Raw genomic sequence first — 102,815 nt, 5'->3', positions numbered from 1 at the left:
CACCAGTGAAATGAGTGCACTTTCACTAATATAAAACAGGTATCTGAGGGAGTTGATATCTGCAGGCGTTGGAATTGTGCTTCCATGTTCATTTGTAAAGCAGGACAGTGAATATAACAAATGTAGCTGCAAGCTGCAGACTGGGATCTGTCTGTGGCCATCCCAGGAAGTAGCAGTCACTACCAGTTACAGCAAGATGCCATTTTCCACACAATCGTCCTAGCTGATCAGGTTAAGAGCTGAGCTATCCCAACCAGCACCTACAGTCAATGGAACGACACCAATTTTCATCAGTGGTGGATCTGGCCCATTCTCTTTAACTGAATGTTGGGGGGGAAAGCAGGCCAGCCCAGAAGTGAGGTTCTTCAGCAGCTTGCAAAGAGCACTGGTCCAAGAACTCCAGGATGACCTTCTAGGGCTCGAAGGTATCAGCTTCAAGGATCCTGTTTCCCAGGAAGCAAGCTTGTTTTGCCAGGCTGGGAACTTGGCGAGCATAAGAATACTGCAGAGTTAAAATGCACTTCTCAATGGGAGGAGAGGAGGGTCATTTGTCAGCATCTGTCTAGGGAGGCAGGCTGATAGAGGCATCTAAAGAAATGGGCCTTCCAGGGAATGGTAAGTCTTAGGGAAAATGTGTCCAGTCTGCTGTATTGTTTTTAAGGCACATTTTCTTTAAAATGCTTGTGTTCTAAATAAATACTTTGCTTTAAGGAGGCCCGGCTGGTCACTGTTTTAACCACTGGCATTGCTCTAGGAGGGGACAGAACCGCAGGGTGTGAGCCTAAGTCACACGCGCTGAGGTAATCACAGCTAGTACCATGGGACTGCAACCCCCGGCTCAGTCTGAGGGTGGAGAATTGCATGATTCCACCCAGAGCCAGGTGGTGGCCAAAGGCTTGAGATCTGGGAGGTGGTGCACTCCATGAGACCAGGAGGGGTCAGTGATACCATTCACTCAGGAACTGTGGCAAGGACAGGATGGAGGCATGTGCCCGGCATGTCTACCACCTCCTGTGGGAACCCTGGAGGCTGCAAGGGAAGAGGAGGTAAGCTCTTGCCATGGAGAAGGAGATTTGTATCACACAACCTCCTGCAGCTGTAGTGGGGGTTGACCACACAGTGGGAAGAGTGGAAGGGACTGGAGACAGAGGATCCACTGGTATCTGAGGAGGGTGCAGTCAGAGCCTTTTTCAGCAATGGAGGCATGATAGGTAAGACAACCCTCTGAGGAATGGGAGGTGCTCTGCAGCCTTCTCCAACAGCTGGACACAGACCCTGTGTACTTCCTAGCCGGGACAGGAATTTCTTCCTCCTGGCTGCTATGGGGAAACCTTGCCTTCCCCTGTGACTGAAACAGCACCTACAAAACTTTCCTGTTGGCTTTGCAATCTGTAGGAATAGGGGCCCAGCACTCAGAAGAGAAGGGAGAGCTTTGAAAAGCATGACATCTCCCTGATTCCGTGTTGTTGGTTACTGACCTTGTCTCTGTGAATGACACTTCCCTGCTAACTGCTCAGCCATCTTGGCACAGACCTCACCAATGCATCAGCCAGGAGCAGAGATTTCGCTTGGCCTGCTCAACCATCTCAGCATGGCTCGTGGGTACTCTGGGACCCTACAGATCATAGTGGGAACTTGCCCACCATCCTTGTCACTATTGTGTTTCGTTCTATCCTCTCTGGAGGAACCTAAAGATCTTAAAAGTTCTCACATCACGGACTTTTCCAGGCCACGTGACAGATGTCCATCAACTTCTTGTGATGATCAGTTAAGGTCTGGAACACCAAATAATAGTACCCTGTCCTGTTAATGTATTTTTGTGCCTGACAGGGAGGACAGAATGGGAAAACTGGTTCCTTTAGTGACTCCACCACCGTATGGGAAACCCAACTATTTAAATCCATTAGTGATCTCAGGAATATTGGCCACTTTGATCACTAATCCCTGCAAAAGATCCTGCAGCTCCCACACCACTTGCTTTAATGGATTTCTCATTACCAAACTGGTTCCCAACTGAGCGGCAGAATCCATAGGCTTTTCCATATTGAGGGGTACTGTCTGGACTTCAGGGTGGTGACTGTTGTCAATTACTATTCATTTTCTTATGGTGTGGTGTTGTGTGTGAAAGAAAGTGCAAGAGAGAAGGCACAGTATGGCATTACTCTCTACTTCGTGCATTTTAAGATGGGTATTATTTGCCCTGGGGCGGCCCTAGATTAGCTGCCAGCAACAGGCACCCTAGGCAAACCATGCAATCAGTGACCCCCACCCCCAAGCCCCCAGGGCAGATCTAGGCTGAGGTTTTTGGTAAACTGGGAAACATTTTTCCCCTTTTTTCCTTTTAATGTTTTTAAGCATTTTTTTTTAAACAGAGGCTTAATTATTCAGTTTGTCCATCCATCCGTTGAACCAATGCCTCTGAGATCAGATAAAATAGAGACACAGAATTTTCAGTATAGATTCGTACATGACAGCTAGATGATATTTCAGTCCGATTTCAAATAAAAATGCAGTCAAAATGTTAGTTAATAATAATAATTTTTTTTATTATTACAAATCCAAAATCATCCACTTTCCTGCTTTAACTGCCATTACCACAACATCCAATATACAAATAAGAAAACTCTTCAATGAACTTTAACCTGTATTTACAAAACACTCTGAATAAAACATACTCTGTGCTCTTAAAACTTGACTTTTCTTGCTTTAAGATTTGCAAATTCAGTCACTAGTTCTTTCAGATCCAGTTTTCCAGCGATTTCATGCTCTTTTGACATTGTGGCAAGTCCAACAAGTCTCTCTTGCACTACTGATGAACGCAGATGTTTCGATCAATTTTAACTTTGAGAAGCTACGTTCCCCACTAGCTATGGAAACTGGCAAAGTTAAAAGAATGTGTAGAGCTATACAAATGTTTGGAAAACTGTCTATGAGTTTATTTTCACAAACAAACATCAGTACTTCTTCAGGAGTGGAATGTTTCTTAAGTCATCTTGAGAAAGCCTGAAAATCACTAAACAAATCTGTAGCATCAATGTCTTTTGAATTTTCATGAGTCAACGCCGACTCCAGTTTTATACAAAATTCTCTCATCTGTTTTGGTGTTTTCTTTTGCAAGCTGTGGGTATCATATAGAAAGCCAAACACTGACTCTAGCTGCTGCATCTGTTGAAATTGTTCCTCAACCGAGTGAATAGCAGTATCAAGGACTGCGAAGTAGAAATTCACTTTGAACCTTTGTTTTGAGTTCTGAATGGGCGTGTCTCGTCCTTCATACAAAAACTGCTGTTTCTTTTGCTGAATGCAAACTGGCTCTGGTTCAAATTCTGTCAGAAAGTCTATTTCTTCAGCAAGCTCAAGAGAATGTACCAGTGTTCTTTCAAACCCTTCATCACTTCTGAATTCCTCCGGAATATTTTTAGTTTGCTGCAGTTCAACACGTATAGCAACCCTCCCATTTTGCAACTAGATGCAGTTTCCGCTATGCAACGTGACCATCTCTGGGTGGTGCGGCACTGGGCGTAGGGACCCAGAGGGGTGCTGGGCAGGGGGTAGCATGGTGCAGCATGGGCCTGCCCCCAAGGGGAAGAAGCACCATGGCAGTGCAGGGCCGGGCTGGCCAGTGTGCAGTCTGGCAGCTCCCGGTTTGCAAACAGTGCCCTTGTACTGTGCTGGGTGGAGCGGGGCTGTCCCTGCCATGTTATGACCCATCTCCCATTGCCCGCGGCCAGCCCCTCGCTCTGAGGACTCTGCTTCCCTGCCCCATGTCCCCATTTCCCCAATGGGGGCCCACAAATATATTTAGCACCAGGCCCACAAAAGGTTAATCCGGCCCTTTTTGGGGTGCAGGCTCTGGGATGGAGTTGGGGTGCAGGAGGGTTGCAGGCTATGGAGAGTTTGAGTGAGGGATGCAGGCTCTGACCTGGGGCTTGGGGTATAGGAGGGGGTGCGGACATGTGGGTTCTGGGAGCGAGGTAGCCACTCAGCACGTTATATAAGAGAAAGGAGCAGGCAGTGATTTCATATAGACGTAGAAACGGATAGAAGACACTTTGACATAGTCAAAATGTGAGAGGCAGAGTTTGAGGGAGGGAGGGGGCGTCTGTACACTATTGCACCGCATTGGGTCTCCCGGCTGGAGCAGTAACAGCCTCGCAGCACTTGTGTAAGACAGAGAGGAGCTACAGTGTCTAAGCTCTGACAGTCTAGGGGGAATTGGGCGGCCAGTGCCTTTAAGCCCCAGCCCCAGGAACCCGCCCCCTGCTCCGGGGCTGACATGCAGCGTCCTGGGAGCAGAACGAAAACAGCCTCTGCCCCCCCCCCACCGCCCCCCGATTTCCGAGCACAGCAGGTGGCTCCTCCCACGGGGTCACTGTCCCCCCTCCCCCTCCCTAAACGGGGGTTTTGTCCCCGCACAGGGTCCGGCAGCGTCCCCGTCCCCCCCCCCCCGGCTCCCACCCCCGATTTTTCCCCTTTGACCCCCCTCCTGCCTCTACCTACAGACGCTTCATCGCCCCCCCCCCACCGGCCTGTACATTTCTGCCCCCGGCTCACACCCTGGCAGCCCCTCCCCCCCCGCTGCAATTTCCCCCCTTAATGCTTTCAAACCCCCCCCCCCCCCCCAGCAGGCAGCAAATCGTCAGTGGAAGTGAGGGCAGAGAGAGGGCAGCGGCAACAGCGAAGGTTACTGGGCATGCGCAGTGCGGGAGCGCATGCTCAGTGCACCCAGAGTCGGGACTCGGGAGCTGTTTGTGTCCCGGAGCTGCCAAGCCCACGTGCCGCGCTACGTCCCCGGGGCAGCCTGGCTCCCCTCCCTGCCCCCCGCGGGCCGAGCCATGGGCGCGGCGCAGGAGGCCCAGGCCTGCCTCGCCTTCTACCGGGGGCTCGGGCGCAGGGAGCCGCTGCGGGGGCTCTGCCGGGCCCTGCTCGCCTTCCTGCAGAAGCTGCAGCAGTTCGCAGGGTGAGTGCGGGGCGCCCCCTTCGGACCCCCTCCTGCCCTGGGGTCCACTGAGAGCAGCTCCCCCGCATGGTGCTGGCGCCAGGGAGGAGGCCGGGGGCAGAAGCCGGGTCCCGCCCTGGTCCCCGCCCCGTTCCCCTCCGTGCCCCCCAGCGCCTGGGCTTGTGCCCGGGTTAGGGTGACCAAATGTCCCGATTTCACTGCGACAGTCCCGCTATTTGGGGCTTTTTTTTATATGGGCCCCTATTGCACCCCACCCCCTGTCCCGATTTTTCACACTTGCTACTGGTCACCCTAGCCCAGGTTGCACAGGACGGTGGCCTGGGGGGGCTCTCCTATCACCTGGCAATGACCTGTGACAGTTTGGCCCGTGGTGACTGGTTCATGGCAGCTTAAAGAGACACTCAATTGAAAACCAAACCCATGTGATAAGAAACTGGGCTGTTACCTGCTTTACTAACACAGCACGGGAGAGTCTGTCTTGACATTCAGCTTGTTGTCCCCTTTGATGCGCTGTACCCACTTCGTTCAGTGCTGGCAGGAAGGGTCAGTGGAATCGATCTCACTTTGGATTATAGTCACTCTGTCTGTCAGGTTGCATTGCTCCGGTGTTTGGGCTGCGCACAGAGCTGGCATCTATTTCCTTGAGAAAAAACGGATTTCGGTGAATTGTTTTCATGGTGGGAAAGTTTCTACCAGGTTTAACTTTGAAGCCAAATATAACTTCCCTTTAGGGATCAAAAGTGTTTCTTCTGTAACCATTCTTCAGGGTTCGTTGTTTGTATGACTGTAGTGGCTGGCTGGTAGAGGCATGGCCCTGCACCCCCTTTTGCTAGGCAGTCCCTGCCTCAAGGAGCTGCCAGTTCAACACTTCTCCTTGTTTTTAGTAGCTGGGTAAATGTGGGTTAAATACTAGTGTTTCCAAAAGCGAGGGCCTGGCTAGAGCTGAGCAGCGCGAGTGGGTGTTGTGGGAGGCTGAGTACAAAGTTCACGTCTCTTCTGACCTACAGCACAGTCAGGCTATTCCAGTCTTGGACTCTCTGCCACTGCGTTTCAGTCCTGAGCCTCAGCACCCCCTGACCCCTTCTCACCACCACTGCCAGCACACCTCTCTACTGACTTGCTGAGCCACAGCCTCTTGTTTTGACCTGCCGCAGTCCCCTTGTCTCCTCACTGCACAGACTTCCTGTCCGGGTGTGGGAGATGCGGACAGTCAGTCCTTAGTTTGAAATCAAATTCATTTCACGTATTGTTTTAATCAGACTTGTACCCAGGCCAGGTCTTCAGAGGTGTAAAAACTACCTGCACTAACTCACCGTGTGACAGTTGAGAAAGAGAGAGCTGGAAATGACAGTAATGTGAGGACTGAAAACAAGTAAAGGACTATTCAGTGTGCAGGCAACTAGTTCTGTAGGGAGGGAGGGTAATTCTTTCAATCGGTTGTATTCCTCTTTCACTTTCCCTCTCTCCTATCTCCAGCTAAGCACGGTTATCCCTGATTCTGACTGGAAAGTGATAGTGAGTGTAGAGCCACCACCTTATGCAAAGCAAAACGATGCTAGTTTTCAGCCTGCAACTGCTCCTTCCCACTGTGGCGTCATTCTGTTTCAGATATCAGCCTGTTGCTAACGTAGACTCCCAGCCTGCAAGTGAGTCCGCAGATTCCTGCCAAAATCAGGCTTGCTCTAGGGTGCTGCCCGTCTGTGGATCCAAGCCCAAGAAAAGGGGATACTTTATGAGAGGAACACCACTGGGGTTCCTTGCTGTGTTCATGCTGGAGATGCGGCTTGGTTTATGGATTTGTACCTGTGGTTATATGAAGAGTTTGGTTGATTTTTGCTTTACAAGGCTGGTGCTATAAAGCAGAATAAATTGAACTATTTCTCTTCTATTCAGTGACATTGGGCCCCGACCCTTTTCCAGCGCTGTATTTACATTATACAGAGCCAGTCTGATCTTATTCGACCTCCCCTCTTCTGCTTCCTATCTAGAGATTTTGCAGAATTATTTTAATTTTTACCAACCTTGGCCTCAGCCTTTATATACGTGTTAGTATCTTTTAAAGCAAACGGTGGAACACCAGATGGTTTTGGTGAGGAAACAAGTGAAGAACCTATAAATCACTCGTCACTTATGAAAATCTAGATGATAGATTTAAATGAATAAATATAATTTAAACATGCACACTATAATACTGTCTGGATGGGTGCTAAGCAAAAGCTACGCAGTTTTCTCTGTCCCGCTCCATGACTATACTGACCGTAGCTGCGGTCTGAACTCTTTCCCTCTCAGTCGGAGATGTTTGGAACAAATCAGTATTAGCATGACAATCCGGTGTTTAATTTTTCCAGGGGTTCTGTGAAGAGGTGTAAAGATAAAAATCTGGAGGAGGCTCTTCTGCTCTTTCAGGAGCTCAGCAAGGGGTTATGGGAACTAGACGATGCGGATGTGCTTCCCTTAGTGCGCTGCGTGCTCGCTTTCCAAATGGAGACAACCAGCAGTTCCAGCTCCTTCCATAAGCTCGAGCAGGTAAATCGTGTTATACAGCAGCCGCTCCATTCAGCTGGGTGGGTCAGGCTGCAACATTATGCCACGGTTTGCTCTACAACAGTCAACTTCCATTGTTTGCAAGGGCACCTGCAAAATAATAAACACTCGGTGCCTCTACAGCACCTGTTATCCGTGACTCAGAAGCGGTGGCCACACTGCAGTTTGACACCCCGGGGCTAGGCCATGCAGCTGACCCGGGCTGGGCTGTGGGGCTGTTTAATTGCAGTTTAGAAGTTGGGGCTTAGGCTGCAGCCTGAGTTCTGGGACCCTCCTACCTTGCAGGATCCTAGAGCTTGGGCCCAGCCCAAATGTGTGCACTGCAATTAAAGAGGCCGTGAGCCTGAGGCAGCTGGCATGGGCTAGCTATAGAGTTTTAACTGGAGTGTAGATGTATCTGTACAGTCAGGGATGCTCACAAGAGCATTAGGTAGACAGGTGTTACGATCCCCATTTTACAGCTGAGGAAACTGAACTACAGCAATGTTAAGTGACTTACCCAAGATCCTACAGCAAGTCAGTGCTAGGAATAGACGCCTGGGCTCCTGCCACCCCAAACTGAGACTGAGACCTGCCTGGACCATTCACTTACAGGGTGGTCTTGTGCCTCAGTCTACACAAAGAACCTTACTGCAAACTAGATATTGAATCTTAATTGAGTTTCCCTGGGAGTAAAGGTTACAACTTGTGCCTTCCCTCGAGGAAAACCAAGAATAAAAACAGAGGCTTGGCCCTTTGCTTAGCTACCTACACTTGACTTTTGTACCCGGCTCTAGCAACACAGACCACACTGGCTCCTGGACACCTCTCTCCCCATTCACAACTGCGCAGGCCACCCCACCTTCCCAGTCACGACGGTGCAGACTACTCCGCCTCCCATTTGCAATCAAAGAACATTCGGTGGCAACTCCTACAGCCATTGCTATGTGGAAAGTGAATAGTAGGGAAAGTATTTCATTTGTTTTTAACTTAGTAATGTCATTTAACCACAGGTGATTGGGCTCAGTGCCTTAATTGCTGGGTGAAATTCTCTGGCCGGTGTTACATAAGAGCTCAGACTAGATAACCATCGTGATGCCTTTCTGGCCTTCAAAATCTGTGCGTTTAGCAGTTAGATATAAGGAGAAGAGCCAGCAAGTGGAGGATCATTGTTCTGTCCGGTCTCTCATTCATTATAGAGACACGGTGGGAGAGGTAATATCTTTTACTGGACCTACTTCGTATGGTAAAAGAGAGAAGCTTCTGAGCTACACAGAGCTCTTCTTCAGCTCTTTCATTATGTAAGAGAATAAATACATATTAAAAAAAGGCAGAACAGAGGCTATAGCTACATGGCCCTGTAGTCTGGAGAGGCGAATTGCAGTGTGCACTGTAGTGCGATGCTGTAACTGCCCCCTGTGGATGCTGCGGACACAGACTAAAAGGTACCTGGTTCACATTAACATAGTCCTCTTTGAAGGACTTCGGTGCGCGTGCTGCAATGTGCCTATCCATAGTCCAAACTGCAGGGCCTTGTAGACAAGCCCAGAGAGGGGCCTGAACTAAAATCCCAGATCCCAGTGCTCCTTGTTGTAACTTGTGCTCTTGACTGAAAATAAGCACTAAAGCTGATTTTAGCTATTTAATAGAAAAGCCTGCTGACATTAGACAAACTAACCGAAGTGGGTCTGACGAAGTGGGTATTCACCCATGAAAGCTCATGCTCCAGTACTTCTGTTAGTCTATAAGGTACCACAGGACTCTGTCGCTTTTTTACAAATCCAGACTAACATGGCTGCCCCTCCGACATTAGACAGACTCTTAGCATTAACTTTCCATATCTGGCACGGTGCTTGACAACAGTAATGCATTTATTAAATGGATTCTTTTTCTGAAATTCCTACCTTTTTTTGTTGTGCATTGTTTCACAGCTAGTTTTAATCACACATCATTTACTCAGGAGGCTGTACTTGTCTCTTTGGGAAACGTCTGTTGTGTCTAAATCCTAATTCTGGGTTCAGTAGCATATTATCTTCCTACATGAGAGCACACAGAGCCTGTCTACACTGCAGCTGGGAGCCAGCCAGGTAGACAGATTTGCACTAGCTAGCTCACTAAAAATATCAGGGTGGATGTTGTGGCTCTGCTGGAGACTCGCGATAGCCACCTGGTCTCAGGTCCAGGGCGTTAAGTGGCCGAGCCGGCCACCAGAGCCACAACGTCCCCCCTGTTATTTTTAGCGAGCTCGCTCCAGCTGAAGTAGTGCGAGTCCATCCACCTAGGCTGGGAGGCTCTCTGCCAGCTGCAGTGTAGACAGGCTCATATTGGTCTGGGTATTTGTGCACGATCCTGAAACGCCTGGACCATTCGAGTTTTCCTTTCCCCCCAGATTGTTACAAAGTTGTCGGAAGGTAAAGAATCCCTGGTTGCTGAGGAAGTGAATAAGTTAATGAGCAGCCTGACCGAGTACAAACAGGTGAGAGGAACTCAGTTCTCTTTACAGCAGCATGGAAGACAAAGGGAGGCCCTGATCCCGCATCAGGATCCATCAGCTTGGACCCCTAGACCTGTGCCTTATCCTGTTGATGTCAGCGGGTCTGAGCTCGCAGATAGCATTGCAGGATTGGGGCCTTAGTCAAAGGGCAGCATTGGATCTGGGGATGGTGATATGGCAGGAAAAGCCCAGTTCAGGCTACCTAGGACCCCTGTATTTTCTCCCATTGTATTTTAAAGCTCCTGTACAATGAGACAATGTTAGCACATTCCACGGTACCTGGCCTGGAGGTTCTTTTTGTTCCCTGGCCTGGAGTTGCAGGTTCACCAGATCTTTGTGTGTAAATAAAAACAGCCTTCTGTACAGTCAGCCTCCTGCTCTTCTGGATGGTGGTGTTTCAGCCCAATGCCGGGTTGGTGGCCCTCCTAGGTAGTGAATTGTAACACGGCAGGTCTTTGTGATCTGTACCACGCCAAAGAGAACTTGGCAGGAAGAAGAGGCAGATTCTAAAGGGGGAAGCTGTTTGTCATCAATGCAGGGGAGAAAGCAGAGAGTCTGTGACAGTTCAGGGAGTTGACTGAAGTGTGTTCGTTTGTTCCCTTAGGGATGAGTATGTCAGCTCTGCTCCCGCAGAACACCCAGCCGCACTGGCCTGGGACCCTGGAGACAAACGGAGGGTCTCAGCCCTGCCCCACTGATCTGGCTGGCCCACTGGCTGTGCTGCCCTGGGTGGGGGAAACTGTGTGCTGTGGTTTGAGGGGGAAGGCTTGATTCTAAGCTCAGGTGGCAGGTGCTTTGCTCGGGTTCTAATGACCCCTCAGACCTCTCCTAGCACACTGCGTCCCTCTAGCTGCAATTCTGCAGCAGCTGTGCCCTCCATGAGTGTTAAACGTGCCCGCGCTTCCTTCTCCCTGCAGGTGCTGTCTCCGGGAGAGCTCCAGACAGGTCAGTCTCAAAGACTCCCCCTGCCCCCTTTGAGAGCCGTGACACTAACCCCCAGAACCACATGAACCCAAATATCCATGATGGAGGCCTCAGTGGTTAATAAGAGACTGAGCTGAGACCATCCTGTCGCTCATCATGAACTGAGCTACCGACTCATGAGGCCCGCCTCAGACGAGTCCCTGAATCTTTTTGTCCGCTACTCAGTCTGACTGTGGAACGAAATGAGCAGAAGTGTCACCGATGTCCTGGCCCTTCTCCCACGGAGATCAGCGGCAACAGATGTGGGCCCAAAAGCCAGGTGCTGTCTGTGGACTGAGCTTTTCTGGGCAAATCCTCAGCATGGTCAGGAGCAGGATCTGGGTGTGAAGACATACACTCTGTGCAGCCTTCTGCAAGTCACGTCACTTCGGTGCCTCAGTTTCCCCACAAATACAATAGGAGCATTATACTCGCCTCTTTCCCCAGGGTGGGGTGAATGAATTAGCAAATACACAGTTGATGATGAAAAGTGGTATAAGCACTAGAAATCACCAGCTCCCGATAACCATCCAAGAATGGAGAGATTCGACCCTTTGTCCTTTCCCTGTCTCTTTTCATGAGTTAAGAACACCGGCAGGGGAAGAGTCATCTCTGAATCGCCACTCGGGAGAGTTAGCAGGGTTATTCACCCCTGCAGGGAGGGAACGGCTTCAAAGCCTGGGACCCAAACCAACTGGCAGGGGATTCCCCAGCCCCGCATAAGAGCAGGGCCCCCCTTTTGGAGCGTGGGCATCTGGATCAGTTTGTTTGATCATAACTCGCTGCAGTGTGCACATAGATGCTGCTGGCCACCTCTTGAGGTGTTTGACCCAGCATCTTGGGCTGCAGAGCCTGGCATCTGATGCACCGTGTGCCTCTCTCCCCCCTATCCGCAGTTTGCATGTTCATAGAGGAAAGCAGCCTAGGCCGACACCACTGGAGACTGAGCCTAGACCCGCTGCTGCTGCGTGTAGCTGCCACGTTGAATTGGGTGCTGCAGGACCCAACGGCAAGGAGCGGGGAGTGGAGTTATGTCACGGTCAAGGTAAGATCCACATCACTTGGGCATTATAGTCTCCTCTGGATGCCTGTAACATGCTGTAACTCCCACTAGCACTAGAGGAAGAGAAGGGATTAAAAACCCAAACATTCATTGGAATTTGATGTCCTCTCCCCGTAAAACAGCAGGACTTAGGGGTTGGAAGAAAACGTCCCCCCCATGTTGGGGGGAAACGCATTGTCGAACCGTTAAGAAAAAGATCTAGCGGGTGACAGAGGGTTGCGCTTTATCTTTTTACTTCTTCAGACTTGCCTGCAGCTTTTCCAGGCGATGCCAAAGGAAGTGTCGCCTCTGGTGTGGAGTGAAGCCGAGAACAGTGAAATCCTGCAGAGCATTTTGGGATCTCTGCTGCAAGTCACCATGGGGCAGGTGATTATAGTCCAGGCAGCTACCCAACCATGGCCCAGATGAGACAGCAGCCAAGCTGCTGCAGAGAGTCTGAGCCCACGTGAAGCCAGGCCAGCCTGGATCTGAGAGAAGTTGTCCCTGGATAGAGAAATAAGGATAATGCTTCACCTGTTCAAAGCGCTTTCCAAACGTTATCTAATTTCACCTCGCAGCACTCCTGCCAGGGAGGCAAATTTTATTAGCCCCACTTTACGGTTTCCTTGGGGAAACTGAGGCAGAACACATAACACCAACATTTTCAAATACAGGCACCTACACAAAAGTTGCCTGCTACGGACAGGTGCCGAGTATCCACAGCTCCCACAGAAGTTAGTGGAGGGGGAACAATAACTGCACTAAAGTGAAGCCACGTTAGAATGCAGTGATAGTGCCATGCTAGGTGACAGCTGCTGGTAATGGGTGTCTCCACCCTTTCCAGCTGGAGACATACCCACGCGTACATCTGTACATGTGAAATACACATGTTTGTGTGTCCATGTACGCTGCCGTGTAAGTGTGAACGCATTGGAGTGGGGAGAGTTGTGATGAGAGGGATCCAGTCCACCCTATGGGCTGCAAAAGTGCAGCACACCCCCAGTGGCTTTGTAAGTGCCTTTTGTTTGCAGGGAGAGGGGAGGGCAGTAAGTGATGTTTAAATGGCTTTGTAAAGACAAGCTTTTTAAAAGGTGAGTTTCCTTTTCCCTGGTGACTTCAGACAGCTAACAAGGACGCCTGCCTGCTGGCCAGCACTGCCGTGAGCATGTTGGTGAACACTGCTGCAGAGCCAGAGAGAGGGGCCAGAGCTGTGCTGACTCTTTTCCAGCTAGTCGACCAAGGTGCGTGCTTGATATTCAGCAACGATCCTTGTTAGCACTAGATCTCAACGTGCTTTCCAAAGATGGGGAGGTGACAGAGTCAGTGGCTGAATAGGAACTGATCACAATTTCCTAGAGGCCACTCTGCCTTCCCAGGTGAAGGAAGAGGAGGAAGTGTCCAGCAAAGCCTGGATATGGGGCTCTCGGGCCATGGGCAAGGTGGCACAGTAGGTTACATGCACTGACCTTTTATTTCTGCAGATTGAATCCCTCCCACTCTGGAGCAGGCAGCATACGCTGCGTTTGGCAGGCTCAGCCACATGGTTCAGCATGATTGGGAGAGTCTGCTCAGGGAAGGCCCTGTGTTGCATGGGTCATATTTCTGCGCTGTCTGCTCACACTTTGCCTGGCTCTGACCTGTGCTACAATTAATACTAATGGGTAGGAAGGACTAAAGTTAACCTGAGAAACAAAAGGCTGATTTGCGGTTTGAAAGTCAGTGTTTGGATAAGTTTTTGCTCTGTCCTAACTTGGTGATTTTCCCTAGGACCAGGAGAGCTGAGATTTGGGGAACTGAAGGTGGAGACGTCTGTCCTGAGTTCAGATGGTTTAGCGAGACTGATGCTTACTAGGGGTTTATTAGGTTGCTGCAAGAAGGAGATCCTTAGCTGCCGGCTGGACAGCTTCGCACCCCAGGTAGGAGAGCTCTAAGTTAGAACAAGTGTTCTGTGCGGGGAATGCAGAGGACAAGCAGACTGGGCTTTGGACGAAGGGTTTAGAAAAGCCTTTCACCTGTTGCTGGGTGTTGGCTCAGCAAGTACTGAGGGTGGCTTTAGATACTGGGGAGAGGACAGGGTGTGCACGCTAGTTCATTGCTGAGCAAGCCAGTTCCATTCACTTGGATCAAGCTGCACCAATCTGCACCAGCAGCAAGTTTAGCCCTGAAAGTTGGCAAAGGCCTTACACTCCCACCAGGCGGTGTGTTGAGATGTCGTTGTTGCCAGGGGGTCTTTGTTTCCCTGATCAGTATGGATAGATTTGTTTCCCAGGGAGAATCTTGGAAGTCAAGCTGTGCTGTGAGTAGCCCCTTCAGTAGCGGATATAGGCACGAACACACCATAGGGGTAATCAAGAGAAGAAGAATGCTAGAAGTCTGTTAGCACCATGACTGTTGCTATTGCTGGTTCACCTGCTATGGCCAGGGCCTTAGCTGGATGGAGGGGGAACGTTCTATGTAATTAGTCAATCCACTGCTGCATATCAGCTGTAAGAAGGCAAAAGTTCAGTGGCTCAAGAGCCAAAGAGTAAAACTGCATGTGAACAGATCGGTGTTTCTTGGTATCATAGCAAAGAGCTTTGCAGGAGGAGTCCAAGAGAGAACTGAATCTGCCCAGCTAGGGGGCATGTGGGGAAACCTCCGTGGATTTCAGCAGAGACCGCCCTGGCTAAAGGCTGTCTGACTCAGCATATTTACATAGTGCCCATTGCTGTAGCAGCTTGGCCTAGCCCTGGTGATGGAAGCTTCCTCACTTGAGACCCCCACAGCTCCCCAACTGCCGTGGAGGAGCAGGGGGACCCTCGCAGTGCTCCACCACCCCCCGGCTGCCCGGCCCCTTCCCATTTTAGCATGGATATTTTTAGTAAAAGTCAGGGACAGGTCACGGGCTTCCATGAATTTTTCTTTATTACCCGTGACCTGTCCGTGACTTTTACTAAAAATATCCATGACAAAATCTTAGCCTTAATTATGACCTAGTAGGGCCTCTTTGAATTTCTGTTGGTGTCTAGGAATCTCTTCTATCAATCCACAAGAAAAGCCCAACACCACGAATACAGTGGTAGCTCAGCTGACGGCTGTTGCTTAACACTGGTGTATGCCCTGCAGGCTTGTCTCTTGCTGGACGTGCTGTTTCCAGCTGTCTGGGCTGTGAGCGAAGAGCAGAAGGATTATCATTACTACCGTTTCCAAGGTAATAAAGATCTGCTCCCCCTACTCCGATTATACATCAAGAGGGTTTTAAAGGTTTGCCACCCACTGCAGCAGGAACCTCCAAACCCCCATAGACATACCATATGGGAAGGGGAATTTCTAAGAGTGACTCAGCTGCTTGAGGATATCTAAGGCACCTTGAAATTAAAGCCTAGTTAAATCCAGCCTGGGCCCCTCAGTACCATCTTACTGTAATGCACACACTTGCCTTAATCTTGCCTCGAGCCCCTGCTGTGGAAGGTACATTCACAGAGAAATCTCAGGGGAAATGGTGTTCAGAGAGGCAGGCATTTTCCCACTAGCTGGTTGCCCACTCAAGCTGTGGGCGCTTTTGCTGTTTTGCTGGCTGGAAGAGCTCTGTATTAGTCTGTTCTGTGCTTTCAGTTTTCTCCCTCTGGCTGCAACGTGTCCTGGAGTGTCTGCCTGAGATCCGGAAAGTCAAGGAGAGCCGCATGCTGGCTGAGAACTCTGAACTGCTCCACAGGCTGAGCCAGTTCATCTGGAACAATGCAGAAAGCCCGGTAACGCACCCAGCCTTGGGGGGAGCGTAGCTCCTACAGGTCACACCCTCTTCCAAGGCAGCCAGAAAATATCCAGAAATCTTCCCTTCTTCCCCGTCTTTCACGTGAAGAAAAGTGCACAGTGCAGCCTGGCCAGGTTTTAGTCTGTCCCTAGCTCATTTCACATGCACTGGGAGCAGAATACACTGCATAGTAACGTAGGCAGTGTTGCTAAGATACGACTGACCTTGCTTTATAGGGCTGGGTGCATTGGCATTGCCGTTTCCTCCTGGCTGATGCGACATTCGGTCAGCGCTGCCACTTTGCGAGGAAAGCCCAGTTTTCTCGCAGCTTGGTGGAGCCAGACGCCAACAGCTGTGCTCCCACTGAGCAGTCCCGTACTCAGCAAGCCGTCTCATCAGTTTCATAAAGACAGCTTTCCATTGGCAAATGCCGTTAAGGAGCCCTAGCGGGGACATCGTGGGGCCTTTTACCAAGCCCCATCAGGCTGCTGTGTTGGGTCCCCTGCCCCCATTGCTGGGGGCAAAAATGGGACAACTTAATGTTGGTTATCATTTGCCACAGGACAGGCAATCCCTAGCGACAGATAAAGGAGGGTGGAGGATGTCATAAAGCCCCTCCAGCAATATCCGGCAATGAGACATGATGGAGAATCTCTTAGTTTGCGTTTCTTTTCCGTTGTTCAGGTGGAAGGGGCATCGGAGTTCATACGTAGCTCCTTTCAACATCTCCTAGAGATCTACCGCCTGGAGTGCCATCGCTTCGAGGACCTGGAGAGGCCCCTCTATGAACAGTTCCTGCAGAGAATTATCACAATGCCCTGGCAGGTCAAAGCCAGATATTTCCTCCTGTGCGCCATTCTCCCCTACGTGGGCACAGAGAAAGTAAGGAAGCCTGGTGGGGGGACACAGTATCCAAGACACATAATGTGTGGGTGGGATGAGCGAGTGCTGCCCACAGTGAGACAGGTATTGGATGTGCCAGGCACAGCTAAGGAAGGAACAGAGGATGTGATGCAGATGCCAACACATCCCACAAAGGGCTAGATGAAAACCAAACACACCAGAACTTTTACTGGCCTGCAAGCCCTCAGTCACTGCTTTGAGAAAGGAGGGGCACATTGGTACACGCTATGGGTTGAGGATCTGCACAGAGAACTTGAGTTTGGATAACTTGGGTCTCCCTGCAGCCTCCATCAAAAATCAGAATGAGATTGATATTGCGTGCGCCTTGTGCCGGAGGGGATGGGATGCAGATCGCTCTGCCATGGGTCATAGGCCCTGTCCTGCTAACAGCTAATAGAGAATCTCTTCTGGTTCAAGTGGTAGCAGCCTGTGTTTTTGTTACTTCCTCTATGGGACCTTTGTATAGCCAACTCTCTTATGCATTGACAGAAGAGAAGTGGTTGGATCTCTGCCTAACTGTGGCCCCCATAGTCCCCAAGATCCACCACAAGGAGGTGCTCAATGGCATGAGGCACTGCCCCTCCTACCAATCATCATGCCTTTCTGGATGCCAAGACACGTCAATGCAGAGTTCACAGCAGCATTTTCCTGCCCCATTGTGGTCTCGCTAGAGACGGAGACAGAATATTTTGCTACGATTGTCTTTGGGTTACTGGGGGTCTTCTGTTTTGACCCCAGTACTGCTGTTAGGGTGTTCCCAGTCTCTCTGACCTGGTAACTGAGAGCCCCAGGTTAGCTCTTTAGCTGTTGCACAGAGGATAGCCAGCTCATGAAAGAGGACAGAAACAATACATCAAATGCAATAGGTAGCTTGGGAAAATTGGGGCTGGAACATGTAGCTTTTTACCACCAGGTCACTGATTTGAATGCAGCCTTAGTCAAAAGCACTGATCACTGTGGTATCTCAGCATTGCTTAGTGCCACCAGTGATCAGAAAGTACCACCTGTGTTGGGATCCACCCCTCCTTGGTGGGGGAAGGCTGCTCTTCCTCCACTGTCATAATATAGCCTTTGTTTTAGCTTTTAATAAGATGAGCAAGGCTTGTTTCCTTGGTGTGGTAGGAGAGTTCAGGGGCTGCCTGAAGCAAACAAGGACCGTAAAGTTATTTGGGGTTTTCTAGGTTCTGGATACTTACAAGGATCTTCCCCAGCACCTTCTCAACTGCCTTTCCACTAACCACCTGTGCCCAGCTGCATCAGACGTGTATAAAACCATTTTGCAACAGCAGCGCAAGCAGTGGATTGAGGGAGAGGAACCTGCCACAGAGGAGGAGTTGGCTCAGAAGTGGGCACTACACTGGCTGCCCACCCTGGCCAGTGCTTTGACCTCTCCCATCTCCTTCCTTCAGAGCAATGCTTCCAACTACCTTCTTGTCTGGACTTTGCGGCTCTTCCCCGCCTCTTACGCTTTGCTTGCTGAGAGCTGCAGTGGTGGGGACTCTGCCCACCTTCGGGCGTGGGTCGCCTTGCTGAACGGCCGCAAGATCATCACCGGGGCCTTGCCCCTGGGTGGGGAGACTTTGGAAAGGCTATGCTGCTGCTTGCACTCCAGGGAGGACAATATTCGCCTAGCAGCACTGGGTCTCCTGTGTTGCAGCCCCAGGACCAACCAGGCCTTGTCAGAGGTGGAGGTCCGTCTACTGAAGGAGTTCCTGCCACTGAACCTGAACTGTGACTCGTCGTCTTTCCGGCAGCTGCTTCAGGCTGCAGTGAGGAAGGCTCTGGTCAGGCTGAGGGACAGCGCGCTTTCTCAGCTGCGCAGCAAGATGCAGAGCAAAGCTACCAAGCGCTCAGCCGGCGCGGATCCAGAAGGAGCACTTGCACAAGCAATAGGTGAGTGATCCACTCCTGACACCTCACTCCAAGCTTTTGGTCCTCATAGGCTCCCATCGCTGCTTAACTTTTCATCTCTTCTCACCTCAGCGGCCTCCAGGATTAGGTGTTTCACACACAAAGCCATCACCTAGCACTACTCTTTTGTGGCCCACTTGAGCTGGGATGCGCATAGGGAGCCCTCGTGGGTCGTGCAACTGGGCCTGGACAGTGGGGGTGGGGCAACTTGGACCATAAATGGAAGTTTTATTCTGTCTTCTGGCACCGGGCCTTGTGATTCCACAGCTATCTGGCAGGACTGCTCTCTTCCGAGCTCCAGTCCTGCTACTGCCAAGCCAGCCAGCGGGCGTGTAACTCAGCGATACCAACTCTTGTGACTTGATCATGAATTTCACAATCTTGGGTGTTTTTTTTAAAGCCTCAGCTCCTGGAGTCATGTGACTGAGACTCTCAGCTTTTATTTATTTTTTCTAGTGTGCCTGGTTGTGAAGAAAAGCTAGGAAATGTGATCCCCTAAAGGCTCAGAAAGCAGACGGCAAATAAATTGATTGGGAGGGGGGGGATTATAATCATTTTGTTAGTCTCATAAGTTTGGGGAGCTTGACACCTGACGTTAGAACGTTTGAGGTTGGCAATACAGGTAATGAGGCTGGGCCAACATCAGTGGGTCAAGCATTTGGGTTCAGTTGGAATAAACACTCTGAAATTTGGGTGCTTCTCCACATTTCAAGAGTCTGGAGAACTGGAAAGCTTACAGAGGAGAAGCAGTGACTTGCGAAACCTGGGTTTTATTCCTGGTTCTGCCATAGGCCTGATGAGCAAGTCACTTCATCGCTCTGTGCCTCTATTTCCCCATCTGTAAAAATGGGGAGAACAATACTGACCTTCCAGTGTAAAGCAATTCGAGAAGTGTTGTGCAAGAGAGAGGTGTTGATCGTATTGCAACAGCCTGGAGTGATAGGACGTTTTGGCATTCCTGGCCCAAAACCAAACTGTGTCTGAGCATGTCCAGAAATAAAGTTCCTTTCTACAAGTGGTCTGGGCTGGGGGATACTTTCTCTGAACATAGCAAAACAGTGTGTGAACAAATGTGAAACTCGTGAGTGGGTTTTCTGTTACCCAGGCTGAGCAAAGAGTCACCATTAAGAGCGAAAAGTAGATTTTCCAGTAAAAAAAAATCCCCCGTGGAGTTAATCGGAAGCAGATGAACTGGCTAACGTGTATGTCAGTGCGTTCTGTGGGACAGAAATCAAAGCCACCAGCTGTGTGTGTCAGGGCTGGCACAGCTGACAGCTGGGGCCTGGGCTTTTGGAGGAGATGGAGCCAACTCCTAGTCCCCCTGTTGTCATGAAGTGCCAATTAACCATTAGACGCTGGGAAGACCCTCGGTAGCCATGCACTATCCCACCGTATAGTCAATCTAGTGTGACGAGCTGGTGCACCCTCATACTCCAGAGAGCTCACCCCGCCCTCCCTCTGTGCACTGCTCACAAGTAACCCACAGGTGCTTTTTTCACCCCCATACAGATTTTGTGGAGTGGCTGCTGCAGTTAAGCATTTCCTTTCTGACCCCAGGGTCAAATTACCAGAGGAAGAAGACTGCCCTGCTGCTCCTGGCAGCGGTGCTGGAGACCTGCACCGACACCTGGAGCCCCGCCAGGAAGAAGGGGCAGCCTCCACGTGGGTAACAGCAGGCCACCCCTGAACAGAATGAGCTCTGAGTAGATTCCTCAACCTGTCTGCTTCTGACCCCCTTCAGTAGCCATCAGCAGGGTGTCCACATTTAAATGCCCTCACGGAATGGCCTCTCCATGTGATTTTGGGGGCATGTGTATCAAATCCAGAAAAATATCCTGTAGCCTTTTACAAACAACCTCCATCTACATGCTTTGGCCCTCAACTCTGGGGGCTGCTGCTGAGCAGCTGGGAGTCTACGTCCCTGGAGGGGTTGGGGTGGGAAGAAAAAAAAATAATCAAGAGCCTCTGATGTTATATGAGGAATGTTAGGTCAATGCAGAGTCCCCATCTATGATTAGGACCCTACCAAAATCAGTCTATTTTGGTCAGTTTCACGGTCATAGGATTTTTTAAATCAAGAGTTCCATGATTTCAGCTATTTAAAACTGAAATTTCACAGTGCTGTAATTGTTGGGGTCCTGACCTAAAAAGGCGGTTGGGGGTGGGTCACAAAGTTATTGTAGGGGCGGTTGTGATACTACCCTTACTTCTGCACCGCAGATGGCAGAGGTGTTGCCTTTAGAGATGAGCAGCTGGAGAGCGGTGGCTGCTGGCCAGGAGCCCAGCCCTGAAGGCAGAGCCGCTGCCAGCAGCAGCACAGAAGGAAGGATGGCCTGGGAGGGGATTGCCACCCTTACTTCTAAGCTGCTGCCTGCAGGGCTGGGCCCTTAGTCAGCAGCTGCCGCTGCTCTCCAGCCACCCAACTCTTAAGGCAGCAGTGCAGAAGTAAGGGTGGCAATACCATACCATGCCATCCGTACTCTCTGCTGCTGCTGGCGGGGCTCTGCCTTCAGCGCTGGGTGCCTGGCCAACAGCTGCTGCTCTCTGGCTGCCCAGCTCTGAAGGCAGCAGTGCAGAAGTAAGGGTGGCAATACCACAACCTCCCTAAAATAATCTTGCAACACTCCTGCAACTCCCTTTAGGGTCAGGACCCCCAGTTTGAGAAACACTTTTTTCCCCCGTGAAATCTGTAGAGTACAGGATAAAAGCACACAGAAGACCAGATTTCGTGGTCTGTGACGCTTTTTTCATGGCTGTGAATTTGGTAGGGCCCTACCTATGATAAGCTCCCATGTGTGTGAGATGGCAGAAGGCTCAGTGGAGTCAAATCTTTACCCACCCAAGTGTTCATTGGATAGAAACTAGTTTGCAGCCCCCAACCCAGTTAACGCTAACTTGTACTTTCAGCACTGACAGTGCATTGTTGCAGCAATACACTGTGTAGCAGAAGCTGTGTTGGGTACTCTGCTCTCCCTCATTCCCTCGCACAGAGGAGCCCTTGGGGTCGGGGACACAGGTTCTGCTGCAGCTGCATGACTCTGTACAGGATAAAAATCCCTTCTTTCCCAGCACTGGCAGCAGAGAATAAACCAGAGTCGATATGAACGAGCAGGACCCATTTTCCCTGCTGCTTGCCACCACCCTTTCGATTGAGTTCAGCCCTGACGACACTTACATCCTACATCTCACCGTCCTGCCTTTCTGTCACCACAGAGAACATGGAAGCATTGTTGAGCTGGGCCAGGCAGAAGGGCTGCTGGGACTTTTTCTCGAGAAGCAACTTGTTGGCACTTCTGAGCTGCTTGCAGGACAGCACGAATGAGGTGAGCAGCCCTCTGTCCCCAGCACTGCCACAGCTCTGTGTTGTAGACAGCTGGAATTGGTAACAGAAGCTGCTTGGCTTGAGCAGCAGGAGTGGCCTGTTTCACTGAACGGAAGCAGGGGATCCTATCAAGATTGGGCAGGGACAGCGCTGGGGACGCTGTCCCCCTCAGTAAAGAGGCAGATTTGGCTGCCAGCTTTCCTTGCGCGTGCTGCTGCTGGTAGCCTGTGTACTTGTGCTCTGTTGGAACCCCAGTAGCCTCCCGCTACCATGGCAGTACAGAAGAGCAAAGTAACGACGGCTGCCCCTTTTGCTTCCAGAATTACAGGCCTGAATGGATTCTATTGGCTCTGGATTCCTGCTCCCCATAGCCTCTCTGCTTCGTCACCTGTGTCCTGACATAACCTTCCCCTCTCTCCATCCCTCTCCTCTCTTGGCAGGTCCGAGAGCTGGCATCAGAGCTGCTCATCCGCTACTTCCCACCGGCTTTCCCAGAACCCATTGCTGTGGCTCTGTTTGAGCGTGCCCAGGAGGCTGTGAGCAGCCCCAGAGTGCAGGAGGCAGAAGCAGGAGCGGTGTTGATGAAAACCATCCTCCAGAAGTATTGACTGGCTTGTCGCTCTTGTTTACTCTAGAAAGGACTTAGACAGGGGCCATGTGGGAAGGAGACCAGGAGACCTGGTAGTGTACATAATCCTGTCTGTCCACACACACGGTTCACCATGACTTGCTTAGCTGACTGCCAATTCCAACCAGTTTGATATCACTTATGTAGCACTCAAATGTGTTTCCAGTTACTCTGATCTCAGACTCAGACAGGGCACCAACATCCACCTGCTTGTTTAATCCTCTGCCTCTGTGATCCCAGAGGACAGATCTTCATGCCAGATATTGTCTGAAGTGTCTTTTCCCACCTGAAATAGAAAAATCAAGTAGTTCTTTCTCAGCACACCCGCCCTGCCTCTGGCCAAATAGATTTCTCCTGCTTCCTAGGGAACAATACTGACATCTGCCTTAGCATTAAGGATGTAGCATTAAAAAAAAAAAGTAGCTATGAAGCAAGAATATTAATATTTCTTACTATTCAGAGGGGTCACTTATAATTCACCTCAGCAGGACTGCAGGCCAGACAGCAGCGGCCCGTGATCTGAAGTAACCTTACAAAGGTTGAAGGCGATGGTGCGTTAGAGTGTTAGGACACAAGGCCTCCAGCCCTCGGCAGTGAGGATTGTCACTGTGCCGATTAGGCGAGGGCTCCCTCTGAGCTTTGTCAGTGGTGTTAGCATCTGCCTCCTCCTCCTCCAGGTCAGACGGCAGCACCTTGGAGAGACTATTCCCAGAGGGAAAAGCAGCGGCAACTCTGCAGCACCGAGGCCTGTGCTTTGCTCAGTATCTTCTCCGCATGTTGCAAGCTCACTACGCCATGGCTTGTCAAGACCTGCTGCAGGCAGCGAGCACTAACCCAATGCATGGTGCGTCCCCGGGCATCATGGGGAGGGAGACATCAAAGCTCCGATGTCCCTTCTCTCCCCTGCAGTTCTGTCACACTACAGCTGTGTGTCATGTGATGGATCTGGTCTATGATTCAGCAAATCATGTAGCGAGTAACTGGCCTGAGCACAGCACAACTAACTCCACTCCCAGATATGAAGAGATTCCCTGTGGCCTTGGGCAAGTTGCTTCACCTCTCTGCCCATGTCCCCATCTGGGTTTGGGGTAGCCCTAGCTATGTCACATAGGCCGTGTGATGATTGGTGAGCGTTTTGAGAAGTACGTTGGAGATTAAACATGCTGTGTATTTATGGGCTGGGACAAAGGGGTCAAGCTTGCTGTGGAATGGAGAGCTGAGGTGTTGGCCACTTGTCTGTGGCACTTTTTCCAGCTGCTCTGGCTAAATTTCCAAGCAGCTATTGACTTTTTCCTGGCCTCAGATCCCCCTCAGCACAGTATTTTTTCCTTTCTTGTCCCAAACGTCAGCCTCATTTCCACACGCTATTAAACAGCTCCTGTCGGAGTTATGTATCTTATCTATCTGGAACGCCACATCTCTGGGAAGGGAGCTTGACTTTATACCTGGCCCTCTGTTGGTACTGTGCGGATATCATCTAGGGACGGCGGTTCTTTGCCACAGGCTTCCTCTATCTCGCACTAAACTTCAGTGACCCAGCTCAGTTGGGGGATTACATGGGAAGGGAACATGCAAGCATCCAGCCCTGCGATAACTGGAGTGTTATCTGTGTAGGAGTGATGGTGGCACTGCGGAGGTGTCTGCTCGAGGTACCGGAGGGGGCAGTCTCCATACTGAAGGGAGAGCACGTGCAGAACTGGCAGGAGCTCCTCAGCCATTTGGTGACCTTGCTGAGAGACATCAGCACCTTCCTCCTGGGGGTGCTCCAGAGCAGGCAGGGGCCCAATGCCAACCAGCCAGGTGAGGAAGGGTTCCCAGCCAGCCCACCCCACGGTGTCATGCCCTTTCAACTACACCTGCCTCCATCACATGCCAAGAGCTCTTAAACTGTGGATTGCAGAAAGCTGGCTGGTCACAGGTGGTCTCATTTCCAGCTGCCTCTGCAGCCCTCCAGGCTCTACTTTTCAAAGAGCCGACTGCAGGTTTGTGAAAACCACCTGCTTCCTCTTGCTTCCACCTAACTGCCTCTAAAAGAGGCTCCTGCTCCATAAGAGGAGGAAAGGGGACAAGTGGCCAAGGAGAAGAGGAGTGCCCAGGGCAGGACGAACACAAGGTAGGGTGCCCCACAGGAGAAGGGGCTCAGGTAGCCAGACAGAATGGCTAGGTCAGGAAGGGTTAAGGCAACCAAGTGACAATGGAGAAGGGGCCCAGGTGGCAGAGAAGAATGAGCAGGAGGAGAGAAAAGCATGCCAGGGGGTTGGGGAAAAGTGAAGTAAAGGGCAGAAGGAGACAGCAATTGACTTTAAGAAGGAACATGGCACTTTAAAGACAACAAAAACCTGAACACACAACTGCAGTTACGACAGGGATGTCACACAGTCACAACGGGAAAGCGGGGAGAGTCCACAGGATCATGGTTTGGAAGGATGGGTCTCCATACCACAACCTCTCTTTAGCTACTGGCCACACTATGGAAGTTTGTCTCTCTCTCCCCCCACAAATCAGAAGATGATGGATTTGATCCTTCTCTCAGACTTAAGCAAGACTCAAGTGACCATCTGCCTTTGTAAGGTCATTTCCATTCTCCTTTCCTCTGGATTTCATACCCATAGCAGGCTCTGCTCTACCTCCCCGCCCATCATTACCTATGCTGGGGCGAAAATAAATCTGCCTTCTGCTTGTGTTTTTGCAGCTGCTGCTCCTTCATTTGCAGACATGGTAAATGCTATTGGCTCCCTTATCATGCTGGGGAAAGGCCTGGAGCAGCAGGATGGGGAGGATGCCATCCTGCTGTCCGAGGAGCACAACCTTATCCTGACCTGCTGCTGGGTCTCAGTGAAGGTAAGCGGCCTGAAGGGAGCTAAGACCCTGCCAGTAGAGTTCTGTCAGCAAGAGGCTTGGGACAGGGGAGGCAGCCGGGACAGGGGAGGCAGCCGGGACAGGGGATATCTTTGGTTTGGGAAGCATGCCAGATACATAGTCCTCTCCTGCCTCCTCTCTGTCACTCTAGCTGAGAAGTGCACTGCGTGAACTGGGTCCTCTGCCAAAGAAAACCCAGGCAACTAAGGTGTTTGGTTTTTTTAAAGAATTCCCTTTACGGCTTGCACTAACCCCAGTGCTGGAATTCCCCCTTTTCATACTCAGGGCAAACAGAAAGGGCCCTTTTCCCAGGCCTCAATCTGATTTCCTCAGTTAGATAAATTACAGGCCCAAACTCCTTTACCCCAGGGTTAAACACAAGCCGAGACAAACTCCCAGTTGGTGTGGACAGAGCCAACTCACCTTGCTTCCTCGCTATGGCTCACTAGTAATTACTGCCTCCTCAGTGTCATTAAAAGGAGGAGGCAGCAAATACTTGACTGGTTTCCTGAGACCCTAATGGGCTCCAGCTGCTTCAGGTCCCGCCCCATTCCCCTTGCCTCTCAGCACCAAACCCTGAGTCTTCCTGATTCAGCTCCTGTTCTGCTAGTCCAGGTACCAGCTGGGGAATGGATCCCTTCCTATATAGTCGTGCAATAGGATGGCTTTTTAAATGAGGACAGTTCTTCCAAGCATTTCCTGCACTTGGCTAGTAAGATCGAGCACCATGGAGCCTTTATAACAATGTGCCAGGTGTCTTTTTGGTGTCTCTATCACTAGAGGCTTCTGTGTAATTCTCTAGAATCTCTGGCCCAGATCCACAGTGCTGTTCAGGCACCTAACTCCCATTGACTTCACTGAAAGGTGGGAGCCTAAATACCTGTGACAATCTAGGCCTAGATGATAACTCTGCTGCTGCTGAGTCTTATCGTCACAGGAAACACACAGCAGGACAGAGGCTCTCGGCTGCAGCAGAACTGTCCCTGTTCCAGGAGAATTTTGCTCTTAGTGATGATTTGACTCGGTGGATCAGTCAGTTCCTACACTGCTCACTGAGGGTTTTGAGGGCCAGGCTCAGCTAGGAAATTATTTCTAGCACTGATTTGCATGTTTGGAAAGGCAGAAGAGAGTTTTGCACCGTTCTGCATTGCACTTGGCTGCCAGATCAGTAAAGAATTGTAAACAGCTTGAGGGAGCATTCATTAGAGCCATGTTTCCTAGCCACCGTGCTCTTCTCCTTCAAGGTCCTCCTGAGCATTCACTTCTGTGACCACCTTCTGCTACCTGTCCTCTCCCGCTTCCTTGTGCCACGCCTCAGCATTACAAAATCAGATAATTTTGTTCCAGTCGTCCCCCTACTTCCTTTATCTGTACGTTGCTTAACTCAGCGTCTCAGGGCAGGGACCTGGGCTTCTCACACTAGTCTGCAAAGCACTAGTCTTAGCTATTGCCCTTTAGCAATAATAAACGACACCCTGATTGATTTGCCTTGGCATTAAAATGCCTCCCAGAACCTGCAGGGTCCTTGCATGACAGAGACTTGCTGCTCTCTGCCTGCCTGGTTTGGAAAGCTCGTTGATTCCTGGGTACTCGCAAACATCAGTGATCAAGGTGATGGGATAATCAGGGACCTGATCTTGCTCCCACTGAAATCAGTGGGAATTTTTACCATTTCAATGGCAGCAGGACCAAACCTGGCTCAGACTGATCCTTGCCAGAGACTGCATAGGTATAAATTCCCCACCTTACTGAAGCATTGACTGGGGCAAGGGTGAGGGGAGGGCAAAGCGAAAGACCAGCTGGAGGGGGCTTTTCCATTTGTACCAGTAGAAACAAGGCTGAGGCATGTCTGCCGGGCACCGTGTGCTCTCAGCGTTTTAAAGCACCCTGGAGCATAAGCCAGCAATGCACCAAATCCCTCACTAGCCCCAAGGAGGAGAGAGGCCACGTCAATTGAGCCAAGTCTTGCTCTCACACCTAATTTGGTTTGTTTCTTCGGACCCCGCAGGAAATAGGGCTGCTCTTGGGAGGCCTCGTGGAGAAGATTCTCCCTCTGGCACCACCGGCAGGGGCTGAGCCACTCCTGCCGCTCACGGTGGTCAAGATGGCGGCTAGAGTGTTTCAGGAAGTGCTGCTGAAGTGCCGGCACTGGGTAAGAACAGCGTCCGGCCTGGATGGATAGGCTGTGCCACACCCTCCGTCCCATCTCAGGCCTGACGGGGGGGCGGGGGGTCTCCCTCCCTTCTGAATGGCCCAGGGCTCATTTCACTGTCCCTTGCGGGCAGTAAGGTCTGTCGTTTAAGGGCCATTTGTCAGGTCCCTGGGTCCGATTCTGCTGTTACACCCCATGACACTGGAACAACTCCACTGACTTTAATGGGGCTACCGGGGACTTACAGCACCCAGGAAAGCATCCAGCAGATGTTTTCCCACCAGTACGTCTCCATTTAACCCTTACAAGGGCCAGCTCCTGGCCAGGGAGACGGCAGGGCTCCATTTGGAGCCAGTCATTACAGCTTTGGACAGTGGCAATGACCACAGAACAGCGTCCGATATCCCCTCTCCTCTTCTTCTTCCTGACCTACCTTCCATGTGTCCCAGCAGTAAACCTGGATCCCTTTGGGTGGATGCAACGGGTCGTGTCACTGTTTCTTAGATAGCGCTATGAGCTCTGTCACTCAGCCTCTGGGCTACTGTAGGGGCTAGACAATGTGTGGTAACCCCAGTGGGGGTTTGATGTATCACATGAGACAAGCGAGTGGCTTGACTGTCCCCTTTGATTCCACAGCGGAGATTCATAATTAGCCTCACCTACAAAATCCACTTCTCTGCTCCACAAAAATCTTCCGTTTTAATGTTTTATCATGTAGGCCAGGGGCTTTGGTTTAAGCATGGGACTATGAGTCAGGAGCTCCCAGTTTCTAATCCCGGTGCTGACACTTAACTGCTGCAGCTTTGACCAAGTCATTACATTTATCTGTTTCTGCTTCCTCATCTGTGAAAAGAGGCGAGTGTCCCCCTCATGGGGCTGTGGTGAAGGTTGATTAGGGAGCAGATGGAAAGCCCTTTGAACTTGCAAAGCCTGGAGTATTCTTCTGTCCTAGGGAGCAGTTGAAGGTTGCAGCATGGGATTCACCAAATTCTGCACTGCTTTGCTGAACCATCCTCATGCAGAACTGCAGGCAGTGCCAAGAACGATGCTGGCACAGGTACTGCAACCATTTCTTGCTCTAGGCACCAAGGGGAGAAGGTCATTCAGTTGAAGGTAACTGTTACTTATATTACAGAGGTACCCAAAGACCTCAGTCAGGATCAGGGCACCAGTACGTGTTCAAACACAGGAAAACTCAGCCCCCTTCTGGAAGGGGATACAGACTAATTAACTTTAATCAGTTCAGAGTTCTGATGGGCAAATCATTGACCTCTGACCCCTCACTCATGTATTGTGCTGAGCACACACCCCTGTGTGTGGTTTTTAGAGAGGTTTAGAACAGTTGTAAATTTAAGGACCAAAGATCATTGCTGTATTCCCCCAAATCCCTGGCTGGGGCCTTGTATACCTCAAAAGTCTGAGCATCCCTACCACTCCACTGAACCCCTCTTCCCAAACCAGCCTACAGCCACTGAGGACTAAGCAAAACGCCCTTTGGATCCTGCTCTCCCCTCTCAGCTGTTAAGTCCACGTGTACCAACCCTGTACAGTAACTCCTCACTTAAGCTTGTAGTTATGTTCTTGAAAAATGCGACTTCAAGTGAATCATGTTAAGCAAATCCAATTTCCCCATAAGAATTAATGTAAAGGGGGGGTTAGGTTCCAGGGAAATGTTTTTCACCTGACAAAAGAGTATATTATTACACACACACACACACTCACACTCTCTCTAGTTTTAAACAAACAATTTAATACTGGTACACAGTGATGATGATTGTGAAGCTTGGTTGAGGTGGAGGAGTCAGAGGGTGGGCTATTTCCCTTTACTGCTAAATGATGAACTAGCAATTGGCTGAGCCCTCAAGGGTTAACTCTCTCACTCTGCAGGGCAGCAGGAATGGAGGGAGATATGTGCATTCCCCTTAAGTACACTGCCTTGTTAATTAGATCAGCTTGCTGAGACTGCAGCTGCTGCAAGCTCCCTCCATCCTGTGTCCCCCTTGCTCTATGAAAGATGGGTAAGCAGGGTGCAGGAGCAGGGAGGGGGGCACCCTGACATTAGACATTAGAACCTCCTCTTCCTTCCTCCCCCCCCCCCAGCAAGCAAGAGTCTTGGGGAGCAGCTCCAAGGCAGAGGACAGGAGTAGCACATGGCAGTGGGGGGGGGGGAGACAGCTGCAATTGCTATCCTGCTGGATAGCTGCTGTGCAGGGAACTTACGGGAGGGGGGAGCTGATGGCGGGGCTGCCAGTCCACGCTGGTTCCAAGCCCCTACCAGCTAACTGCAACAGGTTGCTCTTCCTGCAAGCAGTAAACAAAGTAGCTGGCTGCCAAATGGGAACATTTCACAACTTTAAACGAGCACATTCCCTAATTGATCAGCAACAAAACAACGTTAACCAGGATGACATTAATTGAGGAGTTACTATATCACGCCCAGCACTTGTTACAGAACAAACATGGGCGTTGGATATTTACCAGCGGTGTGAGCACAGGCCTGGGAGCTAAGAGCTCCTAAACTGCAATCCCAGTCTGAACGCTGCAAGGTTTAATCTCTCAGTCACATACAGCTTCCAGCACTGCTTTTGTTTCTCAGGGTTTGGAATTGTTAAGCGGCCCCAGGAGCAGCTCCATTACCCGCAGGGCAGCCGGCTTCCCCATGCTCTTCCTGTGTATCCTCGGTGGGGAGGATCCCTCCAAGGCGCGCCCTCTGCTAGCACATTGCATCCAGACTTTACTGGCCTTGGCCAACACGCCTCTCCCACAGAACTGGGACCAGACGCTGGACCTCCCTCAGGTGAGAGGCCTGAGCGCCGAGCAGTTCAGCTTCCACATTAGTGGATGATAGTCAGCAGAAGAGACCTGCCTCTTGGTTAGCCAGGCAGGCTGCCTCCTGACTCCGCGCCAGTGATGCTGCTGAGCGAGCACCCTGCCCTCCGAACGCGGCTGGGGTCTCTGTGCTGCCAGCAGCACCATCTCTCAGAGGAGACCAAACCCACAAGCAAACCACTCGTGCCCACTCCTGGTGTCCTGCTGGTTTTCACTAGAGTAGAGCTGTTCACTGCAGCATCACACCCACTTACCTTCCCTGGCCAGTCCAGCTGAGGAAGACAGCTTTCTTTTCGCTGCCCCAAACTAATGCTTAGTGTTTGCTGTGTCCCTACTCCCACCCCGAAGTGACTCGTGTGCATTCTGTGTAGTACGTCAAGCTCCTTTGCAATGAAAGCTGCTCTACGAGTGGGAAATGACTGCGACACTTCTGGGGGTAGTAGCCACGGCTGCAAGGCACCTCGCTACCACCTGCCCTTAGCATAAGGAAGCCATATCTGTGAGGGGTCAGTTCACAAATTCCACCAGCCACAGGCAACACATGCACTCCCCCCCTCAGCCCACACAGGCTTCACAGTCCCTCTGCACGTAAGGAATAGGCATATGCAGCCCCTGAGCTCTCCAGGCTTCCCCTGGAAGAGTCCAGTCCGTAGTCTACTACACGCTCCCCACATTCACAGATCCACTGCTCCCAAATGCACAGTACACACCAGCTGCACCTCAGAACCACCGCTCCACTCAACTGACAGTACTCGGATTAGTGAAACCAAGTAAAAGTTTATTTAACAAAGACCTGAGATTTGAGAAGAAGCAGGCAGAATTAATGGGAACAAATGGTTACGTATAAAATAAAATCACGTGAGCCTAAACTTAACAAGACATTCCCCTGTCTCAAAGGTGACTCACCCAAAGTCTCTCTCTTCTCATCAGAGCCAGACCAGCTGTGATCCTTCGTTCATACAACAAGCCAGCTGGCAGCTTGACCCCTTAGTGAAGGATACCTGGATATTCCATTGTATCTTCAGACATAGTTCCAGCCATCCACTGTCATCACTTGTAAACAGGGTACCTCCTGCTGCTTGTTTTTTCCTGCAGAGAATCTCCCATGGAGATTACACAATCTCTTAATTAGCACTGTGGTCAGTCGGTAAACAGACAGCTGTCGTGAAGTACACAGTACTCAGTTTACATATAGCCACACAGGTGGATAAGCAGGTCCCACCTGAAAGAAACACACACACTCCCTCCTTACATAGTATCTGTACAAACATGTCACAGTGATGACGACGATCAGCGTGACACAGGCTTTCGCTGGAGACCTTGCCAGAAACCCTTTGATGAACGATTCTGTAGAGACCAGACCCAGGGCACTGCCTTCTGCCGGTGGGCACCAAGATGTCCCTGGGCCACCACGGTGATCTCTGTTGTGTGTTCTCTGCAGGTCTCTGCCTTGCATGTGCTACAGACACTGGTGCGTGGCTCTGGCCTAGGAACGGCGCTGCTACAGTATGTCACACCTATGATGGCTCTTCTTCTGAAGGCACTAGGCTCGTCTAGCTGGGCTATGAGAAACGCAGCCATCCAGCTCTTCAGTGAGTAATAGCTGCTTATTCCTAGCAGTGCCATGGGGTGCACACACGGGTGTCCTTCCATCAGTCAGTCTCCACAGGAGCAAGGCCATTGCTCTGTTCAGTGCCCGGCCCTTAGTGCCCTCTGAGGGGCTAATGGAACATAAAGCAAGAAGAGCATGGCAAAAGCTCTGCTGTGAACAATAGTGATGGGGGAGGAGGGAGGAGACAGTGTCGTACGGTTTGCAAAACGTGTCCTCCAGTCTATGGTGAGTCTGAGCAGGCTAATTCCTATATCTGTTAGAAAGAGTCCCAGATTAGGCAAGCGCTGGGCTACTTCAGGAATGCTCAGCTTACCAGGTCTGGTAGCCGCTTCCTTTGCTATTTAGGGAGGGTCACGGTAGCTGCTCCCTAAGGGGTCTAAGAATAATGTTTTATACAGAATCCCACCCCCGCAAAGCATTTTCCAAACTGCCCTCAACAGATGGTCCCAAGCAAAAATCCCAGGGCTGACCTTTGGGGCAGTCCCAGTCAGGATCTAAATTTTGACTTGTCTCCATCTCTCCCACTACACACGGCCTCAATGAAATGCAGCCATCTCTGGGGCAGAGGGTGACTCAGCGTGAGATGCTGGATAAGGGCCCAAGGCAAACCCCAGCAAACAGGCCAAAGCATCTTTAATGCCCTGCAGAGCAGGGGGGACCTGCTTTCCGGAGTCTCTTGAGAGCACCCCCCATCGAGTAAATTGCCTGGAACTCCATCTCCCTGCCTGGGAACGACGAATGACTGAGCCAGCCCTGCTGGGATTTGAAGCAGGCTCCAACGAGAGACATCAGGGAGTCTCTGTGCTCAAGCCACTAATGTGTTGCCTCTGCCTGAATGCTGCTCTGGTGGACTTTACTGTTCCTGCTGAAACACAGGGCAGAGTACGTGGGTTGCTAGTTCAACGCTGCCATGTGCCAATGGCCGTAGTTCCTGATGTCCTTCCCCTGCTTGTTTTCTTTCAGGCGCCCTCGCAGCTCGGGTGCTGGGTCCGAAGCGGAGCCGGGACGATAGCTGTGCTCAGGATGGGGTGAGCCCTCAGGCGTTCTTCAGCCGCTACCCGCAGCTGAGGGAGATCCTGCTGGGAGAGCTGCACTCAGCTCTGGAGACGGCAGGAGAGCCAGAGGGAGGGAGGTTTCACCTCTGCCCCTCGCTCCACGCCATCCTCACGCTCTTGGCAAAACTCCAACCCGGGGCAGATGGACTGAGCAGGTAGAGAAAATGTGGAGGCCGCCACCCCATGGGCAGGTGGCAGGGTACAGGCTGGGGGTCCCTGCAGGGGCACTGCTACCTTTGGCCTGCGTGAGGTTGACAGCCTCCCAGAGCCAATGGCATTCAGCCATCTTCTGCAGAGGGGGAGGGTCCCTGTCCTCGTCTGGGTCACTTGCGTCCTGGCAGAGGATGGGCTGCGCGACGGCAGGGCGCTACAGTGGCACTGCTGGTCCTGAGGGCTCAGAGACCCCATGGAACTGACGTGCAGAGTCGAGACATGTTCTGAAGCTGTCGTCCTTTTCTAGCCCTGTCCGTTCAGCTCCGTTTAGCAGGGACGTAGACCAGCTGGAGGATAATCTTTGCTTTGTTTCCCGCTCTGCACTGCTCGCTCTGCAGCGTCTCCACTTGCTTCCTGGAGCCCTTGCTTCAGCTTGCAGGAAACCCCATCTACGCTGTGCGAGTCATGGCAGCCAAGGCCCTGGTCCCTGTTGTCCCTACAGCTGAATACGGGAAGATCCTGCTGCGACTGGCTGGGGACTTAGCTAAGCGAGGCGGTGTCCTATCCCACAACATGCTGCATGGGCGTCTGCTGCAAATACAGGCTCTGCTGGCTTACGCTGCAGACACGAACTGGTGAGTGGGTTTCTAGTGCTGTTCCCTTACTCCCTTTCTGTTTTCACGGCAGCAAGGCATGACCTCAGATCCAAATTCCAAAGCCAGGGGCGTAGCGTGAGCAGCCTGGCAAGGAATGCCGAGGCAAACACTGAAATTAACTTAGGAATGTTGCTTCCCAGCTGAGTGGCAGAGCGGTGGCTCCATCACAGACTCACCACCTGACTCGCTTCCTGTGCTTATGGCAATCCTGCCTTTTGTGAAATGGCTCCATTTGCTATCGAAGGGGCAAGAAATAAGGACAGACCAGACTGCATGGAGCCCTGCTGGCCGCTTCATGGAGTGCCAGGGACAATGCAGAAGAACGTACGCTGACCTCATGTTCTGTTTGGTTGCAGGGATGGGGAAAAGGTTCTATCACACACCCTAGAAACAGGAGGAAAGAGCCCAATGACGCCACCATAAGACAGGATACAAGGTGGTCTAGTAGCGACCGACCTTCCCAACCCTTATCAATGCAGTACCCTGTCCCCTTCCAAGAAACAGAATTGTAATGCATCGGTCTGCAGAGAGAACTGGGCCAGCACCTTTCAAAGAGACAAGCTAACGCTCCTGCATCCAAGGTGGCTAGTAACAGCTAACCCATAACTATTGTTACGGATGTTGTCAGTAGCTACAGGTGTGGTGCTCTGCTCTTGCTCAATGATGATAACAGTCGGCTGCATGCGTGTTCCCTCTGTTTGCTGCCCTGGCTCAGCGCAGATCCCTGGCACAGCAAGCCACGAGAGAACCTCCAACGACCACAGACTCTAGTAAGATACGAAGGAACCTGAGTCAGGTTTATTGTCAAACGAAGCACAGTATTAGTTTCCCGTAGACTCCACAAGACATACTACGAATTTGTGCCCCCGGCAATGGGCCCGCTCAGTCAGTGGCAGGACTTTCCACTGCCCCCTAGGCCAGACAAAGATGTGCACTCCGGGACCTACTTTTATACAGTTACAGGACAGATTACTCATCCCTTCTGACGTATTGAGCTACAGCCTCTTGACTCATTAGGGTGCTGTCTCCTCCTTTGATCATGTTGTTTCAAACAGATCTATCCATCATGCTGTCCTTTTGACCCTGCCTTTAAGATGCACCTGCCTGTTCCTTGTTCTCTCTCTCGAGTGTTCTGATGCCATCTTGGCACAAGTTCCTCTTATTAGCACTTATGTGCGGATGCACCTGCTTCTAGCAGCCCTCTTCTCACCAACCTCTGTGAGTGGGGCCTGTCTCTGGCTCACAGCCCAGCTTTTGCTTAGCAGTGCTTGGAAGTACTTTGGTTCAGACTTCAGACTGGGCCTTTGATACAAGAGTTTATGTTTCGGGCCTCATCTTACTACAACAGGTACCTCGCTAAGTAAACTCTGCTGTTTCCTTTCAGTTCGTCACCAGATGCCATGCGGTCTGTGGCTCACCAGATGGAAGGCCAGTTCTGGTTGGTCACCCCTGCACAGCAGTGCCCTCTGATTCGCTCAGCCTACCTCCAAGTCATCTCCCTCTTGGCGGGGAGCTGTACCCAGGGTTTTGCCAAGCGTTTTCGAGAGGTTGTGAGCAGTGAACTGCACAGCTTCGGGCCAGAGCAGAAGGCAAGATCTTCCGAACTCCAGGTATTTGCCTCTCCTGAGGATGTGGTCATTGTGGCTCACTGGGGCCTCAGAAACAGCTCAAGGATAAGGAATATGCTACCAGTCAAGCTGCAAACTCACAATGGACCATTGTAAACACTCTGCTGGGTCTGGAGTACAGGATAGGGATAAGGAGCAGTCGTTCTCTCAGTGGGATCCTTTGAGGCTTCACCAGTTGGTGTTTGCAAAGTGGCTGGAGAAGGAGAGGAATGCTTTCTGATTTAAAAAGTCTCTGGTGCTCTTACAAAAATGGTGAATGGCCTTTAACCTTGAGCATCTCTGCTTAAGGGGAAAACGTAGGTTAAATTTAGTTCTCGGCTATTTCACTTTTATTCAATGTGCTAGCAGTGGGCATGTAGTGTAGGGCACTCATCCAAACCTGGCCCACATCAAAGGGATCTTGTCTCGGTCTGGAAAGCAAAGCCTTTCATGGAGTAGCATATAAGCAGCTGTTCTGGTTTTCTTGCAGGTGGGCTCTGCTGTGTTCCATCAAGTCATCACCCACTTCCTCTGCAAGGAGGCAGCAAGCCTGGCTGGGACTGAGAGAGTTGGTGCTGTTTGCTTGCTCCTCCAAGGGTCAGATGTTGATATACAATCAGCCATCCTGACGTGGGTGATTGAAGGGGAGGAAGAAAGAAGCAAGGACTTAGAGGAGAGTCTCCAGCTGACCTTACTGGTAAGGCAAGGCTCCACAGAGATTTTAAATCAGAGCGAATGTTCAGGACCTGTGCAGTCCTAACACCCCCACACTGTGAAACAGATCGTGCCTTTCTGAGCTCTCATTCTGATGAGCGTGGCTAGTTAGGTGTTCCTAGAAACCACTGTGCTGAGGCCATTCACTTAGTACTGAAACCATATGCCTTTCCCTTTGCATCCTACTGGGAGTTAGAACCCAAGTCCCTAGAGGCGAGTGGCTAGTGCGTTAATCCACCGCATTTCCACAGCTGCATTTTAACTTTAGAAGCGTCATTGCTCATCCCGAATCAAAAGGACTTTTACCAAGAGGGACGGTGATTCCTTATTTCTCTGGGAATTTTCCATTTCTTCATCAGGAGAACCTAAAGTCAGTGCTACAAGGTCGGCGGGACAAAGAGTTCTTGAAGTTATACCTGGAGGCTTTGGTGCATCTGTGCCGCAATCCTCCATCCCAGGCCCAGGATGTTTTCCATAAACTCTTGGGTCCTGCAGCAGCATGTGTGGATGTCCTGCTATCTATGGTGGAAACAGAGTCTCCTGGCCCAGACCTCCTCTTCCAGGCACTCTCCGTGATCAGCTTGCTCTTTGTCCTGGGGTAAGCAGAATCTTATTCTCCTGTACCCTCCCTCTAATTTTCTGATGAGCCATAGACGTCAATAAGAGTTTTGCCCTGGGTTCAGTAGGAGCAGCACTGATCCCTACAACAGCAGACACCTTTTTGGCATTGCCTATATAATATATTCAGGTCTGTGCGTCTGTCCTGGCTTTTTTCCTCTTGCTCTTACTTGCTTGGCATTGAATTTTATTGGAGGCATGTGCCCTTCCACGATACCAATTTTACTGGCGCCGCATTGCAGCTCTGCCTTGCGTGGTAGGTGGTCTTATACCAATTTACTCCACTCCTCAAGAAAGCGAGGAGACAAACATTGAAGAGAAGCAGATCGCTTGCAACTGAACAGGAGCTGTAGTTACATGCCTGCAGCGACACGTAGAATGGTGCTGGCTAAGAAACGTAGGGCTGCCAGTTACAGAGGTGTCGATGCAGTAGAGAATTGTCCAGTATGCAGGGTACAGCATAAACAGTGGTGTGTGTGTCCAAGGAGCCCTGGGGCGGGTGTCACCCTAAAATACTGGCAGCTACAGTAATCCTTTTGTGCCTGGTGTAGCATTTGAACTCAAGTGGCCCTGCTTCGCAGGACTCCCAGACCCTGTGCTTGAATGGGTGGAGAATAATAGGTTGTAACTGCTGTGAGAGGGACAGAACCAGAGGTGCTATTGCTTCTCCACAGTGTACTGCAGAGATCCATGACCCTTCGCTGCAGGACCTGCATTTTGATTTAGTTTTTGCAGTGGACATCAACAAATGCACCAATGTCAAAGGATTTATGGCAGCTTCACTAGTCTGGTGCAGTGTCATGGGTTTGGCTTATTGGTACAGAACCTCCCTGAAAAGGGAGAATTCTGTGTTGGGGCAGTCAGCTGAGTGCTGGCATCTGATGGAGCCAGAAGGAATGACCTGACTTTGACATTCCTCCTCTCTCACTTGTCCTGTGACAGTTCCAAGCTTCGGGATTATCCTCTGCTTGAGCGATGGTGTGTGATGCTGGAAAGATGCAGCAGATCCATTTCTTCGGAGGTGCTGAGACTGGCAGCGGCAAGGTCTCTCAAGCTGGCAGGAGCTGACGTGGTTCAGAGTGCCCTGGAAGCCTCCTGCCCATCCCTGCTGTCCGTGGCTGTGCGGTATGTAGCTGACACTTAGAGTCAGAGAGTTGAGGCCAGAAGGGACCCACCAGATCATCTCATCAGACCTCTCACACCTCGTATCACAGGCCACCACCTCCCACACACTGAACCCAACCACTGAAATGAGACCACAGTATTATGTGCCACAGGCAGACAGTAGGAGGGGCTGCAGTGCACCAGTGCCTGAGGCCCCCTCAACAGCAGGAAATGATTCAATGAGATACACCCACATAATCCTGGTAACTGACCCGCACCCATCTGCTGCAGAAGGCAGCGAAAACTCTGCCAATCTGACCTGGGGGCGGGGTGGGGAATTCCTTCCTGACCCCACACATGGCCATCAGTTAGACTCTAAGCATGTGAGCAAGAACCAGCCAGTCAAGCATATATGACAGAGAGAATGCTTGGTGCCATCTCCGAGTTCTGGCCCTCTCCATTCAATGTCCCGTTGCCAGCTGTGGCCATCCCTGATACTTCAGAGGAAGGACATTTAAAAAAAACAACCTAGAATACACTGGAGGGGAAAATCTCTACCTGACCTAAAGCATGAACTTTTAGGTCCATATGACGTACACCAGAAATGGGCCTCAGGGCTGCTGAGCCTTAACCCCTACCAGCACAAGCAACCCCATCATACAGTAACACTAAAAAAATGTATCCAGCTTTCTCTTGAAACTAATTGTTTGCCCCCACAACTCCTGTGGGGAGGCTGTTCCAGAACCTCATCCCTCTTATGGTTAGAAACATTCTTCTAATTTCCAGCCTGAATTTGTTCATGGCCAGTTTATATCCATTTGTTCTTGTGCCAACACTGCCCTTTAGCTTAAATAGCTATTTACCCCCTCATGTATGAGGGGGGTAAATATCATCCATCCTTATTCTCTTTATAACTAAAAAACCTCATTATTTATATTTAATTTCCTGGCAAGAGCTAATTTAGTTTGACTTTGAGCAATACTCGTGGCATGAAAGTCAGGTTTTCTTGATGGTCATTGACAATACACATTTCCAGTACTGCTCCAGCATCCAAAATCCCAGTTTCCTGCCCTAAAGGTTAATAACTTGCCTGTTTAATAGAAGACTCGCACTAGGAAAACTGCACTGAAGAATATTAAAGGGGCCATTGCCAAGTTACAAATCACATTTTTTAAAACAAGATGCTGTTACCTCTGCTGCTGCTGCTAACACCTGAAAGCCTCAGCTCCTTTTTGCTATAAAGTACTGTTGATTTAAAGTACTGTTGATTTACTCTCTGCATTTCACTCAGCCTGGACAATGAAAAATGAACTTGTCAGTTTCATTTTCTGGCCCTCACGCAGGGTCACTCAACTCTGCAATATTCCAGTTGCAAACACAACATAGGAATATTTAAACAAAAGACTTGTAAGTTGGAGTTTAAATAAAAATACTGGAAACGTTTCTGTTGACCTACGGATTTGTAAAACAATATTTTTTTAAACAAAATGTAAATGTTGGGTCCAACTCTCCCCAACAGTGTCCTCATGAAAATCCTCAATATAATATTGGATGGGGCACTTTGCCCTGATGAACAGAGACAGGCTGACTGTGACAAGGTTGTGGAGTACTTGAGGATATTGTATGTCACTTTACAAAAGAGAAAAGAAAGAATCTTTGTTAAACAAACATTACCAGGATGTAGCTAGTTTCCATCTGACCATTCTGCTGGTATATTTACCCCTTTCCCTTAACCTCCATCTATTAGCTTTGTCTCTTCCAACTGTAAGCTCATGGCAGCAGGGCCTTTCATGTATGTAACACCTGACACATTACAAGCACTACCAGAAACAAGTAATGATGATACTGACCATCCAAGTTTCCTGTCAGTTACAACCTGTGTAAGATTATCCCCTGGCATTGTGGTTGGACAGCTTAGAAATGCTTCAGATAGCACCATATGCTACTACAATGAAGTCTGCCCTCTTTTTCCACTCAGTGTGATGGACATGGGCATTTACCTGCTACAAGATGAGGATCAGGAAGTACGGCGTGAAGCCTCTGTCTTCGCCAGCCTTGTTCAGCATGTGTCGGGAGCGAAGCCTCAAGATAGTTGTGTTTTCATCCAGGGTAACAGAGGGCTGGTGTGCCTGCTGCATGTCCTGCTGGAAAAGTTCTGGGGCTGCCAAGAAACCTTTGAGTTTTTGCTTCGGCACCTCCCCACGATGGATCTCAGCAACATCTTGACAGAACTGGAGGCCAACAAGTGAGCAGCTAAGATTCTAAAGCGGTGATAAGGAGACACATACCAGAAATATTTCAGTACCCATCTTCAGCTGTGGCCAAGGGGAGGGCACACAGCAGCTCCAGAAGGGATACAAAGCTTGCTTTGAGGCACCTTTGTGTTCCCACATCCCACTTGCACTGGTCCAATATCACAGTGTGTATTAGAGCAGCTGCCTGGCAGTAGTCCCAAGGGGCCGGGAGGAGAACTAGGGATTGCTGTGGCGTAGGAAGATCTGGCCACTCCTAGTTTTCTCCCAGCCATATCCTCCCGACACTAGCTGCAGACACTAGAAATGGCTTAAGAGTGTCTATGGTAGGTTCATGCCACAAGAGTATACGAATACCCTAGTGAGATCCCGCCATGGCTGGTTATGCCAACAGTGTATTGCAAAGCAGCCACAATGCAGACTAGGATTGGGAAACCTGTCTTCAGGAACGAAGGCAAATCATGAGAATTCGGTTGCCTCTTAGGAGGGAGCCCAAGTGACCAGCTGGTAAAGGGCCAGCTCAGACATGCAAGCAGTGATCCCTGTGTGCCAGCAAAGGGCAAGGAGGGAATGCGCCGTCTGCTAGTGGAAGTGAAAAGAGCAAATGCAGCCTGGTTTTGTCTCTGCTTCCGGAGGAAGCCGCTCCAGGTGGTATTCCAGAATAAAAGCCATAGGGACGACTTGGTTTTATAAGGGCAGATTAAAAACTAGGCCCTGCAAAGAAATGGTCTTTTGGGGGGTTTCTTTGTTTTTGTTTTTTAAATAAAAATGTCCAGACTGGATGCAAGTGAGGCTGAAAATAGAGGGCAGGGGCTACTGAGTTCTGTCTCCATCTCTGCCAGTGTCTCACTGTGTCACCTGGGGAGGTAATTTAGTCCACCTACGTTTGAAAGTCCTGGCTTAAATTTAAGAATTCAAATCTCTATTAAAGCAGCTAAATAAGTGGCCTGTTTTTGTTTGGGTTTTTTTGAGGTTTTGAGCACCTATAGCTCCCATTGACTTCACTGGTGGTTGTGTGTGCTCAGCACCTCTCAAAATCAGGCCAATTACATAGGTGCCTTGCTTTAGCCACTCAAATTTGAAAATAAGGCCTTTAATCTCTCTGCTTTTCCCTCTGTGCAGTGGAGATGACACTTCTTAATCCACACAACTCCCCTGGAAGAGACAGGAGTTAATGGGTGTACAGTGCTGTAAAACTGTGCTCTAAAGATGGGAAACATTGTTGCCAGCATCCCAAGGGAACTGTCCTCCACAGAAGGAGGCCTTGGGCCTTTCAATCTGTAGACACAAAATATGTGAAATCCCATCCTTTCTAGTCACCAATACCGAAAGCCCTGTCTGCTCATGCAACACCCATCACGGTGCCATCACAGCGTGAAATCGTGCAGAGGTGTTTGGAGGAGCAGATCAATGAATGAGACAAAATGTGGGGTTTATCATTTGACTTGGTTTCCCTTTCAGAGCGGTCAGTCTGTATAAAGAGGATGAACCCAATGTTTTTGCAGAGCCAGCTGTCTTATCCCGACTGCTGCTCCCCTTCCTCCTCCAGCTGCTAGACAGGGTGCCCGCCTCTACTCGGCTTTGTGAGTTCACTCAACGCTGGCTGAAAGCCACCGGACCCAGCATCTTACACAGCCTGCAGCACTGCAAGCACTGGTGGAGCCAAGGTACGTAGCTGCACTGGCATCGCATCTAATTCCTTCCCAGTGTCAGCCTTAAAACCAAACCAAAGCTGGTTGCATATATGACACTTGTTCATAAGGCACAAATTTGTTTATATGTAGGACCTGCACTAATTGGCAATCTCTTTAACTATGAGGTGCTAGAATAATTGCTTTAAATAAAGTGAAATGGAAGAAGCAGCACATTACTTCCTGCCATATTTCAACTTCCAAGCTACATTGAACTTGGGGTTGAAGTGACTTCATAGTATTCTTTACATTTTTTCCAATGTTGTTCTCAGTCAGGTTAATACAATTCACCTGGGCTCTAGCCCACGATCCACATGCAGAAAAACCTGCTACGTTTAGGTTTGTTGTTCCAATGTTTCCCCCCACAAACCAGCCTCCCTTCAAACAGCACCGAGACTGGGACGAACAAAACAAAGAGTGCAAAGGAAAAGCCAGGGAACAGCCACTGTATTCCATAATTGTCCCTTTGCAGGATCTGTGCCATTGACTGACAACCCTCACTTGTTTTCTGTATCTTGGCCAAATTCACCACATAGTTCAACCAGCTCCTAGGAGCGTATCACGAATAGTGATTAGAGGTGAACTGGAGAATGAGAAGCAGCTTGGAGGTTTTGGATAACCGGAAATTGCATCCAGGAATCCCCGTGATGTTACCTGCATAATAAACTATTTGCCCTTGGCAAGGGAAACTGCAGTAGAGTCTCTGTACTAGAGTTGTCATGTTGGGGAGGGGCTGGCTGTGCTCTGCGCAGCCAAGGTAAGCTGAGGCAAATGCCCAGTGGAGCTGCCTGGCATTTGTGTAAATGAAAAAAGCTAAATAACAAACAGAGAAGCTTAGCACAGGCTTAAGCACAAGCCCGTGTCTGGGCCGTGTGTGGACAGGCCAAGTCAGGTGTTCTTGGAATTCACCTGTGCCAGGAACAGAAAAAAGCCAGAAGTCCCTGGTGGGTATTCATGGCTCTGCACCGTCATGCTGCTGCTGAGTGGCACTGGTTTTTCAGTGACAGCTGAACTCCTGCTGCAGCAGCGTGGTGCTTTATCTGCACTCTGGCGTACATGGGAATTTGGCTCGTGGAGAGGATGGGACAGTGAGAACAGGAATATTTGCCCGTTCGTCTGTCTCTGTAAATTACTTTTGACAGCCACCGATATCCTATTAATACCCTAACCCTATTAATGCCTTGTTCTGCTCCCTTTTAGAGGCCATTGCACCTTTGCATATGAAAGCTCTGGGGTGTGCAAAGGTGCATGCTGCTGTCACAGCGTTACTGGTGAAGGCTACACTTCTGGCCCACATGCTGGATGGTCTGGAAAGGACCCACATCAGTGCTTCAGAGATCCACTGCACTTCCCAGGAGCTGAGAAGTGAGCTTGTGCTGGTACAGGAACTGCTGGCCCAGCATGGAATGGCCCCCACCTTCAGTTTAGACTATGGGATCACAGATACAAGGTCCTCAGTAAGAGCTGTCTGATCATCCTGGGTGGCAGAACTGTGTTGTACTGAGTTACCACGAGCCATTAGCCAAGGGGCAGAGTGTGCTCTCTTCACACTGTGCTTTAGATGTCTGTTCTGAGACACTGCTGGATCTCTGTGCTCACCTTCCTGATTTCTCTGCTGGGAGCTGTCCAGAACTGGTAGGTTATTGATGTAACTCAGGTGCCCCCCATTCACCAGCCAGGAAAGGGGAGTGGTACACTGTCCTGCTACCCAGGATCCAGGCCTCTCTCCTCCTCAGGTTATCTTGGTTCCTCAGACTTATTTTATCAACCACACATTCTCTGGATCAGACCAGGAGGTGATAGCTTCCAATTCTTCATTTAGAGGGCAGCTTTGCAAATTACATCACTGCCAACATAAAATACCAGTGATGGTCTTAGCCCATGTTTCTGCTCCTCTCTACCTGAAAAGCATAGGCTCCTTGGTATGCCCGATATTCTCAGGTCAAGACATTGCTTCCCTGTAATGAGGAGAGTTGGATGCACTACTCCCCGAAGGACCAGAGAGAACACATCTCGAAGGACAGAGGTCACATCTCAAACTCGGCTCCCCTGCTCTTATTTCACTGTTTTTTATCCAGGTTTGTGACTCCTGTTATAAGGAGTCAATAAACATGCTTTTGGCTTAAGAAAGTATCGCTTGGACTTTATCACTAATAAAGAGTCCTAATTGGGTGTTGCTGTTACTCAGTGTTAGAAAGCAATCTGGGTCTCTGTATTTTCCATTTGAAAAAGTCTTCAGTCAGTTAGCATATGCCCTCTGATTCCTCAAAATGTTAGTCTCTGACTCTCAAAGCTTAGCTGCTGCTTCACTAACTTTAGTCCAAACTGCTGGTGCAACAACAATGCCATACCAACAAAGCCTTCATCTTGTCTCTGTTGAGCACGTGCTTCACTGATACAGCCTCTGTCCCAGAGTTCCTGTGCTCAGAGTACAGAAGGGACCCTTCACATGTCACTCTCCAGTATGATGTAGTGGGAGGGTGGGGAATACGCACAGGAGCTGATCCCGTCTGAGAGCAGATCACACACACAAAGTCAGGGATGCCGTAACTTTCCTTCGCTCCCCTCTTTGTAGGAACTGAAGTCCCAGGCTGACTGACTCTCTGTCTATCACCGATACTTCAATGAAACATCTAAAGCCTCGTTAGGGAAATGAACTCAGCTGTGCTAATCCCTCCTACAGGACTTAAAATACACAAAGCAACAGCCATGGCAGACAAGTGTTATTTTCAAAATGTTTTGGAAATAACATTTTTAAAGCCTGACATTCAGATTAAGAACCTGACATTTTAGGCCATTTCATACGAGAATTAAGATCCAGAGCTCGAAGGAACCTCCTGGGTCGAGTCCAGTCCTGTGCTGTCACAGGTAACCCCATCACTTCACTTCCCAACTGCTTTACCTGTTTATAAAGGGTCCAACATGCCCACAATTCCATTCATAGGATAAAAGCCCAGTCCTAAACTGATCAAGCGCCATCTTAAAACTAGTTAGGTTGTTTGTCCCCACCATGCCTATTGGGAGGCCACTCCAGAACTTCACTCCTCTGAGAGTTAGAAACCTGTCTCGTTGCCAGCCTAAGTTGATTCATGGCCAGCTTATACCCATTTGTTCTTGTGCCAACATTGCCCTCTACCTTAAATAGCTCTTCACCGTCCCTGGTGTTTACCCTCCTCATGTATTTATACATGAAATTCAATGTTGATAAATACCAAGTAATGCACAGTGGAAAACATAATCCCAACTATGCACACAAAATGATGGGGTCTAAATTAGCTGTTACCACTCAAGAAAGACCTTGGAGTCATTGTGAATAGTTCTCTGAAACCATCCACTCAATGTGCAGCGGCAGTCAAAAAAGTGAACAGAATGTTGGGAATCATTGAGAAAGGGATAGATAAGAAGACAGAAAATATATCGCCTCTATATAAATCCATGGTACACCCACATCTTGAATTCTATGTGCAGTTGTGGTCGCCCCATCTCGAAAAATATATATTGGAATTGGAAAAGGTTCAGAAAAGGGCAACAAAAATGATTAAGGCTATGGAACAGCTGCCATATGAGAAAAGATAAGACTGGGACTTTTCAGCTTGGAAAGGAGACGACTAAGGGGGGATATAACTGAGGTCTGTAAAAGCACGACTGGTGAGGAGAAAGTAAGGAAGTGTTATTTACTCCTCTATGACAAAGTTCCTCCTCTACCTTGGTGGGTGCACTTAGTGGCAGATTTGCTCGCCTCACAGATTCACCCTGTGGGTCAGGAAACAGCCCAGAGACCTTCCCCTCTGGTAGAAGCCACAGTCCAGGTCAATTCCTCCTGTGTCTGATCAGGAGTTGGGAGGTTTGGGGGGAACCCGGGTTCCAGCCCAGGGTCCTGTGGATCGCAGCTGTCTAGAGTGCCTCCTGGAACAGCTGCGTGACAAGTACAACTCCCTGGGCTACTTCCCCATGGCCTCCTCCAAACATCATCTTTGTCCTCACCACTAGACCTTCCTCCTGATGTCTGATAACGCTTGTACTTCTCAGTCCTCCAGCAGTATGCCTACTCACTCTCAGCTTCTTGCATGCCTCTTGCTCCCAGTTCCTCGCACGCACTTCCTCTCCTCTGTCTCCCTGGCTCTCTCTGGCCTGACTGGAGTGAGCCCTTTTATAGCATCAGAGGGGCCTTAATTTGAATCAGGTGCTTAACAGCCTCACCTGACTCTTAGCAGGTTCATTGGAGTCAGGTGTTCTCATTAGCCTGGGGCAGCCCCTGCTCTAGTCACTCAGGGAACAGAAAACTGCTTGTCCAGTGGTCAGTATATCTCCCTTCTACTACTCTGCTGTTCCCAACTGGCCTGGGTCTATCACACCTCATAACACAAGAACTAGGGGTCACCAAATGAAGTTAATAGGCAACAGGTTTAAAACAAATGAAGTATTTTTTCACATAACGCACAACCGGTGGAACTCCTTGCCAGAGGATGTTGTGAAGGCCAAGACTATAGAACTAGATAAATTCATGGAGGATAGGTGCATCAATGGCTATTAGCCAGGATGGGCAGGGATGGTGTCCCTAGTCTCTGTTTGCCAGAAGCTGGGAATGGGCCACAAGGGATGGATCACTTGATGATTACCTGTTCTGTTCATTCCCTCTATTGCACCGGGTATTGGCCATTTCAGAAGACAGATACTGGGCTAGATGGACCTTTGGTCTGACCCAGTGTGGATGTTCTTATAGGGAGCAATCATATCCCCTTTCAGCCTTCACTTTGCTACACTGAACAAAACAAGCTCTTTTAGTCTGCTCACCGACCTTCAGCTCTCCAGTCTCCTGATCTTTCTAGTGGCCCTTCTCTGCATCTGCTCCAGTCTGAATTCAGCTTCCCTGAACATAGGTGATCAGAATTATGCCCAGTGTTCCAGGTGAGGTCTTTCCAGTGCCTGGCACAATGGCATTAATACATCCCATCTTTTCTGGAAATACCTCACCTGCTACACATTAGGACCACGTGCCATTTTTATGCCCAGAGCAGTGGTATAGCCAGGATGGGACATTTGGGTGGGCCCCAACTTCGGGTGGGTGGGCAGGCAATGACGAGGGGCTGAAGGGCAGGAGGGATTGGTGAGCCTGTCTGCCCCCCCTCCCCCCCTCCAGCCAGCCTTGGGGACAATGGATGCTCTGACCAGGGACCCTGAGGGTCCCAGCACGCACTCAGCTCTGGGAGGAGACGCCACTCTCCAGCACACAAGGCACCCTTCCCCATCGCACTGCCCCACACCAGGCCCGGCTCCCAGAGGCAGCAGGCTTTTTTGAGGATCTCCTCTACCACCACCAGCCACCCACCCTCCTCGCAGTTGCAAATTAGCCTCTGGGCCAGCAGAGCCATGCCCGGGGCCTCGGCCAATTGAGGGGCCCTGGAAAAAGGGCACCCCCACCTGCTCCACTCTAGCTGGGAAGCAGGGCCAGGGCGCGGGGGGTTGCGCACAGGCAGAGTGGGACAAGCCCCCACACCCCAACCCTGCTCCCTGGGTGAAGCAGGACAGAGCAGAGCCGGAGCTGGGAGTGGGCCTGGATGCTCAGTGGGTGGGCCCCGGCCCACAGTACATTTGATGGCTCATAGTCAACCTGTAATCAACCAGCACACCCAGGTCTTTCTCCTTCGCTGTTATTTCCGACTGATGAGCCCCCTACCTTGTGGCAGAAATTCCTATTCGTCCCTATGTGCAGGGCCTGACCTCACACTGTACCACTACATTTCATCCCACGTCTATCACTCCATCCTCCAGGTCACCCACGTCTTCCTGTATAATACTCCGATCGCCCTCTGCAGCGGCACCGCTGCCCAGCTCCCTGTGCTCGGCCAAGGTCATTGGCACCCACCTATTTTCTGCGCCAAAGTCATGACTGAAAATATCAAATCTCGGTCCCGGGCCAATCCCTGACAGGCTGCAGGAGTCCCCCCGACATCACCACCTCTGCTCCGGCACAGGGCCAGCCCCCTGCCCAGCCCATAGCACTGCCTGGCGCGTGCCCGGGGTCTGGCTCCCCCCACCCATCAGGGCTCCCCGAGCGCCCGCCGCACTGAGGTCGGGGGGCCCCTGCTGCCGCTCGGCCCGGCCCGGCTCGGCTCGGCTCAGCCCCAGGACGCACCGTCCCTGCTCAGGGGAGCGCGGCGGGAGGAAGGCCCCGGACGGGGAAGCGGGGCCGGCGGCAGCGGGCTGCTGGGCGAGGAAACCAAAGAGCCCCCGGGCCGGGGCTGGGCGGCAGGACCGGAACCCAGCCCCAGCGACGGGGCAGGGCCCGGCCGGGATCCCGGAGCCAGGCCGGGGCGTGGCCACGGCGGCCCCGCGTGTCACGGGATACGTGGCAACCCGCCGCTTCCGGCGAGCTGGGCCCGGGGCGGCCGCGGCCTGCCCCGGCTCCCGCTTCCGGCCGCCGCCGGCAGGTAGGTGCCGCCCCGCGGGCTCGCTCCAGCGGCCCCGAGGCCGCTCCCGGCGTGCAGTGGCCCTGCGCTGCGCCCCATTTTCAGAGGTGCGGGGCCACCGCAGGGAGGGGAGCGCCCCCAGCTCGCGCCGCCCCGCAGGTCGTTAGCCGCCACTGGATACTGGTGCGGGAGAGAGCTCAGCAGGGGCCCAGCCCACTTAGGGGTTTAGACCAGCAATGAAAGCATCTGGAGTAAAAAATGAGAGAGCTAAGCGCTGGTGCTTCGGGGCATCAGCCAGGCAACAGGAATTAAGGATTAGGAAGAAATGTCCCCTGTCAGGGGGTTATTGCATAATTGTGCATTTGAGGGGGGCTTTTACCCCTTCTTCTGCAGCATCGGTGCTGGCCCCTGGCACAGAGATGGGATGCGGGGCTAGATGGGCCATGTGTCAGGAAGTGTCATAGCGGGTCAAAGTTCCCAGTGCTGAGGAGATGTCCCTCCTGCCTCTCTCTCTGGCATGGGTGCCTTTGAAGGCCTGATCCCTGCCCCAAGGAGCATATGCTACAAATCTGACAAAATAATAGAGAGCTGCAGGCCCTGCAGAGCTGGCTGGATGCAGCTTGTAATTCTCCAGCTCAAAGTAACAGGTGGCACTTACAGTACAAAGATCTGGCCTTCAGGGACAGCTGATGCCCATGTGAGCTACTGCTTGTTGATCCTAGCAAGCTGTAATCCTTGTGGGCTATACTTCCATGGAGAATGGGATTGGGAGTCAGCAGTCCAGGGCTCTAGTCCTCGGCTTGCTCTGTGACAGACCAGTTGTTTCACCTTCGTTTGCCTCAGTTTCCCTGCATTTAATGTGGTAATTAATGATGTTTATCTTCCTTCATAAAGCCCTAGGAGATTCAATATGATTATAGAGGGTAACTGCTTAATAGGAAGGATTTTGTGCTTTTAAGATGCAGACTCCATGATGGGCCTTGCTGGATGAAGCTGCTGTGTTGCAGGCTGGGACCTGTGCTCCGCCAGGCCTCACTTTGGCATTAAAGGCCAGCATGGCGACAGGCAGCTCAGTTGTACGCGGATCCTGTGTCTCTAAGGCTGTGGCAGTTTGTCAGTGAGGCCCTTGGTTAGGCAACGTTCAGCCACCGCTGATTGTGAGGCGCCCAGCTGGATTTGTGGCTAAGGCCAGGTTATCTAATCGTAAGGTAATCTTATTTATGTGCTTAAATCACCTGAACTTAAAGCTGCAGAGGGTCCTATAGGTATTGATGGTTGAAACATAATTATCAGCCAATTGATTGCTCCCAAAAAACCCAAACTTGAATGGAGTCACGATCCATCTTGTACAATAGCCTCTTCTACCCACCTGGGCTCAGTCGGAGCCCCATCTATTCACTACAGTTAAGCGGGATCTCATGGTAAATAGTGCCATAATAGTGACTTGTAATTGAATCGCAGGGGCAACATGACCACAGCCAAGCCAAAAAGACTCAAGTTTTCCGAAGAAGAGAAGTTCCTCATCCTTGAAGAATTCAGCCTGCGCAAGGACATCCTGATCCCCAAGAGCGGGCGCTACAGGAACACGATGGACCGTCAGCGAGCGTGGGAAGAGATCACTGCTGCCGTCAACTCCCTCAGCCCACTCGTGCGGCGCACGCCTGACGAGATCCGCAAGAAGTGGCATAACATGGTCATTGATGCCCGCAAGGAGCTGACCACGGTGAAACACCCCTTGTTGAGGCAGCGGCCCCAGGAGAGGCTCTTCCACAACATCTTTGCTCTCTTCAATAAGACAGGGCCAGAGCTGGCAGAACCATTGCTTCTGGGCCCTGGGTTCAGAAGGAAGCCGTCCAGCAGCCCGGCTGGAACTGCAGTGCCTCTCTGCGCAGCGGGGGGGATGCGGGAGTCTTCGTCAGACTTATTCCTCCACAGCCAGAATGATGGACTTCAGCTGAGCCAGGGGAACAAACTGCTCTGCAAAACGGAAGTCCTTTTGGACGCAGACGAAGAAATGGCACCAGGGACTGGCTGTCCAGGAAAGAGCTTCATCCATGCGCCAGGGGACCTGCAGCCCAGCGATTTGTGCTTGGGTGGATCTCAAGGGAGTGTGGAAAAGAAACTGTTGGGCCCCAGTAAGGATCCTCCTCTGACTTGTACGCCCGTAGCTGAGACACACCCTGTGCCAGTTCCCAGAACTACCTCACCACTTAGCCATGGACCTGAGGTGCTTGCTCCTGGCAGGACTCCGGTGCCTCTGAACTGCTCCCCAGATTTTGCACTGGCCTACAAGATCAAGTGCCCTTTGAGCCCTGTATTCGAATGGCCTTGCCTAGGGGTCATCTCAAGCCCAGTCACACACAGCAGCAGGACTGACAGCCCCAGCTCCGAAGGCATCCACACAGCAATGGATGATAATGGTGAGACAGCCATGCCCACTAGCCAGGCCATGCAGTGCCAGACTCCTCCTCCTCCTTCCCAGCAGAATTCAGTATTTGAATTGGTGCGTGAAAGGAAGAGGCTGTCTTTACTGGCAGCAGCCTGGCAAACAGGCCCGATCCTGCCTCCCGTTACACCAGCATATAGCTGTAGACGCTCCATGCAGTTCAGCAGAGCTACTCTGGATACTTATCAGTGTCACCAGGAGCAGAACTTAGCCTATTCTGAGCAGGAGCCATGTGAGCTCTGCCAGTATCTCTCAGCCCTGACCAGTCACTGCCCTGCTCCTGTCTGGAGTACAAGTTTCCATCAGTGCCAGGTTACCTGGTGGGTGGGAAGAGGCACCAATCTTATTTCACATGTGACCTGAGCCAGGATTTGTACTTGGGCTTACCCTGATGATAGAGCTGCCTGTGCTGCTTTGCCCTCTGTTACGGAGTGTCATTAATAGGCACCACCCCTTCCTAAGCAGGCCCTGCTTGCCATGAGAGGAGCACATTCTTATCACTTGATAATTAAGACGCCCAGAATTAAGATGCCCAGAATTCCCAAGAATGGACCTTTCCTCCCAGCCCATTGCCAAGGGCTTGGGCCAAACACATCTCCCCTAAAAATGGCTCTGTGAGTCAGTGAGCTGTGCCCACAGGAGCGTATCTCCAGTCCATCAGGGAGCATTTTTCCTACTATCGCTATTAAGATGCCTCTGCAGAAATACAGCCCTGTTCTCTCCTGCTCCAGCTGTGATAACAGTCAAGTGACAAATACTATTTCCACCCCAGTGCCCAGAGGTGTAAACGGCTTAGAACAGGGGTTCTCAAATGTCATTGCACTGTGACCCCCTTCTGACAACAAAAATTACTACACGACCCAAGGAGGAGGGACTGAAGGCTGAGCCCGCACGAGCCACACCACCCCGGATGGGAGGGCCAAAGCTCAAACCCCATCGCCCCAGACGGAGGGGTGGGAGAGGCAAAGCCCAAGCCAAAGGTCTGAGCCACACTGCCCAGGGCCGAAGCTCTTGGGCTTTGGCCCTGGGCAGTGGGGCTCAGGCTTTGACCCCAGACTCCAGCACGTCTGAGCCAGTCCTGGGGACCCCGGCCCACATTGGAGTCCTGACCCACAGTTTGAGAACCACTGGCTTAGAACCATCTTGGTTCCTTATTATTGCAGCTAGAGAGGAAATGCAGGTCAGCTGGAACAGGTCAAATCCAGCGAGAAGAGATACCTTGCTTTTAAGCAGTGGGTCTCAAACTTTTATATTGGTGACCCCTTTCACACAGCAAGTCTCTGAGTACAACCCCCCTTATAAATTAAAAACACATTTTTTAATATGTAATGCTATTATAAATGCTGGCGGTGAAGCCGGGTTTGGGGGTGGAGGCTAACAGCTCATGATCCCTCACATAATAATCTCACAACCCCCTGAGAGGTCACGACCTCCAGTTTGAGAACCACTGCTTTTAAGAGAGTGGACATACAATTTGAGGCTGGGGAGAAGTTCTGTAACCGTTTTTAGTGTTGCTAAACTGTCCTGAAGCTCCAGATCACGCGTAGAATCGTGTCACAGATATGCCCCATATTCCCAGTCATTCTCCAATGAATCAGATTTCACCCCACTCCGCTGTCTATGTGATCATGCTCCTTCCTGAAGCCAGAATGCATTGGACCTTGGCGTTAAGGTATCACTCGCTCACTTCAGCCCAGTGCAGTGAGGGCGTCTCCAGCTCTGCTTCTGTCCAGCTTGCCAAACAGGCTGCTTAGAGCTTCAGCACAAGTTGACAGTGGCCTGCCCCAGCCAGTGTTAACAACCTCCGCATGGCACTATGATTAAATCTGACAGAAGGGGCAGGGCTTACTCCCCTGGGGAGGGCAGCGGCAGATCTCCCATTGCTATTAAGACAGCCCCACCCTCAACCTTAAGTATGCTCTGGCATCTTGAAAGAACCTTCATCTGCTCTCAAGGAAGGGTCCCACCCTGAGTACACAAGCCCATGCTGACTTTGCTTGCTGTTCCTCCCCCTGGGATTGCATGGGAGGCTGTCCCATGGTGTGGCTCACTGGTAGCACTAAGTGAAATTAGTTTTAAGGTGCCAGTTCAGCTTTAAATGACTGTTTGTAGCATCAGGCACTACAGGCCTCACCACTATTTGATGCTTGGCATGACTAGTGGTTCTAGGACATCAGAGCTACCACACATCTCATGTCTAGGTAAGTTATGTGGGTAACAGGAGGGGAGTAGCGAGGGAAGGGGGGAGAAAAAGAGGCCAGAGAAAGACAAGAGGGAAGATACGAGAGAGAGAGAGTGACAAGGGTGTTATATCAGAAAGGGCATCTCTGTAGAGCTGCTTCCTGTAGTCTGGACGAGCTTTCCTGGATGCAGGACAGAGCAGCATTAGGTCACTGGTCCTGGCAGAACTGGAGCATGACCCTTATTTTGAGGAGGTTGGATCCTGCTGTTTGTGGTGGGTGGGATGTTGCCCCACGGGGGCTGGTTTTGGGAATGAACCATGCATTTCTGTATTCTCTTGACTCTGTTTGCTTTAACCATTTGGGGGGTTGTTGTTTGGTTCAGCAAGCGCATCTGTGACCGAAGATTCACTGCCCAGCCAGAGGGGTTGTGTCGAGCCAGCCAAGGAGCTTTGGGAGAAGCACAGCCGGCTGCACACCGAGATCCTGGAGCTGCAGAAAGAGACCTTGCAGCTGCAGAAGGAAAAGATCATGCTGGAGAAAGAGAAACTCTTACTGGAAATTGTCAAACTGCGGCGAGAGCTGGACACGTGACCAGCTGCCAGGGAATGATCTGCCTCTCCCCAGTCTGTGGAGCTCAGAGCCCAGTTCAGACCCACTCGGCTCCAAGTACGCTGATCCCTGGAGCATAATGTGCTTGAGTGAAACAAAAATTGCTTGCTGCTCCGAATGAGCAGGAGAGGACTGAGCTGGTGCTGAACTTCACAGACGCGAATGGCAGAGACTCTGGTTCCTGTGCAGAAAAGACCAGAGAAATCACTCCACTGATGCTCTTAACCTGCAGTGAGAGCCACACCCAGGACATTGGGGGGCACCCGTTGTGGCTTTGGTGGCATAGCATAAAACTCGCATATGTTTGGGAGAGCCACAGCACCAAGAAAATAACTCTGCGTGGGCCTACGCGGGGTCCCTTCCTCAGCAGAGTGCCAGAGCAGTCCATGGGCCAGGAAAGACGGTCGTATCTGTGTGTGGTACAGCAGCACAGCGCATCACCCCGGGCTTCACCTGCTGCATCGCGCGTTGCAGAGAAGACTGAACATGTAGCCACACCATTGCTTCCTGTCCCTGCAGGTCCTTCCCCCTTTAGCCGCTAAGCCACGAGCAGGGAATTTAAACCAGTATCTTCTTTTTTCCACGATATAAACTCACTAAGTAGAGAAGCAGCATAGCAGCCCACTCCCTGTCCAAGCCAGGATCCAGCCCTTTACTACGGTGTAAGGAGCTACAGAGCAAAGCCAAAGGGTCTTTCTCGTGGCAGACTCCTGGTGACAAGAGCAGGAGTTTTACCTGAGTAAGAACTTAGGGTTTGGCCTTTAATGTTTACGTATTAAGTTAAAATAAACAAGTGAGCACCGCCAGACTCGTTCCCTGCTGGCACTGCCTGGTTTTCTGCTCTCCTCGTTGCCAGAGGCAACAAGAACCAGAGCGCACACGGGTCTGGTTGCTTTGACCTCCCCTTCTGAGGATTGTCTATCTCATGCCTAAGTTGAATAGTCTAAGTTTCTCCCAGATACCTTAGGAGGCACACCTACTCCTAGCCATTTCCTCATCCTGGCCAGCTGCGCCACCATTCAGGAACAGCCTTGTTTGTATATGACTTGCTTAGAGTTCATTTTAGTTCTTGGGAAAGTGCCTTGCTGTTGACCCTGGCTAGAGCCAGACAAGACCCCAGCAGATACTACAGGCTTCCCACACAACTCTGCCAAAGAATCTCCAGTGTGATCTGGATCAGCCTTTCCATGACAGTCCTGGTCCGTCACTTCTGCTAGTCCCAAAGCATGTGGTGGTTTTGGGATGCAAGAAAAAGCCCACAGAGAACTAAGACTGGTTAGATTGATCATAGATGACCTCTTTTCAGCTGGGAACCGAGGCATCCAGAAGTGAAAGGTCATTGCACTAGTCTACTGCAAGCATCATCTTCCTGCATTACCATCTTATCTCCAGCCCTCTCTTTGGTGCGGATCCTTGCATGGGGAGGAAATGAGTCTCCTGGGGAATTGCTCCCTGCCATGATACAGAACCATTACCAGAGGCCCACCTGCTGACGTATTCTGAGGGCTGCCTGAGTTGAGACCTCAGGATTTGGCTGGAGGAGCAGTGCAGCCAGCACGCTCCACCCTGGGACAGGAAATTGGGACTGAGCCTTGTGCTGGTTGGATGAAACCAGAGCAGCGTTCATGGGGGTTGCTCTGATGCAGCTCTTGCCCAAGGGAGTGGTGGGGAGAGGATTTTAAATGCTGGGGATGGATAAGGTTCTACTGAGTTTGATTGCATTCTGCTCCCTGGACATTCAGAAGCCCGATGACTCCTGTTGCCTTTGAGGTTTTTAGCAAGCTCAGCTAGTGCTCCGACGAGCAGCTGTACCAGTAACTGGCGCGGATGCCTAGCCAAATAAACTTGAGCTCTTCAGAAAGAACAAATCTGTGAGATGTCTGGTGTGGGTTAGGTCAGGTTATTGCCAATCACTGTGTGAAACAAAGCAGGACATTCAAAAGCTGATGTGGGATCTAGGAGCCAGAAGGTGGTGACACCTGTCAGATTGCAGCACACTAGCTTGTCTTGTGGGGACAAGTATGAGAAGTGTACAGATTGGCTGTCTCTCCTGGGGGAACGTGGGTGTCCATAGGGAATGAAATACATTTGAAAAGTAACTGAATGCCTCACTTCCCTTTGTCTTACCTGTGAACCCCAGTGAAATGATTGCCGTGACAAGCAAAAGCAGTATCCTGGGGTTCCATGCTTATTCCCCTGTCTGTGACTCCAACTCTTAACTGCCAGCCTTGCCAAATTAACCTTGATCCTGCAGCCAAGCTGGGCTCTTTCCTTCGCAGCCATCATCACTAGTGACCCTGCCCCCGGCATACAACGGAGGCTGCATGGCTTCGGGTTACATTTGGCAGCTTGAGGTACTGAAGTGGTTGAACTAAATAAGTTTGAAAATTAGCAACTTAGCACATGGCACAAGTGAGGACTAGGCATTTCCTGGCGCTTAGGACAGGGAGCTGGAAGTTAGGACCCCTCTAGGTGCTCTCTGAGCTCTAACACTGGCACCTTGAGCAAGCCAGCTAACCTCAGCAACTCCATGTCCTCACCTGCAAACTGGGGAGAATAGTTCCTCACTAAAGAAAGGATTTGAAATACTTCACGGTCGAGATTCACAGAAGTATTTTCACCAGTCAGACTTGCACTGAGGATCTCCTCCAGTCCTAGCATCCCCAAGCAAAAGACCAACAGCACAAAGCAAATTCATTTTGCAATACTCTAAACCAGAGGTGAGCAGGCCGCGGGACCGTTCTGCCTGGCCCCTGAGCTCCTGGCCCGGGAGGCTAGCCCTCAGCCCCTCCCCCGCTATTCCTCCTCCCCTGCAGCCTCAGCTTATTGTGCTGTGGGTGCAGTGCTCTGGGCAGTGGGCCTGCGAGCTCCTGGGGCAGCACAGCTGCAGAGTCCAGCTTGACCTGGTGCTCTGTGCTGCACGGTGCGTGGCTGGCTCCAGCCGGGTGGCATGGCTGCCTGTCCTGGTGCAGCCACACCACCAGCCACCAGTGCTCCAGGCAGAGTGGTAAGGGGGCAGGGAACAGTGGAGGGGGGTTGGATAGAGGGCAAGGGATGGAGGTGTGGATAGGGGTGGGGGCGGAAAACGGGTTGAATGGGAGCAGGAGTTCCGGGGCGGTCAGGGAGAAAGGGTGGTTGGATGGGGCAGGGGCCCTGGTGGGGCAGTCAGGAAGGAGGGGGAGGTTGGATGGGGCAGCAAGGGGGCAGTTAGGGGCAGAGGGTCCAGAGGCAGTCAGGGGACAGACAGCAGGGGGATGGATGGGGCAGGATGGCTGTCGGGGTGGGAAGGGGGGGGTCAGAAAGGGGGTGGGGCCAGGCCACACCTGGCTATTTGGGGAGGCATAGCTGCCCCTAACTGGCCCTCCATACAATTTGTGAAACCCGATGCAGCCCTCAGGCCAAAAAATTTGCCCACCCCTGCTCTAAACATTTTTCAGTTTCATATAGCATAGTTGCGTAAAGTGGGGGTGACAGAGCACGTATCTCCTTTGTCCTGCGGCGGGCACTAGATGTCACTGCCTGGCTGCTTCTGAAGGCATCATTTGATGGCAATACAGCACCAGTGGGAGAGAGAAGGCGAAGAAGCAGCAGAGCAGCAGTTCTCCACAGATCTGCAGGTGGCAATATTGATGCATAGTTTATGAATCCATCCTTTTGGCACCACGGTCAGTCTCCAGCTGTTCTCTGTAATTTCTGTGCCCAGATGGACAACACCCATTCCCCCGAGGCAGTGCCTTAAATATTTGGGAGAAAATGGCTCCACTAACAAACTATTACAAATGATAGAACTAGATTCATTAAAACACCAGACCTTCCTCCTTGTCCCCTTGGAATTCAGAGGCCCAGCTGGTCAGTGAATTAGGGATTTCACAGGCACCGCAGACCTTTCATGCCTGCCTCAGTTCACACAAACATCAGACCCTCTCTGCCCCTGTCTGTTACATGCCAGGAATTCCACTTTTATTTCTGCGGTACATGCTTAAAGCAGTGGCTGTGGTAGCCTTTTTATGCAAGTCAGTGAAATGGATCTCATGTCACTTCACACCTTTGTTCTTGTCACCATGTCTGTGGCCCGCTCAGCTGCCAGCGTTGCAGGTTTGCTTCTGGGAAGGCAGAGCTGTGTCAGCAGCAGCCCATGAGAGCCCAGGGTTCAGCACTAGCTGCAGTCCTCTGCACCGAGTGGGAGGGATTCTCAAGCACCCTGCTCCTCTTGCAGTGGGTAAGGTACCAAGGGACGATGAGTAGAGAAGGGGACATGAGGATCAATGCACTGAAGCACACAGTTCCTGTCAGGCTAATGTGCTTAGCTACCTGCTGCTTCATAGGCCTTCCTCTGAGTTCTCAGCAGGAATATCTGCATAAGCTGCACTCCTGTGAATCTACCTGCACCCCCCAGGCATGACTTAGGCACTGCAGACTGCCGTGGCTGCTCTCCAGAGTCTGATAAGAACCTGCTGGGCATAATTAAGGGTCTGTGGGGAGCCTTCAAGTGCCAACCAAACAGCTGTGCGTCCTGCCTGATCAAACCCTGCTGACTCTGGTAGTTTCCTCTCTTTGATGGGCCTTGTGGGCGTGTAATGTGTGCTGCCTGTTTGGGAAGACAGGCCTATGTGGGGAGAGGGTTAGATTGGCTGCTGTTGGGGGGGAGGGTGAACGCCCCTCCAAGTTCTCAGCACTTGCTCAAAGCTCCATAGGCCAAGGAGCTGGGGGAGGTGGGTCACGACCTGACCATTTTTAAGCAGTGAGCCCATACCAACGTGTGGTGCTGCCCAAACAGTCTGGCGCATACAGGTGATGTGCTCTGGGCATGAGGTCACACCACCAAGCCAACTTAGCCTGGCCACTCCTCTACACTGAGAAGTGGCTGGGCCAAATGATGCTGTGACCTAGCACCCAGGGATTCTCTTTCTGTACGGCAGCGTGCAGGGGAGCCTGGCGAGAACTTGACTCCTGACAGCACCAGCGCACATGCTGCGGGGGTAGGAGAGATGGAGGCTCGCCAGCCAAGGAAGACCCAGGAGCCCTGGGGAGAACAGGGAATGGGTGAGGACAGGAATGGGGTGCCTGCTGTCCGGGAATAAAGGGACTGGAGTTTGTTTCCCGCCCCCCTGAAACACCTGAATTGGCACTACTGGTTCAGAATCTGGATCTGACCATCCCTGGAGTTCAGATCTGCCCATAATACACAGAGGTCTCAGCCAGGACCTTTGGATCCAGATTTGCTTTCTTATTAATTTTCCACCATTCAGGGCTTTTGGCTCAGATCTGCATTTAATCATGTCTGTGCTGGGTGAGGAGCAATGGCCCTGTATCACACCTCTTCCCAGCTGTGCAAAGCACTCCTTGTGTATTCCACCAGGGCATCATGAAAAACACTCCAGCTCTTTGCAGGCAGCGATCAGCATTTGTGTGAACAGCCCTCAGAGCTGAGACATATTGTCCACTCACCAAGCAGCTGGTACTAGTCAAATGTACTAAGCCAACCCAGAACTGTGGAAGGTGAACGAGCATTCAAAGCCTCCAGCCTAGTTAATCCACAGACTAATCCTGGCACAGGTTAGTCATACCAAAGCAATGCTTTAGACATCCTTTGAGGACAAGGAGAATGAGTGAATCAGACAGGAGGTAAAGAAATTCTCATGCACAAGTTCTCTCTCTAAGGTCTGTCACCTTTGACAAGCGATTGGTAAAAACCATCCTGCTGGAGTTGTAGGTCAGCTTTTCAAAGCAGCAATTACTCTCTTGGGTTTAGGTAGTTACAAGACAAGATGACCTGCACAGCCTGCTTTCTACTCTCTCTTTTAGCCAGCCTGTGAAAATGGAGGGGAGCAATCAATTTACGCTGCAAGGTGTGGGTGTGTAAAGCGGGTGTGCTAAAGTCATCCTGGGTGTAATTCGGAGGGGGGGGTGTCAATGGCACTGCAGCCGGGCTGCATTTAGCCCAGTGGGGCTTGGGCAAGGAAAAGCATTTAGGAAAAATGAAAGGATGTTAGAAGGAATGTTGGCAGCTTCAGGGAGCAGCTTTGTCAGTAGCACAAGACAGCCGGGAGAAAGCACCACATTCTTAGCAAACACACAGCAGGCGCTCTGGAGACTTACCAGCTCAGCAAGGCAGCAACCAGCACAAAATGGCTCCCATAGGGCTGCAGCTGCTTGGCTCTGCCCTATTTAAAGGGCCAGGCCTTGAAAGGCCTGCTGGGAAAAGGGGGCAACCCTAGAGTGGGGAGAGGAGGTAGAGGACAGGTAGCCACAAAGGGAGGGGCTTGAGATTGCTGTGGCAGAGCTTGTGTCTTAGCAGTGATGGTGTTAAGTCACACACACTTCCCAGCCGAACATCAATGGTTTAAGCCCTGAGTGGGAGAAGAAGGATTTTCTGACTTGGCGTAGCTGGCTGCAGGGACCCCAACAGATGCAGGACTCAGGCTGCAGCAAGTGCAAGCATGTGAGCTAGGCACGTTACGTAGGTGTCTCTTTAAGGCCTGAATCTGTGCAGGCCTAAGCCCCTCCAGTTAAGTCAATGGGAGCTGAGTGCCCTTGGTGAATGGCTGGGCCCAGTCCTGCTAGCCCCAGCCAGTGAGTCTTAGGCTCCTCATACATGTCAGACTTCCGGTCACGGAGAAGCCTTGCTCCAGCCTGCTGGAGGGCTCGTTGTTTTAGCAGCCTGTGGCATTCACGGCTCTGCTCATCAGACAGGGTCATTCACTAAGATGGGCAGCCCTGGGCAGGGAGCAAGCTACCATTTGTAAATGCTAGCGAGGTGCTGGGCTAAGTCTGGCTTGAGTGTCTCTAAACCCCCCTCTTAAAGGCCCTGTATCCCTTCTCAGCCTGCCACCTGGGAGGGGTCTGTGCTGTAGCTAATGCCCTCTCCCCAGGTCCATAGCACAGCCAAAGCATTGGGGCGTGATCATTTCGCAGCCACACAATGTGTGTGCTGGTTGCTGAGCACCGTTACTCTCTAGGGTGCTGCCCCTCTGCTGTCTGCAGAAAGCCCTGGGGATGAGATGGTCCTTTGGGGTAGAGTCACTGTCACAGCTCCGGCTGCTCTGCTCCCTGGTGGGCCCAGGCTCCCCATGCATTGCCTGGGGTGAGTTAAGTGCTGAAAGGAGAGATTCGCAGAAGCCAGTGAAGCGAGGGTGTGATTGCAGCAGGCATAGCCATCCCCAAGCCAGCCTGCACCAACCTAGATTGAGTAACCCCAGCAGCACAGCACGGGCTCGCCGCTCATGTCTGCTCAGGGTCCTGGGTGGGGTTGGTCATGGAAGGCGCAGCGAGCCCACGCTGCCACAGCTACGCTGCTAACGTCACGTGAGCTAGCTGGGATCAAGCTGGATCAAAGCTAGCTCAGGTATGTCTACAGGGCTGCACTCACACACCCGTCACAGCGTCAACATACCCTGAGGGGGAGCCACCTAGGTTAGGCAGTAGGACATGCTTCAGTGAAGGGCAGGGCTTAAACCCAGCTCCTCCAGCCCTGACGGATGCGCTAGAAGGAGGCACCTATCGCTGCTTGTGTTTCTCGGCTGCGTACCCTCTCCTGGAGCGAGGCGCCTAAGCCAGGGGCACCCTGTTTCAGAGAAAACAGGAGCCACGCACCCCCACCCCATCACAGCCAATAGCCCAGCACATGCAGCTGGGATTCAAACCACTGCTCTGCCTGATTTGGAGCAGGGACTTGAAGCCATGTCCCTAAGCAGCAGGCAATTGGCTACTCTCTCAAGCTCTCCTGTGGGAGCTGGCCGCTGTATAACTAGCTAGATATTTATTGAGCCAGAGCGAGGGCATTCCCCTGCCTGGAGCATGGGAGAGTCAGGCTCAAGCCCTCCTCCAAGCGCAGAGTGCAGATTCCAACTTGGAGCTCTAACAGCTGCAGGGTGAGCCCTACAGCCCCAGGGCAACCTCCTACAGCCCCAGGGTGAGCCCCAGCAGCCCCAGGGCGAGCCCTACAGCCCCAGGGCAACCTCCTACAGCCCCAGGGTGAGCCCCAGCAGCCCCAGGGCGAGCCCTACAGCCCCAGGGCGACCTCCTACAGCCCCAGGGTGAGCCCCAGCAGCCCCAGGGCGAGCCCTACAGCCCCAGGGTAACCTCCTACAGCCCCAGGGTGAGCCCCAGCAGCCCCACGGCAAGTCCCTGCAGCCCCAGGGTAAGCCCTACAGCCCCAGGGTAACCTCCTACAGCCCCAGGGCGAGCCCCTAAAGCCCCAGGGCGAGCCCCTAAAGCCCCAGGGTGAGCCCTTACAGCCCCAGGGCGAGCCCTAACCCTTACAGCACACCCCCACCCCCTCACTCTATCTTCCCAGCCTGCTTGTGCTCGGCTGTCTTGTGCCGGTTTGCCATGCTCTGAGGGACCATCATGTACAATATGGCTTTGCAAAGCCAGGCACAATGGGGGTGCTGAGCTGGTTGGGGGCTCTACATGTTATTGCAGTACCAGTGACAGTTACGGAGCTGGACCCAATGACCAGACAGGTGGGTGCTTCTATTTCCCAGCTCTGTGATTCTGGGGAAACTGAGGTGCAGAAAGATGGAAGCCAACATTTTCAAACTTGAATACGCACCCCTAGGCACAAAAATTCACGTAGAGCAAGGATCTGATTTTTGCATGTGGATGTAAGGGCCTACAGCTGCGCACCCATGTCTGAAAACATTGGCCGTAGCACTCTGGCTTTCTGGAACCACGGTGTTTGAATAATGTTATTCTTAATGAACTGAGCTGTGTTGACAGGCCTGGCTGTGTTGACATTTTCATTTTTGTCTGGGAACATGGCAGTGTTTGAATGCTCTGGAATGCTGGCTTGGCCAGGGAGGTGGGAGGGGACCGCAGGGCAAGAAGCCAAGCTCCAGCCTGTGTGACTGTGCCGTCAGAGGGATGGTGGGAGTATTTCATCGCCTCCTCTCCCACCAGGCTTTGTAAGCCCGCGTCTCTGTTGCACGGCCCGCTTCTGAGGGAACTGCTTTTGGTTGAGGAGCAAATATTTCCTGCTGGAGCCAGAAGCAAAAACCTGCCCTGCTCCATGGCAGCATCAATCTGCATCTCTCTGTGACTCCTCGCCCAACACGGCAACTTTGCGCAAGCAGCTCTGTGCCCCTGTGCAAAGCTACCGTCCTGGGTGAGAGAACCACTGATGGGGGAACTCTAAGAGAGACGGCAGCTGGGACTGGGTCTACATTTGGACCTCACCTGATCACCCATCCCCAACAAGCGTCACATTCCTGGTCCGTCCCTAGGATGGGCCTACGCGGCCTGGAAATCAAACACACTTCTCCAATGCAGCTCCCTTTTGCCAAGATCTCCCTTCACGCTGGGTCTATTGCTGACATCCCCCTCCCTCACTGTTCCCTCTGTTAGAACTCATCTCGCTCTTTTTCCCTTGGGCAGCGTCCTCTGCCACCCATCTCCCCCTGTCTAACACCCCCTCCGTGTCTGAGCTGGCTGGGCCTAACCCAGCACTCTCCTCCCTCTAAGTACAGGGACCAGCCTTCCCCTGTTCAGTGCTGCTAATCCCAGCAATCGCTGCTGTCAGGGCCGATCAGGCACTGAGTCAAAACCTAGAGTGATTGATCATATGTCCCGTTTTGGCCAGGACAGTCACTTTTTTAAGGATCAGCTGGCAAGAGCGAATGGGACAAATGCACCGTTCAAGGAGCGTTGCTGGCATCCCTTTCTCCCATAGGCCATTTCAGGGCAACAAAGCATTGTGCTGAGCTGGCCAAAGCAGGTGGGCTCCACGTACTGCTTGAGTGACACACAGAGTCCGGAGGGCATGGCGCTATGGGCAATCAGCACAGAGACCCCTTGGAGCAGGTGGTTTTCTTACTACACATGCACTTGGAAGGAGCAGGACTACAACTCAGAGCTCCCTGGCCCCCTGAAAAAAGGGGTTTCCGACAGGGGAAACAGCTTGAGAGCTTTCCCCACCAGGCCCGCTCAGAAAGAAGGGCTGGTATGTTTCTTCCCCACCCCTCCCCTGATGCAGGCTTCTCGGGAGCTGCAGAAGCATACAAACTTTTTAGCTTAAACTTTAATCGCCCTGTGGGAAGCAGAGGCCCTAAACAGCATAGCCAATGGGCTGTGCTCCAGGCTCAAACAGGAGCAGCATCTCTCCTTGCTCCCAGGGAGCACAAGACAGGTACAGCCTGCTACCCCATGCATGATGCCCGGATCAAAGTCATCCAGCAGAAGAGTCACATGAGGACTGTCTGGACCACAGTATGGATGAAAAAGAATGAGAATGTTGCTCAGAAAGAGCTGTAACGGGTCTGGGCAGTAATTGGTTCCCCATACTTTGATCGTACTGGAGGGTAAATCCATTTTGGGATGAAGTAATACACAGCTTAAATGTGCTTTGGAAATGGGTATCCCCTAATGCCTCATTTTCTGATACTAGGAGATTTTCAAGACCTTGACAATCTGAATGGACAGTATAAATGCCCTTTTAAGAGCAACAGCTGTTGCAAAAAGGATAATGCTACATAATAGAGCTTGATTGTCACAGACAGGTGCCAAGGCAAAGCAAATAGGCCAATTCAGAAAAACATTTGTGATAAGCTAGAGGAGTTATGTCCATCCTCTCTATATACATAACACTGCCATCACAGCAATATTACCTAGAAAAGGTGTAATATAGCTATATTTGTGGCAAAGCATTTGTGTTGTCCGTATATAAAATGTGCACCTCTCACCCCCATCCTTTCCTTTTAAAGAGAAATTAAATTGGGGGTGGGGGGGATATTTGACCAATTTAAGGTGGTTTTGGGGGTTATATTCCACACTTCAGTTACACTGTAATTCAATTACAATGTAACAAACATACCTTGTATCTATCTCCACTCCCTTTGAAATCATCATCTCAAAGCAACATCGGAGAAATACAATGGATTATCCAAAGGCATTACTTTCGCTTGGTGATCTAGGGCTTAAGTGTAAATCAAATGAGATTAATCAAAACCTTAGGGGTGTTCAGTTTAATTCAGGCAAAAACCGTTACTAGAGGCAATTTACTGGACTAGGCAGGTCTCTGCTCTGCTCGAGTAGTAGAACGCTATGAAATAAATGATGTTACAGATTGAGTGGGATACTTATGTTTTAGAAACAAGTCAAGAACTTGTGAGGAACCAGCTAAGTGACTAGTTAGATGGTCTCTAAGAAAACCACATAATGGAATAGTTGGGTCGGGACTAAACTGGCATTTTCCTTACATCCAACGTTAACCCGAATTCACACACACTATTTTCCTAACTCAGAGTCCTCTAGGATCTGTACCATCTTCAGTCAAACGGTCCATCTTTATCCTAGAAAGAAAAGGGATTATAATGGTCAAGAATATTATCTTGTGAAATGTATCCAACCACGAACCTTAGGTTTTTACTGTCTTTATTCAAAGTAACTCAAGTACATGTTTTTGTACAACAGCAGACCTAGCACAGGATATGGCTGTGGATACATGAAGTGATAAGGTTCAGAACAATTACTACAATATTAAAAGCTGGAAATTGTTTCACTCCAGAATTGTGTTCATTGAAAAAGACATGGGAGCAACACTAGGAACTCCAGATGCCAGTGCTCTGGTACACACAGAGATGGTGAGAAGCTCTTGTGCTATATGGAGCTCGATGGAGCTTAGAGCAACAGGAAAAGCCAGTAGAAGAACAAGGAGCCTATTAGTAAGTGCTTAAAAAAATATATGATATTTGGTAGAGATTGTTTATAAGGCAGGAGGTTGGATATAAGGCAGAAGGTTGGATCATAATCTTTCCTTTGGCCTGAACATCTATAGCTGGGGATTTCAATGGAGCCAAGTGAGTTAGGAGCCCAGTTCCCACTGAAAGTCAACAGGAGACTGGTGTCTAATGCCTTTAGGCCTCATTGAAAACAATTTCTGCCTGTGAATAACATCCATGAAGGCTCAGTTTCTGTCATGTCAGGAGACAGAGGCAGGGGAGAAGAGGGGGGCAGGGGCTTGATAGTTGGACCATATGACTGAGCTCCTATGGAGGACCCATGAAGGAGCCGAGTGGCAGGTTGGAGCATGTACATATGTGCTGTCCAGGTGGGCTTGTTTTGTTTTACCTGAGATTTGAACCTGACTTCCCAAGAACAGATTTGACCAGCATACACAACTCCATTAGAAAAAGGAGAACATGGCCCCTGAATTGGACACAGACAATATGACAGAGGAGGATACAGGAGCCATCAACTCAAATGGACCAGAAGATGCTGAAGAGATAACATCAGTGGACAGACAAAGGGAACAATGCCATAAGATAACGGTCTCACTGCCACATAAATAGCAAGGCAAAGCCGAGGCCCAGATTGTTAACGCAGGAACCACTGATCCTTGCATAATATTCCACTGCAAAAGTGTTTCTGTTACACTAAAAAACCAGTGGAGATCTGATCATTTTATCGGACGTAGAACGGATGCAGTGAAGGGACAGCAAAGAAGTAGACACAGGGCCTGTTGCAAAGCCCCCTGAAGCCTTGATAATGACTTCAGTAAGCACACGGTAGGCCCTGTAGAGTCCAATCCTGTGATATTAATAATTATGGGTGCTCAGCATCACACAGAATCAGGCCCTTATTGTGCTCCTCAGCCAGACCAGAGGTTGTAAAAGGCCAACTGTGTTTCTATGGATAAACTAAGGTGCAGCTAACAAATTTATTTAATAAATGAATTCTCTCTGAATAATGGTCGGTCTTCCAGCTTTTCAGATTGTATGGCCTCTTCCCAACTGGGATATGTTTTATTTTTCAATTAATAACCTATGTTAAATGTAATTTGCAAAAAGCCAACTTTTGGACTGAAGTTCCTTTGGAAGGAGCAAGCACAGCATGCCATGGGGAATAACAGTGCCATGGGAGAAGCCCACAGAGTGGAGGGAACTACGTCAGGAAGAGGCCCAAGGAAGCACAGTGTAGAAGCAGGAAAGTCACCTGTGGTCTGACCTGGGAGAGTAGCCCCAGGATTCTGTATGTCATCACATGATCACATACAACCTAGGAACCAAAAATATCCTAGACTGTTTTTCCAGACATTAAGCGAAGTAGTTGTCAGTTGCAGTTATTCCAAAGTCCCCAGGTCTCTGGGACATGATCCACCATCAAAAAAGCATTAACCATTTTCCTCTTGCTTTTAAAGTCCTCAGATTAGGGGGTGGCTATTCCAAGGGCTTCAGAAAACTCAAGACCAAAGTGCACTGAGGTCTAACCCTCTTCAATAAATAGAAAGCTTGAAGGTCCTGAACCGTGTGTTACTGTCATCTGAAAAATGGGGTGCAAGTGTGGCTGAGATATTTTACTGGGGCAGAGAGAGAGAGCGCGAGCTCATATTTTTAAACATATCACTCATGTTAAAGCATTACAAACAACAAGTGGAGAAAAAAACTCTTATGCTATTTTCTGGACTTTTCCCAAGACAAAAGTGCAGATTTGTCACTGCCTTTACTCTGATCTTGAGGAGATTGAATGACATGTAATACACCATCCTGTTTGAATCACTCAAGTATCAAGAGAAAAGCAACGCAATCAACTTTAAAAGTTCGGAAGCACAGAGAAGAAAAGTTGCATCTTTTAAGACTTTGCTTTTTGAAAGGAATGTGTGAATGGCCAGTCGAAGGACTTGGGTTTTTTTGGAAACAGTTCCACAGCTAACTGACATTTCCCATGTCATTCCAAATAACCATGACATCACTTCCTCTCTCAGATTTGGCCTCATTCCAATATTTGTCCATCATTAACTTTGGTGCTGGGGTTCTAACAAATTTCTTCTCTTTTTAAAAAAATGTTTTTTTAAATAGGGTTATTGCAATTTTCTTCTTTTCTTTTGTTGTTAAAATCTGCAAAATAATGGGGCACAGAAGAAGAGTGGTCTTCCATTCTAGCTGCAGTGCTGGAGGTAGGTAGCAAGGTTTCTGCAATATAAAGTCCAAAAGAACAAAGACAGGCTTGTGTTTTCAAGCAATACATAGGTATGTGGCCAAAAATATAAATTTCATAGGAAGTGAGAGTTTCTAATGAAAGTGATACAAGGTAAAAAGTGTAGCAAGAACTTCATTCAAAGGAGGTCTGCCCTTCACTTCTGCCTGTTTTCTAGTGATAACCAGAAAAGGCTGGGTCATCAGCTTCAATCGGTCACTCTCCCCTTCTCCTTGAAAGTTCATGACCCAGGTTGACAGAAGGTTACACAAAGATGAGCGACAGCGGAGGACACACACAGTTCTCATGCAGAGACTCCTGGATCCATGAACCCTGGCACCCAGCAATGGAGGTAGCAGTCCAGAATGTCCTGAAATTGGAAGCACAGCCCAGGAGCAGGACTGGGTTAATCTTCCATCTCACAGAATCCACCACAGCTCCATGAGCAAGAGTGGCCCGTGAGTGGAGCTTCCAGCATTGCCAACCCCAGATGTTCAAAAATCATGAGCCACCTCCCCCCTCCGCCCCAAATCACTGGCTTAAAAATAAGAAGCTTGTAAAAATTAGTAAGTTTACGGTTCTTTTTATTTGCCTTCTGGTTTTCAAGCACGTCACATTTTCAGCTTTTCTCTGCAAAAATGAAGGTCAGAAGTGTATTTTTCTGGGTGAAAGCTAAGAGTCTTGTGGGATCACATGACTCCAGGTTTTGAGAAAACTACTAGATAGTATAAAACTCACAATTAAACCACTAGAGCTGGCAACACTGATTCCCACACCGCACAACACGGGCCAGAACAGCCGCTGGGATTCCAGCTATTGCAACCCTGGGGTGCCGAGCAGCATGGAAAGGCTCCAGGGGACATAAACTGCATTCAGCTCTACTTGGCCTGGGGAGCGCTGCCTCAGTTCTCTGTAGGGAAGGGAAGTCAGAAAGGGAAGGTCTGTGAAGACCCACCCACCCCATGCCCTGGGCTGTTGAGAGCAGCACTGTCCTTGCATGCTGCTCAGTCTAGGTCATTGTCCCCCTCTTCAAATGCCACCCGGTTCCCTTCTGCTCTCCAGGTCCAGCTTAGCGTCTTGTCTTAGTCTCCCAGGTCCTGTATAGCGTCGCCCTGCCCCTGCCTCAAGGGGATCCCGCCTCACTTCACAAGCCTTCCTTCTGCTTATGCATCCCGCCTCCCGCCAGCAGCCTGTCCTTTGTAGGTGGCTCGGGCACATGCTGCTGCAAATGTAGCCCTGGCAGGAGGAGCTGGGGGTTGCAGGGAACATATGCCAGCCCTTTGGCAGGACAGTGCAGATGGCCACTCTGCAAGGAGCCTAACGCTGCCCAAACCCAGTGGGCAGGACTGGGGCAGGCACAGGACACAGGGGATGTGTCTGCTCACTCTCCCCAAAGGTGGTTTGCGATTCTGGCTTGGGGGCTTCCCAGCCAGACACAAAGTGGGGCAGGAAATAAACCAAATAAAGGACAAAATCCTTCCTCAGTAACACTGACAGTCCTTTGGGCTAAGCTGGCTGAGTAACATCATCACTCCTCAGTCACTTACCTGGCTCCCTCCAGCCCATCCCCCTTGCATCGGGCCCTGCTGCCCACAGCGTCCGGCCGGCACTCCACACAGACTCGCCTCTCTCTCATCAGCTGGCTGCTCCACGAGTGCAGGCGGCAGGCGGCTCCCACCTGCTTCAGGCGGAAATAGACGCAGTAACTGGAAAGGGAGAGGGAGAGAATTAGCCAGGATGCCAACACCCCTCTGCAATGGGTTTCTGCTCCCACAGGGGCGGGGGTGGCCTGTGGTGAGAAGAGAGGTTTGCATTTGCTGGAGAAATGCTCCATTTGCCTAGAGACCCAACATGTCAGCAACAGGCCCAGTGCACACTCTCCTGTCGCTATCTGACCTCCCTGAAATCCCCAGACTTTAAACCAGCTGCTTGAATAACCCGACCAGGATCAGTACTCCATGGGCACAGACTCCAAGAGGCTCTCACACAAATCCTCCACTAGCAACATTTTGATGCTAAATGCAACCCGGTAGCAGCCTTGCCACTGAATGAGAAATCCCAAGGCAGGATGGTCACCCAAATCCTGCTGCCGCCTCTGAACCTCACCACGTGTCCCTGCAAAAGGAGAAGTTCTGCCCTGGGATTGTATCTGGCATGAGCTTCCCCCGTCAGACATCTCACAGTCATGCCTAGGATGCCGAAGACAACTCATTGCCGCTTTCAGTGCCGTGTGGGAGGAGGGGTGGCCAGGCACAGCCACCCCCAGAACAGCTGACCAGTTGCTCTAAATTTGTGCCCCGGGCCAAAGCAAGCCCTGAATTGGGGAAACATAAATGTTGCCTAGAGCCCCTACAAGGCCGAGTTTCCTTGTGTAAAATGGGTCTAGAGAGATGCCCTGGTTTAGCTACTGTCTCTATAAGTAACGGCTTCAGCAGAGAGCTGCTTAGGGGCAGAATAACTATTAGATATTCATCCCTCACTGTGGCATTCATAAACGTTTGCCATCGTTCTGCCCCTCGACTGGCTGCGGTTACTTGTCTGCCTGATGTTCCTTTCCTGGCCATCCCCAGCAGCTGAGCTTATCTGGGCCTTAATCACCTCTTCAGAACAGAAGGGGGGGAAAAAACAAAACCCTGAAGGCCCCTTGGAGGAGGAGGAGGAGGAGGCTTGGCAAGCTGACAGCTGTAAAGCAACCGCAATGCACTGGCTGACTTAGGGGGATTGCTTCAGATCAGAACTTCCCCTCCTCCTGCCTTTGGGAAAGCGCAGGCCCCGATATCCCCAGTGGTGCAGGCAGCTTTGCTTTGAAGTGTGTAGCCTGTCTGTCTGCATCCCTTCCTCCCCTCCTCCTCAACACTGGCAGTGCCAAGGAGCCTGCCTGCAAGGGGCACCAGGAGCAGTTTCTAGCTTGTGTCTCCACCTGGTCATGTACTTCCAGGGAAGGAGAAATCCGCAGCAGGGCCCCACCTGGACAAGAGCATGTTATGGAGGTTCCTTTTGCTGTGCAGCGTGGCGGTGGGGTCACCTGACTGGTTGAGGGAGGCCCTACTGATCAGAATGTGTCCCCTGCTCCTCGGGGGCAACTGGGATGATTTCCTGCTTGCAGGGGGAGTAGAAAAGTCAGTGGGGCTGGACGACCTCACAGCCAGTGCTTCTAACTCTCCTGCATGCTAGTCTGCCTCTTCCCTGTGGCCTTGCAGCAGGCAGCATGTTCTCTCTGCAAATGGCTGCTGGGCCAGGTAGGTGGGGAGGGGATCAGTTGGGAGCATTTTCCATCTGCCACATTTAAAATATCTGGGGTACATTTGGGATTCATAACCCATTGGCTCACTGCTGTCACCAGCATGCATACCCAGTTTCTTGGGCAGAGGGACCCCCCCGGCTGCATGCTGCCTTCGTCCCTCACTGGCTCCATCTCTGGGACCGGTGTTAAAAGAAGCCATCTGATTTTCAGCCCATCCTGCCCATGTTCTATGGCTTGTCTTGGCAGCATCTACCCATGTAGTCCTGACTGCAATGGCGCCCTGAGTCTCCTGTTCAGCATCAGCTCGTCTGCGCTCCTCAGGCCTGATCTCTGTACTCCTCCTCAGGCTTTGGTGTCCAGCCTCGTCTAGAAACCTCTCTACTGTTTGTGGGCTTGGCTAGTTCTCCCATCCATCTCTCACCACTTATCCTGGGCTGGTCAACACTGGACAATTCAGTCGGCTTAATTACATCACTCGAGGCTGTGAAAAAGTTTGTGCCCTGTGTGATGTAATTAAGCCAACCACTAGGCCAGTGGAAGAATTATTCCATCAACTGAGCTACTCCCTCTTGGGGAGGTGGATTTACTACAGGGACGGAAGAACCCCTCCTGTTGCTGTGGTCTCTCCGCTCAGAGTGGCAGCCCAGGCACCCATGTACGCAGAGCTGCTAGATTCCTGCATGTCGACACCCGGAGTTTTCTCCCTGCACACCCTCCCTTCAAAGCACACCAGCTGCCACGGCTGCAAAGGAAGTGCCATGAGATTCTGCAGGTAAAAACATCAGAGACGTGCACACCTGGGAGGAGGTGCAAGTGACAGCTGCTGTTGCCTAGGCCTGGCTGGAACAGGAAAGCAGCAGCTGTATTCCCACTTTGTGCTCCAACTGAAGGTTTCAAACACTCATCCAAGGGAATTTCAGGAAGGAGACAGTGCAGCAACGCAGCTCCCAGGGCGGAGACAGAGCCATGGAGGACAGCAAGGCGGTTTTCACTGCATAAGGATTGGGAAACTGCTCCCCAAAATGACTATTTTAAATGCAACCATCTTCCCCCAGATTTCACAGGAGCTTTGTCGTGAGGGTGTTTTTGCACATTTAAACCATTTCTGACGTCAATCGAAATGCAAACACCTCTGTTCTCTTGGGTTTGGATGTGTGGCTCACAGAGTGACTTCCGGGGTGTGAACAATTCCATTCTGGGAGCTCCCGCTGGGGTGAAACCAAAGAGAAACAGAACGCCTTTAAGAAGTACTGGAACGGCAGCTGCTCCAGTGAGCGATAAGGTAGCACAGATTGGGTGCAACAATGCTGCAGCGGTTGCGTGACAGGAGCTGAGGCCAAGGGTGGAGGTGCAGAGGGTTCTGCTGTATTCCAGCCCCGCTGCTCCAAGCTACAGCTTTGATTGCATCCCTTAATTAGCCCAAAGTCATGAGTTGGCATGGAGCTGTGAGAACTCGGCAGCCAGACAGACAGTCAGTGGAACAGCAGCAGGAGGCCCTGGCATTACCACACTGGGCCCTGGGGCTACTATGCTACACCAAGAAATGCCCCAACTCCCTTCCAAGCCACACACCAGCCACTACCACACTTCCTCCTTACCAGCTCCTAGGCCCACCTTGGAAAATGGCCACGCCTGGTCCCTTCCCTGCGGCTGGAGCAGGTAGCCGCCCATAAGGCCTCTATGCCTCCTCCTTATGGGCTGGCTTCCTAGGACAGCACACAAGCACGTGTGCTGATTGCCACTCAGGATACGCCTGAATGCCGCTGGGAGTGGGCTTCCCAGCCCAGGGAGAGACACGCTAGCACAGCTCGAGCTATAGCTGAGGGGAGTATGGGCAAGCAGTGACTTGATTTAGCTGCCTGGTTACATGCCAAAGGGGTGTGGGGGGGGTTGTATTTGGACAGCTAGACCAAGCCACTGGCTACGCTTCCCCTGGCTACACTGCTCACTAGCTGGACCACAGGGTAAACACGCCTGGATTGGTTCAGCCCTCATGGCAATAACCTCAGTGAAGACACAGCTCTGTCCACCTATTCTTCCTCGTATTGGTCTCACGCTTTCCCCATTTCCATACTTCTGACCAAGATGCACCAGAGTTTGTGGCTGTAGAGCAGGGGGCTTGTTCTAACCTTCAGGAGGAGGCTGGAAGAAGACCTGGCCGTGAGAGTAGAAAGGGGGTGGACCAGGGCTGCTTAGCATGGGAAAGAGGCTGGACAGAATGGGAAAAAAAGCAGAGATGGGGATTTGAGTGCCCAGGATTGAGGGGCGAACGACTCCAAACAGCCTGATACACAAAGGTCTTGTGTTTCTCGTTTCAGGCTCGCAGCCTCCTCTGTAGATGCAGATCCACCCCACTGCCCACACCCAGCAGCCGGCAGAACACATTTCTGTTCTCATTCCCTCGTCCACACAGCCATCTCCTCCTCCAAGCAGCGCTGAAATCCTTCCGAGCACCTCCCCAGTTGGATCCCTGCAAACTGTGCTGAGCCCCACCCCATGTAATGATCCCAGCCCTCTGCCCCTCGCCCTGCAGATGCTTCACAAACCCAACTAGCCTGAGAATAGCACTGCTTGTGAGAAGGGGATTTACAGCCTGGGGCTAGTTAATCAGCTACCCTGCGGCTTATCAGTTACAAGGGGGGAGGCTTACAGCTAACTAGGAAAATCCTAGACAGAAAAGAAAAAAAGATGAAAAAGCCCATTAAGATAATCTGGCCCATCTCACTTCCAACGCAAGATACATTCCCCCAAGAGAGAGCACATCAGACAATAAACTGACTACACCTGCTCTAAAGAGGAACTCAATCTTTTTGTTTAAAGGGATTCCCCTGCCATACCATCAGGGTGCATCTGTCAATAGCTGAGCAGTTTGAAACCACTCTCTGGGCCAGATGTTCCACTGGCATAAGTCAGCATAGCTTGACTGAAGCAAGACCAATTGAAACCAGCTGGCAATCTGGTCTGGTGTGTCCCCTTGCATTCTCTGTGGAGATGGAGCAGGAAGTCAGCCCCTTGATCTAGTCTGCACTGGAGCTGGTTTGAACACAGAGGTCCCAGGGCCCGCCTCGCCCCTGCTCTCCAGAAGTCAGATCCATGCTGTTTTTGTGACACTCTGCTCTAGCCCCAAGATAGTTTTCCATAGGTCATGGCATGCTCAGCATGGACACGCTCAGAAGCCTAGCATGCAAACGATGCATTTCAGACCCACCTTGTGTAACACGGTCCCCAAGGCAGCAGTCAGCGTTTCCTAATTAACAGCAGATGTGCTTTTGGGAACAACATTAGTAACAATGATTTTCCATCATGTGATGGATTTGTGACTATACTTCTCACCCGTGCCTTAAGAGGCCTTCAGAAGGGCATTTGCAGCTCACGTGCTGCGACAGTACTAGACGGCTGCCTACATCCATTGGCCAACACCACTGAGAATGTTGAGATACACAAATAAGTCTCACTTGTTAAATGGTTTTTTCTCCTGTTGTGTGTGATCTCTGTACTTCTGGAAGTAAAGGAGGATCGTGCTAATCAGAACCAAGCATCAGCCCCGATCCTGCAATCTGTTCCATGCGGGCGGAACAGAGCAATATCATAGCAGCAGGTACTAGCTGGCTTCTCTCACATGACCCTGCCCAGGCACCTCCACCCAGATGTGACACTCACCACTACAGTTCTCTCCTCTCCCTGCTGGTCAGTTGCAGTTTGCAGATGAGCAAATCATACAGAGCAAATACATTAACCAGACAAAATTTAATCTCTTCTCCTCCTGGAACATTTATAAGCAGGTCATGGTCTATTCGAGATCCAAAATGACTGGACAAATGTTTGCACATCTTGTTATAACTCTCTGGATCGATCGTGAGCACTCCTCTGTGACTAGTCACTATTTGCTCTTTAGTTGCGATAGGTCAGCCAGATCACATGGCACAGTTTCAATGCACGGACTGAAGGGGCAACTACCAGTGCACATTCGAGCGCTTGCATATTTAAAGCGCGATTTCCAGACAGATTCGCATCAAAGCCTGGTAGCAGCACCTTGCACTCAATGCCACGGCTGATGGGATTGCGGGATCAGAAATGCCCACAAGGACACGTAGGGGAGTCACAGGCTTGCCTGCTTCCAAACACGGGTGGCTCTGGATATGCTGGCAATTCTATGGATTTATCAAATGTGTAACGCCCCCCAGGGGAACCTGCAAGGTAGCTGTGGCTGCAAGACTAGAAGTGAGGGGCAAGCAAGCTTGCCAGGGACTGTGCAGAAAGTCCCTAGCAGCCTGTGGTACAGCAGAGCCCCAGTGAGGCCGAAGGGACAGGGCTTTCTTCAGTGCTGGAATGGGATTCCTGAGACGACAGCACAGAGCCTCTCATCACAGAATTACAAGCACAATGTAATATTATTAACCTCCCTGGCTGAACCCTGAATGCCAGCAAAATGTATCTGTTGATAACAACTCCTATCTAGCACTCTACACAGGAGCATCATTAGCCCGATTTTACAGGTGGGGAACTCGGGCAGAGAGCAGAAGTGACTCGAAGTCACACAGCAGACCAGTGGCAGAGCTGGGGGTAGGACACAGGTCTCCTGAGTCCTAATCTGGAGATCTTGCCACTAGGCCACGGCACCTCCCTATTGTTAATGGAGAACATGAAATAGAGCAAGTTATGCCTCGAGCAGCGTCTCTGGAAAGGAGATGAGGAGCTACCAGGAGTTCTCCAAGAGCCTCAAGCTGACAGTTTCTGTAGCAGCGCAATGGAGGCACAGACAGTGATAATTCCCTTTCTACAGAGCCTTTCCTCCAAGGATCACAAAGCCCCTTACAAACACTGAATTAACCTTGTCTCATCGCACTGCTGAGAGGCTGGGGAATAACACTATTCCCACTACACAGGTGGGGAAACAGAGGCACAGGTGAGGAAAGGGACTTGCCCAAAGTGTCATGGTGAATCAGTGGCAGAGTCCGGAAGAGAGTCCAGGAATTTCAGTTCCCAGTCCTCTGCTCTAACCCCTAGATAGCATTGCTGCTCTGTGTAGATATGGCCTTAACTCACCATGTCACAGAAAGAAACTGAAGAATACACCAAAGAGCGACTGACACAGGAAATGGCTTCCAGGTTTTCTCCTCACAATCCTCCAGCAGAACATGGAATTCTCCACAGGCTTTCTCCTCCCTCATGGCAGCTTCAGCAGTTCCATACATCCAGGCTGAGAGCCAGTGATTTCTCTACACCCCCCTTGAATTTCCCCAACACCCCACCCCCAGTTTTGTGAACTAGTTACATGCCAAACCTGGTGTCTGAACTTTGCGACTTTGTCCTCACCCACAACTATTTCACATTTGGGGATAATATATACCTTCAAGTCAGCAGCACTGCTATGGATACCCGCATGGCCCATAGTATGCCAACATTTTTATGGCTGACTTAGAACAACACTTCCTCAGCTCTCATTCCCCTAATGCCCCTACTCTACACTGATGACATCTTCATCATCTGGACCCATGGAAAAGAAGCCCTTGAAGAATTCCACCATTATTTCAACAATTTCCATCCCACCATCCACCTCAGCCTAGAACAATCCACACAAGCGGTCCATTTCCTTGACACTACTGTGCTGATAAGCGATGGTTACATAAAAAACACCCTACACCAGAAACCTACTGTCTGCTATACTTACCTACATGCCTCCAGCTTCTATCCAGAACACACCACACGATTCACTGTCTTCAGCCAAGCTCTAAGATACAACCGCATTTGTGCCAATCCCTCAGACAGAGACAAGATCTCTATCAAGCATTCTTAAAACTACAATACCCACCTGCTGAAGTGAAAAAACAGATTGACAGAGCCAGAAGAGTACCCAGAAGTCACCTACTACAAGACATTCCCAACAAAGAAAATAACAGAACCCCACTAGCTGTTACCTTCAGCCCCCAACTAAAACCTCTCCAGCACATCATCAAAGATCATAGAATCACAGAATATCAGGTTGGAAGGGACCTCAGGAGGTCATCTAGTCCAACCCCCTGCTCAAAGCAGGACCAATTCCCAACTAAATCATCCCAGCCAGGGCTTTGTCAAGCCTGACCTTAAAAACCTCTAAAGGAAGGAGATTCCACCACCTCCCTAGGTAACCCATTCCAGTGCTTCACCACTCTCTGAGTGAAAAAGTTTTTCCTAATATCCAACTTAAACCTCCCCCACTGCAACTTGAGACCATTACTCCTTGTTCTGTCATCGGGTACCACTGAGAACAGTCTAGATCCATCCTCTTTGGAACTCCCTTTCAGGTAGTTGAGAGCAGCTATCAAATCCCCCCTCATTCTTCTCTTCTGCAGACTAAACAATCCCAGTTCCTTCAGCCTCTCCTCATAAGTCCTGTGCTCCAGCCCTCTAATCATTTTTGTTGCCCTTCGCTGGACTCTCTCCAATTTTTCCACATCCTTCTTGTAGCGTGCGGCCCAAAACTGGACACAGTACTCCAGATGAGGCCTCACCAGTGTCGAATAGAAGGGAATGATCACATCCCTTGATCTGCTAGCAATGCCCCATCTTATACAGTCCAAAATGCCGTTAGCCTTCTTGGCAACAAGGGCACACTGTTGACTCATATCCAGCTTCTTGTCCACTGTAACCCCTAGGTCCTTTTCTGCAGAACTGCTTCCTAGAAAGATCTACAACCTATCCTGAAAGATGATCCCTCACTCTACCAGATCTTGGGAGACAGACCTGTCCTCGCTTACAGACAGCACCCCCAACCTGAAGCAAATACTCACCAGCAATCATACACCACAGAACAAAAACACTAACCCAGGAACCTATCCTTGCAAGAAAGCCCAATGCCAACTCTGTCCACATATCTATTCAAGTGACACCATCATAGGACCTAATCACATCAGCCATGCCATCAGGGGCTTTCTCACCTGCACATCTACCAATGTGATATATGCCATCATGTGCCAGCAATGCCCCTCTGCCATGTACATTGCCCAAACCAGACAGTCTCTACACAAAAGAATAAATGGACACAAATCTGACATCAGGAATCATAACACTCAAAAACCAGTAGGAGAACACTTCAACCTCTCTGGCCATTCAGTAACAGATTTAAAGGCGGCAATTTTGCAACAGAAAAGCTTCAAAAACAGACTCCAGCAAGAAACTGCTGAACTTGAATTAATATGCAAACTAGATACAATCAATTTAGGCTTAAATAGAGACTGGAAATGGCCAAGCCATTACACACATTGAATCTATTTCCTCATGTTAAGTATCCTCACACCTTCTTGTCAAACTGTCTTAAATGGGTCATCTTGATTATCACTACAAAAGTTTTTTTCTCCTGCTGATAATAGCTCATCTTAATTAATTAGCCTCTTAGAGTTGATTGCGCAACTCCCACCTTTTCATGTTCTCTGTACGTATATATCTTTCCTCACTATATGTTCCATTCTATTCATCTGATGAAGTGAGCTGTAGCCCACGAAAGCTTATGCTCAAATAAATTTGTTAGTCTCTAAGGTGCCACAAGTACTCCTGTTCTTTTTGCGGATACAGACTAACACGGCTGCTACTCTGAAACCTGCTAGTTCTTGTGTTATGTGAAGGATTAAATAACATTTCCTTATTCACTTTCTTCACATCAGTCAAGATTTTATAGACCTCTATCATATCCCTCCCTTAGTCGTCTCTTTTCTAAGCTGAAAATTCCCAGTCATTTTAATTTCTCCTCCTGTTTCATACCCCTAATCATTTTAGTTGCCCATCTCTGTACCTTTTCCATTTCCAATCTCTCTCTTTTGGGATGGGGTGACCAGATCTGCACACAGTATTCAAGGTGTACATGTACCATGGATTTATATAGAGGCAATATGATATTTTCTCTCTTCTTATCTATCCCTTTCTTAATGATTCCCAACATTCTGTTTGCTTTTTTGACTGCTGCTGCACATTGAGCGGATGTTTTCAGAGAACTATCCACAATCACTCCAAGATCTCTCTCTTGAGTGTTAACAGCTAATTCAGACTCCTTCATTTTGGATGTATAATTGAGATTGTTTTCCAATGTGCATTACTTTGCATTTATCAACATTGAAATTCATCTGCCATTTTATTGCCCAGTCACCCAGTTTTGTGAGATCCCTTTGTAACTCTTCGCAGTCTGCCTGGGACTTAACTATCTTGAATAGTTTTGTATCATCTGCAAATTTTGCCACCTCACTGTTTACCCATTTTTCCAGATCATTTATGAGTATGTTGAACAGTAATGGTCCCAGTACCGCCCCTCAGGGATACCACTATTTATCTCTCTCCATTCTGAAAACTGATAATTTATTCCTACCCTTTGTATCCCATATTTTAACCAGTTACTGATCCATGAGAGGACTTCCCTCTTATCCCATGATGGCTTACTTTTCAAAAGTCAATTTAAATTAAATACATTTTTAAAAAAATATATCTTTTTTAGAAATCTAGACCTGTTATGTGTTTTGGTGTAATTTGCATTATCCTTATGTTAAATTTGCATTATCCTAACGAAATATTTACTTTATTCATATCTCTTTTATATATCTCACTGGCCCTGACACCCTCCCCCCCGTAAATTCAAACACCCCCCCTAATTTCAATTCCTGGAGAAACTACTGCTGAGAGCCCCTGGGCACACTTGCCCCTCAGGCCTCTGGTGGTGCGGATCACCTAGGGAAGCACATTATACAAGACCTTCTCAGCACCTCCTGTCTGCAGGCCAGACTGAAAGGACCCTTTGGAGCATTGCAGCGAAGATTGGTCTCCCTGCGCGAGCACAGCCTGCCATCTATGCCAAGCATGGCCCAAACCACGATGCAAATTAATGCTGAACTTAGGAGATGCATCACCTTGCAACCAGGGTGGGACAGAGACAGAGACAATCTGCTCCACATTGCCAAGTCAATGGAGTATGTGTTCCCCAACAGCAACCAGGCATGGCCCGGATCCAGCCTGTGGCTGGGGAGATCGGCAAGTAATTCTCCTCTCAATATCATCTTTCACTAATAAGCCCGCTTAGAAGTCCAAGCTCCATTAGCTAGGGCCAGGGCTACTGCAAGTGGCAGAGAGGAAAGCCCCAGGAAGCCAAGATGACCAGCCCCAACATGTTACGAGTCTCCTCTCTGCTGGGAAAGTGACGCACCATGCCGAAAGCACAGGGCTGTTAATTAAAGAGCGGTAATGGAGAATACTAGACTTGACCCTGACTAATCAGATTACACAATTGCGGCTGACATCAGCTCCCTGTCTAGCGAGGCAGACCCTTCTGCTCTAGTAACATGCAGAAATGCAGGCGAGACTCAGACGGGGAAGATGCCAAGGGCATATGCATATGGCAGCCGCCCCGGTATGGAAGGAGCTGGACAGTGCTCCCAAGAGTTCTGAAGGGAAGAATGAAGTCTTTAGAAGCACACGCCTGTGGTCTATGCCTGTCTTCAGGGATCCAGGATGTAGATAGGTTAGATGAGCGGTCCTAGCCCTGCTGCATAGAATCACAGAAATGTAGGGTGGAAGGGACCTGGAGAGGTTAGCTAGTCCACGGCCCTCTGCTGAGGCAGGACCAAAAAAAACCAGAGATCATCCCCTCCAGGTGTTTGTCTAACCTGTTCTGAAAAACCTCCAGCGACAGGGATTCCACCACCTCCTTAGGTAACCTGCTCCAGTACTGACATTTTTCCTAACATCTAACTAAATCTCCCTTACTGCAGATTAAGCCCATTCTGCTTGTCCTCCCTTACGTTGCTATGAAGAGCAAAACAATCCCTGTCCCCTTTATAAACAGCCTCTACGTATTTGAAGACTTATCAGGTCCCCCCTTCACTCCACTTTTCTCAAGCCTGAACATTCCCCAGGTTTTTTAACCTCCTCTCATAGATCAGGATTATTTTTGTTGCTCTGCTCTGGACTCTCAGTAGAAACAGGGATGGAGGTTTGAGCAATCTCCATCACCAACATTTTAACACAGTACCTAACGCTAGGCTTCCACAGCCATCATCTTTAGCTGCTTAAATACGTGGCCTGGTTTTCAGAGATACAGAGGACTTGACTCTCACAGACTTCCCTGGAGCTGTTGGGAGTTCAGAGCCTTTGACAAACAGGCTACTAACGGAGCTGTGCAAGGCCCTGCTTTAGCAAAGCGCTTAAGTATGTGGCACCGAAATAAAAAGGACTTTGGCACATGCTGAGGTGCATCATTGGGCTGAGGCCAAAATATGAATCTAGATGCCTCACCTGAGGCACAGAGAAGGAGAAAGAATTGCCCCTCTTCTCCGGGCTGTGTGCAATGCCTCTGACGCTCCCCTCAGCAAACAGCGCCATCCCTTTTAATGGCAGGAGAACTCATGCAGCTCTCGTTTCCTCCCCAAACTCAGCCCAGCTAATGGCCACGCTGGAATCACAGAAGTTAGACACCTGTTAGATCATCTGTCCATCTCTCAGGGGTCAGTGCAGGACTGGTGCTTATGACACATTTAGCAGTGCTTGTCCACTGTTGTTTTAAGTGTGTCCGAGAAGAGCCCCAATACAATACTGATTTCCCTGCAGAGTATTTGGGGAGGATTTCAGGATCTGTCACTGTCTTCTCCTCTCCGTATAGGAGGACAGCGTTTATTCTGCAGTTCTTACTTAAGAGTCAGGCTGAGCTAAGTCAGTAGCGCTTGTCACAGAAAGAATCACCCTGAGAAGGGGACAGTGTGCTCCGTGATATGCCTCACCTACCTTGGCTGCTTCTCCTTCACCAGCATGTGAGGTCTTCTCCAGGGGTCCTTAAAGTCCCTTTTAAAAGAATCTGGCAAAATCTTAGCCACCTCTGTCAAAAAAGCAAAGGGAGTGGGGACAGGAGGGATGCAGAAGGTTAGAAAACAAGCCCAGAGACAGAGCTAAGAGGGCACAGAAAGCAAATTATTAGGAGGATGGCCTGCTTGGTACCTGCTCCCAGGCTCTGGGAAAGTGGGGGACCCAGACCAGCAGGGAAGGGAATAACGTTAATTGCAATTAGTGATATTAATGCGAATACGGGGCATGATTCAAAGCTCACTCATGTCAATGGGAGTCTTTCCACAGACTTCCTCGACTGAATCTGGATCAGGCCCATTTTTGTTACTGTTAGCAACTTCCACTGTATGGCAAATCTCAAAGCACGTTACGAAGTGGCCAAGTATCATTAACCCCGTTCCACATATGGGGAAACTGAGGCACACGGAGAATTCAAGTCTGGCCCAATGTCACACAGTTAATCAGTGGTAGAGTCAGGGCTTGAACCCATCTCTCCTGACTCCAACACCCCTGCTCTAACCACTAACTCACATGCCCCAGCCCCAGTTTAAAGGCAACTTCTCAACAGAGCAACCAAAAGGAACTGGTCTCAAAAGGAATTCCAAACAGAGGTGGGGAAATGGATGCTTTTCAAACATGTATCCATTTACCCCTGGTGTATTTTGCATGGTGCTGAAGCAAAGGCTGGATGGTCTCCAACAGAGGTCGCCTTTGCCACATTCCTGCACGTGGGATATCAGGATTATTCCCATGTCAATATACTGCAATATGATACAAACACAGGATCCCCACAGATACAACAGAGCCTCTGCCTACCTGCAGTTGGATGTGCAGGCTCTCAGCTTGGTGCCCACGGATGAACTGAGGTGGAAAACATGAATGCAAAATTTGCAGATGCACTAGCATTTGGCCTGATTTGGGGCAGTTTAGCCTGGAATCTTAATCTTTAAATGTGACCCACCAATTCTTTAGAGAAAGTGAAATCTGGAAAGAGACAAAGGGAGGGATTGTAGAAGGTTTTAATAAAAATCAGGATTTTCTTGCTGAAATCAGGTGTTATCTTGAGAGAAACAATAGGCCAGTGGCTAGAGTATTAGCATGGGACTCAGGAGACACAGGGTCGAGTCCCTGCTCCGCCACAGGCTCTCTGTGTGACCCGGGGCAAGGCACTTAGTATCTGCCTCCATTCCCCATCCCTAACAGCACAGCCCTGCCTCCTAGGGGGATCGTGAGGACAGGTACATTAAAGCTTGTGGGATGCTCAGATGTGGACCATAAAAGTACATACAGCAAGACATCTTCAGCTTTTTAAAGTGTAACACAGGAAAACTATCCACACAGGGTGAGTTTCTCACTGTGGGTAGCAACATGTCATCAGAACCTGTTGACACCATGTAGGGCTTTATACCTCAGAGTTACCTGGCTACGCTACAATTGCAGCCCAGATCAGGGAACCTGGTTACCGCACAGTTTCAATTAGAAGTGTAGAGGGAAGCGGTCTATAGTGGAGGCAATGTTGCCTAGTGGATAGAGCACTGGGACTCAGGTAAACTGGGCTCTATTCCCCATTATGCCACTGACCTTCTGGGTGACCAAAGGCAAGTCACTCCACCGCTCTGTGCCTCAGTTTCCCCATCTATAAAACAGGGATAATGTACTGCCCTCCTTTGTAAAGTACTTTGAGACCTACTGATGCAAAATGCTACAGAAGAGCTAGATATTATTAATTACCACTAATATTGGGGCTAACGTCTTTTTTATTCAGTTAGAAGGAACACAATTAAAGTTCCATCCACACTGCAAATTGGAACTACTGTAACCATGTCGGGGAACTAGTCTGCTGTGTTGTCAAGTGTCATGAGTATCCTGTAATTCAGTGTAGATGAGCCATAGCCTATGGTTTTCCAGTTCTGTTTTAACCCATGTCTGCCATGTGCAATGGCCAGGCAAGCTGTGTTTAACCTGGGTGCTAACAGACCATTTTTCACCACATGTTAAAAACAACACCCTCTTGCAGCTAAAACTCTGCTGTCCCTTCATTTTCCAGCTCCATCGCAGGGACAGCACTGGGATCGCACAGGGTAAAGCGACTCCCATCACATCTGAGCTGTGCTGACATCACAACGGGGTCGTGGGAACATTTGTACACGCGCAGACAGGTGCAGAGACCTTTCCCCACACACTTCGCTTTACCTTGAGCCGTATCACAGGCTGGGTTCTCCCCAAAGCACCCTCTCCGCTGCTTGAGGTCTGGACAGGGAGTCCCTCCGTTTCGGGGTGGGACAGTGACTTGCCGAGTCCGGTCTTGGCTACCGACCCCACACAGGGATCTGCACTCTCTCCAAGGACCCCAGGACCCCACCACGCAGTGGACGGCTGCTAGATAATGAGATAAAGAGAAGGGGAGGCAGAGGGAGGGGATGGAGAATGAGAGAGATGGAGGGAAAGAAAGGGAGGTATGAAATAGGAACAGATTGAACCAAAGTGAGAGAGAAAGAATGAGTGACAGGAAGAGAACACAGGAGGTGGAATGAAGGAGTGTGTGAAACAGAGGCAGGATGAGAGATCAGTAGGGCAATAAAAGCTGACACCAAACATTTCCCATCCCCTGTCTAACAGAGTAAGAGCCGGACCTTCCTAGCATAGAGAGACACAGCAACGAAAACCCTGCAAATTTAGAGGAGGCCAAACAGACCGGGAACCCAGTCGATTAACAAGCCTTCTGTCTCCACTGGCAAAACATTCGCACTTTCCTTCCTTCTGACTCACTGCATCCATCTCTCTGCATCTCTCCCACTCCCTCTGACTGTTCCCACCGTGCTCAGCCCTCCTGCCTAGACTTCCCATCGGGTCCCACATGGCATGTTACCTTTGCCAGCAGAGCACCCCCTTTGCAGAGCACCCAGCTGTGTGAAATGGAAACTCGGGAAAGGTTCATCTCCTAGCAGGGTCTTGCAAGGCATCTCAATCCCAGGCCTTGTCAGTTCATCCTATCCAGCTAGGCGGGCATGTGACCTGGCAGTAGCACCAGGGGTGGCAGGAGAACCAGAAATCTTGAGATAGTCTCACACAATGCAGCAAGGCCCAGGGGGCAGTCAGCAGTAAACACAGTCTACTCTAGGAATGGATGTACTATATTTACACAGCCCCTACAGCACAGGAACTTCCTAAATTCAGATCTATCATGCAACTGGGAGGAGGGAAAGGTTTAAAATACAGCACTACCAGCTCTCATGATTTTACCCTCAAGTCTCATATCTGGGGCTTTTCTGAAAGCCCCAGCACCTGGAGTCCCGTGATCAAATGAGAATAGCAACTTTCATTACCAAAAAAAAAAAGAAGAGACATCATCTAATCCTCATGGCTGCAAAGGAAAGCTTGAAAATGTGACCCTGACAGGATACAATGCCAGAAGGCAAATAAAAAGAACCCAAACGCTGTTATTTCTAAAAATCTCACGGTGGGGGGGAGGCTGACTCATGGTTTTGAAAGCTTGGGGTTAGGGGCACTGATTTTAGGAAGAGAGAATAGGCCTAACTCAGCGCCGCATTACTCCAGTTTTCCCTGTGAATGCAGCTGAACTACCCGTGTGTAAAACTATGGTGGTGATTCAAGCCCTGTATTTGTAGTTGTTTATTGCATTAAAAACTGCATCTGATTCTCTGCAGGCATAAGTGGGCACAGTGCCATGCTCCACTGATTTCAGTTCAGTTGTGCCCATTTACCCCAGCAGAGAATTTGTCTTCCAATCTGCAGAAACTCTGAATTAAGCAAGCATGGTGCGTTTGGATGGTTCCAGACAACCTGCAGCATGAAACTGGTATGCAGCAGATGAACAATAGACAAACTAGGGTTCATATTATTAAACATATCTCCTGCTAACTGTCAAACACTCATGATAGTGCTGAAGCAGACATTCAATGACAACTGTATCATCACAAATGTTAATGAGGATAATGTATCAAACGATAGCTGAATGAAATGCTAGTTACAACATTAAACATTGAAGAAACGATGGAATGGTTATGGATAGGCTCATGGCCACCCGGGGTGGGGGTGGGTGGGCAAGTGGGGCAATTTGCCCCAGGCTGCGCAGGGACCCCCATGAGAATATAGTATTCTATAGCATTGCAACTTTTTTTTTTAAATGGAAGGAGCCCCCGAAATTGCTTTGCCCCAGGGCCCCCTGAATCCTCTGGGCAGCCCTGGGTAGGCTTCCAAGAGTTCTGTGGTTCAGTCAGTCAATCTTGTTTGTTAGAAAACAGGCAGGCACACAGAATGTTGCAAAAAGTAATGTGGATGGATGTACAGATGTGACAACAAACAGGTAACTCAAGTCACCCAAATTCCCTGATTGTAACAAGATGCAAGGAGACCAGAACATATCCCCAGTCCAAAAGTATTAGTTCATATTAACTTTAATCCTAGAGATTCACCCATTTGTTCCAAACCAAGATAAAGGCAGGTGCATAAAGCCCATAATCAGACATTAGGAAAATATCTGTATTACAGAGCAAGAATCCACCCTCTCTCCCCCCTCCCTGTCCTTTCTCTGATATTTTCAGCCTGTTTGCCAAAGCCTGGAACGGTAATTTTGAAATATGCTCTCGCTTTGGAGTCAGCTCTCTGTTTAACACTTGCTGATGCTCATTTTAAGCCATTAATAGCAACTAGCCATCTCACTTGTAAAACACTTCCACAGTCTGAGACTTGGTCTTTATTCTGCTCGCTCGGACATGGGAATTACTTGTGCCTACTCACAAAGTCTTGAATCTCAATTCCAACTAACCGGCAATTAACTGCTGTCATAAACAGATAGCTAAGGGTTAATGTTCTTTTACCTGTAAAGGGGTAACAACAGTAACCTGAAACACCTGACCAGAGGACCAATCAGGGAACAAGACTTTTTCAAATCTGGGTGGAGGGAAGTTTTGGGTGTGAGTTTTTTGTTCTTTGTCTTGGGTCTGACCCTCTCGGCTCTGAGAGAGATTTTTCTATCTCCTGGCTTTCTCATCTTCTGTTTCCAAGTTGTAAGTACAAGGATAGTAAGACAATAGGTTTATATTGTTTTCTTTTGTATTTACATGTGTGTAGTTGCTGGAATGTGTTAAATTGTATTCTTTTTGGATAAGGCTGTTTATTCATTTTTCTTTTAAGCAATGACCCTGTATATTGTCACCTTAATACAGAGATCCTTTTATGTCCTTTTTTCATTCTTTTTATATAAAGCTTTCTTTTTAAGACCTGTTGGAGTTTTTCTTTAGTGGGGACTCCAGGGAATTGAGTCTGCAGCTCACCACGGGATTGGTGGGAGGAAGAAGTCAGGGGGAAAATCTCTTTGTGTTAGATTTACTAAGCCTGACTTTGCATACCCTCTGGGTGAGAGAGGTTAGCTCTCTCGGTGCTTGTGTTTCAAGGACTTGAAACAGGGAGAGTGGAATCCCTCTGTTTAGATTCACGGAGCTTGCTTCTGTATATCTCTCCAGGGACCCAGGGAGGGAACACTTGGAGGGGAGAAGGGGGAAGGGAAATGGTTTATTCCCCTTTGTTGTGAGACTCAAGGAATCTGAGTCTTGGAGTCCCCCAGGGAAGGTTTTGGGGAGACCACAGTGAGCTAGGCACTGTATAATTCCTGGCTGGTGGCAGCAATTACCAGGTCCAAGCTGGTAACTAAGCTTGGAGGTTTTCATGCTAATACCCATATTTTGGACGCTAAGGTCCAGATCTGGGAAAAAATGTTATGACAACTGCCCATTTTTAAAAATCACACACGAGTGAGTTTAAACCTTTAAAAATCATTGTTTGACCTTTGAACCTTGCCAATCAAAAAGGTAAGTTAACAATTAAAGAAATGGTTTTCTAAGACCATCTGATTGTATATCAGGTTATCACGAGTATCAAGGCTGGTGATATCATGTTAGCAAGAGTGTATTTCTAATATACACGCACATATTAGGCACCTGCATCTGCAAGAGAATGGTTAGATACATAGATGTCCCTTTGCAATTATAAACACTCAACTTGCACCCACTTTCCACGAGAACTGTGCACTCTAATTGGACATCCGATTTCACATACATCTTCACACATGCAGTTGTATGCACGCATTTGTCCAAGTCAGGCCCTACCAATGCAACTTAATTAAATGATTATTATCAAACATTTATACCATGGGAGTGTCTAGAGGCCAAAGCGGTCAGAGTCGCATCCTACTAGGTGCTGTACAAAGTGTAAAATGACCGTCCTGAGCAAATGCGGATGTTACTTTGGTTCCTCTGGAGCCTTGAGATGGACAGGTGCAAAAACACCCATTAGGTGAACTGTGCAATGGGCGTAGCAAACTCCCCTCCCCCCCGCCACCTTGATTTGGTATCATTTTACTTATCAAAACAGGTGGCCCCCACTGGCAAATAAAAGCCCAGGTGCTTAGATACCTGACTTATCTGCAGGTTAAAGGGGTTCCTAACAATCTTTACAGCTGGACAGAAATCTGAGGAAAACAATTTAACATACGGTCTCTACCAGTATCAAGGGAGGGCTCTTAGGAATTGACTTGTGGTGAACGGCCTATGCTGCCATGACTGCTTACTTAGAGAGAGCACAGGGTCCTATGGGGAAGCAGTGGTGGAGCCAGCCAGAGGGGTGGGGGACACAATGGTGCCACCTACAATTATACCCACTGGTCTGCTAATTTTACATGTTACCATACCTGTGTATCATCACCAAATTAACACAGTAGTGCAGCAACTATTCAATGAGTGCCCTCCTCCTCCACCCCCCCCAGATGGCATCAACCACCTGCCCTGGCACCACAACTCTAATCCTGGCCTGGCGCAGAGCGGAGGCCCCCGGAGGGGAAGGGTGGAGAAGAGAGAAGGCTGGAGAATGAGTTTGCCCCACACCTGGAAGCAGCAGCTCCTGTCCTGCAGGGCTGAGTCTGGCTTCCTGCTCTGGTGTTGCAAGCTGGTGCATGGGGTCGCAGTACCATTCAGGCGTGGCCAGGCCATCCCTCCATCAGGATGAAGGTGGCTGAGCCAAACCTGAGCGAGTGGCATTACAACACAGCCACACCACCTGACCCTGCATGTCACATCACAATGCCCAGAGCAGGGAGCCAGGCCCTGACAGCGCTTGGCTGTTGCGATTGCTGAAAAACCACCTCTCCTGGCTTCATTTCCACCCGGATCTCTTTGGGAGCCTTTCCCTTCCAAAAGGGAAGGGGATGCACTCACTCTGGGGCCTGCAATGGAATTACTGTATTGTGTTCCAGCTGTACCCATACCCCCCCCCGGACCTGTTGGGCCAGTCAATCCTACCCGCCCACCCAGCAACAGAACCCATTCCCCATTCTTCTCAAACGCTGAGATGTAGAGGAAGAGTTGCAGAGTCAGAGAGAGTCCAACGCCCTAGGAGCTCATTGTTGACTTGCACCGAGCAGGGCTGGTGTCATGGTGAGCGGACAACTCGATACTTCTCCCAGCACATTGATCAGAGACTTTCCAGCTCCTCCTCCAAAGGAGGGGCCCACCACAAACTTCCTTTCAAGAGGGTGGTGTGGACTTAGACCCCAGTCTTGCAATGGGATTCTCTAGCATCTTAAGCCTGTACAGTGCCCCAATGACTTCACTGGGGGTCCATGCAAGCAGAGAGGTCTCTCCCGAGACAGGAGGCCCTTACCCTCAGGAGCATTTCCAGGAGCTCTCCCTCCCCGCCAAGGGGAGGGTTTCCCCAAGCTCAGCGGCTCACAGCTGAACTCTCCAAACCTTCTGACAGCGAATCTGTTTCTAAACCAACAAGGTGCAGTTACATTGTTCACAGTTTCCTGACTCTTTTATTCTTGGGCAGAGGCCATTGCTCTGTAATCGAGCTGAGTTGTGACTGGGCTAATCTCTCTGGAGAATAGGGAGGGCTTATTGGCACTGTTGTCTCCCATGAGCACGGTGACTGACATTCCCGGCATCGGCACTTGCTCCGTCCCCCGACAGCTTTGCATGCGTGGGGGGGGGGTTTCCCCTTTGCAGTGGGGGAGGGGGAGTTGTGCATCCCACAAAAAGCTGCATTAACCATTCACCTCTGCAGGCCTCTGCTTAAATCCCACTAGGCTGACCAGACAGCAAGTGTGAAAAATCAGGATAGTGGCGGGGGGGGGTGGGTAATAGGAGCCTATATAGGAAAAAGCCCCCAAATATCGGGACTGTCCCTATAAAATCGGGACATCTGGTCACCCTAAATCCCATAGACTGACAGGTCCAGCCTCCAGGCAGATCATATTCCCTGCCCAAGGCCTGGCACAGTTCTGGTCTCTGCTCAGCAGACCACTGGGACTGCGACAGAAGAGGGCCCACTGCAAAGCATGAATGAGGTGTGAGACCCCCACCACCAACCATATTTATTCCATCACACCTGCCCCCGCTAATATCACCCACACCAGGTCAGATCACACACCCAGCACACCCCTCATCACACAGATTTGCTCAGAAACACCCACAGCACCAGGACCAGCTGGGCTTCACCGCTGTTCCGTCTGCTCCCATTCTGGTGCGCCCAAGGAACGGAAAAGGACTTGGCTGACAGTGTAAGTTCATTGTGGGGTATAAGGGAAGAAATCAGCAGCGGCTCTTTACTTCCAGTTGGGGGACGAACTAAGTCTCCTCTCCACCCTGACACTTCTATCCAGCGAACCACAAATGTAGTTTCCCTCACAGGAGCTCAGCACGCAAATCCCTCCCACCCTCACCCAGACTTGGACACACTGGTCAAAACACTGTGCAGGCTGAGGATCACACAGCTCCTGTAGGCTTCATGGGGGCCAGAGGGAGAGAATCTCATCCCCATCTTTCCAATATTTACCCCCCTTGTTAATATCTATACCCCCCTCAGAATACAGGTGGCATAGGAATGGACACGTCAGTCTGTGTTTGCACCTAACTTGATGCATTTGGAATCAGAAGCAACTGTAGCAAACGCCTCTCAACAATTCCCCTCCACGTCGAGCGCATTTCTTCCTTCTCTCCCACTGTTCCCCACTGTTCCCCCTTCATTTGGGGGAAGGGCAGAGACAGTGTTTGCCCAAACTGCCTGCCTGTTCCATGCTTGACGTCTGTGTCAACATAGGAACCATGTGTGAGAACCCAGCTGCTATCCCACCGAATGCCATTCACCAGCTCTGCAGAGACCACGGATGGGGTGGGGAAGGGAGGAGCGGTCAGGAGGGTGGGTCTTGGGAAAGAAGGCAGGTTGTGGGGAGGAGGATTTCCACAGTTGAGTGGGGCAGGCTGGAACATCAGATTTCAGCAGCGGGACCCAAAAGTAGCAGGCACATTGGTGGGGGATGATTCTGAACTCCTGTCTAGGCTCCCTGGATACCCAGAGGCATTCCACACCGTATGAAAGGTGAACTTCCTTGAGTAGCACTTCAATATGGTGCCAAGCCTATGCCTCACTGCTCCCCATAGCCTCAGTCTTGAGATCTCACACACACCCCCAGAGGAGAGCAGCTAGTGGAAGTGCCCTTGACTTATTCTAGCTATGGGCCCTACCATCATCCGTGCATTTATCACTCCAGGCAGCCCCACATCTGATTGTGGACACATCCACCTCCGCCCTCCAGAGATGCCAACTCTCAGCCCAGCCACCTGGAGAAGTTGCAGCACCTGCCTGCTGCAGCCCCTTATGTGGCCACGGGAGTGGAATGCTGCTTCTCCTCCTTGGGCGCACATACCATTCAGCATAAACCTGCGATTGCAACCAGGAGCTTCTGGCTTGGGACCTATTCTTGCCTTTTGAACTCTCTGAAACATCCTGGGCCTTCTCATGGTGCCCAGACCTGACATTCTCAGTATTTATCTCACTCTGGATCAGCTGCCTTCCATGCCACCCGAACAGCACCAGGTTATTCCCTCATGGGAAGCGCATGACTGACCACCACAAAGCATGGCATGAAGGGCACATTAGGGTTCAAATGCTCATGGCCCAAGAAGGCAGCAACGTGGATGTGGCCAGGGTTGGGTTTTTTAAATTTGTTTGGAACATGAAACATGTGAGTCGGCTGGAGCCCTCATCCTGGGGCTGTCAGCCACCTGGCCAATCTGTCACGTTGGAGCATCTAACTGGTGGCTCCTTAGACGTTCCCCAACCACAGGGCCTGCCTGCCTCCAGCAGACCTTCTACCATCTTTGGTCCCACCCAAGACAACTGCAAAGGGAGCTCAGGCTCTTTATACAGCTGTGAAACATGGAGAGAGAATAAGCATCACCAAGAGCGAGTGATGTCACAGAAGGAGGAACAGACAGAAAGAACTTCTAATTGCGGCAGCTCTTCAGACCTGCAGCACAAGTTTCACTCCACAGCAGGTCATCCCTGTGTTTGTTCTCATTTCCACAATGGGGAGATGAGGGTCCCCCTTCCCAGCGGCTGGCACATTGCAGACATCTGTTCTTGCCTTCAGGCACTGCTCCAGAGCAAGAAATCCTCGCTCAGCTCTCACTATGCAAGGGGGCTTGGGAGAAAGGAAGGGGTAGGGGACGTTCACATTGCAGTCATTTAGGACATTATCTTATTTATTGATGCTAGAGCTTTCCATTTCCTAGTTCATTCTTCAGTTAAGCCAGGGAGACTGCAGCAAGTGTCCTGACATCAGTGCACCATGAAGTAGCGTGCCAGTGGGTCTGCACCACCAAGAAAGATCTGTAGGGGCCCGTCTCAGCCTCGGTCAACTGACTTGGGCTTGCACTATGGGGCTAAAAAGAACAGGGTAGGCTCAGGCTACAGCCTTGGCTTCAAACCCAGTGAGGGGGGAAGTTCTCAGACCTCAGGCTCCAGTTTATTTTGGCAGATGGAAGGACGGGGGGCAAGAGTATTCAGTAGAGCAATGCTTTGATGAATGGAAGTCAATGTGGTTAGCTGCAGAATTAAAACAGAACTCAAAACACATCACCACCACCTCTGAGTTTAAGAGAACAATACATCTCTAATCCCCAGATAAAACTTTTCATTTGGTAAACTGTTTAGATTTAGAACTATTTGCCTATAAATATTTACATTTAATAACTAGGCCACACTATTTGCAGCATATACACCCAACTGCATCCTTTCCTCGTTTGTTTTTTAAAAAACCTTTTGAATACTTCCTGATGCTCTGAAACCTATTCTGAGACAGATTGTTGTTTTCTTCCCATTTTCGTGGGTCAGATCTTTAACCCATTATCTGCTAATAGCTTGATATGTGTACTCGGTGGGACTGAGATTCAGCAGGACATTCAGACGTGCCCGCACTTCGGAGCTTGCGTGCCTGTTTGTTTATTGTGTGCATCTTCTAGATATATACATACCCTTACATCAACAGACAGACTAATGTATTGTCATAATACGTGGACCTCATGCAATGGATTGCATTTTCCTAATAAAAACAAAGTTATTTGTTATACTTAAATGATACAACAGTAAGGCGGAAATCAGGAAAAAAAAAGAGTAATACTTTTTGTAAAACCAAGGATTTTTTCAGTAAAAATCAGTTTAAACTAAAAACGAAGGGGCTTAGGGATATTCCAAAGAGCAACATAAAAACCATGCATGGAAGAATTGCTCCTAGTCATTACACATGCAAATGCAGAACTGTGCACTAGCAACTCCATATAGAAAGTGATTCAAGAACCCATTCAGCACGTCAAAGGCAAAAAGGTAAAGACGAGGTCCCAATTTAGTGGATGTCAATGTAATCCATTGTGAATCCCCTCTGCATTAGGAGTGGTGTCCTCTCTGTAAACTCCAGGGCTCTGGGAAACCTATGAAAACAAACATCTGCGTATGAGTACAGCCAAACCCTCAACATCTGGACTCTAGACCTGTGCCAACAACATGTTGCCGTCATTGTGAGTGACCTTTTCTTAAGAGCCCAAACAAGCAGCATTCCAAGCACTGAAAGGCCCCAGCAAGCAGCTGTCTCGGTTTGGCAAAGACGCGTTATGGTTTCATGCGGGAACCGTCCTACTCAAACGAAGTCTGGAACTGCTAAAGAGATGAGGGACAAAGAAAGGAGGATCAGGCCAAAGGAACTGGATGGAGCTGTTCTGGATGTATACTGTCAGAGTAGGAACCCAATCCTCCTGTAACAGGTGCTATCCATGGCTACAGGCTACCACTGGGCACGTTAGCCAATCTGGGACACAGCACCCAAAACACTACAGCAGTTCACAAATGAAAACAACTTGCTGGCTGGAGTAAACTTGTGCTGGTCAATATCCTCCAAGTGCCTGGCTTCATATTAGACCAGATAAAGACAAGACCAAAATGCGTGAATGGCATTGAGAGGTTATCCCATCCCCGCCTTCTGCAGGGCTGCTGGCACCTTCTTCTGAGGCAGTTGGTGCTGGCTACAGTCAGCGATCGGATACCAGGCTGGGTGGGTTGCTGGTCTGCTCCAATCTAGCAAGTCCCATGTTCTTGTTCACTTCAGATAAACACCCGGAAGTCTGGTGCTTCTCCCAATTTCTGTAGTCTGGAAAATGTAACACAGTGTCCTGACAAAAGGCTCTCTTGTAAGATTTCCAGGACTTCGTTGTCCTGATCAAGATTCTCAGAGTTATGGGTTTTCTGGCCAAAAGCAGGAAGACCAGAGGCAGCCACAGAAATGGCGAGGGGGGCGCTTTTCCTACTCTCCACACCCACTCTCCGTGCAATGCACCCTCCCCCAGTCTGGCACAGACACTGGGCAATTCTGCTCTTCAACAGTCAATTGTCAAGACCAACTGATTCTCCTGAAGCTTGTGCCTCAGCCACCCCCAGCTTCCTCATCCAACTGCCCTTCAGCAGACACCACTGGGAGTGACACCTGGCAGCTAGCAAGGTCTCGACGCCTACAACGGAGCGCCAAAGGGCCCAGATCACCCAGATACCCACAGCAAAGCCTCAAATGACTTATAGCAGCAGAGCCCTTACCCCCATGAGACACCACCACCACAGCCCCTAGGAACCAAACTCTACATAGTGCTGAGGCAACAAGAGGCAAGAGCCAGATTTTTTTTAATAGGCAGCAATGCCCAAGGTGCATTTGAGGCTATTTGGCTCTAAGAGAGTCTCATTCAGACCAAGGAAAACCAGGAGATTCCGAGTTAAGCCTGGAAGGCTGCGCTGACATTCCAGTTTTAACGCACACCATTAGCTCCCTTTCCTTCCCCTAAACCACACACCGTGGGTTAATCCCACTGTTCTCCCAGCTAGGCTGCTCACAAGACATGCAACTCTGAGCATACGGCTCCCTTGGCACTTGTAGCTATGCGGTCATACAGTGTGCACACACAGGTGTGTGAAATCAGACCCAGAGCTGCATTCCTGTACGGGACAGACACAGGAAGGCAGGGCACAGTTCATCTTATTGCAGGAATCTGTGGAGTGATACACGTTCTCCTCACGGGAACCGATTGCCCTTCCCCATTCGCTGGACTGCAGACGGGGCTGTTTGAGAGTGGGAGTGGATAACGAAACAAGGGAATCTTCTGCAATGTGGTGCTGTCTCCCACCAGTCCAGGGCACTGCTGCGTGAAGCCTCTGGCTGCATTACAGAACTGCTGAGTTTTCAAGATGATGTGGTCTCATCTCCTTCATTCGGATGACAGGCAGGAGGGTCCAGTGGCTGGGGTGCTAGCCATGGACTCTGGAGACATGGAGGATTCTACTATAGACTTGCAATGTGACCCCGGGCAAGTCACTTCATTTCTTGGGGTCACATTTTCTTGGGGTCACATTTTCAAAAGCACCTCAATTACTAAGTCCAATTTTCAAAAGTGGTTTAGGCTCCTAGGTCACTCAGTCACTTCTGCAAGTTTTACCCTATGTCCCTCTGTAATCTGGAGAGAACAGCACTTCCTACCTCGCCGGGGCAAGGGGAGGATAAGCACACAGTGCAGATTGTGGTGGCCATGCGAATACTTTACACAGATTCAGGTACCCCAACACAGTGCACATGCATGTTCACCATACGTCTTACACACACAGATGCATCTATGCTATAACGGGAATGTTAGCACCTATCACCAAAGAGCTGCTGGCAGGTGCAGGCTACTCTGCTCAATCCAGGACTTCAAAAAAACCAAACCTAAGAGTCTCTCCTGCTCTCTGGTTACATCACCAAGAAAGCCATTGGCCAGTTCAGCCATTGAAAAAGGTCACAGAGAAAGACTATTGTTGGTAAGTCTCTGACAAGAGAAAATAGCTTGAACTTCAGCCCAGATAGATCTTTTCAAACCCTCAACAACAGCCTCACCCTGCAGTTCAGTTTAGAATCCCACTGCGCTTAATTCAATGAACACAAAAAGTTCCCGCACCCGCGTTCATTCATTCTCTTTCTCTCACACAGTCTCATTGATCTCCACTCTGCTCTCACGCCAGTGTGAGGCCATTGACTCGGATGGAGAATTAGTCCTGGTTTACACCGGTGTGAGTGAAGAATCAAAGCATCTCTCTTCCTCTAACACATCTACAAGGACAGAGCAATCTCCCAGGCTGTCACCTTCCTGGGGCTAGGTCCTGCTGCCCTTGCTCCTGTGAGCAAACCAGCGGGGCGCTACTTACATGAGAAAGGGAGCAGGTCACACCTCCGACTATGCCAGCACGTATCAAACAGGTTTAGGGTTAAGGCTCGGGTGCCTGCTTTCTAACCATGATCTTGGCAGCCTTCAAACTGGGGTAATGGGCCTGAGACATTCTCTCTCCCTGCCCCAAATCCCTCTCAAGTCTCCTGGACACTGTGCAACATTGTCACCTGTGCTCAGGGTCCATCTGTCCTCAGGCCAACAGAACAGTGCCATCAAAAGCAGCCAGAACCCCCAAAGAGTTCCTCTCGCCCCAGCCACAGAGAGACGCCCTGCTACAGTGGGACCTGCTCAGAGTGAGCTGGGATAGAGGGCAGTCTCCAAGTCCCGATATACTTCATTGCACCAAATCCAGTTCCAGCTAGAGAGTCACCCTCAGCTCACAGAAGAGTTGTTCTGGGGCATGGATCTCACTAGGATGGGCACCCTGCACTACACAGTAAAACCCACCATACCAGGTGCATCTCATGAACTTGTCAATCCTGGGCTTCCATTCTGTTCTTTGGAATGGGTGGCCCATTGAGAACTGCCACCCTGCTGGCAGCAGAAGGTCTTAACAGGAGAAAATGGAGCAAGCATGAAGCCTGTTGGCATACACACACTGCGTTAGATGATGGGAATCTACATCTGTCATGGGGCAAGGCACTTATCTTTTACACTGGGTTATTCCATTGTTCGGTGTTCCCTGACTTTGGCTTCGCTTCGCTGGAGCAGCAGCTGGGGTTCTGAGCACCTGCCCTCTGGTGGAGGCATTGCAAAGGTGGCTGGCCCAGTGCCTTCCTGAGCTGTAATTGAATGCTGTCTACCCTCCACACTGCAGGGTGGAGACAATGAAACCCAACTAAAAATAAGGCCTGCAGACTTTGTTCCTACCCTGTATTCCAGACGGGTTTGTTTCTAGACTCCTTCTTAGTAATATTACTTTGCCCTACACCATCGCCGTCCATTGCGAGATCTCAGAGTGCTTTAAAAAGCCCTAAGCGGAGAAACTCAGGTACAGCCAGAATTAGAACCCAGAACAGGCTTCCATTTCCGTTTGATCCAATAGCACAGCGGGTTTCAAACTTTTTTCCTGGCAACCCAGTAGAAGAAAACTGCTGACGCCTGTGATCAAACAGAGCTGGGGCTCAGGGGTTTGGGGTGTGGGAGGGGCTCAGGGCTGGGGCAGAGGGTTGGGGTGCAGGAGTGAGGTCTGCAGGATGGACCAGGAATGAGGGGTTCAGGGTTTGGGAGAGAGCTCTGGGCTGGCACAGGGGGTTGGGCTGCAAGAGGGGATCATGGCTCTAGGCTGGAGGTGCAGGCTCTGAGGTGGGCTGGGGATGAGAGGTTTGGGGAGGCTCAGGGCTGGGGTGCAGGGTTACCTTGGGCAGCACCCAGTCAGTGGTGCAGCAGGGGTGCTAAGGCAGGCTTCCTGCCTGTCCTGGCACTGCTGACCACTCTGCACCCTGGAAGCAGCCAGCAGCAGGTCCAGCTCCTAAGTGGAGGCGCAAGCAAGCAGCTCCGTGCCGCTCTCACCCACTGGCACCCCCCCTCAGCTCCCATTAGCCGGTTCCCAGCCAATGGAAGTGTGGAGCTGGTGCTCGGGGTGGGGGCAGTGAACAGACCCTGTTCCCCCCTCCCCAGCCTAGGAGCCGGATCTACTGCTGGCAGCTTCCAGGGCACAGCCCAGTGTCAGAACAGGTAGGGACTAGCCTGTCTTAGCCAGGCAGCATTGCCAACAGGACTTTTAACAGACCAGTCGGCAGTGCTGACCAGAGCCGCCACGACCCAGTGCCTTCCAATCCATGACCCAATACTGGGTCACAATCACTGCACTAGCACACGTCCCCTCTCACCTCCGCCCACCTCGGCTCACCGCTGAACCTGACCCAGCTTCACTGGGGCAAACTTTGCCTTAGAGAAAGCAATTAAAATACCATTGCGAATCTATTGCTTCTGCCTCGGAGTTTAGGACCCAGAGGTCACTGGCACTAGCTTGCCGTGAAGCCCAGTTAACAGCATGATTAATGTGACATAAGGCCACACAATTTAATGCTACTAAGGTACAAGACTTTGATTAGCACCCGTCTACTTCACAGACTATAAATTCTTCATGGCAAATATTTTGGCTTAATATTTACTGTACGAAGTTAGATATAACACACTGACTGTAAATAGCTCATTATGCTAGAGAATAGCTAATAATACCGTTTTATTACAGAGACCCTTTGACCATTTTATACAGCTAGAGTTACTAAACTACTGTAATTCACATCCTGTGTGATTCACAGAACCCAATGCACTGAACACCAGCAGGACATGCAAAAAGAACCTTAGGAGAATTTCACTGAGTTTTTTTAAACTGTTGATTACAAGAATTAAAATTCAAGGGAAAAACAAAGAGGAAGTGAGACATCACCTAGCTGAGAGGAGGTTACTCTTGCTGAGATGCATGAAATAAAAAAACAAAAACAAAAAAGAAGGGCAGCACATGGTGTAACTACTACAGGCAAAATCCTGATTCCTTCACTCATGCTGCTATATAGTAACAATTTACATATAGGTGCAAAGCAACAAATAGGACCTTGCACCACTAGCATAACTGAAATCAACAGGACCATTAGCAGAATAAGGCGTATTTTGAGTAGTAAGGGGGTAAGATTCAGGCTATAAATGCATTTCCACTTTTTCCACTTTAAAACTGGATTATTTTAATATTTCAGTTTAAAATGGATACTGAACAGGTTCATTCTGCTTTAAACACACTATCTGGTACTGGATCAAACCAAGGGCCCATCCAATATCCTGTCTTCAGCTGGTGCCAGCACCAGATTCTTCACTGGGAGAAATCTCAGGCTGAAATAAGCCACACAGTCCAAGGCAGAGAGCAATTGGTGCAAGGGGACATTCTAGTGACCCCACTGTGATGAAACCAGGACCAGAGACATTTGAATGCAGCCTCGGGCTTGGGGGAGCACTGCTGTGTGTGCCACCAGTGTCTATCCGAACCCTCACCCCAACAGAAGCCAGACCCCAGAGCTTTCAATCGCCCCTGGCCTTTGCTAACAGGCAGATCCTTCACCTGGCCTTTATCCGCACCTCCTGCCTTGGGCCACACCACACCTCCCACCAGCGCCCGGGGACAGACTGTCACCTAGGGGGCACAAGCCCACGCCCTAACTCTGACAGCTGGACCCCCGTTCACACCTGCTAGTGTCCCCGTCGGGTCTGCTTAGCAGAGCCCAGGAGACATTGCCAGGCTGGTCTCGCCTTGGGGGGGCGCAGACACCAAGCCGCTGCCCGGTGGCTCCCCCACGGCCCTAGGCACGAAGAAGAGAGGAAAAGCCACCGGCTCCAATGGGAGCGGAGCTACCGACTTCAGCCGGCAGCAGCCTGGGAGCCACAGGAAGCAGAAGCCTGGCAGAAACAGCTGGCAAAAAAGGGCTGGGAAGCCCCATTGAAAAACTGGCCCCCTTTGCCCCCCTCTGCAATGTGCACAGCGCGGTGCTGCTAACGGGGCTGCCAGCCCAGCCCGGCTGAACCCGAACTTGCCCGTCCAGGGACCAGCCTCGCAGCTCCCCATTGCGGAGCCGTTCGCCCCCCCGGCTCCGGCGGAGTCACTCCGGAGTCACTCCGGGTCTCGTCCCAGCCCGGCACTCACCCGCTTGCTGGCACACGCCGGGGTAATCCTCGCAGCAGTCGCCCGTCTTCTCGCAGTGAGTGTCGCAGTAGCAGGGGGCCCCGGGCCCGCTGAGCTCGGCGCACGCGTTATTGCGCCCGGGGCAGCAGCGGGGGCTCCCCCGCCGGCCGCAGCCCGCTTCTGCCCCCCGCAGGTGCCCGGCCGCCAGGAGCCAGCCCCAGCAGAGCAGCCAGCAGCCTGGACCAGCGCCAGCGCCCGCCCTTCCCATGCTCACCGCCCGCGGGCCGCTCAGCGCTGCCCTGGGGCCCGCTCGCCTCCCAGCGGGGGAACGGCGACCACCGCCGGCCGCCGCATGCTGGCCCCGCTAGCCCAGCCCGGCCCACTGTGTGACAAGCCCGGCTCCTCATGGACTGGCCTTTATAGGAGCAACGCGATCCCCCGGGGCCAGCCCCCGCGCTGCACACGCCCCCTGGCCGGGCCTCGGGGAAAAACTTTCTCTCCGTTCCACCTACTTTCTCCCCCACCTGCCACAAACCCAGGGCGAAGGCTGCTCCCGGGTCTTTAAGCCAGCACGGCCCCCAGTTTGCACAGATCTGCTGGGGCAGGAGCTCCTCTAACTCACTGCCTCTGAGCCAGGGAGCAAAGGAATTAATTAAAAAAAAAAAAGGGGGAGGGGTGGGGGGGAAGAAGCCGTTCAGTGGCTAAGGCCTGGTCTGCACTAAAACAGGTCAAGCCAGTGCCATGGCTGAGGGCGTGAAAAATCCACTGCCCTAAGTGACGCATTTAAGGCCACTGAGTGGCTGGTGTAGACAGCACTTGGAAACAGAAGAATTCTTCCCTCCATCATACATGGGCGGAAGTGGGTATTCACCCAGGAAAGCTCATGCTCCAATACGTCTGTTAGTCTATAACAGGAATAGGCAACTTATGGCACATGTGCTGAAGGCAGCACCCCAGTTGATTTTCAGTGGCACTCACATTCCTCACGTCCTGGCCACTGCTCCAGGGGGGGCTCTGCATTTTAATTTAAATTTTAAATGAAGCTTCTTAAACATTTTAAAAAACCTTATTTACTTTACATACAATAGTTTAGTTATATATTATAGACTCAGAGAAAGAGACCTTCTAAAAACGTTAAAATGTATGACCGGCACGCAAAACCTTAGAGTGAATAAATGAAGACTCGGCACACCACTTCTGAAAGGTTGCTGATCCCTGGTCTACAAGGTGTCACAGGACTCTTTGCTGCTTTTTCAGATCCAGACTAACACGGCTCCCCCTCTGATACCTCCCTCCAGCCAGAAGCAGCGCCAGGTTTTTTGGCACCCTAGGCTAGTGTCCTTCCACGCTCCTGGTCGGCGGCAATTCTGTGGCAGGGGGGTCCTTCCGTCCTCCCGGTCTTCGGGGCACTTCAGCGGCAGGTCCCGGAGCGAGTGAAGAACCTGCTGCAGAATTGCCACCGAAGATCCAGAGCGCAGAAGGACCCCCCGCTGCCAAATTGCCGCTGAGGGCAGCAAAATGCCGCCCCCCCCAAATTCTGGCACCCTAGGCGACTGCCTAGGTCGCCTAAATGGAAGCGCCGGCCCTGCCTCCAGCTAGTTACTGCCTCGTGGGGAGGTGGATTTCCTATATCCAGAGAAGAACCTCTCCCATCACTGTAGGAAGTATCGACACTGAATCGCTACAGGTGCAGCGTTTCAAGTACAGAGGTCACATGAGAATGAACAACTTTGGCCCAAACTTTCAAAGCTAGGTTCCTAAATCCATAGGTCCCTGAATAAAGTGGCCCAGATTTCCCAGGTATTGAGTATTTGCACCCCTCCTTGGCTTCAATTGGATTTGGAGGGCTGAGTACTTCAGAAAATCAAGCCACTTTCATTGAGGTGCCTAAATATGGAGCTAGGAGCCCATTGTTTGACACCTAAGCTTGACTGTTTTGGCCAGTAAGGAGGCTTTGCTCACATTGTTTTATCGAAAATATACCGATGAGATAACAAAGGTGGGTGATAAAGGTAACTGCAGGGATGTAATATACAATTTTGTCAGATGTCTGCATGCTATTGGGATTTAAAAATGCCTGCTATGCACTATTAATCAAGCACTCATTCAATGGATTGAGACCTGGCTAACTGACTGATCTCAAAACGTAGTTGTCAATGGGGAATCATCATTGAATGGGAGTGTTTCTATTGGGGTTCCTCAGGGATTGGGACTAGGCCCACCACCATACAGCATGTTAATCAGTGACCTGGAAGTAAATATAAAATCACTGCTGATAATGTTTGTGGATGATACATGTTACCAGAATGGTAAAAAATGACAGGCAGTTATACAAAGCAATCTGGGTCACTTGGTAAGCCAGCCCCATTCAGACAAAATGTGTTTTAATACAGCCAAAGGCCTGGCTTAGGGGCATTAAGGAGCAGCGAGAAGTTACTTGTGTGTTGCAACGGCGATGGGTTCAGGCTCTGGGCCTGAATGTTCCTCCCAAGCTGCCTTGCTGTTCAGAGGGCAACGGTTTCAGCTCTCAGACCCTTACATGGGTTCCTAAGTGCAAGCCTGGGGGTTGAGTCAGGGCCCTCCTGTTGCTATTAAACCCTAGCAGAACAAGGATAGCTCCTGCACCAAGGTTTAGGGACCAGCCCCAGACCTGAGATGCTTAGCGAGGTGCTGTCTGGTACTGGTACATGCATCTCTGCTCAGCAGCTGGAAAGTCCTGTGGGGCCCATTCAGCAGTTTCCTTGGTCATATTGTTTTCCACTGTAAGAGACCACTGCCCACGATTTCAAATGCAGCCTGAGCCAGCTCTCAGCTATTCCCAAAGCAAAGGCACAAACCAAGTTCAGAACTGAGAAAGGCTAGGTGCTTTGAACCCCATGCCAGTTCCCCCTGGAAAGCTTGACTTGCTGACAATTTAAAACAGGCTCCCTGCATTGGCTGCCCAACAAGTTTCAGAGAGCAGGCCAGCACTGTACAACCAAAGAAAGCGTCCTGCCGACTTGCATCGCTAAACACAAGGCAGCTCAGGCACCTGACAAGCTAAGATGCTTTCCTCCCTTCGGCCAATAGGGAACCCGAGTCTGAAACAACAAGATCAGGCAGGATTTCAAAGCCACAAAGAACTTAGGCAGTCTCCTGGATAACGTAACCCCTGTATATTTGGAGTACATGGGGCTGCAGTAGTGATAAAAATTGTCCCGCAGAGTCTTTACTGTAGGTGATGCACTAAG

General features: G+C 50.4%; 3 protein-coding genes across 5 annotated transcripts; 2 read left to right on the top strand and 1 right to left on the bottom strand.

The window, feature by feature from the left end:
• The first annotated feature begins 4,697 nt into the window (after positions 1 to 4,697).
• Positions 4,698 to 43,953, top strand: LOC115661031 (thyroid adenoma-associated protein homolog). 3 transcript variants are annotated; one of them, XM_030583154.1, is made up of 31 exons: positions 4,698 to 4,960; positions 7,309 to 7,486; positions 9,873 to 9,959; positions 10,895 to 10,922; positions 11,837 to 11,985; positions 12,247 to 12,369; positions 13,103 to 13,223; positions 13,750 to 13,898; positions 15,088 to 15,172; positions 15,577 to 15,713; positions 16,400 to 16,597; positions 17,800 to 18,511; positions 20,039 to 20,191; positions 21,743 to 21,852; positions 22,292 to 22,452; positions 23,157 to 23,323; positions 24,094 to 24,279; positions 25,172 to 25,320; positions 27,347 to 27,490; positions 28,443 to 28,547; positions 30,087 to 30,287; positions 31,761 to 31,911; positions 32,895 to 33,141; positions 33,538 to 33,774; positions 35,180 to 35,405; positions 35,893 to 36,099; positions 36,476 to 36,714; positions 37,677 to 37,859; positions 39,817 to 40,083; positions 41,552 to 41,757; positions 42,982 to 43,953. In XM_030583154.1, the coding sequence occupies exons 1-31, from the start codon at positions 4,713 to 4,715 to the stop codon at positions 43,251 to 43,253; spliced, it is 5,826 nt and encodes a 1,941-aa protein (XP_030439014.1). In that variant the 5' UTR covers positions 4,698 to 4,712; the 3' UTR covers positions 43,254 to 43,953. The 3 variants fall into 3 exon arrangements, with proteins under 3 accessions (XP_030439014.1, XP_030439016.1, XP_030439015.1); XM_030583156.1 differs by lacking the exon at positions 4,698 to 4,960 and adding an exon at positions 8,281 to 8,444 and having other exon boundaries at positions 7,399 to 7,486; positions 15,559 to 15,713; XM_030583155.1 differs by lacking the exons at positions 4,698 to 4,960; positions 7,309 to 7,486; positions 9,873 to 9,959; positions 10,895 to 10,922 and adding an exon at positions 10,936 to 11,220 and having other exon boundaries at positions 15,559 to 15,713.
• Positions 43,954 to 48,156: 4,203 nt separating this feature from the next.
• On the top strand, positions 48,157 to 55,533 carry LOC115661033. The gene is made up of 3 exons (XM_030583157.1): positions 48,157 to 48,212; positions 49,653 to 50,611; positions 53,203 to 55,533. The coding sequence occupies exons 2-3, from the start codon at positions 49,660 to 49,662 to the stop codon at positions 53,409 to 53,411; spliced, it is 1,161 nt and encodes a 386-aa protein (XP_030439017.1). The 5' UTR covers positions 48,157 to 48,212; positions 49,653 to 49,659; the 3' UTR covers positions 53,412 to 55,533.
• Positions 55,534 to 64,784: 9,251 nt separating this feature from the next.
• Positions 64,785 to 99,853, bottom strand: LOC115661059 (somatomedin-B and thrombospondin type-1 domain-containing protein-like). The gene is made up of 5 exons (XM_030583197.1): positions 99,607 to 99,853; positions 83,572 to 83,754; positions 81,322 to 81,412; positions 68,888 to 69,046; positions 64,785 to 67,710 (listed from the first exon to the last, which is right to left on the bottom strand). The coding sequence occupies exons 1-5, from the start codon at positions 99,851 to 99,853 to the stop codon at positions 67,605 to 67,607; spliced, it is 786 nt and encodes a 261-aa protein (XP_030439057.1). The 3' UTR covers positions 64,785 to 67,604.
• Positions 99,854 to 102,815: the final 2,962 nt, after the last annotated feature.

This window comes from Gopherus evgoodei, chromosome 13 (assembly GCF_007399415.2).
Source record: "Gopherus evgoodei ecotype Sinaloan lineage chromosome 13, rGopEvg1_v1.p, whole genome shotgun sequence".
Classification (NCBI taxonomy): Eukaryota; Metazoa; Chordata; order Testudines; family Testudinidae; genus Gopherus; species Gopherus evgoodei.
This window is presented reverse-complemented; position numbering and strand designations above follow the sequence as displayed.

What these genes read in the sequence shown, in the direction of transcription:
- LOC115661031 (XM_030583154.1), top strand. Translation starts at nt 4,713, where the DNA reads ATGCTCAGTGCACCCAGAGTCGGGACTCGGGAGCTGTTTGTGTCCCGG. An exon ending in TCCGGGAGAGCTCCAGACAG is followed by an intron (nt 10,923 to 11,836) that starts GTCAGTCTCAAA and finishes CCCTATCCGCAG; the next exon opens with TTTGCATGTTCATAGAGGAA. An exon ending in TGCAGGACAGCACGAATGAG is followed by an intron (nt 21,853 to 22,291) that starts GTGAGCAGCCCT and finishes CTCTCTTGGCAG; the next exon opens with GTCCGAGAGCTGGCATCAGA.
- LOC115661059 (XM_030583197.1), bottom strand. Translation starts at nt 99,853, where the DNA reads ATGGGAAGGGCGGGCGCTGGCGCTGGTCCAGGCTGCTGGCTGCTCTGC. An exon ending in CGGCGTGTGCCAGCAAGCGG is followed by an intron (nt 83,755 to 99,606) that starts GTGAGTGCCGGG and finishes ATTATCTAGCAG; the next exon opens with CCGTCCACTGCGTGGTGGGG. An exon ending in GATGGGCTGGAGGGAGCCAG is followed by an intron (nt 67,711 to 68,887) that starts GTAAGTGACTGA and finishes TTCCAATTTCAG; the next exon opens with GACATTCTGGACTGCTACCT.
- LOC115661033 (XM_030583157.1), top strand. Translation starts at nt 49,660, where the DNA reads ATGACCACAGCCAAGCCAAAAAGACTCAAGTTTTCCGAAGAAGAGAAG. An exon ending in CACAGCAATGGATGATAATG is followed by an intron (nt 50,612 to 53,202) that starts GTGAGACAGCCA and finishes TGTTTGGTTCAG; the next exon opens with CAAGCGCATCTGTGACCGAA.